The sequence below is a fragment of the Prionailurus viverrinus genome, chromosome A1, assembly GCF_022837055.1.
Source record: "Prionailurus viverrinus isolate Anna chromosome A1, UM_Priviv_1.0, whole genome shotgun sequence".
In the NCBI taxonomy this organism is placed as follows: Eukaryota; Metazoa; Chordata; class Mammalia; order Carnivora; family Felidae; genus Prionailurus; species Prionailurus viverrinus.
Window position 1 is genome coordinate 53,557,315 of NC_062561.1, and position 144,179 is coordinate 53,701,493.

At 35.8% G+C, this 144,179-nt stretch overlaps 1 protein-coding gene across 20 annotated transcripts; it reads right to left on the reverse strand.

Moving 5' to 3' along the window:
* Window positions 1-21,833: 21,833 nt before the first annotated feature.
* On the reverse strand, window positions 21,834-108,554 carry RBM26 (RNA binding motif protein 26). 20 transcript variants are annotated; one of them, XM_047870536.1, is made up of 24 exons: window positions 99,600-99,700; window positions 77,464-77,582; window positions 76,709-76,845; window positions 74,351-74,439; window positions 73,461-73,678; window positions 71,494-71,754; window positions 70,480-70,719; window positions 69,882-70,052; window positions 69,362-69,517; window positions 64,570-64,681; window positions 63,315-63,474; window positions 60,237-60,401; window positions 59,415-59,546; window positions 58,137-58,208; window positions 50,401-50,526; window positions 49,950-50,024; window positions 48,142-48,309; window positions 46,500-46,604; window positions 43,168-43,368; window positions 40,759-40,845; window positions 32,244-32,357; window positions 29,257-30,451; window positions 28,545-28,600; window positions 24,129-24,853 (listed from the first exon to the last, which is right to left on the reverse strand). In XM_047870536.1, exons 1-22 carry the CDS (start codon window positions 99,683-99,685, stop codon window positions 30,362-30,364), a joined length of 3,084 nt encoding a protein of 1,027 aa, XP_047726492.1. In that variant the 5' UTR covers window positions 99,686-99,700; the 3' UTR covers window positions 24,129-24,853; window positions 28,545-28,600; window positions 29,257-30,361. The 20 variants fall into 20 exon arrangements, with proteins under 20 accessions (XP_047726581.1, XP_047726572.1, XP_047726492.1 ...); XM_047870516.1 differs by having other exon boundaries at window positions 24,129-24,856; XM_047870526.1 differs by having other exon boundaries at window positions 28,545-28,603.
* Window positions 108,555-144,179: the final 35,625 nt, after the last annotated feature.

A 144,179-nucleotide genomic window follows, 5' to 3' on the forward strand; every position in this document is an offset into this window, starting at 1 on the left:
TTTGCAATATAGTTCGATATCCATTAAAATTTACATGCCTTATGTGAAACAGAAATCTCAACCTCTGGAAACTTAACTCAGAAAAATAATACAAAACGTAGGGTGCTGGGAAGACAGGAGCCTGCATGAAGAGAAATGCACATAGCTGTGCTTCTATACAAACAAAAACAAAAACAAAAACAAAAACGAAAAAACAACAAAAAACTGGTAATAATATGAATATCCAATTTTAGGGAAAATATTGGTAAACTATGGGATATTATATAAGCCATTGAAGTGCTAAATGTGATTGCTTAGAAACCTTAGAAAAGTACTTAAAATAGGCTAAAGGCAAAAAGAAAAGCATTAATCATTTTGCAACTATAATAATGGCTACTATTTTTGAGTACTTACTATGTGCCAAATTCTGATCTAAAAGCATCACATGCATTAACTCATTTAAACCTAATAACTACTCTTTTCTATGAGGAAAGTGTTATCATCTCCATTATGTAGAAGAGAAATCTGAAGGTAACTAACAACAGGTTTGTGCCCCAGGTCACACAGCTACTAAAAGTTTGGGACAGGTTTCCAACCCATGCGGTTTGGTTCTAAAGCCCAATTAACAACCACAGTGTTAATGCTGCCTCCATAATTACAAAATCTGCAATTTAATGAGTGCGGAAGTGAAATATATAGATAAATATTAAGAAATATTTCTGAAGAGGAATTAGTACAACTTGGAAGTAAGATGAAAGTAGGCAATGGAGTAGATTTATTAATTTATTTTGTTCCTAATCTGTGTAAGGGCCTGTACTGTCATAATAAGAGAGCTCTCTGGTAATGGCTTCATTCAATCTTTCCTGGAGTGTTAAATTAATCTTGTGGTCCTTTCCACATTTTTGTTTTAGAGACATTAAAATCTCATAGTTAATACTGATCATAGGTAACTAGCCACATCTAGTTGAAATTTATACATACAGGCTCACAGAAACTTTCATCCACAAAACAAGACATTATAATGACATAAAAATAGTGAAGTATAAACAAACAACCAGTAATAGGAATAAAGTTATTCCCCCAGCTCCGTCAAAAAAAAAAAAAAAAAGTTAAACTCTTAAATTTATCACGTATGTCTTAAAGTAGTGAGCATTTCATACCATAATCTAATTTCTTTGAACTAAAATATGATTAAACATTGTAAAGAGATTAGTGAACATTTGAGTTTTCAAGTTAGATTTAATCCCTCAGCATCTTGGGGGATTATGGTAAAGAGAACCACATTGTTTTCTTTAGGATAGGACTGTATAAAATGATATATAATCAAATATTTCTTCAATTAATCCATGTCTTATGACCTACTACAAATAAATCTCAAAGGACTACTGCAATAAACGATGTTACATCTAACTTCTGCAAACCACAAACTGTCACTGTAATGTCACATTTCACTTCAACCCAATTTCAAGACTATAGCCCTCCAATTCTCAAAGGTAATTTAAACTGTACTCAACTTTAAAAGGTTTCAACTTCAGTTAATGCCATCTTCATTGTTGCTTGGACATTACATACCTAAAATATTAGGGACAAATTAATGTAGTAAAGCAACCAGAGGTTCTGTTATCAACAAAAGAGACATTTTTCTCGTGTGACTCCCGGAAAACGAGTTTTTTTCACTTTATAGACACACCATATGTATTGTTTTCATAGGCATCAAGAAATTATCAACCTAACACCTATAAAAAGAGACTAGTTAAAGCCTCTGCATAATGAACACTGAAGCAAACCATACATATTACACATACAAATTTTCAAAACACTCCTATCACATACCATTTAAAAGGAGCTCATGTGATTGAGTGTTGTAAGCCAAGGAATTTTATCCATTGTTTCTAATACTGTTTCAAATGGAATCATTTGAAACCTTGATTAAAAATGTATACTGGCATGTCAGGTAAAGTATTAGGGAATAGAAATGTGCTTTTTAAGACCCATGATACAATTTTTTGTTATTGGAGGAACAGAAAGTAAGAAACAAAATACCAACGTAGGTTTCAAAATAGCAAAGCTTGCCACAGCACCCATCCTCAATTTTCTCCTACCAGAGGTTATATAAAGAAATAAAATTATCAAATGGAAGAGCATACCGAGGCATACAGCAGCATTGTAAAAATCAATTTAAGAAGTACAGCTGCAGTTGTCTTTCCTGGGTTTTTAATTATGTGTTTGTTTGCCATGGTGGCCTAATTTAGTCAAGAAGATGAGCCAACATTAAAAGCTGGTAGGAGAGGTAAGTAATCCCCAGGGTGGGCTGCTTGTGCTCAAGAGTTTAAAAGCTACATATACAGAGGCAGAAGCCAAGGCACATTTGAGAAGGGGGTCCACATGACAAACAGTGAAAGGCGAGCAAATCAAATTTTTCACAATTAGTTGAACAACAACTGTGACAGGTTTAGCGCTTAGCATTTTCATTTGTGTGCTCAAATTTGGTTATCTGTCCTCTTTTATGCAAATGCGATGTGACAGGAGAAGCTGGGAGCAGTGGAGCAGGCCAATCACTCACAACAGGGGCGAGGGGCTGCTCAGCTGAGAGGCCGGGATTAAATGGACTGAATGCTGATGGATAAATGACAGGAGCGGAGCTGAAAGCCTCATGAACTGATTTAAAACTTCTAAGGGAGGATGCCAAGAATATAATTATGCTTTATGCCCCAGCCTAAACTGTCAAAAATAAAAAGATAAAAGAAGAATATAAATTGTACCAAATGAATATTATCAGCATTCATAATTTAACTAAACCCAACATGTTTATCCTACCCTGGAAAATAGATAAGATTGGAAAGCTGTGCTTTTCTACCACAGGCCTTGGGACTGAAGCAAAGTTTAAAAAATTTAAAAGTGGAACACGGTGGAAGGAAATCCATGTCGCAGCCCTCTCCTTAAAGGGCTTCCATCTCCAGCAGCGCAGAGGCCCTCTCTGCAAAGGGGGTACAGTCAGTTCACCTTCCACTGTCTCTCTGCAAAGAGATGGAGGTTCAGGGTGGCACCTCCTTCATGCCTGGAGCCTCAGAGCACAGTCACCAGCACCTAGGAGATCCTGAGTGACATTTCCATGAGGTTGTAGGCTGTCTGCATTCTGCCCAACCAGCACTAACAGTCCACGATTCTATCAAGCCAGAAGGGTCGGAAAACACTAGAGCTTATTGCCTCATTTGCTTCATGTAGGTCTTACAATTTTATTGTCTCTACAAGTTCCTAATAGAATGTTCTATAACACTAAATTTCTCAGAAGGTAGATTCTCCTATCTGAAAACAGGGGTATGAACTATCATCCTCGGTTTCTTTCAACATCTGACTACAATTTCTCTATTATCACTTCACTGCACGCGCACACACACACACACACACACACACACACACACACACACATCCCTTTCTGGGAAGACATCAATGATATAAGACAAAAAGACAGAAAAACCCATGGTTGTGTACTCTGTGGATAAATACATACATGAAGGGAAAATATAATCTTAAATTCTCTTCATCAAACAGAAGAATACCAAGCAATACGATACAACAGGAAGAGACACAGAAAGTAAAGATGGTAACAAAGGCAATCGTGTTTAAATGAGCTACATAATACTCATGCTGAAGAAAATAAATACCTAATATTAAAACATAATTTGTCCCAATCAATTGATGCTATTAGCTAATCGACATTATTTTTACTTTGTAAGAAACTTATTTCTTTGTAAGAAACATATTTTGTTACCTTGGTCTACCTCTTAAAGTTCATCACGGTTTACCACAAAACTAACTACTGTAGAGAATGTCACAAAATTCAGAAAATACTAATTGCTATACATAACGTATTTAACAAAAACAACAGAATAAAAATACCAATTCTTGTGCAAAAGACTTGACCTTAATATGCTCCTAAGTAAGAAATAATTAAGCCTATCTTTGCAAGACTAGAATAATATAAATAAAACATTCACTACTAAACTAACCTCTTAATATTTTTTATGAATGTAAAAATATGTATGCAGAAAAGCATTCAAATCATATACATCGATGATATTTTACAGAGTAAATACACCTGTAGCCACCTGCAGATCAAGAAATAGAGCATTACCAGCACTGCAGAAACCCTTGATATGCTCCTTCTCAGCCACTAACCCTTCAAATGTAACCACTCTTTTGAATTCCATCAGCACAAATCTCTTTTTCTGTTTTTGAAATTCATACAGATCAAACCATACAAAATCTACTCTTCTGGTCTGACCTCATTTTTAGGAAGGTGGGAATGTCCGACTTCTTTACGCAGTATTATATCTGGGACATTTATCCATGTTGTTGTGGAAGGGCAGTTTATACTTTTTCATTGCATAATATTCCATTGGATGTACAGAATATTCTACTCTGACAAACACTTGGTTTGTTGCTGAACATTCCTGTACATTCACTTTGGGACATATATATTTTCATTTCCATGGAGTACATATTTAGGACTGGGATTGCTGGGTCATTGCCTCTGCATGTATATTTTAATATGAATACATGGCTTTAGTAGATCTGCCCTAATAACTTTCTAAAGGAGAACAAACACTTTTTATATAGTAGGGAAATCTCACCATGCCCTGTGAAATTTTCTTTTATGTTACAAAAAAATTAGCAAGAAAAAAATTAACGAAAATTAGATACACATGCCACAGACACAATTCTCAGCCGGAAAATAATGCACCTAAATTGAAACCTGGATTGATTTCTCTTAGCTCTGCTGATAGTATTTATGCCTCACCAGGAGAAGAAAGGAGTGGTAGTCATGGCTGGCAACTTGGACGCAGGCTGCTTAGAGCTTATTGAATGAACTAGAAAATGATCAGTTCATTGAGTGGTTTCCCCAAAAGTGTGCTGTGTGACTAAACCTAGGTATATTCTCACAAGTCCCAACTGCGTGTGGCAGATACAGGACCCACACTATGTTATTCAGAACATGAGCCACATTTTTATTCATCTAACAGATCTGGGTTTATCCTTTTAGAACAACAAAAGGTCTGTTGTTTGATTTATAAATGTGTTTTTTCAGTGGGTAAATGGACAGAGCCCCCGCTGTTCAGTCTCATGGCCAGTCTCATACAGGTGAGGGCTTGGATGACACTGTAAGTCAATCACGATACTAATGAGGCTCCTCTACTGCTGAAATGGAGCCACACAGCTTAAGAAGCAAATCCAACTCCTAACACTATCTACCAGGCATGCCAAGACATGGTCACAACTGAAAACATCAGCAACCTCCAAACAACATTCAAGTTTATATCAGCAAATTTACAGTCTGGGTCACACTCACTTCTTCCCAAGCTTTCCATAGCTCACAAGGAGGAGGAGCTGCGATCTGGATCTGTTCCCTCCAAGAAGGCCCTTCATCTGAGACTTTGCCCCACTTTCTCCCCAGAAGCAGTCGTGGTCTGTGGTGTTTTTTTCTATTGGAGTGGAGGGTAGTTCGCACACATTGGAAATGAAATCTTCACCCACTATACGCAATCAGCTTATCTTCCCCTGGGTTCCACATCACCTTTCTTCTGGCAGCTGACTCCTCTTGTTCACCTGACCAAGTGATCTTGATTGTCATTCTCATAACTTCATATTTAACCTCACTGCCATTCCCCAGCACAAGATACTATTTATGTCTCTATTTTCCTAGAGAAGCTAGGTCCTTTCCTGGGATGTCCTTGATTTCAGGCCACCCCTTTCCAAATCCACACACAAATTCCTTCATGAACCCCTCCAATCCCCAACCCTCTTCCCAGTCAGCGTGCCCTCTTCCATTCTCTCTGAATGTCCAGTCTTGATTAGCATGGTTATGTCATCTCTGCCACCAGGTTGTTTCCTGGTGTTAGCACCAAGAGATATTTTTTTTTTAATTTTTTTTTTCAACGTTTATTTATTTTTGGGACAGAGAGAGACAGAGCATGAACGGGGGAGGGGCAGAGAGAGAGGGAGACACAGAATCGGAAACAGGCTCCAGGCTCTGAGATATCAGCCCAGAGCCTGACGCGGGGCTCAAACTCCCGGACCGCGAGATCGTGACCTGGCTGAAGTCGGACGCTTAACCGACTGCGCCACCCAGGCGCCCCACCAAGAGATATTTAAACTTCCATCTGAAATGCCTCATCCTTCCTCTCCCAGGCAGTTCAAATTATGTTTCCACCATTTGACTCAAGTTTCTTAAACATCAGAATTCTCATTAACTATTATATTTCATTTTTTTACACTCTACCTCAACCAAAACAATATGAAAAATATAAATAATTTGTGGGGAGAAATTATTTTTCAAAAGTGCCAGCATACCTAAACTATCCTTCTCCACCAGACACATTTTTATTCGTCCGTTAACACTCAGCTCAGATGTCATTTCTGTAGAACCTGCAGCAACTCCTTGAGACAAAGTTAGTCATTTCATTTTTTGAGATTCATAAGACCATTGCAGCATTTAGCATGTTGTATTGGAATTATACCTGCTAGGATATATGCCATCTCCACTGGGCCATGAACTCCACAAGAGCAAGGGCTGTGTCTGTTCATCTTTCTATCCTCCATTTCAGTTCAATTCAGCAAATATTCAGCACGCAGCACTGTGTCAATTTCAAAGTTGGTACTTAATAAATATTTCAGGAGAGAATGGAAGAGTGAAGGGAGATAAATTTACATTCTTTTAAAACTCTTTCAAAAAAGTTCTGTCAGAACCTTCCTTTTTCATTCTCACATCCAAAAGGAAAAAGTGTGTTCTTACAGAATCCATATTTAGATCAGGGAAACTTGAGGTTTGTTTTTCCAAGTTTATTTTATGTTTACAAACGTAAATTTACGTGATGAATAACTTGAATTATATGGCATTGCACAAGTGGCCTTGGAGGTAATCTAGTCTAGGGAGACAGCTAAAATATGACACTCTCAGTGCTGCTCTCCACCTCCTGCACCCATAGCAGACAGCACTAATCGATCATGGCACTCCTTCTCATTAAGCCCAGACTCAGCCTTAGAATTCTCCACTCAGCACTTAACAAACAGGCTGCTCTCTAGAGTTAGTGGTCACGATGAATCCTGCTTGTCACTCTTGGTCTATTCTCTCTTATTACAGATAAGCAAACAGAGTCCCAGAGAGGTTAAATGGCTTTGCCCAGGTCATAGAGCTAATTAGTAGTAGAGGCTGAACCAAACCCTTATCACCTAAGACCCTTTCCACTAGAACACACTTTTTATTTCTATACTTGATTGATAGGAATGAATACTTCATAGAAAATGTTAGTTTTGTTTATTATATGTACATATGTGTTATATACTAGATTATATGTTATAGATAATGGTTTAGAGCCTTCACTTGCTATCTCTCAACCAATTGTGTCAGCGGACCAATGTATCATAAAGACCTCATTGGTATGTCATACCAATCCAATCTTCCCTTAAAGCCATGGAGGCATAGTTTTTAAAAAACTAACAATAGCTTAGTCCAGCTCTCTGGAACAAACACTATTTTTTTTTTTTAATCAAAAGTGAAGTGCCTCTAAAAGTTTGCCATAAAAAGTTGTAAAACACAAAAGGATGCGATGAAAAAGAAGCACTGGTCAGTTTAACTGTTTGGTATCTTTCTTAGAGCTTCTTTTCAAAAAAGATTGATTGATTGATTTTGAGAGCGAGCAAGTGAGCGAGCAGGGGAGGTGCAGAGAGAGAAGGAGAGAGAGAATCCCAAGCAGGCTTCATACTGTCAGCACAGAGCCCAATGCGGGGCTCGAACCCACAAACCATGAGATCATTACCTGAGCTGAAACCAAGAATCAGTGCTTAACTGACTGAGCCACCCAGGCACCCCTCCTTTTTATAGCTTCTTATCATATCGAAGACATATTTGAAATTAGAATATAAGCAAGAGTTATCACCTATGTTAGTGTATCAGTTGGTTGTTCAATTAGTAACTTTAAACTTTCTCTTCACATTTTCCTCTTCCATTCCAGTGTCACTGCCACCAGTAGGAGTCAAGTAGGAGTCCAAAACTTCTTATTAGTATTTTTTTAAACTGCTCAAATGCTGTAGTTATCTATCTTTATCATACATAAATGCTGATTATGTGTAAAAGAATGTATGTAAAAGAAAACCAAAAATATATTAAGAAGTAAGTGTAAGCCATTGTTTTCTTTTCCAGAGTATAAGCTTCAAATTCTCCAAAGGGGTAGACTTGTTTCTTCCCAGTGGGCCAGCAGGGGTATAAGAAAGAAACCAAGAAAGTTGAAATAAATTAAAATCTCAGATTCCTTAGCCTCTTTTTTTTTGAGTAGCAAAGTGAAAAGTACTCTCAAAGAATCAACACCCAGGATACCTCATTACCAGAAGTAGAGAGGCAAATAAGAAAGAGAGTAAAGAAAAAGCAACCCCACAGCCCGAGAATAGATGAAAGAAGACAAGCTAAGTTCTTAGACATGGAATCACACAAAGGTTAGCCATTTGAGGAAAAATGAAATAAACCATTAGCAAATAACCATGATAGCTTTTTGCAGGGGGAAGTATCTGACTTTTATGGACCAAGAAAAAGTGCTTATAACTGACCCCTGATTGATATTTGGGCAACATTATTTCAATGCATGACTTACAGGTGTAGCAGACTTATGACAGTGGCCCTGTAGAAATGCTTCTTCAAAGATCTGAGGTAGCAAAGGAAAGCATCAACAATCCTATTTTTGCAACAATACCTAGGAGAAATTGTGATGGCAATTATTACAGTTATTTACCTACTGCTTCTCAGACCCAGTCCGACCCTTCTATATTTGTCTTTAACCGTGTGTCTCCAAACTACATTTGCCAGACTAACTGCCGATAGGAGGCACTGCTGGAAGACTTACAGGGAGAAGAAGGGGAGAAGAGACGCTCCCACTTCAGTCTTTTTTTTTTTTTAATGTTTATTTATTTTGAGAGGGGGTGTGGGGAGACACAGAATTTGACGCAGGGCTTGAACTCACGAACCACCAGATCATGACCTGAGCGGAAATCAGCCACTTAACCGACGGAGCCACCCAGGCGCCACCCCCCCCACTTCAGTCTTATGTGCATCCTTCCAGCATCTTTTTCAGCTGCGTGTGATCCCCTTAGAAGTCCAAACACCAGCTGTGAGTCAGTCCTCTTCCATGACAGCTATCTGTTCCCTTCTATTCTTTGCTGTTGAAAGAACAATGACTGCCTCCATTACTTTTAAGCTGTTGTAACTAACACTCCTTTACCTATTTTTGTAAACTGCTACATGAAATTTATCACTGGGAGACAAGAAGGCAACATGCTATATATGCATGAACTAAATAAAAGATGCACAGTGACCAATCACAGACAGACTTAGAAAGAAGTAATGTGATTGTTTACTGATCATGATGCACATCTCTTATTTACGCAGTCATTTGTGGACTTAAGAGATAGTGATGCAGTGTTTAGTGCATAAACACTTAAGTCCATTTGTGGACTTAAGAGATAGTGATAAAGTGTTTAGTACTTTAAACACTCACAGTTAATACACTATGGTAACTGATTGTGAATCGTAGTGTGTGGGACTGGTGTTATTAAAACTGTGGTAAGTAAAATTCATGTACATTGGGGTGGTCTAGAGCAAAGACTGCCTGTAGTTATTTGTATTAAGACTCAACTATTTGGTGGGGCGCCTGGGTGGCGCAGTCGGTTAAGCGTCCGACTTCAGCCAGGTCACGATCTCGCGGTCCGTGAGTTCGGGCCCCGCATCAGGCTCTGGGCTGATGGCTCAGAGCCTGGAGCCTGTTTCCGATTCTGTGTCTCCCTCTCTCTCTGCCCCTCACCCGTTCATGCTCTGTCTCTCTCTGTCCCAAAAATAAATAAACGTTGAAAAAAAAAATTAAAAAAAAAAAAAAAGACTCAACTATTTGGGGGCTCCTGAATGGCTCAGTTGGTTAAGTGTCTGATGTCAGCTCACGTCATGATCTCATTGTTCTTGAGTTCCAGCCCTGCATAGGGCTCTATGCTGACAGCTCAGAGTCTGGAGCCTGCTCCAGATTCTGTATTTCCCTCTCTCTCTGCCCCTCCCCTGTTCGCACTCTCTCTCTCAAAAATAAATAAACATTAAAACGTTTTTTTAAAAGACAAGTATTTGAGGGTTCATAACTTAATTTCTTTTGAATCATAATTTATCCATTTCAACAAATGTACCTCCAAACAGACCTGACTAACCTTTACTTTTGAAGCAAATTCATGGAAAATTTTCAAACGAGGGTTATCCATTTCCTTCTATTCTTTATTCCCTCATTCTATTGACACCTTTCCTAGAGTTCACACACTAGACATGAGTCATGGTGGCTCATGCTCATTGGCCTATTTTCACTGTGGGATGCTCTACTTAGCAGACTTTTGTTAGGCACAGCCAAAGATTACATGAGAGTGGGTACCTGATACACACATAGATTATAGTTGTCTGGGACAAAGCTTGAGTCACTGTTTACAATTCTCCATAATTTCCTGTTTTAGAATTTTACACCCATGCTCTTTCCCATGAGACATTGCTTTATTAGAGTAAGAAGAGTATATTTTTACCATATTGGTGGCTTTGGCTGTGCCTTGCTTGAGCTGATGCAATATGGGTAGATGTGACAATGTACCAGACTGATGTCTCAAGAAGCATGACTTATTCGATTATCTACCATGAGAAAAGAATGCCCCAGAATGACCATATATGAAACATAACTGAAGCCAACCCGTAGCCTCAAGCAAAGCTTCTCAGTTGACTCCAGTTCTAGATCAGCTGAATCACTGTCAACCTATAGACAGGCAGAAGAATAAAGCCTTATTGTAAGCTACTGGGTTTTTGGATGTTTTCCTACACATCTGTAGTTTTTTTGTTTGTTGTTATTGTTGCTGTTGTTTTTGCAATAGTTGATTGATGTAGGACAACAGAGTGCATTTAGCCAATTAGAAAATCCCTCCAAAAATGTACATTGGAAAATACAGAAAAGAGTTTTTAGCTAGTGGAAGGATCAGAATGGAGTAGAGACACAGAAAAGGATGAGATATTATGGAAAAAGAGGCACAGAGTAATGTTACCAACCTTGACTAATTTTGGAATTCCAGGTCATATATACCTCTGAAGCCAGTTTTCTCCAAGACATTGAGCCCACAAGAGGTACCTGAAGCAGCCTGAGTTCTGTGCAACACAAAGAGTTCAACTCTCACTATTCCACAGCTTCCAAGCCTCCTAAGATCAGGGCTTCAGAGTATATTAGAAGCAGATGGAGGGGAGAAAGAGAAATGATGAGACTTTCCATAGCATTCTCTATATCTAAAGCAGACCAGGTCTGAGGGCAAATCCAATTCATCCTTCTGAATAAGGCACTGGGAGTAGATGGTAGAACTAGCCTGCATCCATTTTCCTTATAACTGTATGGGCCTTTCCTTTTCCCTAAGACATGAAGCCCATAGGAAGTATTTTCTATTCTCTGAGCCTTTCAGATAAGTAAAAATACATTAAGCCATTACCATATTCCAAGAAAATCCTTAATCCACATAATTTCATCAGATTTTCTCAATAGTTCAGTGAGAAGGTGGTATTTTTTTTACTTCCATTTTACATATGAGGAGACTGAGATGGACACTGTAAATTAGTTGCTTGAGGTCACATAGTGACTAAACCCCAGGTGTTCCACCTCCATTCTCCAGTCATCTTATACCGGTTGTTTTTAGGAAGTAGTGGCAGGAACCAAAGTACCAACTCTTGCCCTGGAAAGATTTTCATTACCCTAATCATCAAGATACAGTCCTTGAAAGAAGCAAACAGTTCAGGGGGGTGGGAGGGAATCTTTTTCTTTTACTCACAGCAAGCATAAACAAACACATTTTTCCCTTACACTGGGTGTTTTTATTCTGGCACTAGGCCTTGTTATTCTGTCTTCCTTCCCTGGGATTCTCCCCCTCCTCAATAGTCCTTCCTACACCTTTTTTATTTTATAATTTCCCTTCTTCTGAGTGGCCTGAATGGCTCAGTTGGTTGAACACTGGACTCTTGATTTAGGCTGAGGTCATGATCCCAGCTTCATGGGATCGAACCCCACTTCGGGTTCCATGCTGAGTGTGGAGCCTGCTCAAGATTTTCTTTTCCTCTGCCTTTGCCCCTCTCCCCTACTTGTGTTCTGTCTCTCTCTCTTTCTCTCTCTAAAAAAAATTAAATAAATAAAATATAATTTCCCTTCTCCCTTTCCCCAGAAAAATCCAGGGTAGCCTAATCCATTTATTTTACAAACATTTGGGTGCTTATTACTATCAGCAAGTTACTTACATTTTGTAATGGACAATTTACAATATTCCAGCAATGTTAAGATTTCTAGGGATTGGGTGAAAACAGTAATCCACATATCCTAACACCTCACAGCTGCCTCAGTTCTGAGCAAAAGAACTTTCTATCAAAACTGACTTGAAACACAGAATTCCATTAGTTCCATGCATTTCTTTCTACCGTATCACACTTGGGCAGTCCTCAAATGATGGGGCTGTGATGACCATGTTCTCGTGTGCTCTGTCACTCTTCTCACAACTCATTCTGCCATCCTTTCTACCGTGCACCCTGAAATGTCTATCAGTTACAAATTCTCTTACATTCTTCCCTCCTTCCCATTGACTCTCTTCCTTCAGTCTGTAAAATATAGACCTTTCCTTTCCTTTACCCAGCAAAGTCTTCAAGCTACCATCCTAAATTTTGCCTTCCATTCTGAATTTCCTACATTCATTCTCTGCCAAACATCAGTCTTACTTATCCTTCCATGAAACTGCCCATGGCCTTTTGAATTGGCAAATCCACGGGTCCTTGCTGTCCTGATCTTACGTCTTATTTTATCAAGCCCCCATCTGTGATGTTCTCATCTTCATTGGCTTTCGTGACATCCTTTCAATTAGGTCTTCTTTTTTTTCCTAGCAACTCATTTTCATCTACTTCTCTGGCCCTTGCACATATTGGGGTTTACCATCCTTAGTTTTCCTGCTTTGCATGCTACATGTCCTAACTGGGAAATCTCATTCATATAGTGTCTCTGGTTCTTAGGCTTGTATCTCCGTCCCAGACTTCTCTCCTATACTTTGGATAGCAGACATCTGCCTACAGGATATTTCTGTCTTGATATCCCATGAGGCCCTGAAGCTCAACATGTCAGACATGAATTCAACTCCTTTTCTTGTTCTACAAACTTTCTCCCAATCCCACAGGCTCAACTCAGTGTATGACACAGCCAAACTTTGTTGCTCAGCCTAGAATCCAGGAGTCTCCCTGCCCCTATTATGCCCAGTGTCTCCCTTGCTTCCAGTACATCCTCCTCATCACTGTAAAAAATGAACTGCAAATATAATCACTTCACATTCCTCTGCCCTCATCTCTGTCTTCCACTCCATCCCCTTCTTTCTTCTAAACTTTCAAACCTTTCCATGCCTCCCCGACACCTTAGCATGATGAAATTCAATGTTCTTACCATGCTCTGAACCATGTTTCTTTCCAGACTCTTTCTATTCTAGCTTCCATTTCTTTTAAAACCCTTTACATTCCAATTGCTTCATGCTCCTGGCCATTTCTCTCAGTACTTTTCTTTTTTTTTAATTTTTAAATGTTTATTTTTTGAGACGGAGAGAGACAGAGCACAAGCGGGGGAGGGGCAGAGAGAGAGGGAGACACAAAATCTGAAGCAGACTCTAGGCTCCAAGTTGTCAGCACAATGTATGAAAGTTTATTTTCATAAATTGATATTTATGGGAATTTTTCCCCCTACATATCAGGAAAGAGAGTAGATAGAGCAGAAAAGGATTATAAAAGAGATGGCAAGATATTTGTTGACTCACTGGCTTGAGAGGTTTAGGGCAATAAATAAAAGGAGCTGTGTTCGAGAAAGAACAGATGTTACGCATTGTGTCCCAGGAACAAAGACTGATGGAGCTGGAGAAGGGTCAGTGGCTTCTTCAGACTGCAGTGCAGCACTGCCACCCTGAAGGTGTGGTGTGGGTAGGGGAGAGGCACTGTGAGGTCTGGGTGCACCCAGTAAAGCAGTGTTTTAACAGAGACCACTGTGATTGGCCATAGAGGCTGTGGTGAAGGGTCCAGTTGAATCTGGTGGGGAAGAATGTGAGGGGACTAGTTAAGGCAGATATTCAGGGAATGCTCAGGTGTAACTGGGAAAGAAGGTAAAGCAGAGGGGGCGCTATTCAGCAGTTGTACGGGGGGTGGGGAGACCATGCAGCAAATGATATTCCCACCAGATGCAAAGAAAACTGAAGTCATCTAACGGAAACTCTGAGTTCTACTACCAAACTTTCCCAGAACACGAAATTTTCTTCCCCTCCTTGCTGCCAGTTAAAATGGAGGACTTGTGTCTACTACTGTCTAAGGACACTCTTTCTAAATGTGCTTTGGATCTTTTCTTATCCTATGTTTTTAAACTACCATTATTGTTCATTCTATCTTATTAGAACTCCTTTCTCTAAAGATCTTAAAGTGTTTTTTGTCTTGTTTTTGTTTGTTTGTTTGTTTGTTTGTTTTTTGAGAGACAGAGAAAGCATGAGCAGGGTAGGGGCAGAGAGGAGGGAGGGAGGGAGGGAGAGAGAGAGAGAGAGAGAGAGAGAGAGAGAGGATCCCAAGCAGGCTCCACACTGGCTCGAACTCACGACTCATGAGATCATGACCTGAGCCAAAACCAAGAGTCGAATGCTTAACCTACTGAGTCACCCAGGGGCCCCTCTGTAAAGATTTGAACATGATTGTCTGGCCTTCTATTATCCTACCTGCCTTGCAAACTACTAATCTCTCTCTCTTCCACCTTTAAAACTCTTCTAAAAAAACCTACCTGTACTCTGTTTCTATATCCTTATCTTCCTTTTACTCTTTAGCCTATTCATTTTGGCTCCCATATCCGTCATTAAAAAGCAAATAAGCAAGGGGCACCTGGGTGGCTCAGTCAGTTAAGTGTCTGACTTGGGCTCAGGTCATGATCTCCCAGCTCGTGAATTCGAGCCCCATGTCAGGCTCTGTGCTGACAGCTCAGAGCCTGGAGCCTGCTTCGGATTCTGTGTCTCCCTCCCTCTCTCTGTCCCTCCCCCACTCATGCTCTCAAAAATAAACATTAAAAAAAATAATAAAAACAGAAACATTCCAGAGTCATTAATGACTTCCTTATCCTAAAAATCCAATGGACATTTTTCATATTTCATCTTACTTTGCCTTGTAACATTTGACACTTTTATCACTCCCTCCTCCCTAAAACAAATTTTTGTTGTTGTTTTGGCCCCTATTTGTAATTACCATCCTGGTTTTCTTCCCACCTCTTTGGCTGTCCTAATTCTTTGCAGAATCTGCCTATATCACAGAAGTTCTTCATTCTATATGTGATCTCTAGGGATCTCAATCTTATAGATTAAGATTTCTATGCTAAATAATTCTCAAATTGTGTATCTCTGCATTGCAGTCACACTGGGCTTCTTTCTGTTCTTCAAATATACCATACTTGGTCCCTGTATAGTATTTTTGTACAAAATTGTTCATTCTTCAAGAATATGCTCCCCCTCTATTAAGCTCCTACTCAGCTTTCAGATCTCAACTAAAAGATCACTTTTTGTGGGAAGACTTTCCTGACATCAAAGGTCAGGTTCATTCACTTTATACTCCATAAAACTCTGCTTCTTTCCTTCAGAGAATTTAATTTATAATTTTGCTTTTGTTCTATGTTTCTTTTCTCTTTTGAATGATTTCAACGTGCTCCCTGCCTTGCCCCCACAACCCCTGAATTATGGTAAAGGGCAGGAAAAGCAAGGTAAGTATCAGTTGTTTTCATCTTCACCCACCTTTGCATAGGCGAGCTCTGCCCTTCCTCAGTATGAAGTCTCTTTTAGGCAGCAGTGCTGACTGGAAGAATAAAAGGTCAACATGTATGTAGAACTACTTCATTTACTGGCACTGGTTGTAGTGTAACCAGTGGGAGAAGTAAATCTGCAGTACTTCCAGAAATTCTCAAGCATGCAAACTCAATTGACTCTTCTTACAAATATACCTCAAATACTTGCTCTCCGGACCTTATTCTTTATGAGGAACACACATCTTTCCAAGACATTTCCCCAGATTGTGCCCTAAAATGGAAGTAGATGTTACTCTGCCTTTATGTTTTTCTCAAATTAAGCTTTTTGAGATAATTTAAATCCACATGCAGTTGCAAGAAATAAAGATCTCATGTATCCTTTACCAAATTTCCTCTCATGGTAATATCTTGCAAAACTATAGTATAAGATCACAACCAGCTTACTGACATTGGTAGTCAAGAGACAGAACATTTCCATTACCTTAAGGATCCCTCAGGTTGTCACACCCACCACCTCCATAATCCCCTGGCAACTACTATGTTCCCATCTTTATAATTATGTCATTTCAAGAATGTTATATAAATGGAACCACACACTATGTAACCTTTGGGGATTGGCTTCTTTTCATTCAGCATAGTCTTTGGAAATTCATCCAGGTGTGGCATGTATTAATATTTCTTTTTTTGCTGAGTAGTACTTCATGGAATGAATGTATCAGATTAATCACTCACTCATTGGAAGTCATATGGGTTGTTTCCTGGTTTTTATTACGAACAGTTATGTACAGGTATTTGTGTGAAAAAAAAGTTAAATGCCCAGGCGTACAATTATTGGTGGATATGATAGCTGCAGTGTTTAGCTATTTAAGAAAACACTGTTTTCCAGACTGGCTATACAATTTAACATTCCCACAAGCAATCTACGAGTGATCCAGTTTCTCTGCATCCTTGCCAGCATTTGGTTTTGTCACTATTTTTTCTTTGGCCATTCTGATAATATGTAAGGATATCTCATTGTGGTTTTAATTTCCACTTCCCTAATGGCAGATGTCGAATCTTTTCAGTGCTTGTCACCTGAACATTACCTTCAGTAAAATGTTTGCCTTTTGCCCATGTTCTAGTTGGATTGTTTGCTTTTTATTGTTGAACTTTAAGAATTATATATTCTGGGGCACCTGTGTGGTGCAGTCGGTTGAGCATCTGACTCTTGGTTTCAGCTCAGGCCATGATTGTGAGTTCGAGCCCTGCATCAGGCTATGTGCTGACAATGTGGAGCATGCTTGGGATTCTCTCTCCCTCTCTTTGCTCCTCCCTTGCTCGCTCTCTCAAAGTAAACATGTATTAAAAAATAATTATATATTCTGTATCCAGTGCTGACACATACTAGATGTGGATTGTAAATAATTTCTCCCACTTTTGTAGCCTATGTTACTATCTATCCTCTTAACAGATTCTTTCACAGAGCAAGTTTTTAAATTTTGATTAAGTCCAATTTATCATGCTGTTATGGATCATACTTTTGGTATCAAGTCTAAACTTTTGCCTAGTCCTAGATCCCAAAGAATTTCTCCTTTATCCTATTTCCTTCAAGTTCTGTAGTTTTACATTTAAGTCATTGATCCATTTAGAGTTAATTGTTGAATCCATTGAGTCTTAGGTCTGGGAACAGGGCATTTTGTTTTTTGCCAATAGTGATTGTTCCAGGATCACTTGAAAAGGTTTATTTTCTCCAATTGTTTTTACCTTGCCAAAAATCAGTTGGGCATATTCGCGTGCATCTTTATGAGATCTGTGTTCTGTCTCCTTGATCCATGTGTTTATCCTTCCCATAAAGATCCATCCATCATAAACAGTCTCAATTACTGTAGCTGTAAGTCTTGGAATTGGACTCCTTCCACATTGTCTTTTTCAAAATTATTGTATTCTAGTGCTTTTCCATATAAATTTTAGGAGAATCTTGTTACACACACACACACACACACTTCTTGGGATTTTGATAAGCATTAAACCTGCATATGAATTTGGAGAATTGACACTTATTATGTTGGATTTCCCAATCCATGAAGCATCTCTCCGTTTACTGAGGTCTTCTTTATGGGCATTGTGTAGTTTTCAGCACACAAGCCCTGTCCACGGTTTGTTAGATTTACATTTAGGTAGATCTTTTTTTTTCCATGTATGGGTGTACCTACCATTGTGTATCTAATTTCACTCTCCCAAGTGCTCAATGTTAGTATATAAAAATACAATTTTTATGTTTATTTGTAGTAAGCCATAGCTAGAACTGCACATAGGAAGGCCTGAAGTGTTCACATTTTGGAAAATTCCCAGGCAAGAGCGGTCACAGGTAGGGCATAGAATATAGCCGTGGAAATCTTAGGAAATTGAAGTTGGTTGGACATTATATCTGAATGGTTTGGCCTATGACTTCATGTGGGAATATAAATTGTGCTGAGGTGCTCTTGTGGCAGATTAAAAGGGTGTCTTTTTTGGTGGTGGTGGTGGTGGTGGGATAACTTGGAACTCACTCAGGTTGCTATCATCACACCTATATCGAGTGCTTCCCATAAGGAACGGAAGAGGAACCCTGAATTAGTATCTATTTTTCAATGGAAATCTTGATAAAACAAAATTTAAAAACCCACTCTAGGTTAATCAAAGAACGGTTGGTTATGATTCTATTTCTTTTTTTTTTTTTTTAATTTTTTTTTTTAACGTTTTATTTATTTTTGAGACAGAGAGAGACAGAGCATGAATGGGGGAGGGGCAGAGAGAGAGGGAGACACAGAATCAGAAGCAGGCTCCAGGCTCTGAGCCATCAGCCCAGAGCCCGACGCGGGGCTCGAACTCACGGAGCGCGAGATCGTGACCTGGCTGAAGTCGGACGCTTAACCGACTGCGCCACCCAGGCGCCCCTCTATTTCATTTTTAATATATGTAGTTTTCATCCATTTAGTATTTACAAATATCACATATGTGAGGGCTGTCATGGCTAACAATCAGATCAATACTCAAAGAATATTTTTGTTAAAAGTTACCTGTTTGGGTGCTTAAATTCTTACCTCATTCAGACATGACAATTGCTAAGTGCCAGAGATCTTCTTTTCTATCATTTCTTTAATTTCTGTTAATTCTGAATATTAACTTGATAAAAAAAATGTGAAATTGACATATAACCTACTAGACTTATAACACAAAAATACTACTACATTAAACTTAGTACCAATATGACTGCTAGCCATTTCTACTCCAAAATCTCAGACCTCTACAATTTCTATTTCTTCCTAACACCAATTTCTAAAAAAAAAAAAGGGGGGGGGGATGGTCATGTCCCTAAAATATTTTATTTAAATAAGACCTTTGGAATAAGTAACATTTCAACATTAAAAATGTTCCAAAATGTGGAAGACTTTAAAGGCTTACTTTGCAATTTGCACTCTATCCTCCTTGAAGTCAGAAGTCTTTTCATTAATTCCACATCCTAAATTCAAAATCTTCAAAATACATTGCATACTGTATTTTAAATAATCAGAATCATGATTCTCTTTAGCACTGAATACAGAGTGCATTCTTGTACACTTCATAACACATTTTAGGTTTAAAAAAAAAGTGGATCAAATACTGGCGAGAGAACTCTGCCACATTCCAAACCCTCAAATACTAGAATTTAATGTCATATGATACAGCATATTAAATATTAGATAAAACATCATTACATAAATAGCTCAGGAAAATGTTCATGGTTTGCAAGGACTTTTATTTTTCTCAAGAATCTGGATTATCTCTTCAAAAAGGTTTTTTGTTTTTTTGGCTTAGGACATAGAAATAAAATACATATGGAACCCATCCTCCCACTTCTTTATAATTTTCTTTCAGCCTATCTCATGCTTTATGTTTCAGAAACAAATGTTCATGAATTTCATGGGGAAAATTGTTTTTTCTGGAGAAAAGGAATTTAGAGAGATAAAAAATATGGGGAGTTTATTGTTGCTATAAATTACATGGTCTTCGTGTATTCTAGTGGATGTGGTATTGAGAAATGGAAATTCCAGTCCTGATTCTGCCATTCTTAAAATCTTATTTAGTAAAGATTATCATTCTACCTTTCAAAAGACTAGTTACAAGACTGCAAAAGTTCTTAAAAATGTATAAAATGCCATAACAAAATTATAAAAATCTGTATTTCCAAGGAAAAAAAATTTGCTATGGTATACAAAATCTTGGCAATGGCATATTGTAGAAAATACTAATAATAGTGTCAACTAATGCATCCGAACTGAACTACTGTATCAGGCATAATTTGGTTCCTGCTAAAACATGAATATAAATTCAACAAATTTTAACACGTGCAAAGAACTGAATTTACAGAGTTCTCCAAAGCTAGAATACTAAAGAATCTAGGCGTTCACACATTATGTCCTTTGTAAAAGATCAACTGACAAAGTCTCACGAGTTTTAAAAACAAGTATACTTTGGCCCAAAAGTTTTGAGAATTCATCTTGAAGGAATAATCAAAGATGTTCAAGGATACAGTATCATTTATGTTAAAATAAAAAATGAAAAGAAAGGCCTTACATGCCTAAAATGAGGATTGACTCAATACATTAGGCTTTATCTACAAACTGGAAGGGCTTTAAAAATGGTATAAACCTAGTATCATAAATGAAAAAAGACTACGAAACAGTATACATTATATAACCCCATTTTTAAATGCTCTGTGATCACTTATAAATAACAGGCTTTCAATCATCCTTTTTAATTTCTAGCTTTTCTACATAACAGGTATGACATGTGATTTAAAAAAAATTTTAAAGACCAAATTCATATTTCATGCAGAAATATTTTTTCAGGTTAAGTGAAGGCTGACAACACACTCAATCTGCAAATATTCCACAGGGGCTGTATATGTATATATTACATAAAGTATGTTTTAAGAACAATTTTACTAAGTACATCATTATTTATTAACCAAAGTCCTCTACTATTTCAAGCCAGAGTCCTCTACTATTGCATAACCAGATTTCTTTAACTAGATTTTTATCGAGACTTATACACTTTGAGATTGATAATGTATTTTCTTGTAGAAGCAGTGTCACAAGTGGAAGACAGATGATTACCAAGCTTATTTAACCCACGTTATAGGTGATAGAAGGTATTATCTGCAATGAACACAAAAGAATATGGCAATATTTATCACTCAATGCAATTAAATATGAAATGAGCATGCTGAATGCTGGAAAAGCAGGTCAAATCAGACCAGGAGAATAAATGTTGAGATGAAAACTGAACATTATGGAGGGACGTTCCAAAAAGTTTCAATGGCTTTAGAGGCTGACAGTATAAGCACTTTACATCTAGTTTCACTTCAGAATATATGGCAGTCTTTCTTTGACATCACAATAGTACTCTACCGTTATTACTCATGATAATGATAAGGAGAAGCACCGTGGCCTTCAAACAGAATAGAGATCAATTCTAGCAGAAAAGAGGCAGGAATCGGAAGAAGGGTATGGAGGATTTGTAGATGTGTGAGAAAAGGAGTCATCAGGCCAACAACACACAGGTACCAAAGGTGACTTAGAACAATTTAAAGTGGGAGTGGAGGGTAGAGAGGGGAAGAGGCAACCTGGAGCCATTTGTATAGATACATAAACATTTTCAGAATTCTCAATTGTACAATGCCTGAGGGCTGCAAATTTTTCTTTCTACTAGGTCATATAACTGATGCAAGATGCAGGACAATTTTAAAAAGTTACAACTGTTTTTAGTAAGACTATTTTATTTAAAAATTTTCAAAATATAAAAATAATAAACATTATGGATATTTAACAAACAAAACAACATAATTCAACTATAAATAATAAAAATGTTGACAACCCCACATAAACATGTAACACTATAAACATTCTAAGCATACAAGAGTAGTTTTCTAGTTCAAGTTTTACCTTTTTCAGTTCAAGTTTTATTATCATTTTGAAAAATAAACAAAAAAAAAGCTGCTACAGCTTAACCAATTACTTTCGCTCCACTCAAAGAGCAGGGAATTTTTTCCCCATGCCAACACACATTCGTGAAATGGGATACTTATGGGCACAGGTATTAAAAACTGGAACAACCCAGTCTCCAGACAAGAAAAGACTCCTTTGGTGTTTTTAGGTTCAACAATCCACAGAACTTGAGTACAACTAAACCACTTATTAAAGGAAATCTTGTGCCAGATAACATGTTCTGAAGTAATAACACACCCAAAACAGGTTCAGGATTCTGAGAATCAAAAGTAAGTATCTATGAATGCTTTGCTGATACTTAAAAATTGTATCTTTAGAACATTCACTAAGGTGCTGGAATGAGTCTTACAGATGTAGAAAACAATCTACACAACCAACGCAAAACTTGTACAATGTAAATAATACATCTCTTTTCAACTCATCAAATGCTCTATAAATATTTAAGAATTACCCTGCCTCCTGTTCAGCAAAGATAGATGGGAATTTGAAGCAGAGCAGGATTACACCATATTTAGGATTAGAAAAATTTTCCATGTGAAATATGGGAAAACTGAGCCATGCTGAATGTATTGTTTTTATTCTAGCCAGATTAAATTCCTCTTATCAAAAGAGCTAATGACAAACTGAAGAGACTATTTTCTTTTTTGGAAGCTGGGCACAAATAAGCATACTGTCATTCTGTATCGTATCTTTAAATTATGGGGTGTTTCTAATGGACTGGGCTCTTTTCCTGACTCACCACAGACCACTTTTATAATTATGCTGCTAGATTAGAGTAAGTCACAAGTGATCATACATTAAAGCCTAGCGAAGTCTAGATAACAGGTTCAAAAATGATATTGAAAGGTTTTGTAGCACCAATAACTTTTTCCTAAGACACTTGAGGGGCTGCATCAAAGTATTATTTATCTTGTAAACAAGATCAAAAAATATTCAGTTGATCTGTATTTTGAGCATAAATATTTATAAACTCTATTTAAAAAAAACAAATATAGCATGACTAGAGCCGCTAATAGTGTAAAATCTAAGAATATTGAAAAATATAAAGATATATAAAAGGCTTCCATAATGCAATCATGCAGAGGTAAACTGCTTCAATCAATTACACAAAAGTGATTCTGTACAGTTATCTACACATAGCTCCATGAGAATCCTATTTAGGAAAATGAAATAATGAAAATCCTCATCTTTAATTAATCAACATATAAGAATTTAAATATGTAATGACCTATTGGCTCTCACAGAAATTTTCAAAAAGCACAATGATCTTAATGAGAATCAAATCATCTCCATTTCTGATTCTCAATGGCATATTCAATTTTGTTTTGCTTTATTTTGTTTTTAATTTAAAAGCAAGGGAAAGAAAAAAGAAAGATGACAAAGTAAAGTTGAGGGGGCTGGTATGTGGTCCACATCTAAAAACCAACTGAAACTGTTAACAAGTATGGTCTCTTCAGACTATGTTCTTTGGGCTTCTAACCTAGCAAGTAAATCACTATCACAGGGGAAGAGAATTTTCTTTCCTTAAAAAGAAAAAATACTGAACTAATCTGGGAAAATATCTCTGAACTCCTTGTGGCTATATGCTAGTTTGCAAATGTGAACTAAAACAAATCTAATTTTAAAAATGCCCTGCAGGCTACCAACTCATAATTATATTAGAAGACTTTCTGAAACATGTACTTTTCCCTTAAATCAAGCCTAGTATTCAGGAAGCTGTTGTCAACTAATGTGGATCAAAATAGATAATTTACATTATGATTGATGTGTTCATTCTTTTTATTTTTCACGAAGACAAATGCATTGAATACTCAAAAAGAAGTGTTTGCAGAATAGTCAACTTGGCACAAAAAATATGAAAATATGAGCACGGCTGAATGAAACTAAAAAAAAACAAGGGCAAATAGAATCAAGTGTAATTTCCACTTTTCTAATAAAGAGCTGCTACTAAGAACAACTTCCAAACTTCTCAAATGCCTCATGAGAATCTATGAAGAAATACTCAGAAATTAATTTTCTGAAAACTTCTTTATATGGTGCCCATTACAAAAAATGGTATTTTGGGTGAATATTTAGGATAAGATTTAATCATACTCTTTATAAATAATTTTAAGCCACACTGCTTATAAATAAATATGGACATACACCTTTTAAGACAGGAAAACTATAATCTTTAACAATGTTAGACACACAACACAATTTCCCCTTGCTTTTAAGATTGTCTTTGATGTCTTGATTGCAAGTGAGGAAAATATGGACAAACTGTGTAAACCAGACATTTAATAGAAATTTCTCAATATTTATAATCCACAGATCATCCTGTATTACTTGAAAAGAAAGAAAATTATTCTCCTTGTTGGTTTTGAAGAGCTAAGAAATTTTTTAAAAATATTATTTGGGTAAGTGGCCTTGGCAACAACCTCGGTAAGTGTATTTAGAAGAAATAGGCAAGTTATTATAGTGTATAAAAAAGTATTTTAGCATCTGTTCAAAATCATTTAAGTGACTACCTTAACCCCAGAAATGTATCCTAAAACCCAGAAAAATTAAAACCAAACCCATGCTTAACTTTTTAATCATTTTCTTCATTCTAAATTGTTCATGCTAATGAACACAATATCATGGCTTTATAGATTTCTTAGACACAATTTTCAACGTGGCTGAGACTGAACTTATCTCATATTAGGAAACCAAAAGGTCTTTTTCCTTCTTAGTGTTTAAAAAATAAATGGATATAAAGTAAGGGGAGAAGACGTTTAAGAATAAGGTCAGACAAAGCACACACTCAGACATACTTCTGGACTCGGATGTACCAATTAGAGAACTGTGAAGAGACAAAATGCCAATTATAGTACATGTAAACATCTATTCAAATTGATAAAGAGCAAACATAAAATGATAGGATGATATTTTAACAGTCGTCTCCAGACAGGAACAGGTCTTGCTGTTGTAGTCACAAAGCTAAATTCAGGCAATGATGATCTCTCTCTGCTGGAAAAAGAGAAGACTATTAAAAAAACTTTGAAAATAGTAAGTAAATCTAAAAACTGAATCACACCATAAATTGATCGCCAACTTTTCTAAACATTAAAAAAAAATCTATTTCAGAAAGGAATCAAAATCAAAGTTGAAACAAATTCCACAAAGAATCAGCTTTGGGTTAATGATTTTAACAAAACCTCTCTGCATCATGCTTCCTTAAAACATTAAGCCACAAAGATCTCAGCACTACAGCATGGCTGTGGTCTACAATTTCTGCTTAGGAAATGCAGTAACTGACAAAATAGCAAACTGTTATAGAAGTATGGGCAGGCAAAGTAGTTTTAAGAAATTATGAACAAATTCCAAGACACTGTATATAAAAATTAAAGCAAGAACAATCTTCTTAAATTTCCCAAAGATTTCAAAGTAATTGTGAGTTGGATCTACTTTCCTTAAGCTCCATATGATAATGACTTCATTCTTTAATTAATATAGGACATAAAATTCTATACTAAACACAATGATTAACAACCAAAAATAAAAAGAACACATCAGAATGAGACAGTGCTTGGTATACAAAAGAAGACTAACTTTGGATGATGGGAAGATAAGTGGATGGATGAAATAAAGTTAATAGGGAGGAGTAATTAGAAAGAAACAAGTAATCTTAAATTGATACAAAAAAACGCAAAAAATGCTTTCAGTTACACTAAGTAATGAGTACATATTACTGATAAACTGCAAGAAAGTTATTTACCAAATTAAGAATTTTTCTACTAACCAAGTATGACGTTTTCAATTAGAAATTACTGAGAATGGCAGTCATTTCACCAAGATTTATTTCTTTCTTAGAACTTTTAGGTAGCTAATCTGGAAGATAATCTGTCATCTGATAGGTGTATAATGATCAGAGAGAGAGAAAAAAAAAAAACTACTCTTGTCTAAAAGCCTGTATACATACCTTAGAATAACTAGCCAGTTCAGGAAGTTAACAAGAACAAGGTAGTTCCTGAGATCTGGGAAAAGGAAATTTTCCTCTCTGCCTTACACACATCATTCCCTGATGGTTTAATCCTAAATTGAATTTTCATTTTTATTTACAGGGCTTTAGAAGAGTAAGAGAAGCCCTGAGAGAAAAGACCAAAAAGTGAACTAATTTAATTAGCCAGAATTTCATGCAGAATTTCATGCAGCCTTTGTTTTAAAAGGCTAAAAGGGAAGGGAAGGGAAGGAAAAAAGCTTACAAATATTTATACAAATTCTACAAGGACTAAAACTAATTTTCTACAACTGGTTCACATCATGTGTAAGGGGAAGGAAAAAAAATATATAGATTGATAAAGTTTGTATAACACTCTAAAATAACCATTCATATTTCCACATATCAAACAAGCAACTGTTTTTGCTTTCTTAAGTAACCCTTAGAGTCAATGATTAGTGTTCCAAGTAAGATTGGAAATACAGTTCCCATAAACAGTTCTAGTCACAGGAAATTTCCTACATTTAAGCTCAGCCATACTTTCTACAGGTCATCAGCTAAAACACTAAAGTCTCATCTTTATAGTAAACTACTGGTTGATACACTTGATCATATTACAGTAAAACAAGAGCTATGGAATACTCTCCCATTCCTGCAACATGATTTCATTAAATGGTTGGGCATCAGTTAAATACTAAAATTAATTTTTTAAATCTTACAATTATCCAGTAACATTTAAACAACACTGCTTAAGTAGACATAAAATACTGAAATATGTAAAATGACAACTCAACCATCCCTTGAAGTAATCCTAATCAATCTTTTAACCAATAATATATAATTTCTCTCAATTTTTTCCTGTAAGCAGTGACTACTACATTGTTCTCAATCCTTTTTGACTTCAAATTCAGCCCAGATCTATACTAAAACAAAGAACTTGTTGGGAGAACTGTAGAATTTAAAATGTGTTTCAAGTTTTAGGTAGCATATTGTAATAGCAAAAGTGTTTTAGCCTTTGAGTTTAGAAGCAAAAGGAAAAGTTATAAGTAGGAAAAGTCTAGTGAATTTGGAAGTTTATCTATACTTTAAAGGTTAGATGAATTTTGCACCAACCAACGGTGAGCATTTGGGAAGACTTATATATAAAACTGTACCAAGACATGTTACACAGATTATCATAACCAAATCTAAGTTGCTTCCATTGATGACAGAAATAATGGCAACAGATAGGGAGAACTGGTACAGATATATTAAGTTGTTTTAGATCAAATACTAATATACCACCAAGGAAACTGTAGATGTGCAAGGGACCTTACAGATCATCTAGTCCAAGCCTTTTCATTTTACAGACAAGGAAACACTCCTGGTTGACACTTGCTTAAGGCCAGAGAGTTAGTTGCAGAGCTGGGACCATAAGCTAAATCTCTTATCTGGTACTCTATGCGAGGTCATCTTTGGATATAAAGAAAATTAGTGGGATGGACTAGATTGGTGGCTCTTGGTATTTCTATTCTTATACACTGACAGAAACCAAAAGCTGTTTTACTCCTGAAACTGACAACATTTAATACTCCAAATTATTAATGTCTTACTTAATTGCTGTGGAAATTCCACTAAGACTACATGTACATTCCTCCAACAGTATTTGTAACCCCACTGTTGCAATACTTAACTGTATCACTTGTTTAGCAAAATAGTCTCAATAACGGAGAAGACCTTCAGGAGAGACTTTTGAAAAATTGATAAGAATTAACAAGGGTGGTAATTGTCACTCCATTATTGGAGATTTAAATATGCATTCATTCGTTAATTCATCCAACAAACATCTGAGTGCCCACTATGAGCCAGGCTTTGTGATAATCACTAGAGATAAAAAGATGAATAAGACATGGTCCCCTTCCTAGAGGAGCTTGTAATTTAGTGGGGAAGACAGACATATAAACCAGATAAATTATATTACAACATAAGTACTGTAACAGAGATATGAACAAAGTGCTGTATTAGAAGGGAGTGTAAAGGTATGAACTAACTAATGACCAGGAAGTCTACTAATTTTGTGCAAGAACTACCACATTTACTGCAAACACATCTCATGCTCAATCAATAATTAGGAAGGAGTAACAATGTAGAAGTAAAAAAAAAAAAAAAAAAAAAAAATTGGCACTGAAATCAGAATGCCGGCATTTAAATCTAGTCCTTTCACTCACTAGCTGTGACTTTGGGCAAGTCACTCCAACTCTATTAGCCTAAGTTTCCTTATCTGTAAAATGGGAATCAGCAACTACTTCAAAGGGATATCTTAAGTTTTAAATCACAAACATGATAGTACATACAGAGTACTAGTATTTATAAACATTAATTTTAAAAATCCAATCATTAAATACTAAGTAATATTTATAGCTAAGATCTTATTAATGAGAATAATTGTGACCCTAATGAATGTGTGTAATGTTTAATCCCCATACTTTGGGACCAAACTGAAACGCTTGTTTTCTGATTCATTCAAAGCAATATGGCTTAAGAAAACATTTTAATTTGGGGTTACTAGAGAATTTAAGACTAGGGAAACTGATAAGCTATTTATGGATTTAAGTAGGAAGTAATTATTCTACAATAATTTTTAAAATATCAGGCTAAAATGTATTAATCAAACTATAAAGCCAAAAATCAGCATGGAGATTTAACTGGCCTTTGAAAGATTTTCTTTCTTTATAATACCTGTTTGGTGTAAAGAGAAGAAACGTGAGCCTCTGCCAATTTGGCACCTTTCACGACTACTAAAAAGAAAAGAAAACAAACTTACCTAATGAATCAGAATAGCACATAGTCAACATACAAGAGACTACATAAAAATATATCACAGATCTAAGTAAAGAAGTTTTTGAGTAAAGTCACTATTTTGACAAAAGAAATTGATTTTGAAATTTTAAATATTAACACGTGTACCAACTGCAAGCCCAAACATTCCTATGAAATAGCATTATCATCAGGAACATATATACAACTTTAACCCTAAGTGTGGGAGGAAAAAAAAAAAAAAAAAAAAAGAGGAAAAGCATCCATTATTTACCCCACTGACAGAAGATTATGGTGTTTGGAATTACAGTTGTGACTGTGAGGATCCCAGTATGGGAAGAAAGTGATTTTTTTTTTTTAATGTGACATTTAATATAATCACTATAATCTCAAGAGGGGCAGGAACACTTGCAACTGAAATGATGAATTTTAAAAGATAAATAGGTAATCTCCCACCCCCTCAATCTACAAAGAATGCATTTATTTCCTGAAACTGCTGTTTTATCAACTTTCAATGATCACGTTCATTTGCCAGAGAAATCCACTTAAAAATCACAATATTGTGTCAAATGTCAAAGATTTTTATACAAAGTATAGGAAATGCACACTTAAAATATCAGACTGGAACACTTACCAAACAGTGTTTTCCTAAAGTAGTATCTATAGTACATTTCTTTATTCATACATCTTCAAATGGTCAAGTTTTCTTTCATACATCCAAAATGTAATGTGATGTTTTCTTATTCACCAAATGTTAGCTCTACTTGAAGTCTGGTTCCAAACTAATCAGCCTGCTTTTAAATTTTAAGACAGCTGTTGAAAATTTATAGGATCAAACCAAACTGAAGTGGTATAAATTTTTAACATTGGATTGTACATTATTTGTAAAGGTACCAGTAATCATTATTAATAAGTTAGTGATTATAGCTCCTTTTGTGATAATTGGGGGGAAGGGTAGATCACCATCTGGAATGGTCTATTTATTTTAATTTTTTTTCTTTTCTTTCTTTCTTTTTTTTTTTTTTTTTTTTCTTTTTTAAAATCAAGGAACATTGTCTTGGTCTTTGTGGGGTTTTTTTTTTTTTTTGTCATTTTCTTTTCTTCTCTTTTCTGTTCTTTTCAAGAGACCATTCCGCTTTATTTTTAACATCTGAATGTATAAGGACTCATATGCAAAGCAGTCATACACCGTTATCATTAAAACCCATATGGTAAAATACATACACAAGTCCAACAAAAGGCTAATACATAGTAAAGCCTAAGCATACTACTATGTAATATTATGAATACATAACTTGGAGACTTTAGTTAGAGTACTATGTTATCTATTCATTTTTGAAAACATTCATTAAGATTTTAAATGCAAATTCATTCCTTATTTGGAGTAAAACAAAATCCTCTAAGTTATAACAAGTATTGGTCATAAGTTTTTAGACCTATTCATTAAATTACAAAGAACCCAAAGAATTCTGTAATGTTCAGTAGAAGTATGTAATAAAAACATTGCATATGTTTCTAGTGTGATGTCTTTAGCAATTGTTTACTGAAATAAAATGCAAACATCAATCTTTCAAAATACAGGATCAGAAGGTAGTTTTCTTCTCTTTTGTCTATTTGTGAAATCCATCTTCATCACATTTTACCAAAAAATTGTTTTTACAAATATGTAAAAGTACATTAGATAATACTAATGAAACACAGGTAGAGTTCTAGCATATGCAGATCAATGATCAGTCAAATCATCTTCTCCAAGAACGAGATTCATTGTCCTCTTCTTCTTCATCATCATCTTGAAGTAATGAGTCATCCACCAAAGACTCTTCCTGAAACTTTAGGTTAAAATGCATTTAGGAATTTACCCAAAAAAAAAAAGAAAAGAAAAAAGGTGACACTTTTAAATACTGATTTCTCTCAACAGAGTCGAATACAAAAGGTATTTCTATAGCTACAATATTCAAGAAACAAAGAAAAGCAACCTTTATCCACTCAATGGTTTCTCTACAGTATCTATTCTATTGCTTCTATCAAACAGGCACTAAAAAAATATCTAAGTAAGCTTTTTGTACATGCCATTTCTCCTGCCTCACTCAATCAAATTATGCCATCTTCTACACCTACAAAACATTGCTCAATACCTTTTGTTGGAAAAAAAAAAAAAAAAAGAAAAAAGAAAAAAAAAAGAAAGAAAGAAAATATCAATAAATCTTCTCTGACTTACCCTAACCCTGGACACTAAATCAACCAATTAACTTGTAGAAAAGTCTATCAAGATTTATATTTCTTTTCTGCTATATGTAACAAACATTTCTTTTATAGAATTCCTTGCTTTTCCCCATTCCCTTCATAAAAGCTTCTCAGACTGCTTTTCAAACTTTTCAAAATACCTAATACCAGGAGCTCTCCTGCTTTTCTCCCCATTCAATTCAAACTCATGGAAGGACAAAGGTATAATCTAAAATATAAAATGACAAATCATGTATATGAGTTTCAAAATACACATTTTATTCTTGCATTTGACTACGGATATGTATAACAGCCTCAAATGCTCTTCAAACAAAATGAAGTGCCATTACAAGAATCTAACAAAGGTAAAACATGGAATCAGTTCCCCACCTTACCTTTATTTATTAACTTCCTCAACTTTTTCCTACAGCTTATTTCATGATTAAAATAGAGTTGCTTATTTTTAAGTGTATGGTTTCAAAGTGCTCTCCCATTTCATTGTTCCTTGTGCTTACACCTCTAAGCCACCATACTGATTGCTGTACCCAAGAAAAAGGGACTCTTCCATACCTATTCCTCTTCCACACCTAAAATGCCTCTCTCAACTATATTCCCAGTCCCAGCTCTTGGTTATGGAAAGCTTTCTTAACCTTCAGGGTTCAGCTCCACTGTCACCACCTTCTTCAAGATTCTTCTGGACAGAAATAATCACTCCTTCCCGTGGGTTCCCACAGCGTATTGTTCAAATCTTTATTGAGCATATCACTCTGCCTTTCATTAGAATTAATTTTTTATGTGTCTGTCACCACCCCCCTTTCCAGATTATAAGCTCCTTGAGGATAGGGACCGTGTCTTATTCATTTTTGTGCCTATCACAGTATCTACCATTTAGCAGGCATTCACTCTAATGAACTAAAACAATATGAATTAAAATAAAGGAAACCTGAAATGTTAATAAAGCAAATGAGTAGGATATATACTCTAAACTTAAAATATTACAAGATTTCCTGTGGATAAAAATCTAATGAATAATTATTGTTTTCTAAGAGTAAATGAAAACTGAGTATGTGTGTGTATATGTATATATATATGTATATATATGTATATATATATATATATATACACACATATATATATATGTATATATATATATATATATATATACACACATATATATATATATATATATGATTTTCTTTTTCTTTTCTTTTTTTGGATTAGCAATCCACAGTTCTCATTAATCCAGAAAATTTAAAGTTGTCTGCATTTATCTGACATCCCCTGCCTGGAATATGGCTCAGGAATAAAAGTTTTATGTTAAAATCACAGCCATAAAATCACATTTCATAAAAAATGTGAACATTTGAGGGCAAAGACAAATTAAAAAAAAAAACATACTTCCTCTTCATCAGGTTCAACTTCTTCTGTTTCAACAGCTGAAATATTAGTTATTGGTTTATTCCATGCCAGTTTTAGATCCTGCCCTTTGAAACGAGCTCCATGAACTGCAGCCTAAAACAATTAAGAACATTAGAATGTAGAACATTAATAATTTCTGAAGAAAACAATGAAATGTTACAGTACTTAATATTTAAATCAGTAAAACAAAAGTGAAGACAGCTATCCATTTACTTTGTGGTTATTTCTCCATTTACTATTTATTATTATATTTATAATTTACTTTTTATGGTTATTTACTTCTAAAATCAGTTGTGTGATTGAAAATACCTTTAAACAGGAAACAAGAACACTTTCTCATACTTCAACAGAACTACTTTACTACTGGCCGGTATCTGACTAGAGAACTATGTCTACATGTTTATAATACAATAACTGCTATTCAAGCAACAATCTCAAACCATTTCAAGATCTTGGCTGTAGGTTCTGAAGTCTCAATGAGAATACAAGGCTAAATGTATCTTAATGCATTTTAATTCTTGTTAATTTACAAATGACATATGTAGTAACTACAAACTGGAAACCTTTAACAAATATAATAATTTTGCATGCGTAAAGTATATTATTTTAAAATTACATCAGTAGTTTAAAGTATCACATTATTTTTAAATTTACGATGTATGACATATCACTGTTACAAAACGTAAGTATCTCCATGAGAAAAGAAACCCTGAATGTTTCTATTGAAACTAAAGTACTTCCTACAAAGCTTTCAGAACTGCATAGGATATAAGTTAAACTTAGTATTTGTTACATTAAGTGGCTGGTGAAGAAATCGTCCATTCAAATTAAAGTAACATGAACTAATAATATAAATCAATGTTAGCAACATACTGAAATAACTCACAGTCACAAAAGATTTATAGTACAACCTCAAAGTATAGCATAATGTGAAATCTAGAAACAATTACATGTTCAATGACAACTGATCATAAGTTGTATGACATTAAAGTCTCTAGGTATAAATTTTAAATCTGCACATAAAAATCTATGATAAATTTAAAAGATTCTGTGCCTATCAAAATGCAGCTCAGGAGGAGTTTTTAGTCCATGGCTTCATCACAGTGTCACGTAACTGAAAGAATTTTTAAGTACTTATATATGATATTCCACTTAACAACTTGCAAGTTTTTAAACCTGTAACTATTACATAAAAATATACTACAGTAATATATGTATATATATATACATATATTACCGTAAGGAATTCGAATAGACTCATGCAAAATGTCTACTCAGAAAGTCCATCTTTTCATCTAGTTAAAAAAGGCCAAAAATTTCACTGACATTTTCTATAGGTTCTTGACAAACATTTCTGATGACCTAGTATTATAAATCTCTATATTTAGCACATACATCTTCAAATTTATAAGGTGAGTCTACAACTCTCTAAAGTTTTAATTTTAACATTTTACAGGATGATTTTCAAAGTTAGATGTACTCAACATTTTATCAATGTTCTCCAATAGAAACTTTTGACTACTTGGCTGTATAAATTTTTGAGATAACGGAGTCCTTGCTTTGTGAAGAGGCAAATTTATTTTAGATAATCTGTGACATAAAATCTTTAAAGTTAAAAAAAAAGTTCTGCAACCCACCCATTTTATTATCTAAAAAATTCAAAAATTTCAGGTCACATAATATAAAAAATTGTAATTCATGATTAATCCTTCCCAAAGAGATAACCACCATTCCATGAAGAATTTGGGAAAAAGCTCTGCAATACACTAAAAAAAGTCCTGTACACATACTAAAAGGGTTTGTGTATATACATATGTATGACATGCACATGGGAACATACTTTACATCATATTTAAACTAATTTCTTGAATGGAATTTTGTCATATTTGGCAAAATACTCTTTTCTCAAATGGATCTGGATTTTTGTTTATAATACATGTTTTTACTGCTGTTGTATTTGTCATAAAGAAGCTTAAATTTTCATGTTCTGTAATTTATCTATGTTGTGCCAGTCCTTTAAAAAGCCTTTTCCACACTAGGATTATTTTCAGAGATCCCCTAGCTTTTTACTAGTCACATGTATTAAAAAAAGAAAAAAAACTTTTATTCATCTTGATTTTGATACCAAAAATAAAGACATAATAATGTATTATTTTTTTCCTAACAGTCCATTGTCCTAACACTCTTTACAGATTATTCAGTAAATTTAAATTCCCTGACTTAAATAAAGCATTTCCTTGTAATCCTCTATAATTTTTATATATACTTATTATGTCTTTTCTAGATCAATTTTGTCCTAGTCTCTATCCATACCATTACTATATTCTTTATTTCATAATGAATTTGGTATGCTTTTCAGAATATTTTTGGTTATTCTGACATTATTTTGTCCTATGACCTGTGGAATCTTTTGGCCAAGTCCAGTATCATACTGTGTTACTGATGCTTAATAATATAGTATCAGCTAGATCAGTGCTTTTCATTTCTGTGGCATCTGCTTCAAGAGTTCTGCCACCATTTTATTAAAATGTACATTAAAAAATGAACTTCATAACTACTTATAAAATGTTAATAAAAAACATGTTTAAATATATTCCAGGGGATGCTTATCTGAGCAAGGTGGCAGTGGTCATAAAGGTGGAAGTGGGGCTCAACATAAAAATATACAAAATAAGAAAGGAAAGTGGGAGCAAGTAACTTCAGAGAAAGATATGAGGAAGAGTCAGAGGAAGAAATTAAATTTGCTCATCTCAATGTAAACAGTTGATAATCCAAATGAAAAATTACCAAAGTACCAAAGTAAAGCCAGAAAAGGAAAATATATATATATAAACAAATCTTTTCTAAAGAAAAAGGTTTTAAAAAGATACATGGTCTAGGGGGCGCTGGGTGGCTCAGTCAGTTAAGCATCCGACTTCAGCTCAGGTGGTGATCTCGCAGTCTGTGAGTTGGAGCCCTGTGCTAACAGCTCAGAGTTTGGAGCCTGCTTCAGATTCTGTGTCTCCCTCTCTCTGCCCCTCCCCCACTCACGCAGTCTTCCTCCGTCTCTTAAAAATGAATAAACGTTAAAAAAAAAAAAAAAGATTACATGGTCTAAAATCAGTAAACCCTGATAATTTCACAGATAAATTCTATTAAACTTTTGAGAAAATATATCTCCAATGCTACTTATAATTAACTCAAAGCAAAAGATGGAAACTTTTCAAGTAGTTTCTATGAAGTCAGGTAAAATGGATAAATGATAAAAAATAATATCCGCTCCCCCAACCTACAAACCAATTTTACTTTTGAAAACTGAATTAAAAGTAAAAATAAATACAAGAATAAAACCTTGTCATTTGCAAAATCATGGATGAATCTGGAGACTATTATGCTAAGTCAAGTCAGAAAAAGACAAATACCACATGACTTCACTTACATACAGAATCTAAAAAAACAAAAACAAACCTCTTAAATTCAGAGAACAAACTGGTGGTTGCCAGAGTCCAGGAAAAGGGTAGGGGAATGGCGAAATACACATAGGAGATTAAAAGGTAAACTTCTGGTTAAAAATAAAAAGTCACAAAAATGAACAGTATAATACAGGAAATATTAAAACTGTAATAATGTACATGGTGATAGATGGTGACTACACTTGTGGTGAGTACTGAATAATGCAGAGAATTATCAAATCACTATGCTGTACACCTGGAACTAATATAACACTGTATGTCAGCTATATCTCAATAATTTTTTTTAAAAAGTGAAACAAAACCAAAACAAAAAACAAAAAACAAAAAACCAAAGAACAGACTTCAGATTTCAGGGATTTATCAAAGAAATACAATACTGTGGGAATTTATACCACAAGCAAATAGTTCAATTTTAGGAAACAATATAAACAGATGAAAGAAAACAAAAACCCTCAAATTTCTAACAAATACACAAAAGTTATGATATAAAATCTGTTTTTGATTTAAAAAAACCCAAAAATCTCTACAGCATTCAAAAATGGGAATCATTTGCATGCTACCTTCACCTAAAAAGTCAGCATCATATATATTACTAAAAGTATTAAAAATGTTTTCATTCATTTACCATTTTCATTCATTTCATGAACAAGACAACGAATGACACTTCATGAGTGAGTAAATGAGTAAATACACAACTACTACTACTGTTATTTAACATTTTTCTTTTTTTATTTTTTTAAGGTTTTTTTTTTAATGTTTATTTATTTTTGAGAGAGAGAGAGAGAGAGAGAGAGAGAGAGCGCGCGCGCAGGAGAGGGACAGAGAGAGAGAAGACACAAAATCCGAAGCAGGTTCCAGGCTCTGAGCTGTCAGCACAGAGCCCAACGCAGGGCTCAAACTCACGAACTGTGAGATTATGACCTGAACTGAAGTCAGACACTTAACCAACTGAGCCACCCAGGTGGCCCTATTGAATAACATTTTTCTGAAGGTACTAACAATTAAACAACACAAAGTAAGAAGTTATAAACATGAAAGACGAAGGTAAAACTACCATTACTTAGTGTTATGATTGAATGAATACTTGACAAACCCAAAAGAACAAAATATAAAACTATCAAAAGATAATTTGGTAAAACGACAGTCACATATTTAATAAAAACAAATAGTTTTTCTACATACAAACAATCAAGAGAAAATACAATGGAAAAAATACCTCGTTTAAAGTAACTTTAAATGACTGGGGAGAACTACTAATATATTTACCTATACAAAGAAATTATACATATTGTTTATATATATTTTATATTATATAATCTGCAACACATGTATATTACCTATATCTTATATATAAATAAAATACATACAAATATATATATATCTAATCTATATAAAGAAAATCTTTAAATGCTCTCAGAGGATAAAAAAGGATTGAAATACAATGATATGCTAGAGGAGTATTTAGTATCATAAAGATGTTAATTCTACTATAAAGTATTCTTTTTAGAACCATGTAAGTAATTTCTAAAGTTTATATGAAAAATAAACACATAAACATCTACCACGAAGATTCTGAAAATGAATAATAATAGCTGGGCATAATAAGAGGGAATTCAAACAACAGCCTTGAAAAGCTATTAAAATATATTATAAAGTTTAGCTTAATTAAAGGTGAGGAAGAAGCACATGGAAAGAAAACTGATCAATGGAAGAGAACAGTACTAAGTAAGAGTACCCTTACATCCTACAGGTGAAATTATGGGAAAACTAGCTTTACTCAATGAAATCAAGTAGACACCTAGTTTATCCCTTACTTCAAATAAAATTCTTATGAATTTTCATAAAAATGTTTAGAACTCATGAGCTAATTTTCTAGTACATAAAGAATTCCCATAATTCATTCAGAAAAAAAAATCAGTAGAATAGACAACTCAGCAAGATAATAGGCAAATGACACAAATAGTTGACAGAAACAGAAATAAAGAGTATTTAAACACGAAAATGTTCGACTTCAATCATAAAAGTGTATTAAAAATGAGTTGCTATTTTTACCAAAATAAAATTGTCTGATATCTCACGATGGCTTATGTACCCATGTATTTTACATAAGCAAACCACCATGCAGAGTACACACATATGGCAAGTGTATGGTGAAAAGGCACTCTCATACATCTTTGGTGGGCAAGCAAATGTGGTACAACCTATATGGGTGGTGGGCAATTTCAGAACTTTTAAATGCATATATCCTTTCATCCAGCAATAACGTTATCAAGAATATATCTTATAGTCATATTCACATACATACATAGAGAAATATTCACCAAGAATATTCACTGCTACACTGTAAAAGAATAAAAACAACTTAAAGTCCATTAACATGGTTGATTATGTTTGGTATATCCATTTGGGGACAATCTCTCACTTTTCAGTCATATTTGAATGTCTCATGTACCTTACTTTGTACTTTCACTTTGAAATATTGTGCATCTACTGATTATAGAAAATACAGAGACATTCATTCACTCATCTAGGACAATGGTTCAGTAAGAACAATGGTATATTTGGAAAGAAACACTGAAAAAGGTTGAGAATTTTTTTTTTCCCCTTGGGAAGACTTATCACTTACCTTGAGTTTATATCCTCTTATATTTTTGGTGTTAAAATTTTATTTTATAAAATGATGATGATGGTGCATGAAATATGGTTTGTACTTTTAACGCATTTTCCTTGATAAAATTAAAAACTGATACCTCTATGTCAACATATTAATTTTTAAATTCCTAAACGTTAATGATCCTGGATATCCAGAAGTTTGAAAACCAATGCCTTAGCCTATATATCCTGCTTGTAGAAGATCAGCTTCAACTTATTTTCTATTCTCTTCTACAATAGGAAGGTTACAAAATTTTAAGAATTTTTTGGTTTAAGCAAATGATTATGATTTAACAACTTGCATAACTTAATTTCAAATGTGTATCATGGCAATGGTAGTTCTTCGTTTCAGCCTATTGAATAATTCCAACTAAAATGGTATTTACTCTGAAAATGTAATTCTTTATTACATCTAACTTATTTTGTCACATATTCAAACTCCATATAATTCAGCGTTAAAGTCTTGTTTATGCATTAATCCCTAGTCTTTTGAATTGATTGCTATTCATTTGGAAAACATGAATTGTATTTTACACACACACACACACACACACACACACACACACACACACACACGTGAGGTGGAAAAAGCAACACCCAAGAAAAAAGGTATATGTCAATAAATCTTCTAAGAGCAAAACTTCCAATACTTATTTCAGGGGTAAGAGGTTTTTATTCCTCAGTCATATAAGCAAGGAAAAGTTTTAACAATGACAGCTACCATTGTTTTATGACTACTGCCTAGAAAATAGAACATAAAGAGACATACTCAAGCTACCTAACACATTACACTGAAAATTGTCACTAAAGCACCAATTAAAGGAAGCTTATTCTTAACTTATACTCAATAATACTTTTTGAAAAAACCTGATCAAAGATTTACTTTGGTTAAGTACCTGACTCCTTCCTCTCTCTCTCTCAAAAAAAAAAATTTTTATAAAGTATTTTAAAAAGGGTTTAGTTTTTAATGTAACATATATACATACAAGTTTTAAGAAGTTTTAAACTCTCATCAATAATACTCTCACAAACGATCTTTAAGTGAAAAGATTACCCAAACGAGATTTAAAAAAACATAACTCTAGGATCCATTCCTAGTCTATAAAATGATCCACCTCCTACATCACTGATCTTAAAACTGGTTATTCTAAGGCCCCAGCTGAATGCTTAACTAAGATTTTTCAGACCCACACTCTTTTAGTGGTTATAATGCCCCAAGAGCAACTCCTACCAGGTTAGGTCCCCAATAAGGTATCATTGTGTTGTCAGGGAGTATTCACTATAAAGAAGATAAATCAATTTAGAAAGTGTTTTTAAACTTTAATTTAGACCACAATCAAGTTAAAACTTCTGAAAGGCATACCACTCTTCCATTCACATTAGGTTAACTGTTTGGAACTCTTACAGAATTTTTCCAAGGACAAAATGGTACATGTATCTCTCTATAATCCTGAAGAAAGAACACACAAGGCTAAAGACATTTCCTATAAATCTCCCACACCTCATATTCATTTTCCTTTTTTTTAATCTTTTTTTTTTTTTTTAATTTTTTTTCAACGTTTATTTATTTTTGGGACAGAAAGAGACAGAGCATGAACGGAGGAGGGGCAGAGAGAGAGGGAGACACAGAATCGGAAACAGGCTCCAGGCTCTGAGCCATCAGCCCAGAGCCTGACGCGGGGCTCGAACTCACAAACCGTGAGATCGTGACCTGGCTGAAGTCGGACGCCCAACCGACTGCGCCACCCAGGCGCCCCTTTTTTAATCTTTTAAACCCAGATGAAAGACAAGGTTGCATATACTTGGCCATTCTTTGTAAAGACAATTCAAGACACATAATTCAAGATTACTATAAAGACCCTAAAAGCTAGAGCTATATATCATACATTGCAAAAAGTTGTAGAGGCCTAGTTGGGGGGTATGCTAAGCTAGGGACACTTCTTTAGAGTTCAGCTTACTGGGACTAGTAAGTGGAGGATGAGAGATGGCTTAGAAGGATTGCCATCAGGATTGTATCTTAGCTTCTACCTTCTCTCTCATCACTCATTCTCCCAAAGCAGACTTTGTTCTGGGCCAGCTGAGAAAAAGGGTAATGGAAAGTGGGATGGCCCTATCCCAGGTGAAAGAGAAAGGAAGGAGAAATGCTGGTGTCTCAAGACAATACAACTTAACATTCAACTTGGTAACTATTCTATCATGTTATAAACAGAATTGCCTAACTGCTTTAGGACATTCTTTGTGGCCATGAATTCCAATTCATATGACCTATCTACTGTCAAAGTGCAGTTATTTAGTAAGTTAAAATGTTTTCCTTTATATTAAAACTTAAAAGAAATATTTATAAAACATTTAAATCTGAATTTTCAATAAATTAGATTTCTAATACTTACTGCTTCAGCTTCTGCTCTTGTCTTGAATGTAATTACTGCATGAAGTGAAGAGTCATCAATCTGACAATCTTCAATTTCACCATATTGCTTTAAATTAAAAAGAAGTATTTTCTCCAAATAAATATTTTGAAACATCCAAAATCCTAATGGTTTTTAAAACACCAATAAATGTAACCCAGAATATATAACAATTCATGGTGATTAACAGAAAAAAAGATGAATAATTCATTTAGTACTTGATGTTACAAGATAAAGAGTGGTCCTGTTTATAATTCTACACTTTTTAGAATTAGGGAAACTTATACTTGATTGAACTGTGCTTTAAATCAACGAAAGAGTGTCAAACACTGGGTTTCCTTATTGCCTTTCCTTGTACACTCGTTATTCCAATCCCATAACGTGCTACCTTCTTTCTAAAACAGAATATTTAATCCTCAGAATTCATATTTTTGTGTGTGCCGTTCTCAATTTAAAGATGGTGCAAATAAAAAGAGTCAGAATTTAAATAATTTTCCCAAAGTAATTTAGTTAAATACCAGGAGAGTCCAGGTCTTTTGATTTAAGTTTAACATTCAAACTGACCCTGCTTTCACTCTTAACACATACTCCTGTACACCACACTCTTATAAAGAGTTAAACAGGTTAAACAATGCTTGCTTCTGGTTTGCTGGATTTTATTTTTTCCATATGTAGAAAGATTTTTCTACAAACAACCTTTATCATATAAATTTCTAATCCTTTATATATCGTCACTAATACCTTTCTTCTTTTTTACCCCAAAATAAAATTATAATTATAATCTCATTAAATACACACGCACACACTCTGTATCGAAAATTTCTATAAAGATAATGGACTCTAGAATCTGTTCTGTCAGGTACTAGCTGTGTGAACTTGAACAAGTTACATAATCTCTTCATGCTTCATCTTCATCTCTAAAGTGGGCATAATAAAGGCACCTACCTCAGAGAGTTGTTGAAATAATTCATAATATATTGAATTATATAAGGCACTCAGAATAATATCTGACACGAAATAAATGCTCTATGATTTTTATTACTACTACTACCACTACTACTACCACCACCACCACCACCACCACCGGGCCCAGTGGGTAAACTAAAGAAAGCATTTCGTTAATCACAATTTGTAACAGTCAGCAGTCCTATGAAAATGTAGGTTCTTTTCCGTTACTTGCCACAGGTTCAAATTCCAGGTTGAGACAGAGAACTACGCTTTAAACCTGCATTCTTAAAGACTGATCATTTTTAAATGTGCATTACCACTACTAAATTTGGACTTTCCAGACTCCTCTTCCTTAAATATTAATTTTAGTAATTTCATAAACATATACCACTTTTTTCAGTAACTCTCTATGTCCCAACAAAGTATAGTTTCACCTTTGTAACTTCTGTTAACAGCTTAGAATGTGACTGTCAAACATATAAATCTGAATTTCCAAAAAGATTTAATCTTTTCTGTAAGCTTATTGATCCTTCAAGATCTAAGTTCCAGTTTTACTGCCTTATGAAATTTTCTACTATCCTTTTTCGATCATATGCCTGTGTAAAAGATACTTCTCTAAGTTACTACTTAAAGTTTTTAATAAATGTAACTTGATTATGCCATAAATTATGTTTATAATTTACTTTAACTCATCTGTGTTAAAATAATATATATAAAATCCTTGGAAGGTAAAGAACTGGTTATTTCCTACATATCTCCAGAGCAATTACTATAGGCCTGAAGGCATGACTGATGCTTAGTAACTAACCTTTGGGATACCACTAATCACAACGTTTAAGTTGAAACGGCCTTTAAACAAATATAATTTCCATTCTGCACATGAGCCAAATGGATCCCAGGAAGTCCAAGTCAAATAATGGCTTAGCCAGGACTAGAATCTCATTCTCCTTTCTCATAAGTCAGTCAGTCTGTATTAGACTGTATACCCTGGCACTGACTAAGGCAACTTCAAGATCATATATCAAAATTTCATCTTGCTTCATTTCTAAGGTCAGCTAGATCAAGAATACAGTATTAACAAATAAAATTCCATCGTAATTTAAAAAAATCTGGATGGCTTACATATGTTAAATTTTCCCTTAAAAGTATCAAATGACACTAAACTACTGAACTTTTCTCTCTGCAATAGCAAAGTTTAAATCATTCATTTCACAGTATCTGAAGGCCTACTAGGTGTTAAGAATGGTAATGTTTCTTCCAGATAATAAACAAACAAAAATATGTCTGCTTTTTAAATAATTAACAAAAGATAATTATAGATTAATCAAACCCTTTAGTCAGATTAATGGGATTAAATTACTCATCATTTTCATAATTTCTCCTTTAATCATTATCCCCAACAATGACTATCAGTACTTGTTTTGTTGGACAGTAAGAAAGTACCGCAAAATGAGGAAGAAGATCTTCTCTATCACTCTCTGTAAATGCAGAAATTTCCAGTGCCCTGGGACGATGATCCACCACAGCATGACCAGGCACACCTCGACCTCGACCTCGACCCCTGCCTCGGCCGTGAGCTGCACCTCGACCTCTTGAGTGAATTCCTCTACCCCGACCAGATGAAAGAATCCCTCGTTTCGCAGCCTTGAAGAGATTATAGACACACAAGTTAAATGCCACAATTTCTAACACAAGCCACACGTTATATATACTCTATCAAACTTTTATACAATCTGATATCATATTCAAATACTGGCTTAGAAAAGGGTATCATAATTTAAGTTAAGGCTTTAGTTTTTAAAGTGAGCGTAAACTTAGGTAGCTAATGCATTTAGAAAACAAAATAATATTTAAGTCATGTTTAAAATTGTTAAATGTGCCTTTTTCTACTAAGTTCGTTATTTTCCAAATCTCAGATTGTATCATTAGATGACCAGCAATTCTTGATTTCCAAATAATACACAGTATGAAAATGTTACTTCACCAGTTTAATACATAGATACATAATTAATATACAATAAATTAATTTTTCCACTTAGGACCTTTGAATACAGTGTGTCTATTTATTTGCCTGGTGGCTTCAGTAGGTATAATTATCTCAAATTATCACTTTGGTCACTTACACTAACATCATCATACAACCAATGTAGCATGTTTAACTTCTATTCCGCCACAGTGCTCCACATGAAAAGCACACCGTTCCTTCATTCCACAAATATTTAAAGAGCACTTCCTATGCTCGAGTCCTTACCTTCCTGAAACTCAAATCCTAGAGGGGTAAAGAGACATTTGGCAACCAAGTTATTTAATTATATTAATGAGAAGTAATTAAAAAAGTAAGGAAATGCTTTACTTAAAGACTTGAACAGAACATTCAAGATCTGCAATAAATATGCTACAATATCCACGAGGATATTTTTTCCTTGTTTTATTTTCCACCTGATCCCTAGCACTTACAATGGCAGCTGGCAGACTGTAGATATTTAGTATGTGTTGAATGACTCAAAGAAGAAACAAAGAACAAGCAAGGTAAGGGTGAGGGGTAGGGGCTACAACATGAACAAAGGAATCAAGGCTAAAATAAACACCATACTCAAAAATACAGGAAATCCAGTGTAGCTGGACCAGATGGGACGAAGAAATGAGGCTACAGAGATAAGCAGAACCAGATCATGAAAAATTTTAAGGATCACTAAATTGAAGATTTTTATTTTTGTCCTAAGAGCCATGAAAACCAGTTAAAACATTTTAAGTAGAGAAGTAGAGTGATACAATAAATCAGTATTTAAAATGTTATTCTTGCTAGTTTTAAGAACACAGTAGAAGAAAGATGAGAATAAGCTGGGAAAGCAGTTGGTAGGCTACTAACGTAGCCCCAACAACTGAGGATGGAAGCTATGTCTACACTGGTGGCAATACAAGTAAGAGAGAAGAGAACATATTTATGACATACTGGAAGTAACACGTATAACACTTGGTAACTACTTAGATATGGATAATAAAGGAAAGGGAGGAATCAATGAAGATTCCCAGATTTCTGGTTTGTGTAACTGTGTAGATGGAATTTAGGGGCAAGATAAGCTCAATTCTGAACAAGTGGGAGTCTGAGGATGTGAGATATTCAAGTGGAAATGTCAAGCAGGCACCAATGACAGATCTTTTCAAGTATTAATATTTGTTTCTTCATCTCAAGACAATTCATCTTAATTAACATTAGCTAAAGTAATAACCTAAAATCCAAATAATAAACTTCACAGGTCAAGGATTAATGTTCATAATGGGAGTAGCATATACAAAAGTATGCTCTGAGGAATACTCTCTCAAAATGTTGCCTGAAAAAGGGGGTCCATGGACAAATAAATTTGAGCAATATGGAATACTGATTATGTATATTTAGGGATTAACAAATTAAAAACCTCTAAGAAATCCTATGGCAAAAAAAGAATGTTTAACCTTTTCCAAATTTATTTGGCCTTAGAAGTTTTTGCACTAAGATCTGTTAACAAAGAATGGAACTGGCATATTAAATGACACACTCTGGGACATACTGCATTATAATATCTGCATATGCTAATAGTAACTACAAACTATAAAGTTTAGCGATCATAAAAGAAAAGCAGAAAATGCCATTCAGTGTTTAGCTAGATCATGATAGAGAACCAAAGCATTTGGACTAATAAAGAATTCTGGTAGAACTATTATTTACTAAAATTTTATGCGCCAAAACTTTTTATGTAGTAGCTTAAGTCCCATCAACACAAGCAAGTATCCTCCATAATAAAGAAAACACAATTTCTATATTAACATAAAAGAAACACATCTTTTTCAAAACCTGTTATCTTGTCTAAGATGTACAGGCAGCCTACCAACTTTCCAGAGAACGTAAGATGTACACAGGGTTAGAGGCCATCCTATGATTTCCTATGACAAACAAGACAGAGCCTTAATACAAGCAAAGTGGCTGCTAAATGTGAAGTCTGTTAACGTTAATACCTGGACGCCAGTGCTAAATTCAGATTTGTCCTAGGTCAGAAAAAAAAATCACCAGGGTGCTAACAAATTTGGGAAAAAAACCCATAATTCTCAGATGAAGCAAAATAACCTGAACTGTAAAAAAATGCTAACTGTGACATCAAACGATGATAAATATAGGCAAGTACCAATTACATTGATGCCATTAATATCTCTGTACTTCAAAATGTAAACATTTTTACATTTAATTTTAAACATCTTTTTGCTAAATGTTACAAAATGCTAATTTGTAATAATTTCATAATGTCACTAGATTTTTCTTACAAAAAATAATCATATAGCTAAACTAGAGAAGAAAGTAGTTTATTTTCCTTTATAAACATCCACAGCACCATCTATAGGCAAAACTTAAGTAAGCATGTTTTCAATACAGTTCTCCAGTAAAAGTCTGGGCCTTATAGCAATTTAATATAATATGCCTATATATGTACAGAAGATCTCTTGTAAGAATACCTGAAAAGGCTTTAATAGATTTTGGTCTCAGGGAGGAGAGCTAGAAAAGGAACCAAACTTACTAGAAGTAGAGGGACTTGGGTGTAGAGGTAGAACTGCTGCCACCCCTCATTAAATGAACGATTTTATCTACCAGGTCTGAAACATTTGCTAACTTCTTCTCTCTTTCCTATTTGTCAGAGACTACCAACAATTACTGATTAGGATGAGGGGATACATTTTCAAATTGACCACCATGCCTACTACATCTGTTCATCTTTAGCATACTGGGTAGTTGTGGTGAAACGTACTTCCAGCTGTAATTCTGTATACTTTCTCCTAAGTTCAGTGACTTCTTCTCCAGCTTGCATCTTCTTATATAAATCCAGTTCCGTATCAAGCAATTCTTTCTGCATCTAGAAAATGGTAATTAATAATTTAAATGACAATAATTCATATCCTACATTTATAAAATGTTTTTTAATAAAAAATGTTTTTAATATATATATTACTTATATATATAATAGTTTCTGTATTTTTATATATATATATATATATATTTTTTTTTTTTTTTTTTTTTTACAAAGAACTTTTATACATTCCCATTTAATCCATACATTCCTTCTTTATCTCCATCCAGTCCTACAGCCCTAGTCCAAGCCATCAATCATGTCTGGTCTACACTCCTACAACAGCTTCCTAATTTGTTCCTACTTCCGCTGATTTCCCTATAATTCATTTTCCGTACAGAAGCCAAAGTGAGGTTTCTATGGACTCATATGAACTAATTTTCAGGAAATGACTGGGAAAAGAAAAACAAAAAAACCCAAAGTGTTAATGAGCGCTATACAGTATGCTTTTATGTAGGAAAGAATACATACACGCCAAGAAGGAGGGAAGAATGGGAACAGAGTGGCAGGAATCAAAGGGAAACGGTCTTCTATATATACCTTTTTATATAGTTTAACTTTTCAATCATGTTTATGTTTTATTTATTCAAAATAATATTAAATCAGCAAGAATGAAGGGAAGGGGTTCAAAACAGACTATCAATAGAAATACACCTAACTTTACCAAATTGATAACATAACCACAGAAAGAAAAAAAAAAAAAAGTAATCCTAGGCCACAGTTCTGACTCTATATGCTTAGTCGAATATACAGTGAACTTTTAAAGAATACAAATAAATTTTGAATCTTTTACTTAGTCGTTGGAAGTGGGCTTCTTGTAGCAATTCTGGAACTATTTGGAATGTATTAAATGACTGTGCAAATGAGTACCGTACTGGTGTTAGTGGGAAGCAAGTTGTCATTATGGGAACGGAACACGAAGATAAAATATGGAATAAGGAGGAAAAGAACCCTGGGGTGTTGGATTAGAATCAGAAATATCAATATGAACTCATGATTCTACACATGTATGTACATACACACAACACCAAGTATAAATACTATATAACTCTGAAGTTTTTAAAAAATCGCTTATCAGGTGAAATTATCTTCCTTCCTTATTTATATCTAATGGATTGATCTATCTAAATTTCCCTCCTTTTAATCAATTCTATATAATGCTGTCAAAATGTTACTTTTGTTTATTAACCTTTTAGACTAGGAACTTACAAAGTTCAAACTCCTCAGTCAAGTATTCATCAAGCATTCAAGTACCTGTATCACTTTGTCCTCAAGATATCTTTTTAATTATTATTATTATTATTATTATTATCCATAAATATTCTAATTATGGACTTTTCCAACTGAAATCTAAAAAGTTTAAAAGATGAATAGAGTTTTGTTTGTATATATTTACTATTAATTAATGGAGGGAAAAATGTTAGCATGTAATAGTCAGATTTTAAGCAAAGGTTATTACCTAAAAGGAAAACAATGTTAAACAATGCAGCACTGTAATGTTTTCAGTAAGTAGTAATATGAATAACAACATAAATTAAAATACCTGAGTCTTGGTTTTTATACTCTTTGGAAGACAACGTCCAGGAGAAGCAGCTTTGACCTCATCTTTCAACTTGGTAATATTTTTTGTCAAAACTTCTAAAGTTTTCATTATTTCTGCTTTATCTTCAGACTTCATTGCTTTGTTTTTCTCTAGTTTTGAAATTAACATCTGCCAAATTTTTAAAAAAAGAAAAACTAAGATACACAAAGTAAACATAGCAAAATAAATATAAAAATAAGTAACTACTAGTTTTAGTTTACATATTCATGGCAAGGCTTACAACCACTAAGACAGCAGAACAGATTTGGTGATGCTATCTCAACTCAAGCCTTAATCTTGGCACATTTTGTGAAGAATTACATTGCCACTGGTCTCTCAGAATGTAAGTTCAAAGAATACAACCTTAAGAAATTCAACTGAAAAGCTGTCGATTTGAAGCAATACTTCAAAAAGTAATACTTTTACTTTCTAATGTATTTGTGGGTATTATGGTCTCTAAGTATTCCCACTCCAAATGTAGTCTACAACCCAGAGAGACACACAGAAGTTTTATGGTTCCCTTCACATAATGAGATCTTAAAACAATTAATTACTTTCTTTGTCACAGGGAATAGGAACTGGCTAACGTATGAATGGTATCGCCAACGTGGACAGGAAACAAAAGATAAACAAGGTAATATGGGGTGAAAGATACCACATATTATAGGTTTTATGAGTCAAGGTAGCTTCAGGTTTTGGTGTCAAGTACTGTGATTTCTTTATCAAGTACTGTATACCCAAATTTAAATTAGAAAAGATACATTTTAAGCCAACATGTAAAAAGTTTGTGTTTTTAATATTTTGAGATGCCATAACCTTTATTACGAGACATAATCAGGAACTGGCACTAATTAAATGTCATAACCTAGAGCAACAATGTACAAAAGAAATACTGTAAGCCACATAAGTAATTTTACATTTTCTAGCAGCCACATTAAAAAGATTAAAAAAAAAACAAAAAACACCCAACCAGTAAAGTCAATTAATACTGTATTAAACTCAGTATATCTAAAATGTTATAAGCTTCAACAAAAATTATTGAGACATTTTACTTTTCTTCGTATTATGTCTTTGAAATCTGGTATGTATTTTTTTAAAAAAAATTTTTTTAATGTTTATTTTTGAGACAGAGAGAGACAGAGCATGAATAGGGGAGGGGCAGAGAGAGAGGGAGACACAGAATCTGAAACAGGCTCCAGGCTCTGAGCTGTCAGCACAGAGCCCGACGCGGGGCTCGAACCCACGAACCGTGAGATCATGACCTGAGCCGAAGTCGGACACTCAACCGACTGGGCCACCCAGGTGCCCCTATATTTTATATACTTACAGCACATATCAGTTTGAACTTGGAACATTTCAAGTTCTCAAAAGTTGGTTGTAGCTATTCCCTACCCCACTGGACAACACAAAAGTAGAGGATCCCAAGAAAATTAAAGAAAGGTACATATCTCAACACTGAGAAAAAGTTTCCAATTCACTATCTGTTGACAAACTACTGTGCAGCAGCGTATCTGGATAAACATTCCTTATTTCTACTTCGCCGGCCACCACAGTTCCTTTAAACCAATATAATCCCCAGTTCACCATTTAATGTATGCTCTTCATCCCCAATACACATTAATCAACTGACATACACATTATCATTTATATAAATTTCAGTGTTACCCTTATCAATTTAAAGTTTCTTAAAAGTAACTATATAGTGTGAGATTAAATTTACTCAAAATTATAACATCTATATTTTGCCAAATCTAGCTTAAATATTTTACCTTCTGTGTTTCAATGTGCTTTTCTAAAATTTCTTGTTTCCTTTTCCTTACATCCTGCTGAAGTTTCAGTGCCTCCTAGAGAAAGATATCAAAATATCACTAGTATACTTACTGTTTATTGTTCTGATAAACAGATATTCCAGAGAAGACAAATGGTTGTGGATGCAGAAGCTTGGCAATAACAATTAAATGCAAAGTTTTGGTATGCAAAAGTTAACTATGTATGTAAGTTCCTAAGACCAATCAAGAGAACCTTTTGTCCCCCTTCCCAAATTAATATTTACTGCTCTACAATGAAAAATAAAAGTTCAGTGGCAGCCAACATACACTTTTCTTTTAGCTCTATTTTGTGATAACCCTTAAAAAAAATACACACACACACACACACACACACACACACACAGAAAAGCTTTCCTACATGCAAATTTTGTACACTGCTAACTGTATTTACCTGTTTTTTTTTCTGTGCTTCATTATTATCAACTGCAGAGGTGGAAACAAGTAAGGTTTTCTGTGCAGCCTTCAAAGCAGCTGGATTATATACTGTTTTAGTTAGGCCAGTAGATGTAGACAACACCTACCAATACAAATTCAGTTTCTTAAAAAATGTACCAAGCATTCATGATTACCTATCTTGTTTTCTATAAAACTCAATTTTAAAACACTTTTGTCAAAATTCAGTACATTGAAATAAATGTATTATATACATATAATAACTAAAGCACATTTAGTGATTTGAAAGGAAGGGTATGAATGAGGCTTAAATTATAAAAAAAATTAACAGAATATACCTATAGAAAAAAAAGAACATACAAAAACTTCAAATCAAGAAAAAAACACTGACGTGATATAGTCACAAAGCCCTAATCATTTATTTCTTCTACCCAGATCCTTCCATGAAATTTTATTCCTACAGTTACTCAAATATTTAATAAAAATCATCTGATGATATATTAATTTATGTGTCTCTCTCCCTGTCTACAAAACCATGTTTTTCTCCTCTTTGTGCTTTTTCTAGTACCTAAACCTTATTACCAATAATTATGAGACCCTGGTTAACTTTAGGCACTTTTTTGGGGCCTCAGCTTGCTCATCTCTAAAATGAGAATGTTTAAGTTGATGGCATCTAATGTCCTTACAAATTCAAAAATTCATTCCATGAGGGTAGGGACGTTTGGCTTGGTTTATCACTCTATCTTCAGTGCCTAAAACAGTGCCAGGGCACGTAGTCAATACTCAATGAACACTTTTGCACCAAATTAAACTGAAATGATGATAGATCAGGATGGACAATCTTTTCTACACAAGGGTCAACTCAAGAAAATAAACTGTACAGGCTACCTTTTTTATCCTTCAAAAGCAAAAAGTTGTAGGTTCAATGGAGTGGTTAGTTACTGGTTCTTAGGAGTTTAGAGATCCCTTAAGGGAAATCCATGAATGTTATAAAAACTAAACATGGAACCATATGTGTGAACAGTGTAACTTTCCAGAGGAAAAGAAGTTTCCAAAGAGTTAAGGGAGTTCATGACCTAAAAGAGGTTAAAGGAACTACACAAACAAGATTATCAATGAGAAAAAGAGCCCACCGTTTTAGCTAGTAAAATGTAAACATCCAGGTCTATTAGAGAAGTAACAAGCAGACACTATTTTCTAATCATCTATCATACAGTTAGATTAGGGAACATCACAAAGAATAGGCAATTCATCACTGTTCTAAGTATTCAAGAATGTTTTAGCCTCCATGTGAAACAGAAATCTAGAATACTGTTGGGGTGCCTGGGTGGCTCAGTGACCAACTCCTGATTTTGGCTCAGGTCATGATCTCACAGTTATGAGTTTGAGCCCTGCATCGGACTCTGCAGGCAGTGTGGAGCCTGCTTGGGGTTCTCTCTCTCCCCCTTTCTCTCTCTGCCCCCATACCTTGTTCTCTCCACCCCCCCCCCCTTCAAAATAAATAAACTTAAAAAAAAAAAAAAGCTTAGAATACTATTATACTGGTTGCATGCAAGGCAGATGATGTTTAAAAATAAAAGTTCTTTATAATACTTGACATATATCAAATCTGGTAATTTTCTTATATAATGAAAAGTAATACCCTGACATCACTAACAAATAATGAAATTGTTGCATTCAGTAAAATATGGAGTAAATCTAGAGTTACTTTGCAGTCTGACTTCAGTCACTGTTCTCTGTAACACTAGAGGCAAATTTCTTCCATGCTACCTTACCATACTACACAATGTTAAACTGCAGGATTGTACAAGGATTAGATAGTAACTTCATAAAGAGAGAAACACAACATTATATGCTAAAGACAGAGTTTGAGTGTCTCCTAAACTTTTCTTCACGAGGGTTCCAAGACAAGTTGAAAAGTTGAGTATAGAAAAGATTTCTATACTCAAATAAGTTGGAAGTAACGAATATCATAACCCTATCTTCTAGTTTCAAAATGTCTATTACCATAAAAGTTGTGAGAGAGCCTGAAGTAAAGAAACCCTTGTAATGCAATCTGTTTAATTCAGCATTCCTTAATTTCAGTACACTCCTTTTTCAAAGTATACTTATTAACTAATATCAGGCTAAGTAAGAAGTGGTGATTCAAAGTAAATAAAAGTATATGACAAGCCTCCTTTAAAAGTATCCCACTTCCTTGTTTTATCTAGAAACTTCCCTCTGTACAAACAGAACATCAGCTAACATATTTCATTGAGCTCAAGACATCACTATGAAACACATTATGATAATAAACCGCTATTAAAGACGAAAAGGGTGCCAATTATAACCATGAGCACCAATACCGTAAGATATTCAAGTGTTAAAAAGTGAAAGCAAAATGTCTTAGAAACAATGAACTATATGAATCCAAATACTGCTCAGTATTTGAATCTATTTGATTCCAGAGTTTAGAAAGTAAGAGTATGAATAGCAAGGGACATCTGTATTTTCAAAAGAACAGAGTTGTGATAAAAGAGAAGAAAATCTGTTAAAAATGAAACCAGTGGAATGAAGTAACAAATCCAACAGAAAAGAAGATGCTGCAATTCCGAAGAACAAAGTCAAAGCATAGGCTGTGGCCTTTCAAACAACCACACTGTCTCTATTTTCCAAATGAGTTTCTTCATGTGCTATATTTTTATATATTGACCTTACTGCATTCACCTGTGAATTCCAAAGATTTGTAAATTCTTTTGGATTTTGCACATATACTATCATGTCATCTGTGAGTAAATATAATTTTGTTTCTTCTTTTGCCACCTTTATACTGTTTATTTCATTTTCTTGCCTTACTGAACTGGTTAGGCCCCACCCTACTGAATAAAGTGGAGAATGGATATCCTTTCTCGTTCCTGATCTCAAGAGGAAAAGTATCCAATAATTCACCATTCAGTATGTTAGTAGATAAAATTAAGGAAGTTTCCTTCTATTCCTACTTTGCACATTGTTTATTATGACTAATAAATTTTATCATATGCTTTTTCTACTGAAATAATCTTAAGAGGTTCTTCCCACCCTTCTCCCCCTTAGGTGAATTAAACCAATTTTCAAATGTTAATTCAAACTTGCATTTCTGGAATAAATCCTACCTGGCCAGGATGTATTATCTTTTTTCATATCACTAAACATTTGGTAATATTTAGCTTAGGATTTTTATGTCTACATTCATGAGCTATTGGCTTGTAATTTTCCTTCCCTGTCATATACTTGTCAGGGTTGGTGTCAAAGGTCTGTTGAATTCAAAAGGTGAGCTGAAAAGTATATGCTTCGTTATTAAAATGTACATCACTCATACCTCTTACTTCAAGACAAAAAACAATTCCCTAATAAGAAAGAAGTTGAAATCCATTAATACCTCTTTATCTTATTTCCAATGTAAAATATTACCAGCCATAACTACCATTAGTACTTGTAAAGAAAGAGAAAAACAGATTTTTCTCATGGATAAGAGTGGAAGGGAAAAAAAAAGTGTTTTGTAAAAATTACTAAAAATAGAAGACTTATATATTAAAGTCATCAGTGTTATTTTTTTAATAACTAATGTCCAAGTTGGAATCAAATATAAAAGGAACAGTTACTATGGTTCACTGTGACAATCTAAGCTAGCTCTAACAGGTTTCTACAGCAGAAATGCCTTGTTTAAGTGTAATAAAAAGAGAATATGTGAGGAGTTATGTGTATATAGCTTATTAATACAATTAATGTATGGTCAACTTTTATTATAAGTAAATTATTTTAACAAATCTAAACATTAATATGATATTCTCATAAAGCAGCAAACTGATGTGTTTTTTTCTATAGCAAAAACCAACCTTAATTGGGAATTCTAACGAGAATAGCATTTTACTTTAAAGTTACATTTATAAGGGGCGCCTGGATGGCTCAGTTGGTTGAGCGTCCGACTTCGGCTCAGGTCATGATCTCATGATTCATGGGTTCAAGCCCCGGGTCAGGTCTGTACTGACAGCTCGGAGCCTGTGGCCTGCTTCAGATTCTGTGTCTCCCTCTCTCTTTGCCCCTCCCCTGAACACACTCTGTCTCCCTCTCTCAAAAATAAACATCAAAAAAATATTTAAAAAATAAAGTTACATTTATAAAATATTTTCAGGGATTAACAAGTTTTTTCCCCCAAGAATATAAGCAGCTTAAGAGACAAAGGGATTAAAGAGCTTACAAAAAACATTTTAATGTCAAAGAAAAAAACGTATAGTCAGTAATCAATTGCTGCTACAACAGCTTGATTTCCAAAAAATCTAGCATAGCAAATAATTTTATAGAAATCATATTTCTCCATAAGAAAAATAATCGTAATAATTCTAACTAAATAATCTAGGTAATAATCCTGAGAGAGGTTAATGCATTAAAAAAAAAAAAAAAATCAGGGGCACCTGGGTGGCTCAGTCGGTTAAGTGTCCGACTTCAGCTCAGGTCATGGTCCCACGGTTCATGGGTTCAAGCCCCTCGTCAGGCTCTGTGCTGACAGCTCAGAGCCTGGAGCCTACTTCTGATTCTGTGTCTCTCTCTGCCATTCCCCTGCTCACTCTCTGTCTCTCAAAGGTGAATAAATGTTAAAAATTTAAAAAAAAAAAATCAAAAGTAGGAAATGATCATACATTCCCTTAACCTTTATATTTACAACAGCAAAATTATACAACAAATGCAAATTAAAAAAATCAAAGGGTCACTTAGATGACTGCATTTTATAGCTCATGAAACAGAGGGTAAGACTTGTTCAGGATCATATAGACTGTCAGCTGCTAACTAAACAGCTGAAGTCTCCAAAAGACATGCAATGTTCCTTCAGAATACCACACAATTTCCCTTTCAAAGGTTCCATAGTACATATGTTAACATGTCATAACACAGAGACCAAGATATATTTTCAGATTGCAACAACAACAAAAAAAAGTACTGCTAAGGAACAACAACATCCTGTATCACAAAAGTCTGATACACCTAAAACTGGTCTGACATACAAACATTAAATATTCAAGTGATTAATCACTTGCTTCTTAGTCTTTAGAAGAGCTTTGGGAGATAATCTGGACAGTCTAAGAAGTCTTTTTTCTAGACTAACCAGGATGGTATACACACAAGTGCCACCTTATTCTTGATAAATTGCTCTATCTCTTGACAGGTACTCAAACATCATTTCACTGATCACTCTTTCCAAATAATACCTATTTAACAGCTACTGCAATACCTTAAGATTTAACAGTTATCAATTAGGTTTTAAGTTTCCTCTCTCCACCCTCTCACAAAAATGGAATTCTAGAATAAAGAATCACTCAAGGGTTTACTCAGTGTTGTTCACAGAAAGGGGAAAATCTGTGTATATGTGTACTTCTTTGGTTTAATAACGACAGAAATACCGTATAAATACTAGCTTTGAGTACTACCCAGCCTTCAATTAAGAAGAATAAAAAAAGAATTTAAACAATATTTGATGACGGGAAACATTCTTCTAACCTTCCTAAGACTTCTCTGAAATACTAACCTCTAAGGATTCTTCAGAGAAAACCCCTATAGACTTGGGGAACAGGAACAACCAAGAATAAGCAAAAACAAAACGCTATTCTATAAACAGGTTCCCTGAAGATGACTGAAAGTTACACATTTGTACATTATGGCTTTCCTCAAAAGAGTCTTTACAGTATTTCCTAAGTAATTCTTTTTCACAAACAGCCCACTACCATTAGTGATTTTTCACAAATTTAGTTTTTGGTATCTATATTAGTAAATGTATACTATTGATTCCAAGTTTATATCCCTTTTATCCTAAAGCTATACAAAACACATTTAAAAAAACAAAAGCAGATGCAAACATACCAGAAAGATTCTGTAAAACCTATAATAAGTACACATCAACTTCAGAGTTGAAATCTTAACATAAACAGATGTTAAGCATAAGGTTTTTAGGCCTCTCCAGAATTGCTCAGTACTACACAAAGTATAACAGACTTTATTTTCTTTATTCCTTAGTTACTTATTATCAAGGAAAATAAACCTAATCAAACTAAATATTTAGATACAGCTAAATTCAGTACAATAGATTAATACATGGACAAATTCACAGAAATAAGGAGGCATGATATGGAAAAAAATTGAAGATTTCATAGAATAAAGAGATTTTCAGTCTTTAAAAGAATGATTTGAATCCACTTAAGAGGAAAATGCAATCCAGGAAAATCACCACCAAAAAAAGGAAAAAAAGGCAGGCAAGACTGAGAAACAATGAGCAGAAAAGGGAGCATTAAGGTAGAAAGGAAGGACTAGAGCAGAGGTAACTGCACCAGAATAACTGAGGTCTGATGAACTATAAATCAAGCAGTTATTTAGCCGGGGAAATGAAAGTTTCTGCAAGAGTTAACACTGAAGTGAGTCTCTGAGCAGGATGGTGGTAGTAGAAAGTACAGGAGGAACATGCAGCTAGGATACCACAGCTAAAGGCTGGAAACTGAGGGTGGCAGAAAAAGAGAAGTGGGTGACAAACACAAGTGAATGACTCTTGGGCTTTTGAGACAGTACAACTTAGAAAATGCTGATGTAACTTCCACAGGTTGGGGTACCAGAAATTCATTTATGTGGGAAATGGTCATTTCAGGCACATCACGCCTGAAGTATTGCTGAGGTGCCCAAGATGAAAATCGGATATACAGAATTAGATTCAGATTCAAATTTCTACAATTGCCTTAGTTTAACATGGTAAATAAGGAAAAGAATACACTGAAGAACCAGTGGAGAAAGAAAGTCAGCCATCTCATGGGATGCTGGTCTATGGACGCATGAAGTCAACTTCCTACATAATCTTAATAATGGAAAGAGCCACGGATGTGAAATAGGAGACCCACATTCCAGTCCTGCCTCAAAATTCCTAATGTATCTATCTGAGCCTTACCTTCCTTTTAAGGTGAGGACATAGAAATGAGAAAGACTACCTAATTCTATTCTATAATTCCACATACCTCAAATAAGACTAAAGAACAAAAGCATTCACTCATACCTAAATAGAAAAAAAAAAAAAACAATAACAACACATCTACACTGAACTGTTAGGTACATAAATAGTCTTAATTTAATCAGTGTTTATATCCTCATTTAAAAAAAGAAATGACAAACTGTCAGGCTATGCACAATAGCTGTTAGTAATAAATAAAAAACTTGCATTTACATCATCCTGTCCAGTTAAATACTTTTAAATCAATCATTTATTTAATCCTCACAAACCCCATGAGCAAGACAAATATTACAATCATCATTTTACCAATGAGGAAGAAGAATCAGAAAGGTTAGGAGCACTGCCCAATCTCATGCTGTTAGTATGTGAAGAGCCAGAAACTCAAACTCAGGTAAATTCCTACTTTGTGGCCTTTTCTATTAGGCTGCCAGAGTTTTCAAATCAAAATGCACAATATCTCTAAAGAAATTATAGTAAATAAAAAGAAAAAACAAAAAGAAGGAAGCACATGGACACATACTGAAAGGCAGATATTAAAATGCTAATGCAAAAAGTAAACAAAGGCGGGCAAATAGTTTTCTTTTTCAGCAAATGAAAAGCAAAAGGGTAGGAGTAAGAGGTACAGATACTATTAAGAAGCAAGAGTTTGGAACTATGAAAAAAATTAAAAACTTAAGATGCCACCTGAAAACATTTATGAAGCCAAGACAAACACATCATGCTATTCTTCTTACCTTTTCAGTTGCTGAAACAGATGGCTTTGATACAAAACCCAACCTGTCCTTCACAGATAATTTAGTTACATTCTAAAAAAATTAAAATGGACATATTCAGTGTTTCCCCAAACATATACATCTGTTGGGATTTTGAACATTATGATTCTACTAATTTATACTGACTCTTTTAAGTATTTTGATGTTAATGACAAAAACTTGGGCCATTTTCAAAGTGACAGAAAGAAAACGTGTATGGAAAAACAAACAGTATGCAGTATTACTCAATCATAAAAAATGATGCAGTAAGGTACTTACTAAAAGCCCCCTCCATCAATACAGAATCATAAATTCTTAGAATCCTATGTTGACAAGTAGGAAGTTTGAACATTGTAAATATTAGATGTGAGTATGAGTAATTAAAATATATGACTGCTTCTCGAGCTTAAAAGTAAATGCCATTCTTTCCTAAAGTATGTTTGGTTTGTAGCCAAATATACTGGATCTGGTGATGATTTGAGATCACAGGACTGGGCTTTTTTTTTTTTTTTTTTAGTAACTAAGAATTTATCAATTTCCATTCTGCATGTTTTCATAGAATCTCAATACCTCATGCTTCAGAATTATCTAGGAACACTATTTTAAGGAAGTGGCATCCTATCAACATCCTACCTCTAAACAGCAAATGCTTAAACATCTAGAGACAAAAGAAAGCTAAGTTTCAGATATTTAGGGTGTAGAAACAAGAAACTGCCACTCAAGTGTGGAAGGGAGGGGAAGGGAATGACATGTGGAGAAGAAAATCTGAAAGTCAGGAATAAGTGATGCAAAGTTCGGAGACTGCTGCATATATAACTGGAAACAGGATAGTATCAAAGCATGCTTAAACTTGATGGTTTATCCCTTCCCTTCCCAGAAGCTATTGGTTGAGTTTGGTGTACAATTTTCTCTGGAATAAAATTCTAGTTAAGTAAAAGATGACAGGAAAAATAAGATTTACTACACTGAACTTCATTTTTCAGGGAGTTTTGCTTGAAAAGTACCTCCTCCACAAAGTGAAAGAAAAATAAGTATTAATGAGAGAGAGGAATTTAAAATTCGAATACTATAGGAAAAAGTAGAATATGAAAATGTTATGGTAATGGTAAAAAGAAAATTTACAGGTGGAGTTCAAATATGTACAGACTATGATATTTCTGTATGAAATATATACAATTAACTATAATTCAAATCACAAGGGAAACTAATTTACTGAGAACTTGCTATGTGACAGACACAATGTTAAGACTTTTCATTTACCTGAGGAAGGTCTGAACTGGCACTTTGGGCTTCTGCCGGTTCAATAGTACTTGAAGGTACTGGACCCAACCGCTCTTTGACTGACTGCTTCACAACAGGCAAAATGGGTTGCTGGACTAAGGGCTGCATTACCTCAGAACAAGAAAAAAACGTTAACCAAGAGGATTAGTTCATGAACTTGGAAAGTAACTTTTGCTAGTTTGTTATTAAATTGCCCACACAGATACAGTTTTAAAAGCACAGGTTACAATCAAAACCTGTCTTCCAAATTCCTTCACACATACCCATAAACGCTTTTCTTTGCATAAATTATTTGTAAAGTAGGGGAAAAAAATTAAAAATCTACCCTTCGCTGTATCTTTTGTATCTTTTAAATGAAAAGGAGAAAGTTAAATTGAGAAACAAATTGCTATAAAACTCTCCTACAAGCAATTGATCTAACTTTACAGACTGATTGGCTCAATGACTGAAAAACAGAAAGAGGGAAGGAAGGAGGGAGAGAGGAAGGGAAGGATTTCCAAGATGAACACACAGTCTGAGTTTCTGGAAAATGTATAGCTGCCATATACTGAGTGTCTACTGCCTACCAGGGACCTTTCTCTAACTTAGCATCCTATATTTGTCTAAACTAGGAATTCACTTCATAATAAAATGAGAGAACAGGTTGGAGACATTAAGTAACTTCCTTTAGTCTCTGCAGCCAGCAGTGGAAGAGCCAGAAGCTGAACTCAAGTCTACCTGACTGCAGTAACTCTGTTCTTAAACACTATGCTAAGAGCTTTCTAAGGAAAGTACTGAATTTCACACAAATCTCTCTCCTACCTTTGGAGAAGTAGTTTGTAACTGCTGGGTACTTCCTTCTCTGTGCCAATAAACCTTAATAAAGCGATTGTTTAGCACTGCTTCTGTACTTGATATTGCTTTCTTTGCTTCTTCATATGTTGCAAATTGGATAAGGGCGCCTTCAGGATCCCCATTATAAGCAACCTAAGATTTAAAATATGAAGAACACTGAATTACAAATGAATCCAGTGCTTCATCCAATAAAATTCCTCAAGAGATGAGATTCTGGTCCTTCCCGGTACTATTCTTTGTTTACCCTTTCTTTAAAGCTAGATTATTTACCATGGTTTACTTTCACTCCAGAAGAAAGGTAAACTGAGTACTGTTCAGAATAGAACCAGAGCCTCCTCTATGTAATACTTTGTAAAGAACGCTCATCGCACAAATGTTATATACAAGCAATCAAAACGTTTCATTTTTTACCCCCAATATTAATACTGAGAAATAATCCCTATATCAATGAGTGATGAGGCCAAGATCCAGAGTCAGGAGAAGCCAGTAAACTACTTTGAAAGAGGTGACTCTAACTAAAAATTACAGAAAAATCCATTTGTAAAAATTTCCATATTCGCAGCTGTCAAAAAATATTTCCAAGAGTGTGAGAAAATTTAAGGGGGGGAAGGGATTTACATAACAATAGCAATTACACTTTACACATAAAGAAAATGAGATTCAGAGTATGTGAGTCTGCAGATCCATACAAATAACAGGTAACAGATCCAAGGCTTTTCACTTCAAATTTCTTGTTCTCTCAGTAATAGTAGTGTTTTCTAAAGTGTGGTACACAAGTCATTGGTAGTGAAGCAATACAAAATAAGGACTAAGAGCACAGACTCTAAATCAAACTGCATGACTCAAACCTTGACTGCTATGTTCATGGGAGACCATGAGCAAGTTATTTAACCTGTGACTCTGTTTCCTTTTCAAAAATGGGATAACAATACCTCACTCTGTAGTGTTAAGAATCAAATAATAATTTATATAGAACAGAGAATATATAGTAAGTATTCAATAAATATTTACTTTTACAAGGGTGATTTTAGGTAGCATGTTAATAATCATACATTTATTGGAATTTAAAACTTCAATTTTACCCATAGGCCTAATCAGAATAAAGTTAATTTTTAAATGATTTTTAAAAACATGTTTTGCAAATAATAATACAGGTCGTATGCATACACAGCAAAAGGCCTAGTAAAGAGATGAGATATTAACCTTACTAGTAACTGAGGAAATGCAAACTGAAACAACAGTGAGATACCGTGTTTTGCTCCTCAGCTTTGAAAAATTTCTTAAATTTAATTTTACCAGGGCAGTTAAACTGCACAAGGAAAAGAATATTCTGAAAACTTTTTGTGTCTGGATCTAAATGTGGGAGATACAATTGTATTGCTGTCAAAAGATATTCAGAGACATTCAAGATTAGATAATTACAGGGTAATACGTATACCACGGGCCTATATATTTTTTATTTATTAAAAATTTTTTTTCCGAACATTTATTCATTTTTGAGAGACAAAGCATGGCACAGAGAGAGGGAGACACAGAATCCGAAGCAGGCTCCACGCTCTGAGCTCGGGCTCAGACTCACAAAGTGTGAGATCATATATTTTTTAATATATATATGTTTTTTGGGTTTTTTTGTTTTTTTTTTTTTAATTTTTTTTTCAACATTTATTTATTTTTGGGACAGAGAGAGACAAAGCATGAACGAGAGAGAGGGAGACACAGAATCGGAAACAGGCTCCAGGCTCTGAGCCATCAGCCCAGAGCCTGACGCGGGGCTCGAACTCACGGACTGCAAGATCGTGACCTGGCTGAAGTCGGACGCTTAACCAACTGCGCCACCCAGGCGCCCCAGTTTTTGATGTACTGATTGAATGATAAGTAGACACAGAAATACAAAAAAAATCTAAAATAATACATGATAAATTATGAATAATGTAATTATGGGAATATATGGTAAGGGGAACTGAGAAGGACACACAGCTGAAGGAGAAACACTTTCTTTAAATTTTATATAAATCTCTATTGCCCCATACCAAGGAAGCATTCATTTTTTTCATGTTACTTTTATATTATTTTTTAAATGTTAAGAGGGGCGCCTGGGTGGCTCAGTTGATTAAGTGTCCAACTTCGACTCAAGTCATGATCTTGAGGTTCGTGGGTTCAAGCCCCACATTGGGCTCTGTGCTGACAACTCAGAGCCTGGAGCCTGCTTCAGATTCTGTGTCTCCCTCACTCTGCCCCTCCTCCGCTCATGCTCGCGCTCGCTCTCTCTCTCTCTCTCTCTCTCTCTCAAAAATGAATAAACACTAAAAAAAGAAAAATTTAAATGTCAAGAAAGCAAAATTTTCCAAATAACATCAGCTGTACTCTCTAAAATTTATTCTTATTTTCATCAGATTAATGGAAAGAATTATTTTAGCTGACAAAAATGGGGGGAAAAAAAGGCCCTACATTATTTAACACTTTCAGTATACCTAATAATGTAAACTTAATACTGAATAACCTTACAAGTTAACATACGCTCCAGCCAAGGTCTGATTTTAGGTGAAGTCAAATACAAATTACATTGATATTTAATCTTGAAGGACATTCAAAAGTGATAGGGGAAAAAGTAAATGTTTAAACTAATTATGGATTACATGGTATTTGGGCCCCAAAGGTATCTGTTACATGCTTCCCAACACATACAGGCAGCAAAAATAATCAGACTGAAACTTTCTGCAGTAATAATGTGGAGAAACTAAGGAAATGAACACTACTATAAAGACTGGATTTTCCTAGTTTGACGATTTAAAGTTTTTATAATTCTATGATAACTTCTATCAGGTAAACAGTACATAAAATGTGATCACACTCCTGCTTTTTGAAAGTAAAAAAACTTACTCAAAATCACACAATATTTCAAAAATATAGTTTCATTTCATTTCCAATTTTCCAAATTTAGAACATAAGCAAATTTTCCGTATTCCTTTATAAAAGTATTCTTCTACTGTATTAAGTTTCCTCCTAAAATAAGCAAAAACCACAAAATTACTTCATAGCTCTTACCTGTAAGTTAACCAAGGTTCCAAATCGACTAAAATGTTCATTAAGTTTGCTGATATTATTTAATTCTGGAGGAACTTTTCTAAGTTCAAGTTTGGTATTTTCATTTCCAAACTGAACCTTTTTCTGGAAGCCTGGGCTGTTTGTTCTATTAAAATTTGGCCTGTAACAAAAATCAAGCTGATTAATACATTCATTTGTAAATCCTGACCCCTATCAAGTACAGATTAATGAGGTTTTACAACTTAAGCTTAATTTTTTTTTCAAAACTGAAATTACTGGTTGATAAAGAAAATTCAAATTTCTTCCAAAAACTGAAATTTCCATTAGTAGTATATATATCTTTCATAGAAGCCAAATGAGAAGGGTTCTTGTCATTTATCATGTTCCACTTTAAATCCATTCCTACTTAAAATTCTTCGCAGGAAAGATCCAGCACCCTCTTTCAATAAATTTGCATATATAATTTTTGTTGTACTTCTGCAAAAGCTAGCTTACTGAAATGTATCCTATTCTAAAACACTGATTAAAAACAAGAAATGACTGTTTCAACCACTTTCCAACTCAGAAAAAATGTCAAAACTATAGCCCATAAATTTGACTATTGAATAAAGGACAAAACTGTGGCCCAGGGAAGTTACCCTGCTTGCCTTAAATCACAGAATTACAGGCAGAGCCAGAACTAGGTATTAGCCATTATTAAATGATATTAAAGTATGAAAGTGTGATCCTCTCCTTTAACTTGCAAATATTCATAAGAGAATCATCACACGCACCCCAAAATTCAGATTCCTTACCTCTTTCTCTGAAGCCCTTCCCTGACAATTTGTGTCTATCCAGCCTCCCCTGCTCCCCAAAAGATCACTTTCTAGCTCTTAACAGGACTGGCCTACATGCTAAAGCCTCCTCCCAAACCAGACCCAACCTCCTTCCTTAATGGGCTCACGACTATCCTTTATATAGGTAGTTTTCAGTGACATCTCTAAGTGAAGGGGTGTTTTATGGGGAGATGCAGGATGACAGAAAGAGGAAAAACTGTGTCCTCAACTACCACACCAATTCCATTTGAAAATGCCTCCCAAGTGCCAATTAACTTAAAAACTTTTGGAAACCAATGTACACACTAGTGTGGCATCGCCTATAGAACAAAGTTATAGAGCGTTCATTTTAAAAGAGAATACTATACTGTCATAATAATATTCCAGTATTCTAAAAATCACTGCATAATAAAATTCCTCAATTTTCCCTGCCAGCTTACTTATCAAACCAGGTCTTCTTTGTAGGAGCTCCAGGCTCCCCGGAACCAATGGTTCTTTTCCTTGATTCAGAATCCACTACTATCCTCATACTGCTTTTATTAGGAGGCTTTTCTATTTGAAAAGAAAAGAGAGCACAGATTAATATTTTCTGTTTATCACAGCTATTTCCTTAAATGCAGAGTGAAAACAAAGTTCTGGCTTTTGTCCAAATATACATTCTTGGAAGAAATAGTTAAATGTATGTTCACATATAGTAATTTAAGGGACTTTAACTTATTTTGAGTTCATGTCATACGTAAGTAAAGAAGACTCAGTAATTCTTACATGTCAAGTTAAATATGACTTTGTAAGCTACTTTTTGGGGGTGTGGAGGGTAAAATCCATATCACTGTTTCCATTTGCCATCACCCTCACCATAAATAAGTAAATGTACAAATAAACAACAAATAAACTATCTTGAGGCTTTGAGTTCATAGTTTTGAAATCAAATGCACAACCTAAAAGATTCAAAATTTAATATTAATCCAATGACCTTTCTTTAAGAACTGGTAACTCAGAGTTGCGACTGAAGTGAGTTGCCTATTTAAGTACCAACATAGTAACATAAAGTATACTTGACTTTAAAAAGTAAATATTCAAGACTGAAATACAGTGCAGAAGAGCTATATATATCTGCTACTTTCAACACTTTACATTTACTTTGTTGGAATTTGACAAGCACAGTACACTTAACCTGTTATTCCCAAATGACCCTAAAGCTTAAAACATGCAAACCTTAATCCACACAGAAAAATATAATGGATACATTGATTGCATATATCCTATTCTTAGTATTTTTTGAACAAATAGCTAACCAAAGGAACTGAGGATTTTTCAGCACAATCTCTCTCGTGGATGGCTACAACTATGATCTCCACACAGAAGATCGTATCAATCTTTCTACCACACACAAGCTCTGCTCTAAGAATAAGTCCTAAATTTTTAATTTGTTGGTTTTCTTTGGCCATCTTCTGGAAATCCTACAGGTTTCTCAAAATTCACTACAGTATATACAAAATACAAATTATCTTTATATCAAATGTATGTTTTAAAATCTTTGTTAAACATTACTATCAATGAAACTAACATTCTCCCAATCATATTGATTTCTGACTCTGCCCATATCCCTTCAATTCATCTTGCATATATTTCCTCTCATTTCTCACTGAGACAATCTTAGTACAAACTTGCATTACTTTTCACGTAATCTACTGTACTAACTGGATTTCTGCTTCTGGATTCTCCTTCCAGAAATTTATTCTACATAAAGAACTGGCAAAATCAGTGCCCCACAGCTCTGCTGCTTTCCTCCCTCTTCAGCCTCTTCCTCTAAACTGACATTTCCCTCCCATTAACACTGAAGCAAACTCGGGGCGCCTGGGTGGCTCAGTCGGTTGAGTGGCCGACTTCAGCTCAGGTCATGATCGCACAGCTCATGAGTTCGAGCCCCGCGTTGGGCTGTGTGCTGACAGCTCAGAGCCTGAAGCCTGCTTTGGATTCTGTGTCTCCCTCTCTCTCTGCCCCTAACCCACTTGCATTCTGTCTCTGTCTCTCTCATAAATAAATAAAAACATTAAAAAAAAAAATTGAAGCAAGCTCAAATTACTCCATATTTATTTATTTATTTATTTAAATCTTTATTTATTTATTTATTTATTTATTTAAATCTTTATTTATTTTTGAGAGACAGAGTGAGAGCAGGGGAGGAGCAGAGAGAGAGGGAGACACAGAATCCAAAGCAGGCTCCAGGCCCTGAGCTTTCAGCACAGAGCCCAACATGGGGCTCAAACTTACAAACCGCAAGATCATGACCTGAGCCGAAGTTGGACGTTCAACCGACTGAGCCACCCAGGCCCCCCAAATTACTCCATTTTTAAAAGAAACTGCATGAAACTACTTCCTCTCCAGACACAGGTGTTTCCCTCTCTCTCTCTCTCCCTCCCTCCCAACCCCCCCCTCCCCCCACCCAGCTATTTCCTAAGAGGTGTCTGTCTACATTTGCTAACTTGCTTCCCTACCACCAATTTCCTCTGGAAATTGGCAGCTGCTTCCATTACTGAACTTAACTTGTTTATCCTAAATTCCCTGATGTCCTAACTTGTTGCTTAAGCTTATAAATAAATCCTAATCCTCTTATTTGACCTCTCAAGAGTATTAAATGCTGTTGATCACCTTCTCCTCCTATCTTCTCTTGATTTGCAGGACTCTGCAACAGGATTTTTGACCTTACTCCTGTCTCCCAAGCCTGGATCAGTAGGTTTTTTGAAGTCTTTGAGCTATCAAATATCCTTTTTTACTTTATTATGTTCTTTACTTGAAGGTTCACTAAGAGAGACAGTAGTAAGTTTTCCCCCCAGTCACTGTGATGTGTTTGTTCCAATTCATCTATGTTCTCTATCAGATTCTCTTTCATTGTTATTTATTTAAGACTGTTAAAAAAACAAAAGCAAATTCTTCTTGGTATATAATTAGCAAACGTGTCTATTAGTTATATGTACTGAGTTTTTCCCCCAATATCCTTTTAATGAATTGGTTTTTTTTTGCTGACAGCAAATGAAAAACCATTCAGCCCTTATTTCTATATATATCCAGTGAAGGGAACATCCATCAAATTCTCTACCTCCTTAGAAATCTGAAAAGAACAATTCTCAGAGCCCCTCGGTCACTTTTATACTAGGAATTCTAAGGCATCAATGCGCCTATATTTTTTCATTTGTTTAATAATGAGAATTCCTCATAAGTTTAAAGTATGAAACATAATGATATAATTATCACATAATAGTCTGTGACAAATTTAAATTAAGGCCATCTACAGACTATAAGAAATGTACATACAGTATTATATAATAAACAATATTAAAAACTTTTAATTATGCATCCAGGACAATAAATTTCAAACCAAATAGGCAAAAGATGAAAACTTCTTAGGGGGAGAAAGAATGACAAGAGTTGAGAATATATTAGTATAAATACTACTCAATTTAAGTGGGCTGCTAAATCAGTTCTGTGGTACCGAGAAACAATGTTATTACTGGAAAATATATTCCTAAACCAGGTCACAAAATAGTACGGGGTGTATCTGAAGAACAGTACAAAAATAATCACTATGTACAATGATTCTATAGGAAAAGGCATTTAAATTTCTAACCATATATACTAGACATTTCTCTCTCAACAGGGCCACTTCCTGTAACTTGTAACTACAAGCATGTGGAGCTGAAACTACCCTCAGTGCAACTTCTACATTGTTGCAAGATTGTTTGCAGGGAGTGTGGTCCTTCTTCCTTTCCTTAATAACCAACAAAAAAGTTTGCCTGGCATTGGAATGGGTCTAGTAAAGACTGATCTGTAGTAGCATATATTTATGCCATTCCAAAGCAGCAAGGTAAGAGATGACTTCACGTGGGAGGTTCCAGTAAGAGCAAGAAGTATTGATTGGCATGATGAAAAGAAAATACGTGCTAAGTAGTGACCAAAGAAAAAAAGGGTTTTCTCTGAACTAGTCAAGTAAGAGATTTGAGGGATAAAGAGCCACAATCTTAAGTGGCTTATAACTTTCATTTATGAGAAATCTTATGTCCCTTACATAAAACTGTTAAATCTTTTCTTCTCTAGTTGTTGTTAATGATAGCTATTAAGAATTCCTCAATGAGAATTTAAAAGGTATGAAGGGAAAGGTGGCATCCACATGAAATGCTTTCCTCTGATGTCAAAGACGATATAAATTAAACTGGATATAAATTATAATGTTCCTCATATCTCTATTATAAAAAGTGCTTTGAACACTGAAGTTAGATGCTCAGAATCCGATAGTTTCAACAAACAAATAAAAAAATGCCAAGTATAGTAATCACAAGCTTACTAAACCACATTAGGTATTGACTGTTAATTAACAAGTTGGGTTATTTTATTTGTGATTAATGAGGCATGACTTTTTTTTTGACTAGAAAAAAAAGACAGCAAGGCAAGACTAGAAAGAAAATGGGATTTAAAAATTAGTTGAATTAAGGAAAAAGATCTATAAGTATTGGCCTACATAATATTTTCCATTATGTCTAACAATCCCTCATCCCCTGATGTCAAATACTATCTGTAGCAAACGCTCCCTCTTTCAAACAAATACCAGTGCTCTCCCTCCTCTGAACCTTCCTATCAGTTTGCACCCCCAGGACAGCAGTTTTGCTCCCAGCAGTCTATACATAGGTCCCCCCAGCTTCTGACTTTATCATCAAAACTCTTATCGTCTTCTCTCATTTAGAAATCTTATCATATAGTCTGTCTCCTCTAAGAGAATTTTAGAAGCTAATGAGTCACTTCCTAAAAAATAATTCCTTTTGCTTAATGTAACAAATTCAATACATGTAAAATGCATATCAACCACAAGTTTGTAAAGCTGATTTCATTATCCAATCTATGAAAAAAATATCTATTTTCAGGAATTAAGCATTATTTTCAAGAGTTTAAATGAACCAATTAAGACTGCAAATGATAGAAAATACCCCAAAAAGCTACCTTAGAAAATATGTACTTTTGGGAAATTCCTTTCCCCTTAGGTGGCAGAATAAAGTGGCACCAGTAACAGAAATAGAGAATCACACACTACCTTTTCTCTTAAGAGAGACCAAAGCATCAGAGGAATAAACTTAATCACCATCCCTTTCTCAACCCCAATAAATGCAAGACCACATTCTTTACAAATGTCTTGCCATTCATGATATGAAAATGATAAGAAGAGAAGATTAACCGGGGTACCTCTGGGTGGCAAATCCATATCCCCTGATGTCAGTCCTATCAAGTTAGGCCTCTGTGCGTGCACTCTGTGTCTATACATAGGTCTGGAAGTGTTTGTTATGCTGGGGGCTTCAGGATTGTAGCCGTCTGTGTCATATGTATCTGGTAATACAAAAACTGTAATTAAAAAACAATTATAAAACGCCACTTGGTAATATTTTTACATTGATAATAAAAAAAAGTACATTACACAACATATTCTAATATACAGCTAACATGCTGCATGTATCAAAAAGAAAATTTAGTTTTATAAAAATGAAAATGTTATTAAACAAAATATAACTTAGTTTTTGAAACAAATCATAAATGAGGACTTGCATTTAACATCCATTCGCTACAGCTACATCTTATTCTATAGGATTTTAGTGAGAAAAATAAACCTAATAGAGCTAGTCAGTCTCTAGACATTTTTATATTCCTACCTAAAACTCTGCTCTAAAACTTCATTACATTATGAATACAAAGAGGGGCAAAACTGCACCTGCAGTAAAAAGAGAGGGTGGAGCAGGAGGAGGCTGGTGATGGATGCCAGTTGTTACTACGGTAGGAACAGAACTGGTTGCAGAGTTTGGGGGAGCATCCATGCCAGATGGCTGCAAAGGAGGAAGTGGAGGTGGTGGTCCTGTCAAAACCAAAGAATAAGAAATATCATCTGAAAGCAAACAAATAAAATAAGTTACTATATATCCAAACATGATATTCTCATTTATCAGCACAATTATAATATCTACAAACTCCCAAGTTCTTACAACTGTATTAGTTTTCTAAGGTAAGATATCCTGTTAATGTATACCAAAAACAGGTTTGTCTTATAAGCTATAAAGGACTACTGGCAGCTGGGATTCATCAGGGACGTGCATTAAGTCAGGGCCACTCCAAACCACAGTAAACCATAGGTCTGGCAAAGCCTGCGAAGTCAGAGTATATTCTAAGTAAGAGTACCTTGCTCTTAGTTTTTAGCAGGCAACTATAGGATTACTTTAGATATTTCTTAACAAAAGCAAGCATCAAACCACTAACTTTGTAAAGACTATGAAGAGACAGATATTAGGCACCAGCAAGCAAATGTAGTTACTTACCTGTGACAGGTGGAAGGCTGGGTGGTAATGGGCCTGGTGGTGGCACTGGGGGTCTCAGATTCACAGGTGGGGGTGTAAGAATTGGTGGAGGTGGGGGAAGTCCAGGAGGAGGCGGTCCTTCAACAACTGGAGGCTGTGCTGGGAAAGGCAGCATGCCAGGAAGATTCACATCTTCTACAACTACGGGGTCACTTCCGTGGTCAAAAGGGCACATGTCTCCTCTCATACAGAAACCTTTTTCTGTAAGGAAGAATAATTAAAAATATGGTTAAGTGCTGGATATATAAATTTTCTATAAGTTATCAAAGGCAAGACCTTTAAAAATAAAAAAATTTTAATATTGGGCCAGTTTAACTATATAAGATCTAATTTCCAGTAATATAATTTTGAAGTAGATAATATAGCTAACACACACATTAAAAAATACATCACCAAATTAAAATAAGTCTACTTAGCTAGCAAGACATAATATATAACTTTTATAACGTAATATACATATTATATAGTATATATACTTTTTGTCACTAGAAATATTTCATTTAAATCTCACCAAAAACTTTAAGACTATTGCAACTACAGCCTTAATACAAATTATAAAACTTTTACAGTAAAACTTTAAGAGTCTTCATTAATAAAATTCTTATACAGGTGAGAGTCACATGTCTAGGTTCTGCTTACATGCCAGTAACTATTTACTTCTAAAGAAGTAAGTTTTGTCAAGAATGTTTCAGTAGCAGATTCTCAAATAACTCAGTAAATATTTTTGTTTGGTAAACTTCAAAAATATATTAAGATTTATGTGTAAATAAGCAATATCTTTAAATTGGTATACAACAGTCAGTGGTGACTAATGAAGGTTTAAATAATACGAGGAATTCAAGAAGTGCCTAAGACTAATTTACCACCATTTCCAATACATTAATTATCTTTGAGTAACTATAAAATCTAGACTCATGGAATGCTGTCAACTGGAAATACTGACTCAGTACATCATGAAACATTAGAAAGACTTACCATCATAGTCTCTACACCGTTTCTTTGGCATGGGTGGTCTTACATATGAGTTATGGTCCACTTGGTCTTCATGAAATTCAGACCAACTTTCGGTAGTGTTATTACCATGATGAGTAGGAGCAATTACTGTAATAGTGCTGCTCAACGTAGGTACAGGGTAGTGACCAGATGATATATTGGGTACCGAAGAGACTGGAGTATAATTGTTTTCTAGTGGATCTGTTCTATCCAGGTCGTATTTAGGTTTTACTAGATCCCTTTCTGCAACAAAATATAAATGACTTATAAAATTATACTCTATTAAAAAGAAGTCCCAGATCTACAAAACAGTGGTAATTTTGCTGAACAGAAAAAAATGTTCATATTTTACACAGTCCTCCTTTTCTTTTGAAAACTACTAAATGAATATACAATGTTCCAAGATCAGCGGTTTCTTTTCAATATGACCTATACTATAAAATTACATATCATGTTGCTATACTTAATGAACATTTTTTCTGTTTACAGAAAAAAAGAGATTTTCTTCACTACAATCTTAGAATGCATAACTTCAGCCCACAAAACATACAACTAAAATATGGTTATTTTTTCTGTGATGAACATTTGTCATCTACCTAAAGTTCCTAGCATGCCTTTTTAATAAATACCATACATTATTAATAATATTTATTGAAGATAGAAATGGATGAGCGAAGAGGAAGGAAAAAAAGTTCATATTAAACATGAACAAAAACATTACCTAGGCTGTCTATGGTCCCAAGGAAAGAGAAAAGGATTAAGGAGACTAGTTACATAAAGCGATATGTGGAAAGGCCTAGTACACCTAGATCACAGAGGAGGAAAACACTAAGAAAAAAGTAACAGAGAAGTATAAAGCTTATACGCTGACTTGGTATAACAGAAATAAATATTGTTTCCCAATAACTAAAGGTGACTGTACAATATAGGCTGAAAGAGTAGCAAAAAATCTAAGCTTGAGTAAAGATGTTCTATTTGAAGGTGTTTTAGTTGTTTTTATCTCCTATGGTTTCTTCCTTTCAATAACACACACTGGAAGAAAAATTATACATGTTGGAAATGACATGCTCTTGCAAATACACACATCTGAAATGAGAAATTTAATTGTTTTCTTAATTTTAAGGTATAAACTGAATACATTTATACAATTTAATGAATTGTATCTATGTATACACATGTGAAACCAAACACCGTAACCAAAATAATATACACACTAATACATAATCATCACCCCCAAAAGTACCCTTTGCTCCTTAATAAGTCATCTGTCCTTTACTCCATGCCTGGTGACCACGGATTTGTTTCCTATCACCATAGATTAATTTGCATTTTCTAAAATTTTATATATAAATATATTCTTTCTCGTCTAGCTTCTTTCACTCAGCAGTATTATTTTGAGATCCATCCTTGTGTCACACACATTATCCAAAGTTCTGTTCTTTTCATCCACTGTACGGATGCATCAGTTTATCCATTCACATGACATCCGAGTTGTTTCTAGTGTTTGGCTACTGCAAATGAACGTACCATGATCACTCATGTACAGTCTCCGTAGAAATACACTTCTGTTTCTCTTACATAAATACTCAGGCGTTAGGATAGCTGGGTCATTCAGTATGTATAGATTTAATTTTTAAGATACTATAAAAGTATGTTCCAAAGAGTTCAGTTTATCTCCATCCTTACTAATACTAGATAGAGTCAGCCTTTTCACCTTCAGTCATTCTGAAAGGCATGCAGTAGTGATTCACTGTGGTTAAAATGTGCATGAAATAAAAATTTTAGAAGAAATTTTTAAAAAAGCATTCACTTGGACCACAAAATACATCAAAATGGAAAAAATGAAGACAACACTAACAAAAATTAAAACTGTTTTTAAAACCCTCGAATACAGTTTTTTCACAATAGAAGAATGCTAATCAGAATATACATATATATGAATTATTTACCCCGGCTTCGTGTTCTGCTTCTGCTTCTAGTCCTACTTCTATCCCTATCCCTGTCACGAAGTCTCTCTTTACTCCAACTTCGACTCCGACTCCTGCTGTAACTGCGACTTCGGCCTCGTCTTCTATTGTACCGATCTCTGTATGAATCTCTTCGAGGAGGGTTTCGATCATAATCTCTTTTGCGAGAACGATCATCTTTTTTCCTCTCATCACGACTTCTAAAGAAATAAATGATCACTTTTAGGAAAATAATTTTTAAGTGGATACAGGAAAAGAATCATTAAATGCGAAAGTATTATTTAATTCTTATAATGTTATGATTCTTTAACCCACCGCAAATATAGGAAACTCAAACTGAAAAAACTGAACATGATCTGCTCAAGAACTCTAAAACCTTTTAAAGGAAAAAAAACCTCCCAAATAACTCAGTCCTTTGTCTTATACACAAAGACATTTTTACATTTAGCATCTGTACATCCTGTCGTATAGAACATACAATCTTGTACATATAACTCATACTTACAGGCATGTATCACATATAATTGGCCTCTAAATGCTTTTGAAGCCTTAGTGGGGAAAAATAATTTATTTACACTAAAGGGAAAAATTCATGCAAAAAACGTTCTCACACTAAGATTTCACTGGAATTTGAAGATGGAAATAAAAACAATAGCAATAATTAATGCATGCCAAGCACTTTTCTAAACATCACTTCCAGAACCTACAAATCTGACACAAATACTCTTGGTAAGAAAGGACTGAGTTGCACTGTCCTAGACCAATAGAAACGTACACACTACTTGCCCCTAAACAAAAGATAATCAGTCTAAGCATTCATATAAAAGATATCCAATGTATGAACAGTGAACATGGTTCAATAAATCGATCACCTATTTTCTCTGTATCGGGAACTTGACTGGGGAGGACTATGATTTAGCCTTCTGGAAAACTTCTTCTCTCGCTCTTCCTCCTTTGTGATCTGATATACAAAGAAAAATTTGCTAAGTTTAGCAAGTTATTCCTTGCCATATTACTATTTCAGTGACTTAACTGATATTAAAACAGAAAAGCGTTTTCTTCTAAAAGCATTAAAAATATATATTTCGAAGTACAATCATTTCATTTAACAATAGAAAAAAGGCTTGTTGAAAGTTAAAGTAAATTCAAACAAGACTCAAAAATGTTTATCTTAGTAACAGCTGTGAAAAAACATTTAGACAAGTGTTCTCATTTTAACATTATTAGTCTAAAGCCACTTTTATTCCTTCTTTCAAAATTCCAACATACATTCATGTTTTGGTTTCATGAATTTGGTCTGGCACCAAACACATTAATAAATATAGGAGAATGCATTAGAACTAACCAAGTCAAAGGGCAGCTAGGTGACTCATTTGGTTAAGCGTCCGACTTCTGCTCAGATCATGATCTCACAGTTCCTGAGTTTGAACCCCGCATTGGGCTCTGTGCTGACAGCTCAGAGCCTGGAGCCTACTTCGGATTCCTTATCTCTTTCTGTCCCTCCCCCACTTGTGTGTGCATGTGCGCGCTCTCTCTCTCTCTCAAAAGTAAATAAACATTTAAAACAATTTAAAAACATTTTTTTTTCAAAAATAAACAAAAAACTAACCAAGTCAGAAAGAAAGACATATGAAAAAACAATAAACAAGGTGAAACAGTTCTTCAAGTTTCTCATAGCAGTACAGCAGCTATACATTCCTCCTTTCTACAAGGGGCCTCCATTCATATTACATTATTAATAGAAAGCACCCCTGGAAAATATTCCCTTTACCAATGCTACTTTTCTGAGGCCAGAATTTTCCATGCTGTACTGTCTAGAACACAGGTTGCATAGGACATTAACAGGTGTTACCAGGAAAAACAGGATTTAGAGGATAAACAAATAGAGGAAATATTGAACATGTGGCTTCTGTAAATATGACAGGGCTCAAGGTTTTCCATTTTTAACAAGAAGTCTAAGATATTCTGATGCAGGCAGTCTACAGGATAATATAACTGTGTCCATTTATGCCAGTTGTTCCAATATCCCTCTGGGAGGAGCCTCTCACTGTCAAAAGTGTTCTATGTTGGATGAAAAATGGAAATCCTATCACTAGGCCAAACTTCAAGAAACACTGCTTAAAAGCCTTTTTTAATGCGAGTCCATAGGGTAAGATACTATGCATAAAAGAGTTAAAAGTAAACCTGAGACTGTTAGCCTCAGAAAGGCCTGCTTCTTGTAAGGTAAGCTCTTGGCTTGCATCTGTGAACTTTGATTTCTGAAGGATTCCCATCATTCCCTGACAATAATAGCTCACTATATGCCTGAATTGTTTGTGTAAACAATATGGTTTTAGGCTGCACACATGCTCTCCTCTGGGAGTTTGAAATGTTGGTACATATTAGGCCGAAGGTTCATGTGTGACCAGCCCTAAATTGAAACCCTGGGCACTGAGTCGCTAAGAGCTTCCCTGGTTCACATGTGTTGAACTACTTGTTAAGATCTTCTGTGATTCCACTGGAAGAAGCCTATGGAAGCTTGTGCCTATTTTCCCCCAGACTTTGCAACACCCAGTTTTTCCTTTTCCCTATGCTGATTCTGCTGTAAGAAATCACAGCCGTGAGTATGACAACAGGCTAAATCCTATGACTGCTCCAAGGGATGTTCTTGAGAAATCTCAATACAAATACAAAAAGTAAAATTCAGTTTAATTATTCCATGTATGTTTAAAAAAATTTTTTTAATGTTTATTTTTGAGAGAGAGACAGACAGACAGACAGACAGACCATGAGTGGGGGGAGGAGCAGAGAGAGAGAGAGACAGGGAGACAAAGAATCTAAAGTTGGCTCCAGGCTCTGAGCAGTCAGCACAGAACCCGATGAAAGGTTCAAACTTGTTCATGAACCGTAAGGTAATGACCTGAGTCGAAGTCGGACATTTAACCAACTAAGCCACCCAGGCACCCCTAATTCCTTATATGCTTTAAATTTTTTTTTTTTAATGTTTATTTATTTTTGAGACAGAGAGAGACAGAGCATGAACGGGGGAGGGGCAGAGAGAGAGGGAGACACAGAATCGGAAGCAGGCCCCAGGCTCTGAGCTATCAGCCCAGAGCCCGACACGGGGCTCGAACTCACAGACCGTGAGATCGTGACCTGAGCTGAAGTCAGACGCTTAACTGACTGAGCCACCCAGGTGCCCCTCCTTATATGCTTTTAAAGAACATCCAAGGTTTAACACAAATTCTTACCTCTTCTTTTTTTATATCTTTTTCTTGGTGCTGAAAAAATTCTACCTTTAAGCTTCCTGATGATGGCTGCTCTGGAGGAGGTAGATAACTCTTTGTATTCACAGCATCAAAAAGTTTTTCCACAAATATCTGTGTCTCTACAAATAAAACCAAAAAAACCCCACAGATTAAAGAGATTTGCTAAGACATCAATTCTTCCCCTCTACACATCAGAGTTCAATATGATGAAATATACACTGACTTTTATAAATCTAGAACACTATAACACCAAGAGCTTTCCAACCAGTGTGCCATGGCACAAATCCTATGGTAATACTAATCCATTCAATTTCAGGGTAGAGGGACTAGGATGGCCAGGGCTTTCAGGCCAGTTGCTTCCATCCATGACTTGTCTCCATGTACCCCGTGCCCTGTGTGCCAAACATAAATATCATCATTATCTAGATGGTGGCAACATGAAAAAAGTTAGAAGCACTATCTAGACAACATTCAAAGCAGTTTCTTAAGCAGTACTATTTTTAAATAAACAAGGATTCAGTCATTTAATCTTTTAAGGAAAAGTATCAGCATGCTTTAAAAAAGAGAATACAGATGTTAAGGGAAAAAAAGCTTCCATATATGGCTAACATCAGTAATATACTGTTTATGACAATTAGAGCCTGTTCTCTGAGTTTCTTTCATATTGTGGAAAATCTTCCTTTAAATGATTTATTGAAATAAACTAGTATTTTTAAACCAAAGATTTTTTTTTTTACCTTTTTGAAGAAATACATCCAGTTGATCAATACATAATGCCTTTAACTCTTTTTCACTTTTATCTTTCTTTACCAAAGCGAGAACATATTTTGCTAGGGCTGATGGATCTGCATCACAGCTGAAGAAAAAAACAATGTTGAAGGAAATTTAGCCATAAGCAATTACACATTCTAAAAACTCCAGTTATAAAACTGACTCAGTACGGTAGTTAAGTGAGTTAATATATGTAAAAAGCACCTCGCCCATAAAGCAATGAAGAAATCGAAGTTCTCTCTTATAGTAATGTATTTTACATGATATATGTGGCCATTACTCAGTATCCTTCCACATATATACTAACATATGTATTAAAAACTCAGCAGGCTTTACTATTATTTAAAAGAGAAGTTTTAACAAAGTAAAAACAGTATCAAAACACCAAAAACGTAGTATTAGTGTGGCACCAATAAAAATCCAAAAAGGCTTCCCCTCCATCCCAATAACTAAATTAGCTAAGAAAATCCAGACAGAGAGGACACTAAAATAAAACCTGAAAACCCACTACATAGTACATTAACAACAGAAACTTTAGCTTTTATAAAGGGCATTAAAGTATCCAGAAAAAAATAAAACAGTTACTTTGGAACTCTGGAATAATGAAGACTTTTTGAGTTACGGCAAGTTATCACAAGAGTAATTTGATTGTACAAAAAAAAGGCAAAACTTCAGAATGAAGAGTCAAAAGACAAAAAAAAGCTCAAATTGTTTTTTGCAAAAGGTGAATTCTCCTAATATGCAGAGTTTCTATCAATTAGTAAGACCAAAACCATAAAAGAAAAAAGACAAAGAATACAAATAGATGCTGAACAGAAAAAGAAAAGTCAGTCTGAATATGAGTAAAAATACACCCTCATCCATAAGATAAATTCAAACTTAAGCTATACTGAAATACTATTTTTTGGTTATAAAATTGGCAAAAATCTAAAAAATATGAAAATATATTCTGGAGATAAGACTATGAGCATACAAGCAGTTTTTCTCAAACACCGTGGCTGCTGTGAGGAAAGCAGTAGCCCCTAAGGTATGGCAGCTTACAATCACAAGTACAACGGACAGCAGTTCTACTTCTCTGAAGTTGCCTCACAGACATACTTACATACTCAAAATGACACATGTACAAGTCATTCACTGTCACACTGATTGAAAATAAAAATGCAAATGTCCATTTACAGAGGACTGGAAAAAGCAATTATAGTATAGTCAATCTACACAAGGAATGGGATACACCAAAAAAATGCAAAAAAGAATGAAGAAGTTTTCCTACTACAGAAATGTTCCCTATGAATTTGTTAAATTTAAGAGGCAAGTTTAAAAAGGTAGAGAAAACCATGTATATTACCATTTGTGTGGGAAAAAGAGAAGAAATTATATATTTGGATTGGCTTATGTTTGAATAACAAATATGTGAAAGTATAAACAAATAATTATGGTTATTGGTTGTTTTTTTCTTTTTCTTTTTCTTTTTTTTTTTTTTTGAGTGGGGGGAGCAGGTAGCGGGGACAAGTGAAGGAGGAACAGAGTGAGGGGAGAAAGTTTTTGATGCCTGGGCCATCAAAGTCAGATAACTCTTTTTCAACTAAGCTAAGATTGTTACCTATTTAATTAATGACCATTTTACAAGTCAGGGTGAATAACAATAAAATACTAGCAATAGCCAAGCATTAATATCTACTAATCTAGTTTGTGCTATGAACTGTACATACTGTATTTAGCTCTATTCTGTAACAGTTCTACAAAAGTATAGCGATAACCTATGTCACTGAATCAAAAAGTACATCTTAAAAAAAGACAGTGAACAGCTTTGGTTGTACAATAGAAACACCTATGGAAAAACCTGAATGCAAGTCAATCAACAGGCCTAATACAACCATCTATGTTTTGCTTCAATGTTTCATAAAGGCTGCAGGTTAAGTCTAATACAGTGTCAGAATTGACAACTACTCTATTAAGAAAATAGTATATAGCATTTATCATATACGTAAGACTTCCTAGTCTACATTGCTGTGATAAGTATGTCTTCAAATTCTTCACTCTTCTCTTCAGAAGGTACAGCCTGATTCCCCACCCTTTGAGAGAGGGCTCAATTTAGGTGCTTAACTAAACAGAACAGCAGAAGAATGCGCTCTTTCTGGATTCACTTCTAGAGAAATCAGCTGCCATGTTCCAAGGACACTCAAGTAGCCTTATGGAAAGCACCATGTGGCAATGAAATGAGAGCTCTAGCCAACAGCCAGACAACTGAGTCTCTTGCCAATAACCACATGTGAGTGAGCTTGGAAGCCGATTCTACAGTCTCAGTAGAACCTTGAGAAGACTACAGAACTGATCGACAGCTTAACTGCAATCTCATGATTCCGAGGCAGAAATACTCAGCTAACCTGCTTCTAAATTCCTGACACAGGAATGATAAAGGTCATGAGGTGATAAATGTCTGCTGTGCTACTAAATTAAGTTTCAGGGTAATTTGTTAGTAATCGTAAGTCAACTTTCCTCATAGATCTATTTCCATTTATTTACAAAGACTTGAAATGGGCTACTACCTAAACAAGAAGAAAAAAGAAATGTGTTCCAACGGTACATGAAAAAAATTTTTTAAGACTTTTCCTTTGAAATTTATTTCAATGTACGTACTTAAACCCACACTTTAAAGAAAAGAGACAAAATGATTTATGGCAATTTTTTTCATGTTTTATCATAATGGGCATAGAAATATTTACATCTATGATAAAAATAAGCATGAAGAAATGGGACAAATATAATCTCATGATGTACCTATAGCTTTACTTAGATCCAGCAATCTGGTAATACTGCATGAGAGACCCTGAAACAATACCTATTCATGTTAGGTAACCTGAATAAACACAGTCGACTAAACACTTACTTAACCAGACATAAGCTAAACAAACTTCAATTTGTTGGAAATCACTGTGATACATAATACTATCACTGTGTTATACTGTTTTATTGCACTGCTGTTAATAAACCAATTCAGACTCTCTACACTGAGTCCAAATGCTACAATTTAATTCAACACTGGTCTGACTGTTGTGGTGAATTTTCAACTTACTAATGGCTTTTCTAATGACTTAACTGTGACTTTATATTTCTCTTAACTAAACACCAAATCTATCTCATTGTTGCTGCATTATTTTTCTAAACAGGACACTGTAAGTCAATTAAAATTTTACCAGCTAAAAATCTAGAAAAAAAACCCTTGCGATTTCTGTAATATTATGGTTTACAGACTATAATTTTATAAAACAGCAGGACGGAATCATTTCTGAACAATGATTACTCAACATCTTCTACAGGAAGCAACTGAATCAAATCAAAAACCAATAAAAATAACAACCACCACAGCAAATCAACTACCATACACAAATATTCTAAATGCTTGAAATTGTCTGAAAGGGCAAATTACTTTTTAAAATCTGTTAGACTGTAAATTATATGGTAGAAGCAAGGTTTATAATTTCACATTTAACAGAAAAATGGGTAAATTTATACTTGAGAGGCAATTTTTCTTAAATCTTATAAGATTTCATATTTATTTTTAAAAATAAAAACGGTATGTACTTGAAAATTACAGCTCAGTAAAAAAATCTGAACTACAGAAGTAATATGCCACAATGTCATAAATCAAGAAGAAAAGGCAAAATAGGGGCGCCTGGGTGGCGCAGTCGGTTAAGCGGCCGACTTCGGCTCAGGTCATGATCTCGCGGTCCGTGAGTTCGAGCCCCGCGTCAGGCTCTGGGCTGATGGCTCGGAGCCTGGAGCCTGTTTCCGATTCTGCGTCTCCCTCTCTCTCTGCCCCTCCCCCGTTCATGCTCTGTCTCTCTCTGTCCCAAAAATAAATAAAAAACGTTGAAAAAACAAATTAAAAAAAAAAAAGGCAAAATATGTGTTCTCTTTTCTATCTTAATTAAATGTGCCAATGCTACATTACCTGAACACCTTGCAATAACCTGCTATGCAAAATTAATGCAGTAAAAACGTTTAAATCACCTAACCAAAGAAAATCATATTAAAATAGTAAGGGGCTATTTAAAAAGTCTCCATGGCAAGCAAGATTGTTCATGTGGTACTTTACTGCACCAGTTGCCACTGTTGATGAGGGGTTTGTAGACTGAATGAATATATCTTGTCAGAGCTAGACTTTACCCTATGCTATGTTACTAGCATTCTAGAAACAGTGAAAGAAAAATGAGACTGAAATCTCCTTTCACACCAGAGACAGCGAAAGAAAGAACAGATTTTGAAAATAGTTTCAGTACAAAGAACACTTAGTGACCAACTTCATCCCTATCTTAGAAAACAGGCCAAATTCCCTCAATCTAAGTTCCATTAAGTACTTCTCAACCAAGCAAGTACATAATCTGCCAATAAAACATCAAATTAACCACAGAGTGCCCCAACTCCAATTACCCTTGTGTGTGTCTGTGTGTGTGTGTGTGTGTGTGTGTGTGTGTGTTGGGGGTTGAAGAGGGCTGGGTGGGCAAAACACAAAGAAACCATAAACTACAAAATAAAGCAGGCATAAGACATGATTTGCCAACACCACTTGTGAAATATGGAGTGGAAGAGGAACAACTAGGTATTTTAGTTATTAAGTCATATGAGATAAAGTGTGAAGTGGTTGGGGAAAAACTTAAATCATAAAGATGCAATAAAATAAAAAACTAAGTACTAAAGAGGACAGTGCAGCTCTCCTATACAGTAAAGAGAGCCAAAGCTTTCATTTCTAGGTACCACCTTTTATAACTACATAAGCAAACTCAAACGGATTCCTGGGAAATGACCAGAATAGTAAATGAGTATCATTATCAGATAGCTTACTAGGGATTCTCAGCCTGGAAAACTGAAATGTCAGAGAAAACTTGGTGGGTTTTCAAATAATTGAAGGGCTATCACAAAAAAGATTACACGTATTCAATACATCCTCCATGGGATATAATTAGAACCAGTAAGTGGAAGCAACAGGTTTTGGCTTAAAATAGAGATGAACTTTTTTTAATAACCAGAAGCCTCCCAAAGGCAGAATAAACTGCTTAGAAGAAAGGGAGTTTTCCATCATCAGAATGGTTTTGAGCATAAGCTGAACAGCCCCTGGCAGATAAGCACTGGAATGGATAGTAAATCGCTCACAAAACTGTAAGAGTTTAATCCCTTAGGTTTAATTTTGTTCATGCAGATATATGAAATATAAGATAATACAGTATTGTTTATAATTATGGACTTGTAAATATTAGTAATAAGAAAAATTAAGTTACCTGGCATTATAAACAAAATATTCACTATTATATACGAGAATTTTACCAAAAACATACGAAAATCCAAAAATAAAACTTCTTACTCACATAAGTAGCCTCTGGGCCTAACACAGCATCTAAGACAAAATACTGAGACAGAGAAAGAAAATATATTCAAATCTATCTCACTAGATCAACCGCTCACTTTTCTCAGGGATCCTTTCTTTTTCATCTTCATAAAGTACTGAAAATAACATGATTTACTGATTATCTTCCAAATATCACAATCATCTTTTGAAAATATTTAAGCATGTACTACGTAAGGCGCAATTCTAGATCTCGAGGATACAACTTTGAGAAAACTTAAGTTCCTGTTCTCATAGAATTTACATTAGGGGTATAGTGAGGCGACACAATACACACATAGATATACACAACATACTGTCATGTAGACAAGTGCTCTGAGGTAAAGTATGGGGATAAAACAGAGTAAAAGGAATGAAGCAAAGGAAGGAGGAAGAAACAGGAAAGAGGAGAGGAATGAATGAATACATATTAGATAAGATCATCAGGGAAGGACCCTGATGAAGTAACATTAAACTGAATCTAAACGGGGATCAAAATGGAGTACAAACCAGCTTTGGGCTATCTGGAAAAAGGGCAGCCTAGACCAAGGGAACTCAAGAGAAAAGGCCTGGAGTGGATGCTTATTTGACACTTGAGGCACAGAAGTCTAGTGGAATGGAGCAAAGACAGCATTCATGAACAGCTGGATTTCTAACCTCTCACTTCTGTAAAGATTTAAAATTAACTCTTTCAGTGAGCTTTGACAAATTAAAAGTCCAAATCACTATGAAGTCATTTAAACCAAAAATTGTAAAGACATAAAAGTAAAATTTTAACAATCTTTGAATTTATGTTAAGGATAGAGTAATAATAGTGAAAAGCATTAGCACGGGTGACCATCTAAGGTCATTCTCTTCCATCAGTATCTGGGGAGGGAAGTACATACACTAAGTAAGTTGGAGAAGCCAAAGCAATTCAGAAAGTCAAATGCTAAAATAAAATCTCCCAGGGGCACCTGGGTGGCTCAGTTAGTTGAGCACCCCAACTCTTGGTTTTGGCTCAGGTCATGATCTCACGGTTTGTGGGATGGAGCCCCATGTCAGGCTCTGTGCTGGGCATGGAACCTGCTTGAGATTCTCTCTCCCTCTTTCTGCCCCTCTCCTGTGGGCACAGGCTCACTCTCTCTCAAAATAAACATTAAAAAAAGTAATAAAATACCCCAGAGGAAGAGACTTTTATTAAGTAATACTTTAAACAGCATGAATCAAATTGCCCCTAGTTACAATGATTGTAAATTAATCCTCCTGACACACTTTTCATATTAGTTTTTACCTTTTAATTTAGGAGTTTCAAAATAGTAATGGCACATTAAAATTAAAAAAGGTACCCTTCTAGTACATTTTTTCAAAAAGAAGTTTGTTTTGTTTTACTCAAGTTTCTCAAGCAAGGCTTTAGAAACTCAGTGGAAGATAAATGAAGGAACTGAACCCAAGCTTCCATTTTCGGTAATCTTGAGAAGGTGTAGCTGGAGGTGGCAGTGGAAATTAAAAATTAAATTTAAATATGTTAACTCAGTAACTTTAGAACACGGATATACACCCACATCTGTTCCTACCAAATTTTCACTTTATATTCAAGAAAAATATCTAATTTGCATCAAAGTCATAGTTCTATTATTCTATGCTTAGGATTATCATTTAGAAATCCAAATCCATTGCAACAAACATAATGCATATACTGAAAAACTCAATTGCCATAGTTTATTATACAGCTTCATTCAATTCAAGTAAGGAGGCAAAAATAGATTATTTGTATGCAGTAATGAGCTACCGCAAAAACCTTCAGAGAAAAAAATCTTTAAAGAAAGGTTATTCTTTAGAATTATCACACCACTTCATTCTACAATATAAAATATAAGCATATCTAAACATGATCGATCCATGAGCATCATACAAATCACTTATCACTGCAAACACTTACCACAATATATATAATTACAACACTGAAAACTGTTCAGTCAGTTCTTTCATTCCCTATATTACCCCCAAGAAATAGCAGCAACACCTTAACAATGGTAGTTTTCAAACATTTTGGTCTCAGGATTCCTTTACATGTTAAAAACTATAGAGAACTCCAAAGGGCTTTTATTTAAAAGGGGTACATCTATCTGGGGCTGCTGGGTGGTTCAGCTGGTTGAGCGTCTAACTCTTGATTTTGGATCTTATGTTTTGTGGGTTCAAGCCACACAAGCCTGCTTGGGCGCTCTCTCCCTCTCTCTGCCCCTCCTTCCCTGCTCGTGTGTACATGCACTTCCTTTCTCTCTCAAAATAAATAAATAAACTTAAAAAATAAAAGGGTTACATCTATCAGTATTTACCAAATTAGAAATTAAAACTGAAAATAATTTAAATTATTTAGTATAAAATAACAAATCATAAAATAAGTATAACAATTATTTATATAAATATAAGTCAAAAAATAACAAATCTACAATTTAACATAAATAGCCCTTTGGGCGGGGTAATCAAAAGGAGGAATTTAATAAATGGGAAGTGTAAAGCTAAAGCTAACTTTAGGCATAGCTGGATCCAGGAGTTGAAATGATGTCACCAGGACCCTCTTTTCCATTCTGTTTTGCCCAGAATTCACTTCATTTTAAGGCAGGCCCTCTCCAGGTGGCAACAGAGATGACCCTGAGCAGTTCCAGGCTTATGCATTCTGATAGCTAGTGAATCCAGAGGAAGGCAGCTGCCCCTGGTCCTTGAAAATAACTAATCTTCTCCAGTTTGGGTCCTATCCCTACACAAGGCAGGGATGGGCAGAGTTCCATGACTAATAGCCTCCTCTGAAACTAAATACCCTGTTTTTTGTTTTTTTGGTTTTTTTGTATGAAAAGATAATTATATTTCCACAACAAAGTAAAAATGTAGTGAGAGGACTGATGATGTTTCACAATTTTTGGAAACACCATTAAATGTATGGCTTAAAAGAAAACAGACCAATTCTAATATCTACTTTTATATTCAATCTGTTGGGATATGCTATTCTGGTTGAAATACATAGAGAAATCTGACCTCAAACAGATGAATAGTTGGAAAAGTGAGGACTTCACAGACCTTAATCTCAGGAAAGCCCAGGAGTCCTCCCACCACACTTGAGAACCACTGTTTTAAAATTCATTTAGAGGGGCACCTGGGTGGCTCAGTCAGCTGAGCATCTGACTCTTGGTTTCAGCTCAGGTCATGGTCTCAGTCTTGAGATTGGGCCCACCTTGAGTAGGGCTCTGTGCTGGGCACGGAGCCTGCCTGGGATTCTCTCCTTCCCCCTTTCTCTGCTCCTCCCCCTGCTCACGCTATTGCGCATGCACTCTCTCCTCTCTCTCAAAATAAATAAACTTTAAAATTCATTTAGAAAGTATCTGCTAAGTATCTAATTCAAAGACAAAGTCAGTCGTCAGCTTCTCAAAGATAAGACCCACTAACTCAGATTGTAAAACTGTATTGTTCATGGAACCATTACTCAGCGATCAAAAAGAATGAAATCTTACCATTTGCAACAATGTGGATGGAACTAGAGTGGATTATGCTACGCGAAATAAGCGAAAGATAAATATCACAGAATTTCACTCATATGTGGAATTTAAGAAACAAAACAGATGAACATAGGTGAAGGGTAGCAAAAAGAAGTTAAAAACAGAGAGGGAGACAAACCATAAGAGACTCTTAAAATGCAGAGAACTGAGGGTTGCTGGTGGGGTATTGGGTGGGGGGATGGGCTAAACTGGCAATGGACATTATGGAGGGCACTTGTTGGGATGAGCACTAGGTATTATACATAAACACATGTAAGCAATGAATCCACTAAATTCTATTCCTGCAATCATTATTACACTATATGTTAAGTAACTTGGATTTAAAAAAAGAAAAAAGAAAAAAGAAACAAACCTCTATATTGTTCAGTGCAAAGAGTAATAAATAACCCAAATGGCAAACTGAGCACAGACACGTGTGGTTATAGCATGTTGTCACAGAACTCTTTCTTAAAAGAAAAGTGGGGACCGGAAGTGAGGTGCTGATATGGCAGCCCACAATAAAACCCCACATTTCAGTACATGTTTTACATTCCAATTCATAGAAAAGTTGAGTTTTCTGGGAAAGGACTCTGGCCTCCAAAGGCATCCCCTTCAGTTACTCATTCACATTCTACCTACTTATAAACCAAATCTGAGGTACTTCATTCCTTCAGTTACTAAGGAAGGAAGAAGCTAGGAAGTGTTTTCTCTCATGACCAAGAAGCAGCAGAATTATCCAATAGAAATAGCAGTCATAGAATCCCCCTTTCTGAACACTCATGAGCAAATTTTAACACCTTGGGAGAGATAAATAATAACAAAATTCAACCAAGTAGAAACATTTTATAAATTGCCAGACCTTAAGATCTACACATATTTCTATCACTATTAAATTGTTACTCTTGGTATGCTTGTCTGTTTCCCCTACAGAGATTCTAGGTAACTATGTCTACCTTTACCCCAGACCCGACCACAATGTGTTGAGAAATATCTACTGATTATCACATTATGTAAGGGTATACTAAATCAAGAGCATTATCAACAAAAACTCACAAAAAACAACTCTCAGTTTAGGTCGAGACCAATTATGACACATATAAAGGTGTACTAACAAGTTTAAAGATCTGTCACAGATACAAAAAAAAGTCAATAAAACATCTCCTAGCACACTGACAAGTCCTTCCTCATTGCCTTTTCCTCCTATACCCTCACCGCTGATATAGTCTTCATATACATTTAGTACAGAAACTCCCAAGAATATCACCATCTCTCTTTGTACCTCCTGCCAAAGTCCAAGTTCAGGCATTCACAACTCACTCTTAAAGCTACAAGAAAAAAAATGCTAACTAATATTATGTCTCCAAAATATTACAATCTAATCAAATCTCTACACACCACAGTATCATTCTTTAAAAAAAAGATCTAATTAAGTTACTCCCCAGCTTGATCTTCCCCAGTATTCCATAACATAGTCTCCCAAATGTCCAAACATTTCAGCATGGCAATAAAACCTATTCTTTACTCTGAAACCAACAAACGCTAGCTAGATTCAAAAGACTCTTCCTAACCAAAATGAATAGTTATAATTCCTCGCAGAATGGTTTTTCCAATTTTGGCTATTTAATGTAACCAGAAGATCAAAACTTTAACACAATCCAATTTGAGAAGGTGCATGAAAAACTTCACAGACTGGTCACTGAAAGTTTATGAACAGTTTTCAAAATGGGATCTGTGTCTTGCACTGTCTCCTATTATAAAGAATTAAACTTTATGAAAAGTAAAATAAGGGGGTGCCTGGGTAGCTCAGTCAGTTGAGCTTCCGACTTTGGCTCAGGTCATGATCTCACGGTCCGTGAGTCCGAGCCCCGCGTCTGGCTCTGTGCTGACAGCTCGGAGCCTGGAGCCTGCTTCGGATTCTGTGTCTCCCTCTCTCTCTGCCCTTCCCCTGCTCATGCTCTGTCTCTCTCTGTCTCAAAAATAAATAAAAACATTAAAAAAAATTTTTTTAAAGAATTGGAGATATCATTTAAAAAATAGTACAAACATATAACACATTGACAATTTCTTATAAAATGCCCCAAAGAAGTCCTAAATTACGTATCTTAAAGTACTTCTTACATTTTAAACTGTATTACAATCATCAGCATCACAGTGGCCTGAGTCATTCCCTTTTTCTCTCCTCTTTGCTTTACACCTAATTGGACATCCATAACCAAAGGAGAAAAAAAAGTACCTCCACACGGGATACCAGGACACCTGAGAGATCTATCCATCTGTGCACCTTAAAGTGAGTGAACTGAACCAGAGAGGCTGCAACAAGAGCAAAGAAGGTGGTGGCTGGTCCAGCAGCAAGCCAGCAAGCCTTTCTGGCACAGGAGGTGGAAGGTAAAGGCGGGAGACTAGGAGTCTGTCTACCTGACCATGCATGCAGTGGCGGCAAAACCCAGCTGCTCTCTCTGAAGAGAGACCACAGTGCCTGCGAACAGCAGAAGGAAAGGGAAGTAGGCAAAGAAAACTGAAGGAAAGTGTCTCTTGCTATCTGCCAGGGGGAGGAGGGGGAAAGGGGGAGTAAGAGAATAACTCATGGACCTCTGGTACCCACCCCACCTTGAAGATTCCCCAGCAGGCCCCTGGCATACCCAAAGCCCCAAGTGCTAAATATACACCTCTCCTCAAGCTCTGCAGCCACCTTTGCTACTTTTTCTTTTTCCTTTTAATGCATCTGCTTACAACCTTAATATGAGTTAGTTCTGGTAAGAGAAACCAAAGACTTGTGCTATAGTGCCACCTTCTGGAAAACAAAATGAAGGCTCCTAATTACAAATCTGTTGAATTCTAAGAATCAAAGTAAACAAAACCTTGCCTAAATAAGAAAGGTGTTCACTACTTCAAATGGAGCAGAGGCCCTTTCCATCTGTAATATGAAATCACAAAAAGAAAATGACAGTTTTCCAGCAACTGAACCCAAAGGACATAAAATATTGTAATCTAACTGATAAAGACTATAAAACAACTATAAAACAGCTATTACGAAGAAATTCAATGAGCCACTCAAAAACTCAGAAAGACAATAAATGATCCCAGGAACAAAATTAACAAACAAGAGTATTCTGCCAGACAGGTTAAAATTCTAAAAAAAAGAAAAAAGAAATTCTGGGGTGAAGAAATGAATATATGAAGAATGAATTAGAATACCCTGGAAACAGAACAGATCATATGGAAGAGTAAGAATTAGCACACTCGAGGATAGTAATATAGAAATGATCCAGGTGGAAGGGGAGAAAAAACTAAGATTTTTTTTAAATGTTTATCTTAGAGAGAAAGAGGCGGGGTAGGAGCAGAGGGAAAGGGAGACAGAGGATCTGAGGCCGGCTCTGCACTGTCAGCAGAGAGCCCAATGCAGGGCTTGACTCCTGAACCATGAGATCATGGACCTGTGCCAAAGTCTGACACTCAACCAAGCCACCCAGGAGCCCCAGATTTAAGATTTTTAAAAAGTAAAAAAAAAACCCTGGGGTGCTTGGCTGGCTCAGTCAGTAGACTCTTGATCTCAGGGTCTTGAGTTCAAGCTCCATAATAAGGGTATCTCAAAAAAAAAAAAAAAAAAAAAAAAAAAAAAAAAGAGGGAGAAGGGAGCACAGAGTGTACTTAAATGATAGTTGAGAACTTTCTAAACCCAGGGAAAGAACTGGATACAACTCCACAATGCTGACAAAACACATTATTATACCAACACACAAAAAAAAACTTCTTTAAGACACATTGTATGAAAACTGTCAAAAGTCAACAATAAAGAATTATAAAGGCAGCCCAAGGAAAAATGCCAGTAACCTACAAAGGTACCCCACCCCATAAGGCTATCAGCAGGTTTCCCAGCAGAAACTCTATAGGCCAGGAGAGAATGGAATGACACATTCAGAACACTGAATGATAAAAACAATCAAGAATACTCCATTGGCAAAGTTATCTTTGAGCTATGAAAAATGAAGAGAAGTTTTCCGAGACAAACAAAAGTTGAGGGAGTTCGCCATCACTAGACATACTTGTAAGAAATGTTAAAAGGAGTGCCTCAAGCTGAAATGAAAAGACCAAAGTACAGAAAATTCTGATTAAGGTAATAAATACTCAGAATACTCAATATTAGAATACTGTAACTCTTTTTTAAGATAGTATATTAAACTCTTAACTACAGCATAAAGATTTCAGAAAGTATTAAGAAATAACTATAGTTACCTCCTGATAATGAAATCACAATATAAAAAGACATAACTTACAACATCAAAAAAATATAAAAGGGGAAGAGTAAAAGGATAGAACCATTATAGGAAAATGAAGACAAATTTTTCATTAGTAGAAAAAGGACTTCATTACCTCTGAAATGTTTTGTGTAACCTCATAGTAATCACAAAGCAAAAATCTACAGCATATACATGAAACATCAAAAAACGGGAGACTGAGCAAATCACCATGGAAAACCAACTTACAGACAGAAACAAAAGGAAAAACAAGAGAGAAACAAAATAACCAGAAGGAAAAATATGAAATGGTTGTAGTAAATCCTTACATATCAATAATTACCCTAAGCATAAATGAATTAACTCACCAATCAAAACACAAAGTGGTGGCACCCAGGTGGCTCAAATCATCTGAGCATCTGACTCTTGATTAGGTCATGATCTCACGGTTTGTGGGATCAAGCCATGCATGGAGCCTGTTTGGGATTCCCTCTCTCTCCCTCTGTCCTTCCCCTGTACGCATGGGTGTCTCTCTCAAAATAAACTTAACAAAGCAAAACACAAAGTGGCTGGATATATAAACAAAACAAGACCCAACTACATGCTGCCAATAGGAGACTCATTCCACTCTAATGACACGTGGGCTGAAAAGTGATAGGACAGAAGATGATATTCTAAGAAAACAAACAAACCAAAAAAAACCCCAAAAAACAAAAAAACAAAAAAAACAGGTGAGCAGAGCCATAACACATGAAAAAAACTAGACTTCAAGCCAAAAGGGGTAACAAGAGTCAAAGAAGGTCTATTATATAATGATAAAGGGGTTAATACATCAAGAAGATATAACAATGGTAAATATATACATTCCCAAATCCTAAGCACTGAGATATATGAATCAACTAAAACAAATCTTAAAGGAAAAACAGACAATACAGTAAGTAAATATGAGAGACTTCAATATCCCACTATGTGAAGGATAAATTATCAAGGCAGAACATAAACAAGGAAGCACTGGAATGAACCACATTTCAGAACCAAGTGTTCTTAACAGACATATAGAACATTCCATCTAACAAAATAAACAAAATAAACATTCTTCTCAAGTGCACACAGAACATCCTCCAACACAGAGCATATGGTAGGCCACAAAACAAATCATGACAAGCTTAGGAAGCCTAAATTCATACCAACTATCTTCTCTGACCACAATGGTATGAAACTAGAAACTAACAAGAGAAAAGTAAGATCTATAAATATATGGAAACTAAGCAACACACTTCCAAACCAATGGATCAAAGAAGAAACCAAATAGGAAATAAAAAATTATATCAAAGCAAATGAAATAAGAACACAATATATCAAATATTGTGGATGCAGCAAAAGCAGTTCTGAGAGGAAAAATTATAGCAGTAAATGCATGTATTAAAAAATTAGAAATAGCTCATATAAACAACCTAAATTTACACCTCAAGGAACAAGAAGAATAAGTTAGGCCCAAAGTTAGCAGAAAGAAGAAAATGGTAAGGATCAGAGTGGAAATAAATGAAATAGAGACCAGAAAATCATTAGAAATCATCAATGAAACAAAGACCTGGTTCTTTGAAAAGATAAACAAACCTTACAAACCTTTAGCTAGACTAAGAGGAAAAGAAGTGAAGGCTCAAAAAACAAAAATAAAATTAGAAATGAAAAACATTACAACTCATATTACAGAAATACATAAAATTTTAAAGTACTGCTATGAAGAATTATGTCAACAAATTATATAACCTAGAAGAAATGTATACATTCCTAGAAACATACAACTGACCAAAACTGAATAAAAAGACATAGAAAATCTGAACAAATAACAAGTAAAGAGACTGAATCAGTAATCAAAAACTCCCAACACAGAAAACTCCAGGACCATGCAGTTTCACTGGAGAATTCCAAGCAGCATTTAAAGAGTTAACGCCAATCCTCCTCATACTCTTCCAAAATAGCAAGGAGGAGGGAACACTTCCAAACTCATGAGGCTAGCATTACCGACATCAAAACTTGGTAAGAATACCCCCCCCAAAAAAAACAAAAAAACAAAAAAACTACAGACTACCATCCCTAATGAATACAAATGCAAAGTTTCTCAACAAAATATTAGCAAACCAAATTAAAGAACACATTAAAGGGATTATACATCATAACGAAATGGGATTTATCCCTGGGATGGAAGAATGGTTCAACATATGCAAATCAACAAATGTAATACATTACATCAATAAAATGAAAAACAAAAATCACATGATCATCTCAATAGATGTAAAAAAAGCATTTGACAAAATACAATATCCCTTTATGATAAAAAATCTTAACAAGCTGAGTAGAGAAGGGCCAGAAGTCAACACAATAAATGCTATCATATAGGAAAACCTCACAGTTCATATTATACTCAATGGAGAAAAACTGAAAGCTTTTCTTGTAAGATCAGGAATAACACAAGGATGCCCACTCTTATTCAATATACTACTGGAGGTCCTTGCTAGAGCAATTAAGCTAGACAAAAAAGTAAAAGACATCCAAATTGGAAAATAAAAAGTAAAACTGTCATTATTTTCTGATGATATGATTTTATCTATTTAAAAAAAAAAAACCTCTGGGGGCGCCTGGGTGGCGCAGTCGGTTAAGCGTCGGACTTCCGCCAGGTCACGATCTCGCAGTCCATGAGTTCGAGCCCCGCGTCGGGCTCTGGGCTGATGGCTCGGAGCCTGGAGCCTGTTTCCGATTCTGTGTCTCCCTCTCTCTCTGCCCCTCCCCCGTTCATGCTCTGTCTCTCTCTGTCCCAAAAATAAACGTTGGAAAATAAATAAATAAATAAATAAATAAATAAATAAATAACTCTGAAGACTCAACCAAAAAACTTTTGGAACTAATCACTGATTTCAGTAAAGTTGCAGAATACAAAATCAACATACAGTAATCAGCTGCATTCCTTTATACTAATGATGAATCATCTGAAAAATAAAGAAAACTATCCCTTTCACAACAGCACCAAAAATAATAAAATATATAGGAATAAATTTAAACAAGGAAGTGAAAGATTTGTACAACAAAAAATACAAGAAATCAAAGAAACAAATGGAAAGACATCCCATGTTCATGGACAGGAGGAATTAATATTGTGAAAATGTCCATCATTGCCCAAAACAATCTATAGCTCGTGCAATCCTTATAGAAATTACAATGTCATTTTCACTGAAATAGAAAAAATATATAATGTATATATTCTATTATAAAATATACATATATATGTTACATATACATTATATATATATGTATTACATATATATATATACATATATATATATATATATATATATATATATATATATATATAACCTACATATTCTATTCACTGAAATAGAAAAAATAAGCCTAAAATTAGTATGGAACCACAAAAGACCCTGAATAGTCAAGGCAATCTTGTGAAAAAAACAACAAAGCTGGAGGCACCATACTCCCTGATTTCAAACTATATTACAAACTGTAGTAATTAAAACAGCATGGTATTGGCATAAAAACAGACACACAGATCAACAGAACAGAATAAAGCCCAGAAATAAACCCACACACAAATGGCCAATTAATTTATAATAAAGGAGCCAAGAATTCACAATGGGGAAAGGACAGTCTATAGTCTCTTCAATAAATGGTGTTGGGAGGGGGACCTGCGTGGCTTAGTTGATTAAGCATCCAACTCGATTTCAGCTCAGGTCACAATCTCATGGTTCGTGGGATGGAGTGCCATGTGGGGACTCTGTGCTGACAGTGTGGAATCTGCTTGTGATTCTTTCTCCCTCTCTCTCTGCCCCTCTCCCATTCATGTTCTCTCTCAAAATAAAAATAATAATTTGAAAATGGTGTTGGAAAAACTGGGACAGCCATATGCAAAAAAATAAATAAATAAAACTGGGCCAGTATCTTATACCATATACACAAATTAACTCAAAATAGACTAAAGGTCTAACCTTAAGACCAGAAACCATGAAACTCCTAGAGGAAAATATACGTGATAAACTCCTTGACATAGGTCTTGGCAATGAGTTTTTGAAGCAGACACCAAAAGCAAAAGCAACAAAAGCAAAAACAAACAAGTGGGACTACATCAAACTAAAAAGTTTCTGCAGAACAAACAAAACTGTCAACAAAATGAAGACAACCTGCAGTAAGGGAGAAGATTTTTGTAAAGCATAAATTGGAAGCGGTTAATATCCAAAAGATGTAAGAACACGGTCACTCAAACACAAACAAAACCAAACATTCCAATTAAAAAATGAGAACTAAACAGCCATTTGCCCAAAGTGGACATCAAAATGGTCAACAGACACATGGAAAAGACGCTAAATAGCACTAATCATCAGGGAAATGCAGAAACAACAAGATACTGCCTCACACATATTAGAATAGCTACCACTGACAAGACAAGAAATGACAGATGCTGGTAGGGATGTAGTGAAAAGATAACCCTTCTACATTATTGGTGGGAACATAAACTGGCCCAACCACTACAAAAAGTAACACGGAGGTTCCTCAAAAAATTTTAAAAGATCTATCATTCAAGCCAATGATTCCACTTCTGGGTATATACCCAAAGAAAACGAAAACAGGATTTTGATGAGATATATGAATTCCCATTTTAATCATAACACTATTCACAATGGCCAAGATCTGAAAAGAACTCAAATGTCCGTGGACAGATAAAAGGATAAAAAAGATATGGTACATATACACAATGGAATATTATTCAGCCACAAGAAAGGAAGATATCTTCCCTTTTTGACAACATGGATGGACTTTCAGCACATTACACTGAAATCTAAAAAAGTTAACTCTATTAAAGACAGAGTAAAATGATAGTTACCAGGGAATGGGTGGGGGTGGGGGGAGAAGGGAGATAAGAGTGATGGTGTTTAAGGGTACAACTCGTAAATAATAGTAAATAGGTCATGGAGACCTGATTCACAACATAATGGACACTGACAATAATATTGTATTATAATTATGTGATAAGTATCACTACACTGGCAATCATACATATGAAAATATATAAATGTATCAAAATAACATGCTTTATACCTTAAACTTACACAAAGTTACCCAGCAAATTTATTCAATTAAAAGAAACTATTACAAAGAGCAACAAATGACCTGCTGAACTGCATATTTTAATGCTTATATGCATAATTTGTAATCATTCAATTATTTATCATGTGCAGTAACTTTTTAAGATTTGTATGAATCCTGGGGCGCCTGGGTGGCGCAGTCGGTTAAGCGTCCGACTTCAGCCAGGTCACGATCTCGCGGTCCGTGAGTTCAAGCCCCGCGTCGGGCTCTGGGCTGATGGCTCAGAGCCTGGAGCCTGTTTCTGATTCTGTGTCTCCCTCTCTCTGCCCCTCCCCCGTTTATGCTCTGTCTCTCTCTGTCCCAAAAATAAATAAACGTTGAAAAAAAAATTAAAAAAAAAAAAAGATTTGTATGAACCTTATATTTAAGGTTTGTAAAGACGTTTTTTCATAACAACTTTTTAATTGCCAGCAATGGAAATTGCATAAGCAATGGAAAAGTAGTAACTGGGGAATGTAGGCATAGAAGCAGGGAGTGTAGGAAATAGCAGGACACAGAAAGTTACAAAGCAAAAACAGACCAGAATTTATACAGACATATTATCTCTCCTTCTGCCACTTTTTAAATGGCTGAGGCAAGAAAACTAGAGAAATTACTTGCCACAACACGGTACGCAACTTCATAAAACAAGTTCATCTGAACTACTGGATTTAAACCACCACCACCAAAAGTACACCTGGTTAAGCTTTCAAATACACATCTCTTAATGTTAAAAAGGCCTCCAACAGCAGCATTAGGTGACATCTGGAAAAGAATTCTTCTCTAATGAGACTGGGAGTGGGGGTGAGGAGAAACAAAGAAAAAAGAGAAGGGAGGGAAGGGGAGAGAGATATAGAATGAAAGAGAGGGAGGGAAAGGAAGGAAAGAATAAGGGAGAGAAAGAGAAAAGAAACAAACTACATACAGGAAGATGTTCATTGCAGTTATTTATAAAGTAAAAAAAACCTAGGACATGAACTAAATGACAAGAATATTGGAAGAATCACTCAATAAAACTGGAATCAGCTGTTTTAAAAGTATAAACACTACATATTAACAATGCTAGGGTAGGAAATATGAAGAGGACTTTAACTTTTCATTTCAAAGCCTTCTGGGAAGTTTTCCTTCTTGTAACTATGTGCAGGAATTTAATACTTTAAGAAAATAAGTTAATGTTTTTCTTCCTTTAAGTTTGTTTATTCATTTTGAGACAGAAAGTGCAAGTGGGGAAGGGGCAGAGACAGAGGAGAGTGAGAATCCCAAGCAGGGGCTCAAACTCACAAACTGTGAGATCATAACCTGAGATGAAGTCAGACGCTGAACCGACTGAGCCACCAGGGCACCCCACTAAGGTGTTTTTTTCCTAAAAAGTTAATGACCATGTCTTACATAAAGCACTATTAAAACAAACTATAGGGGTTCCTGGGTGGCTCAGGCAGTTAAGTGTCTGACTTCAGCTCCAGTCATGATCTTCCGGTTCATGAGTTTGAGCCCCACATTGGGCTCTGTGCTAAAAGCTCAGAACCTGGAGCCTGCTTGAGATTCTGTGTCTTCCTCTCTCTCTTCCCCTCCCCCTCTCATACTCTGTCTCTCTCAAAAATAAACATTAAAAATTAAAAAAAAAAAAAAGCAAATTATAGTATATTCCCATAACATAATACTATGGAACCACTGGGAAAAAAACAAAACAACACAGGAAACTACTTAAGAATATACTCATAAGAGAGGATATGTAGCACGTCTGTTACCTGTAATATCAGTTACAGTAAAAATGAATAAAATTATCCTATGTTAAAAAATTACAGTCAGCTCTTGAACTAACAAGGGTTAGAAGCACCAACCCCACACAGTCAAAAATCTGTGTATAACTTTTGACTCCTGCAAACATCTTTGTTTCTTCTTCTTCTTTTTTTTTTTTTTAAAGTAGGCTCCATGCACAGGAAAAGCCCAATGTGGGGCTTGAACTCATGACCCTGAGTTCAAGACCTGACCTGAATTGGACACTTAACGGAATGAGCCACCCACGGATGTGACAAACAGTGAGATCATGACCTGAGCAGAAACAGTCATTTAGCGCACATTTTGTATGTTATATATGATTACATACTGTATTCTTACAATAAAGCTAGATAAAAGAAAATGTTGAGAGTTATTACGAAAATACATCCAAAATGCTGTAAAATATCCATGTATAAATGGACCCATGCAATTTAAACCAGGGTTGTTCAAAGGTCAACTGTACACACCTAAATAAACATAATACGTGTATATTTTTATATATATACAATTATGTATTTATGTACAGGGATCAAGAAGGGGCTAGGAAGACTCACTTTTAGTTTATATTTCTATACTGTTCAAATTTTATTACAAATATGTATTATTTTTGATTAAAAACAAAAACTGTGTCCAATTAACTAGTCAAAACTAAAAATAGCATGGGCATTATTATAACTACACAGCATGCACTGGACAATGGAATACTACGTAGCAATAAAAAGGAGCTACAGATATATGCAACAATATGGATAAATCTCAAGAACATCTTGAGAAGTAAAAACAAGTCTTGTTCAGGAGTACCCATTTTAAAATTCCATTTATATGAAGTTCCATAATAGGCAAAATTAATATATAGTAAATTAAAAAAAATCAGAATAGTGATTGTTTGTATGGATAGATGGGAGTATGGGGAGGAGAATGAGGAAACTTTCCAGAATGAGGGTAATCTTCTTTATTTTAATAGGGAATTGAGTTACAAAGATGTATGCATTTGTCAAAGTTATCAAAGAGTAGACTTTAAGATCTGTATATAAATTATATCAACTTTTTAAAAATTACAAATACTGAACTCCTATGATATGCATGATAAGTATTTAGGGGTAAATTCACTGACATTTGCAATTTACTTTGAAAAAATCAAAGGATAGTGGCACGTACACTAAAATGTTAACAGCAGAACCTAAGTGATGGGTATATATGGGTGCGTCATGTGATAAATGTACACACTACAATAGTATTTATTCAGTTCATCAATACAGATGGTTAAATTATGGCATATCCACTGAAATACTATGCAGCCTTAAAAAAAAGACAACACTTTTATGTATTATACAGAATGACATCCAAGTATGATACTAATTATATAAGAAGCAGAAAGAATACATAAACTTATTTGCTTGTATGTTGGTAAAATAGCTCAAGAATCACTGAGTACCAGATTTCAAGTGAATTTCATTATTTCACACACATATACAATAGTAAATATGACTCCAAGTTAAAAATAAACTTTTATCAATTTGAGGTTATTATTTGTAGACTAACTGAGGATTTTTCCACTGAGATTTTTCCACTGAGAAGAGGTAATGGGAGTAAGTAATAAGTCTGGTAGGGGAGGGCTTATACCGTCCACTCATTTCTCTCATTTTCTAGTTTCTGGGGCTAAGGAAGCAGGAGGAAGACAAAAAATTCCCAGGAACCATTTAGCTCACGCCTGAATTAGTCATTCTTGATGTTAGACACCAAACACTGGAATATCTTATTTTCTGTTTTGCTAATAATACTATCCCTGTCTCTTGATTTATGCATATAGAATAATTTTATTTGAAAACATTATAAGCCCAAGGTAAGAAAGTGCTAAAACATATAGAAAATGCTAAATCCATTTTAACTAGTCAGCGTTCACATGGAAAAGCCAAGTTGCTATGCAGCAGTGAAATGTGGTGATGAGTCAACTCAACAAATGTTAAAGGGATGAAGAAGGCAATGAAAAATATTTTAGCCAATAATTAATTATAGAAAAACTCTTCTACCAGCTGTAAAATTCATTAGACTAGAATTACCATATATTAATTCTTTTCCGGGCAGCTCCATGGAGGCCAGCAGCTTGCACATAACAGTATTCAAAAATGCTTTGAGTAAATGTCATTAATACTCTTCACTGTCCTTTCCCCCTAAAAAAAAAATCACTTAAGCTTTACATAATCTGAAGATGCTATGAAGTAAAAATAAAGAGAAAGAGACCCAGGAATTAATAACTTTTCAAACTGCTCATATATCTGCTGCTCTGAAATAAAATTCTAAAGTACGGTAGATTCTTTTTTTTTAAGTTTATTTATTTATTATTTTGAGACAGAGAGTGAGAGAATGAGAATAAGCGGGGGAGGGGCACAGAGAGAGGGAGGGAGATAATCCCAAGGAGGCTCTGCACTGTCAGCACAGAGCCCGATTCGGGGCTTGAATTGACAAACCGTGAGATCACAACCTCTAAGCAGGAACATTAATCAACTGAGAAAGCCGAGGTGCCCCTAACGTATGGCACATTTTATAGTTTACACTCGTTTCTGCTTAGGTTATGGTTATATAAACTACAAATATCAACCAGTGCATTTAAACATACCACACACAAGGTATTGTACTCGGTGCTGTACACAACAGGAAGACATTTAAAATTTAAGACTTGGAGTCTACTTTCAAGAACCTGAGATTCTAATAATGAAGCTAAAATAAGTAAGGATTGGGCGCCTGGGTGGCGCAGTCGGCTAAGCGTCCGACTTCAGCCAGGTCACGATCTCACGGTCCGTGAGTTCGAGCCCCGCGTCAGGCTCTGGACTGATGGCTCAGAGCCTGGAGCCTGTTTCCGATTCTGTGTCTTCCTCTCTCTCTGCCCCTCCCCCATTCATGCTCTGTCTCTCTCTGTCCCAAAAATAAATAAACGTTGAAAAAAAAATTTTTTTTAAATACAATAAGGATTACTAAACAAGTGTGCAAGTGATGACTGTCACAATCGACACAAACTAGTTCCAGGCGGAGAATCATGTCACGCCTTCCAAATGGATGGATCTTATAAATAACTTCCTGGAAGAACTAGAATCATCCTTGACCTTTGATTTCAACTTATATAGAAGTGAAACAGAGAAAGGCAGTATATCATAATCTACAAGGCTCTAATATCAAAATGTCTTGTTTCAAATCTTGTCTCCATCATTTATTAGCTATGAATGAAGCATATTACTTAATCTTCCTAAGACTCAATCTCCTCATATTTAAAACTGAGATAACAGGGGCGCCTGGGTGGCGCAGTCGGTTAAGCGTCCGACTTCAGCCAGGTCACGATCTCGCGGTCCATGAGTTCGAGCCCCGCGTCAGGCTCTGGGCTGATGGCTCAGAGTCTGGAGCCTGTTTCCGATTCTGTGTCTCCCTCTCTCTCTGCCCCTCCCCCGTTCATGCTCTGTCTCTCTCTGTCCCAAAAATAAATAAACGTTGAAAAAAAAAATTAAAAAAAAAAAAAACTGAGATAACAGAATCTAGCTCACACTCAATGAATACACCATGATTAGCATAAGATAAGCGCTCAATGTTACCTTCTAAAAGTTGGGAAAAGGGGACAGTATGTGATGATACAGAATCACATATACATGACACACAGGATACAAATGTATCACAAATGTATCACAAATGTACACATGATACAAATGTGATGATACAGAATCACAATGAAAGTTCAGCCTTGCTGAAATTAAGACACACACACAAAAAATAGGAAGATACAAACTGGAAAGGTAAGCAGATTACTGTATATGTTTGAAAGCCAAGTCTAAATGTACGCAACTTATTTAGGAGTGCTAAAGATTTTGATTGGACAAGAAGATATAAACAAGGCTGGGCATCCAGGATGGAACTAGAGGGGAGAAAAAACCCAAAAGTTTAGGTAAGGAGTGCAAGGCCCCCTACTGAGCAATGTCATTATTAAGAATTATTAAAAGAGAGAGACAGGGGCACCTTCAGCTCAGGTCATGATCTCACGGTTCGTGAGTTCGAGCCCTGCACTGGGCTCTGTGCTGACAACTCAGAGCCTGGAGCCTGCTTTGGATTCTGCGTCTTCCTCTCTCTCTGCCCCTCTCCCAGGTGCCCTCTGTCTCGCTCTGTTTCTCAAAAATGAATAAACGTTGAAAAAAAAAAAAAACAGGAAAGAAAGAAACAGACCTAATGATTAACTGATGCAGGAAAGGAATGAAGTAAGGAAAAGCCAAAAAATAAAATTCCAAGCCTGGAAAATCTGAGGAAATGAAATGGAAATCAGTGAATTCAGAGAACATTTATTCTCAGAAATGTAATTTGAAGTTCATGGGAGAACCAGGTGGGTATTTAGCTAGCAACTGGAATAAGAGGTTAAGGCTTTGAAGAGTGATCAAGTCTAAAGGTACATATGTGGAAAAGTAATGCAGAAACTAGAGGCTCTCTTGGAAAAGCTCTGAAATTCAATGCAAATGTGTATATAGCATATGCAATATCCTAAGGAAGGAAGTCTTTAATCAAACTTTCAAAGACTCTACAACACACACACACACACACACACACACACACACACACACACGGTTTTTAAGAACCACTGGCACAGATTATAATAGAAACCATCCATGAAAATGAATGTGCAAGAGAGGACAGGAGTAGAAACAGTTGAGGAAAAAAAGGCATGGAAACAGAACTTGAAAAAATACAATTAAAAGGCAAGAAAAAGAACTAAAAAGGGTAGGGCTGATTTGCGAAGAAAGAGAAGCAATGCATTAGAGATTCAAGATATGTGATGTTAAAAAGGCAGCATCAACATTGTTAAATGTTATACATATAGGACAAAGAATATAAAATTTATATAAAAATCTCTACATTTAATTAACATAAATTGGTAACGCTGAAATATGCAATTTGGTTTGAATATAAACAGAAAAAAACTACATGACAAGGGATTAAGAAGTAAATAGTTGGGGCAAAGGAATGAAAAAATAAAGACTACTATTTCTAGATTTACTAGTAAAAGGAAAAGAAAGCTAAAGCTAGTATGAAAGTAACTAGAAGTATGATTTTATTTTTTTGTTTTCACTACTACTGTTGCTGAGTTCTTCTTCCTTAAAGACCAGGAAAATGAGTTTCTAAGCCCAAAAGGGTCTGTAAAAAGAGAAAGATCAAAGGAGGGAAACAGGAATAAAGTTCAGGAGTAAAAAGACCACCTTTCAGTTCTTCCTGTAAAACAGGAACAAAAATAATTGTAACGTGGTGAGAAAGGTATAGTTAACAAGTGTGAGTGAAGGGAGAAAGACTACAAAAGTTCCCGAAGAGGTTTCTTTCTTACACTGTAAAGCACTGATAACCATGACACTTTAGAACTTTATTCCTTTATAATTACAGCTAGTATTATGAAAATGTAACAGTAAAAAGTGCATACAGTTACAAGAAAGAATACATGGTATTGTGTAGTAGTAAATTAAGAACATGGCTCTACAATCAAAAAAGTCTGAGTTTAAATTACTGTTTAGTCACATGCTATAGCTAGCTGTGTGACTCTGGACAAGTACCTTAACTTCCTGCTTCAGTGCCCCAGTGGCATCACTTGCAAAATGGAGGTAACAGTGCTTACCTCATAGAACTTGGAAGTAATACAAAACCTTTCAACAATGTATGCAAATACAGGTGGGTAGCCAGCAGCAGTGGTAGTGATAATAGTAACAGTAGCAAGTAATGTAACCTATTTGTGTTCAACCAAGCAGTATTTAAGGAAGGTCGAAGGGGTAAACTCTTAAAAATGTGTCTCAATTCTTTCAACTACAGAAGAAGTATAATTCTACCTATTATACCAGTAAGGAAAGAGGAGGTTCATTTGCTTAGATTACTCACTAAGTGGCAGAACTGAGATGTGAACACCAGTCCACGTGGATCAAAGCTTGGCTTCTTTCCACTACACATTACCTCCACAGCACTACACAGCAGCAGGAGGACAAAACGCGGCATTGTGTTCTTTACTATTAAGGTCACAAAATAAGGGTACACCATTAAGTCTATCTGCCTCTCCATTTTTTGAAAAATTAAGGAGTTTTTTTTTTTATTTTTACTTGATTTTAAGGCTTCCCTCCAGCTAAAAAAAGTCCATGATTTTATTAAATTACCACACTTGGTGATGTGTAAACTCATAAAAACGTCTTAGAATACAGCAGAAAATCTTTTCTGTTTAGAAAACAAAAACAGAAAAACCGAACATCAAAAAAAAAAAAAAAAAAAAAAAAAAAAAACTTAAAATTTTTTCCAGGACTTCAAATTAGCAAAAAGAAATGAATGTTAAAGACCAACATCTAATTTCATTTTATTATTAGCAAGCATGACTAAGCAAATGTTTGAGAATATAGTATCAATCTTAAGTATTTTAAGATGCCAATTTTAACACCTACATTTTCAATAATTTATGTGAAAAACCCACAAAACTCAAAACCCTGACATATCTACAGACCTTACAATCATTAAATGCAGATCTGCCAACTTTCATTTCATGCCAAAACAGTGCAACCAGGCTGGGTTTCGTGTTTGTTTTTATGTCAATCTGAAAGCTCTCTGGCTTCTAAAACCCTTCACTGGCTTCCCACTATCCTTCAATTAACATCCAAAATCCTTAACATGACTCAACAAAGTCTTGAATGTTCCTGCTTCTCTCTCTGAGCTATCCACTGCTATTCTTCCCTTTGCTTTTTTTTTTATTTTTTCCAACTTGTTTCAATTTCCCCAAGACACTTTTTTTCTTCCATTTTTGGGCTTTCATACAATCTGTTTTTCAAAATCTAGGATGCTTTCACAGTTCTCCGAATTCCCATCTTTTTGGCCTAGCAAACTGCTCTTCATCCTTGCAGGCTAAGATCAAATGTTACCATATCAGCAAAGACTTTCCTGACCTCCCAGACATATATTTTGACAGCATTCTGGACTTAGTAACACTCACTGGCCTTGTAATTACTTGTTCAACACGTCTTCCCTGCTAAGTGGTAAACAATTCGAAGATAGTCCTCTCTGCTCATTTCCCACTATCCCCAATATCTAACACACCGCTCAGTACAAAGTAGATTAAGTACTCAATGTTTGCTGAATTAACATACTCAAAATGCAGAGGAAGTCCAAAACCATGAGATGCTTTACTAGCATGAGTAGCTAGATAGTTCCATACAAGTTCTGAGTTACATCTTACCCTTGGTCCTTCAAATGTTCTCCTTCAAACAGGTGCTATTTGGCAATTATAGTTTTAAAGTAAAACAAAAAAATCCTTTCAGATAACAAATACACCTTAAAGTTTCACAAAACCAAGGTTAGAAACCACAAATCTTAAATAATTGGAATTAGCTTTCAAAGTTACCAAGAATTCATCTGAAATGCAATTAAAGGGACAGGAACTTGGATAAGGGCTCAATTTTACTACAGCAATGTACATTATGAAAGGACCAATTCCAATTCCTACCAGGGTTTAGGCTGTACTCTAGCTAGCAGTGCCTTATTTATTCTACCAGTAATGACTGCAGTGCTACAGTCATCTGAGTAAGCTATATGATACCTGAAACTGAATAAAAACACAAGCATACACATGAAGTAACTATATGCTTTATTAAAACTGAATAAAAACACAAGCATACACATGAAGTAACTATAAATAACCTTCTTTTAGATTATGGCATAAAATATAAAGATACTGGATCACCATATTGTATACCTAAAGCTAATGTAACATTATGTGTAAACTATATTCAAAAAAGTTTTTTTAAAAAGGAATGCTATTTCAACTTAAAACATTTTAAGTTTTCTGTTCACCTAGTACTTATTGAACACTAATTACAAGCCAGGCAGTGTTCAAAGATTAATACATATTCATTATTTCCCCCATACAGATGAGGAAACAGGAGGCAGTGAGTTAAGTAATTTACCCAATTTTAAACAGCTGGCAAAGTGGCAGAGACGATATTCAAAGCCAGCCATTCTGGTTCCAGAGTTTGTCCTCTCAACTACTACACTACACTGTTGCGTATTTTCTCTCCATTTGCTGAAATAAGGGATCTAGAGCACCCCACTTCAATGAAGCTGTTTTGCTAAGGCTACCAATGACTTCTACCGTTCCAAACTTAAGGGCCACTTATCTGCCTTCATCCTTTTCAGCCATTCTGTAACATCCCATCAAGTTGACAACTCACCTCTTTTGTTTCTTTAGTAACATAAATCTCAACCTTCTACCTCAGACCTTGGCCCTCCTTTCTTCCCTATCAACACATTCTTAATTAGGAAATCTCCCACAACTCCATAGTTTCAAATACTATCTGCATGACTCCAAATTTCTCTAGTCTTCACCTGAGTTCTAGACTCATAACCCAACAACTTATTTGACATCTAACTCAGATGTATAACAAACACTATATTTACTGATCAAAACCAACTATCTTTCCTCCTCCCCTCAATGTGTTCTCCCAGCCTTCTCTATCATCACCCATCCAGTTGCTAACTTCTTGGTCATCATCCTTGATTTCCCTTTCCCTCATCTCCCACATCCAATCAATATCAGCAAGTTCTATAAGATCCACTTATAAAACATATTTTGTTGTTTCCACTACCACTCTAATACAAACTACTCACATTTCTGCCTACAATGCCCTCAGAACAGTCTCCTCACATTAATGCCTGCCCCCTTAATCTCCACAAAGCAGGCAGCATTAAAACAAGAACAGGCCTGGGTGGCTCAGTCCGTTAAGCGTCCGACTTCGGCTCAGGTCATGATCTCACAGTTTGTGAGTTCAAGCCCCACGTCGGGCTCTGTGCTGACAGCTCAGAGCCTGGAGCCTGCTTCGGATTCTGTATCTCCCTCTCTCTCTCAAGAGTAAAATAAATTAAAATTAAATTAAAATTAAAAAAAAAAAAACAAGATCAAATGAGGGGCACATGGGTTGCTCAGTTGGTTAAGCATCTGACTTCAGCTCAGGTCATGATCTCGTGGCTCAGGTCAGGATCCCGTCGGGCTTTGTGCTGACAGTTCTGAGCCTGGAGCCTGCTTCAGATTCTGTGTCTCCCTCTCTACCCTCCCTCCCTTGCTCATGCTCTGTCTCTCTCTCTCTCTCAAAAATAAATAAACATATTTAAAAAAAAAAAAAAAAAGAGTTCAAACCAGTCCCTGCCTGCTTTAAATTATCTAAGGTCTTCTCATTATAAATGAAATCCTAGCTCTTGACCATGGCCTAGAAAATCCTACATAATTTTCCCTGACAACTTCTCCAATTTCATGTCCTTCCATTCTCTCCCACCCCCATCACAAGGTTCCTTGCAGTCACATTGCCTTCTTTGTCTTCCTGGAACACACCGTGATCATATCTGCTAAAGGGCCTTTGCACCTGCTGTTCCTTCTGCAAGGAAAAGTCTTTCTCCAGACTCTGACACAGATGGTTTTCTCCTAAGTGTTGTTCAAACGCTAACTCCTGTGAGAAGTCTTCTAATCACGCTTTTATATGATCCTGTATTATTACAACCGCCATTCCTATTTTTATCTGAAGTTATCTAATACTCCTTTATTATTGTCTTGTCAACTTCGGAATTTAAAAGCTCTACCAAAGCCTTCCAGAGTACATAGCAGGCACTGGATAAACTCATTAATAGAGTGGATTTTCCATATTTTAAGTTGTTTACTATAAATCAACCAATCTTGATAAAGCACCTGGATCAAGATATATTTTGTATGTATTACTGTAAAGACAAATCCTTAAAACACTCATTTTTTCAATCTAAAACATTCCGGCACCCTGAACACACAAATCTCCACACACACACACACACACACAATCCATCTACAGCAACCCACTTAAAACTGCTAAATATTCCATATGGATAGATAACATTTTCTTCCTCCTCTCCAACTTAACAAACGTGTAGGTGGGAAAAGGGAATCTTACTGGGTACCTTAGCACCTGTTACATCTTCAATCAGTTAGAAGAGGTGCGGATGAGCCAGATAGCACATGGGAAACGTGGCCTTTCTTTCAGGGACTGTATTTATGTAAAACGTGAGTGGCCTGCACTACAACTGCCCTAATCCCTAATAAGGGCCACTTCACTTCACTTAAAGAAACAAGGTATATTAGTCTGTGGGCAAGACGTTATGATTGGATTCATTAAACGAAAGGAAACCGATTTGGGGGCCCTCGTCAAATGTGTGCGCGGCTTGGGGTCGATCTACACATAACGGGAAAACAAGAGAAGATACCAGTTCAAGGACCAACTCGGTGATAAGATAAAGGTCAGCTCAGGCTCTCCTAAACCTGGGAGCGACGGTGGAAAAGAAGGAGAAAACAAAAAAACCCTGGGACCTCCGTTCACCGCTTCGGCCTCCATCACAGGCACTTGGGGGAAACTGCACAGATCTATGTGTCCGCCTATCTCCCACTTCCATCCCTGCAAGGAGATAGCCCCCGGATACTCACATGGGCTCGAGAGTCTTGCTGAGCCAGGACTTGAGTGCCTCGAAGTTTTCAATGATCATTTTAGAAACCATCCACAGCGGCCCCGAGGCCCGTCACACTCCTCCGCCCGCCCAGGTCTCGGCCGCTACAGCCGCCGCTGCCCCCGCCCCCTCCTCCGCGCGCCGCCCGCGTGGGCCGCGGTGGGAGGCGCAGGTGGCAGGTTCCCGCGAGCCCGGATCGGCGAACAGCTCTGCGGGTACCGTCGCAGGCCGCGAATCCACGGGGTGCCAGGAGCTCCCCGTCCCCGGACCCCGGCCCGGGCTGAGGCAGCAACGGTTTGCCCGAGCCCTCCCCTTTCCCTCCACCCAAGCAAATCTTCTTGGACCGGGAGGTCGACACGCGCCCAGATCCGAGCTTTCTCTCAGCCTCGGAACCAGGTGGTGTTGGCAACGCAGAACAGGCAAAAGTGAAGAAGGCGAAAACGAAGGGCAGCTCAATGGGAACGATTCGGGGGGTCTTCCCGGCTCCCAGCACCCCCAAGAAGATGGCTGCCGATAAATCTCGCGAGAATTGATGAAGTCTCGCGGTGACTCCCGGAGCCTGCTGGGAAGAGACGTAAGCTCGGCGGAGAGCGCGCTGGGCGAGTGCGGTACTTTGATATTTTGCGTATTTGCCTCGTTTGAGGCCTTTGTGCCTTTTTACGCTTTGGTCCGCTTATGGAATAAAGACTTTATTTTTATGCACGGAGGGAAAGGCCTCTGACTTCAGAAACAGCGGGAGCCCCACTCGTCCTGTGTATAGACGGCTGTGGCGCATCAGCCGGAACGAACCTGCGGACTGGAGCGCTCCTTGAGAGCGTCTACACGTTGTGCGAGGACGCACGGCGGCCAGTGGGTTCCAGGTGTGCTGTACTGCCTCCTCCGTTTATCTCAGTGTCCTGCAATACCGTATAGTGTGTGCTGTGGTGTGGACAAGGTTGGGAAGCAGAGGCTGGTATAATCTAACCCAGTGAAACTTCCAGAGGATTAGTGTTTTGTCCAGAATTACTCAACTTGATGGTAGAACAGTAATGATCTAGGGATGCCCCAAAAGAAAGGTGAGATAATCTTATTAGTTCTCTAATAGTTTTCAAGCATCTGAAACTTCAGACTTTTCCCTGGCTAAAGATAAGAACAGTGTGTTTTTAATTCTCTTTATGTAGAGCCGATTCAGTCACAGATAGGGAAAATAAATAGTATCAAAAGACAGAGCCTTCATATCAGCATCCTACATTAACTTCCCTTCTGAGGAAGTTTGGATCCTGCCTGAGTTGGTCTATTTGCTATTATTTACTATCATTAAGGTGCTAGGTGGAGGTGGGGGCGGGGACGGGGTAGGAGGCGCCTGGGTGGCTCAGTCGTTGAGCCTCCGACTTTGGCTCAGGTCGTGATCTCCCGGTTCACGAGTTAAGGCCTCCGTTGGGTTTTGTGCTCACAGCTCAGAGCCTAGAACCTACTTCAGATTCTGTGTCTGTCTGTCTCTCTCTCTCCCTGCCCCTTCCCTGCTCCCGCACGCGCTCTCTCTCTCAAAGTAATAAATAAAATTTAAAAAAAGTTACTAGGTGGGATTTTGCAAAAGGTCTGGTACCTGTAAAACTATAATGAAATGAAAATAATTTCCAATATAAAGACGCTTAGAGTAAGTAGACAATGAAAAGCTCTTTAATGATAGATAGTGGTAGAGTAAAATTGCCCTTAGGAGCCCTTTTTTATAATTTGCTAGATTGAAGTGTCCTTAAGCAATAAGTGGGAAAGATTATCAAGAAAGCTAGACATTTGTTTTAAAATATAGCATGTAGAGTAGAATGAAATTAGAATTCAACCACTGAATAATCAGAGTGTTGATTAAAGTGATTTAGCTGAGTGAAATAAGCCAGAAAGGAAAGGACAAATATTGTATGATTCCACTTATGAGGTACCTAGAGTAGCCAAACTCCCAGAGATACAAAGTAGAATGGTAGTTGCCAGTGCTGGGCGGGTAGGGAGTTATTCTGTAATGAGTAAAATGTTTCAGTTTGGGATGTGGAAAAAGTTCTGGAGAGGAACATTGTTGATGGTTGCACAACAATGTAAATGTACTGAATGTCATTGAATTGTACATTTAAAAATGATAAAAGTCATAAATTTTATGTATATTTTACCACAATAAAAGTGATTTTTTTTTAATTTTTTTTTTCAACGTTTATTTATTTTTGGGACAGAGAGAGACAGAGCATGAATGGGGGAGGGGGCAGAGAGAGAGGGAGACACAGAATCGGAAACAGGCTCCAGGCTCTGAGCCATCAGCTCAGAGCCTGACGCGGGGCTCGAACTCACGGACCGCGAGATCGTGACCTGGCTGAAGTCGGACGCTTAACCGACTGCGCCACCCAGGCGCCCCTAAAAGTGATTTTTTAATTTAATATTGCTATGGGAAAAGCAACATCCTAATTGTTTAGCCTTTTTGATAGGTTTGTCACAGGCTGACTCCAACATTGTTTTCAACTTCATCACCAACTGTTCCGTACCTGGCCTTCTGCTCCAGCCTTCCAAAAGCTAATCATTTTTCTTCTGTCAAGTACTGTATACTCCAGGCAAACTGATCTGCTCACCCTCCCCTTCTCCAAACATTTATACCTATCATTTCTACGAGGAATGCCTCTTCTTCTTTCTCTGGCTGCTCAAACCTTACCCATTCTTAGTACCACTGCTAGTATATGTTTGAAGTCTTTTTTTATTTTCCATAAATAATAGCAATAGCCTTTTAATCTCCCTGCCTCTTAGGCTGCCCCCATTATCAGTTCATCTTCAATTGCCTTTATCAGCATTGCCTTTAATAGTAATCATTGTAAAACTTGAATCTAATCATGTCACTTCCCTGCTTACAATCTTCATCAACTCCCACGTTGTCTTCAGGATAGAATTCCAAATTCTTTAACATTCTATAAAAGGCCTTTCATAATCAAATCTCTACCTATTTGCCTTAGAAATTTCCTTCACAGGGGCGCCTGGGTGGCTCAATTGGTTGGGCATCCAACTTGGGCTCAGGTCATGATCTCACAGTTCACGAGTTTGAGCTAGCCCTGCAAGGGGCTCTGTGCTGACAGCTGAGAGCTTGGAGCCTGCTTTGGATTCTGTGTGTGTGTGTGTCTGCCCCTCCCCTCCTCTCAGAAATAAATATTAAAAAAAAAAGAAAAGAAACTTCCTTCACTGCCTTTCAGCCATTACTTTGAGCTATTATTCCATGTTCCTTGAGGGAGGTGTGTTCTCTCACTAAATGGAGCCACTCTCACTAAATGGAATGGTTTTCCTTCCCTTTCACTTGATGAAATCCTACTCATCCATCATAATTCAGTGCATACGGCATCACCTTTGGAAAGACATCCCTGACCTCCCTGCTCTAAAGCAAGAGTCCCTCTGAGGTTTTCTCACATCAGCCTATGCTTGCCTCTGTCATAACACTCATTGCTTTATTTTTTGCAAGTATCTGATTATCCTTCAGTAACTGTAGTTTTGAGTTTTGAAGTTCCTGCTCCAAGCACAGCTCCTGATATATACAGTCAGTTCTCAATTCTTGAATGATTAAGTGAAGCTTTGGCACTTCCATGAGATCTTCCCTGACCAATGAAGCTGACAGCAACCTCTTCCTCCTCTAAATCCATTATACAGTTGTTACTACTCCACACTTAGTCGTCAGTGCTTTGCAGCATGCTTCTCTTTCTTAACCATTAGCATTTACCCCTTATCACTTTAGTACTTCTTTGGCTGTGCCTTCAAAGGTGATAATTAGCTAATGTGATTATCAATGCTGCTAAGGGAAGACTAAAATAATCTCCATAAAGTACTTTCTGCATTCAATAACAAACATTTCAGAATGTCCACTATTAGGTTACCTACTTAACATTTTCCAATAAACTTTCAAAGTCCTGTTTCTTTGTTAGTGATGTTGCCTGGAATGACTTTCCTCATTGCTCAAAACCCAGCTTTTCGGGGTGCCTGGGTGGCTCAGTCGGTTAAGCGTCCAACTTCAGCTCAGGTCATCATCTTGTGGCTTGTGAGTTCAAGCCCCACATCTGTGCTGACAGCTCAGAGCCTGGAACCTGCTTCAGATTCTGTCTCCCTCTCTGCTCATCCCCTATTCTCACTCTGTGTGTGTCTCTCTCTCAAAAATAAAAATTTTTTTTTTTAAATTAAAAAAAAAAAACAGCTTCTCACTGATGTCCTAGGTGAAGGTAGATGCCTCTTGGTTTCTACCTGTAGGATAGGAGTTAAAACATTCAGTTTTCTGCTCTGTCTCCCTGACTAGATTATGCACTTTTTAAGGACTAGAACTCAAGCATATTCGTCTTTGTACTTCCTATACTTAACAGTGTCTGGAGCTCAAAAATGTTTATTGAAGGATATGTGCTTAATTTTAAATAGGAAGGAGGTAGAGGCAGGGGACAATATTTTGGACAGGCAAGTCATAATGACACTTCCTAACAGACTTATATCTCCTTGTGGTTTCCTTAGCTGCCCTCATCCTAGGAATATTCTGTATAGTGTACGTAACTCCTCCTTGGGTTCTTCCAGTTCTCTCTCCTAGCTGATGGATATAATCTTATCACTCTCAGTGTTGCCTTTGGGCTCTTGTTTAAAAACTCAGCCTGCATTTTGACTTCACAAAAATAGCCTACATTTTCTATTTCCTTTATTGTTCATTACTCTCCAGAGAATCACATTTAGATTGTTATTCTCTCTGGAATATATTCCTTTATTTGGTGTAAGGTGGGGATCTAGCTTATTTTTCTCCAGATAGCAAGCCAATTTTTCTCTGTAATTATACACAATAGTCTGTCCCTTCCTCATTTATTTTTGATGCCACTTTTATCATATGTCATATTTCTATTTATATATGGCTCTGGTTCTGAACTTAGTTGGTCTCTTTGTCTATGACTACACCAGTGCCATGTTGTTTATATTTACCATCATCTTACAGACTATCTTAACAGAGCAAATCCCTCCTTTTTGCTCTTTTTTCCCCTGAAATTTTACTTAGCTAAACATAAACCTTTCTTTTTCCAAATACTTTCTACAAGAAGATTGTTGAGCTTAACAAAAAAAAATCCTTTATTGAATTTATAGATTAATTTGGGTTGAATTGGCATCCTATAATGTATGGCAGTCGCAGGTACACTTCAGATCTGCCTCGAGAAAGGACTCCACTGCCCAGCTGAAGGCATGTACTTAGCTGATAGCCTCCGGCTGTTAACTTTGGGTTTGCCTCAGATTTCAAGCTTAAGTTACACTATTTTCAGGGCAGCCCCTTCCCCCATGCCCATCCTCAGCCAAAGACTGAGTCAAGCATAGTATAAAGACCTACTCAACATTAGGAAGACAAGCTTTGTCAGACGTGCATGGCAGTCACATGGCTCCCCCTGCCCAGTCCTGCTTCCGCTCTCTCCCTTTCACGAGTGCCACTCTGCAATAAATCTTTTGTACTTCTAACTCATCTCAGCATCTCCCCAGAGAGCCCAACTTATGATACAACTTAAGTCATCTGACTAATTCTGTTTTCATAAATTTAAAAAATTCATAGTTAATAACAAAATCTAACCATACTTTCTGGCCCAGTTACTTCTTTGAAACCATCCCTACCTGACTCAATTTAATACACTTTCTCCCGGGGCTCCTGGGTGGCTCAGTTGGTTAAGCATCTGACTTCGGCTCAGGTCATGATTCACGGTTCATGAGTTCCAGCCCCACATTGGGCTCTGTGCTGACAGCTCAGGGCCTAGAGCCTGCTTTGGATTCTGTGTCTCCTTCTCTCTCTGCTCTTCCCCCACTTACGCTCTGTCTGTCTTTCTCTCACTCGCTCAAGAATAAACATTAAAAAAAAAATACACTGTCTCCCAAAACATACATTCTAACAAGCCTTTGACTTGCTCTGTCCATCATTGATTTAGTACCTGTCATTTTATTTTTTTAGTGTACATATACTTTATCCTCCATCAAATGCTCTGAATGTAATCCCCAGTGGCCTCCTTGAGTACTTTGATCAGTTACTTCCTTATCTCCTGTGTTCAACCCTTGTACTCTACTGGGCCTTTCTAATGGCAATGTTCAACAAATGTTTCCTGAAGGTCTGCTCTACTTGCTGACAATACCATATCATCATGCCATTACTTGCTGAGAATATAGTGGTAGATAAAAAAGACATGATACATGCCCTAAGGAGCTTACAAGTTAATAAAGAAGGCAGACTTCTAACAAATAATCATATAAGAAAAAACTTATACTTACAAGTTATGTTAGGTACTATAAGGAGGGAAATATGAACCATTTGAGCAATTTAGACTGGAAATGCTCAAACATGGCTTCTCTGAGGGTATGTTATTTAAATGGTTTAGGAAAGTGAATTATGAATACAGGTTAGCCATGTAAAACAAAATAGAGATGAACATTCCAAGCCTACATGATAGCTTGTGGGATGTTCAAGGTAAGGAAGGGCCAGCATCTTAAAGGCCAGAGAGGTGAAAGCATGTTGAATGAGGAGGAAACATAGCTGTGGGTCAAATTAGGTAAACAAATTAGGTAAACATAGCTGTGGGTCAAATTAGGTAAATTAGGTTAAGATTTTTAAACAAGATTTCATTTAAAATATGACGAGAAGCCATTGAGAAGGTTTCAATGTGGCAGGATGAATTGAAAACCTGAACATCTCATAAGAGAAAGCTTAATTAAATTTTGGAGTTTTTTAATCTATTTTTTTAATTTAACTTATTTTTTTAAGATTATTTATTGCGTGTGCTCTTGGTTTTGGGGGTAGATTCCCATGATTCATCGCTTACATACAACACAGTGCTCATCCCAACAAGTGCCCTCCTCAATGCCCATCATCCATTTTCTCCTTACCCCCGCACCTCTCCATCAACCCTCAGTTTGTTCTATGTATTTACAAGTCTCTTATGGTTTGTCTACCTCCCTCTCTGTAACTATTTTTCCCCCACCCTTCCCCCATCGTCTTCTGTTTTCTCAAGTTCCACATATGAGTGAAAACATATGATATCTCTCTTTCTCTGACTTATTTCACTTAGGATAATACCCTCCACTTCCATCCACATTGCTGCAAATGGCAGGATTTCATTCTTTCTCATTGCCAAGTAATATTCTATTGTATATATGAACCACATCTTCAGTTCATGGACATTTAGGCTCTTTCCATAATTTGGCTATTGTTGAAAGCTCTGCTATAAACATTAGGGTACATGTGCCCTATGAATCAACACTCCTGTATCCTTTGGATAAATTCCTAGTAGTGCTATTGTTGGGTCATAGGGTAGTTCTACTTTTAATTTTTTGAGGAACCTCCACAGTGTTTCCCAGCACTGAATGGTTTGCATCCCCAACAGTGCAAGAGGGGGGCCCCTTTCAAATTTTGGAGTTTTAAGTAAAAACAAAAAGGAGGCAAATCACTTTTAATGTAACGCTAGGATTTTTATTTCCCTAGAAGTAGAATCAAGATCATGTTAATAAAGGGAATATGGTTTTCTCATCTGAGACTAGAAACCAATAACTTGGAAAGAGAAATAATGCTTTGTGCCGTGGTGAAGTATGTCCTTAGGTAATTCAAGAGGAAACCCTTCAGCAGTTGCTAATAGTGTAAACTAGGAGCAGAGGACATACTATCATTTCCCCCTTAATAAGATCAGAGTACTTCTGGTGGCAATAAAAGAATTTGAAGGACAATCACCAATTCTTTAGTGGGCACTCCATTTATACCCATAATTGATTATAATGACTCCCTATAGCAGTACTTTAATGGAAGGGATCTAAAACCTAGCAGAGCAGTACAGAGTAAGAGGACTAGAAGTTGTGCTACTAATACACTGAACTCTTCGTAAGAAGAGGAGGGGCCCCTGGTGGCTCAGTCGGTTAAGCATCCAACTACGGCTCAGGTCATGATGTCATGGTTTGTAGGTTAGAGCCCTGTGTTGAAATTCCTTGAGTTTTGACATATATTGTTTTCTCTCACCTTCTTACCATTGCTCAGGATCTTTTCTGTATAATTATTTTTCTCTACCTCCTCTCTTCACTTAAAAAACAAACAAACAAACAAAAAACCAGGGGCGCCTGGGTGGCTTAGTTGGTTGAATGTCTGACTTCAGCTCAGGTCATGAATTCATGGCTAGTGGGTTCAAGCCCTGCATTGGGCTCTGTTCTAACAGCTCAGAGCCTGGAGCCTGCTTCAGATTCTGTGTCTCCCTCTCTCTCTGCTTGCACTCTCTCTGTTTCACAAAAATGAATAAACATAAAAAGATTTTTTTTTAAAGAAGAGGAAAATTTCTTCCATTTTAGAAAAGCACTATCCAATAAAAATATAATAGGAGCCACATGTTTAATTTTACATTTCCTGGTGGCCATATTTTTTTTAAAGTTAAAAGAATGGTGAAATTAATTTTAATATATATTATTTTACCTATAGTATCTAAAATACTGTCATTTCAATGTGTCATTAATATAAAATTTATTGATATTTTACTTCTTTTGTTTACTAAGTCTTTGATATCTAGTGTATACTTTACAATTACAGCTCACCTCAACGCCACATCACAAGTGCTCAATAGCCACACATTGCTAGTGGCTCTCTATTGGACAGCGCAGCTTTAAAACTTTAGAGAGTGTCTCATGTGGGTATTTAATTGTGGCTGATGTCTGTTGTTTCAGTGTCATTGGTCATTTTCCTCTGGTCAGGTACTGGCCTTCAATAAAAGTGGGCTTGAATTTCAAAAGCCCTAATTAAGGTTCTACATCATTACTTTTATAATAGACAATTTTGTCCTAGGGCTACTATGGAAACAAAAACAAAGCATCTAGGTGAACTTTCTCCAAAAGACTGTTCCTCTCCTTATTTCAGGTGGAGAATGAGAAGGGAAGGGTATATACAATTTTCTTCTGATTCTTGGCTTGAAGGACAAACACATCTCCACAGTAAATATTTGTTGGATAAAAAGCAATGAAGTGAAATGATATGGCAGAGTCCCCACAGAAGCTCTCTGGGGATCTTATGCATATAAGCATGTAAATACCTACTTCTCATGGAATTCCAAAATGAACTTTGTCGATCTGCTTTGCTTTCTCTTTGGATGTTTTTGTTTGTTTGTTTGTTTGTTTGTTTGTTTGTTTTCAGGCATTCATCTTTACAATAGCTAATGGAATGCTATATGTAGCATGAAGATAAAGGGACCCCAGGAGTCTTGGCTCTCAACCTAAGCTGTCAGACTCTCACTCAGGTTATAGGAATTGTTCTCCAGTGTTAATTCATTCAACAAATATATATTCATCATATATATATATATATATGTGTGTGTGTGTGTGTGTGTGTGTGTGTATCTAGGTCCTGGAAATATAGATGTAAACAAGACAGGCGAGGTCCCTACCTCAATAGATTTTTTTTAATGCTTTTTATTTTTATTTTGGAAAAAATTAAACATACACAGAAGCAGAAAAGAGTATAATCTTTCTTATTCAGTTTCAACAATAATCAACCCATGATCAATCTTATTTCATTGATACTCCATCCTCTCCTCTTACTCCATTTCAAATTATTTTGACAGCGTAAACATCATATCATATGATTTCCTTGACAGATGGTTTTAATATTACACATTTTCCCCATCTGGATACTGGAGATTTATACCTGTCATCATCTATAGCAGTTTGTACAAGAACTTTGTAAATGTGTGCTTATGTGTGTATGAATATGTAATGTATATACCTGCATGTATGCATATATCTCTTCACCCTCCATCCAATCAATCTTTAGTATTTATTGAGTCTTCCTCATAAGTACACCTAGAATCTACTCATTGTCATTCAACCCAGGTTATACACTGAAGCCAAAGAAATCCATAAAAGTCCATGCTAATCATGTTACTACTTAAAATCCTTTATTGACTCCCCATTTACCAGGCTGAAGTACAAATTTATTCATAATAATACCTAATTGAAATTTAGCATCTTTTATGGTATTAAACACCATGCTAAGTGCCATAGAGAGACAGAGTGTGTGAGAGACAGAATATCAGAGGGAGAAAGAGGGAGAGGGAGAGAGAATGTTAATCCTCACAATTGAGCATTCCCATTTTATAGCTGATGAAATTAAAGTCTTGAGTTGCCTAAATATATTCAGTGAGTGCTCAAGCATGGTAGAGCTTGAACTCAGATCACTAAACAACAAAGACCACATCTTTAACCACATTTTACTAAATCTTTCATTAATTGGTATCTGTCTAGCTCTCCAGCTTCATCTCACTTCTTCACCTTTCACACTCTACAGTACTGCCTTACCAAAGTATTTGTAGTTCCCCAAATAAACAATAATGCATTCTGCAATAAATGAACTGGTATATTCTGAAGAAAACATCAAAACAGGAACATGAATATATTTTTTAGAGAATTTGGAATTTCTTTTCTTTCTTTTAATGTTTATTTTGAAAGAGAGCGCAAGTGAGAAAACATGGGGGAGGGGCAGAGAGAGAAAGAGGGAGAGAGAATCCCAAGCAGGCTCCACAATGTCAGCATAGAGCCTGATGCAGGGCTTGAACCCACAAACCGTGAGATCATGACTCAAGCTGAAATCAAGAGTTAGACGCTCAACCGACTGAGCCACTCAGGCATCCAAGGGATTTCTTTTAAAGTATCAAACTGAACATGATAAGAAAAACCAGACAGAAGGAATTTTCTGCATGTATTTTATCATTAGCATTATTTTTATTTTGAATTTCAAATGGCAAAGCATTATAATATTCTTGATGCATTGGGCCTATAAAATCCTCAGTCTATTCCTAGCTGTCCTTTATTCTGTTCCAAAACACACTGCCCTTTATTCTGTCCTTTGCACAAGGAGCCCCTGCTGTTGAGAGCATTTCCCATGCCCAACTCTATTCTGTATTTAGTTCCTAATCACACTTCAGTGTTTAACTTAAAAACCACTGCCTCTGGGATACCTTTTCTGACTGGGCTGAGTATTCACAGTATTTATTCCTGTTATAATTATATCACCTTGTATGGTTAATAGTTGTCTGTCTACCACATTGAAGGATTATGTTCCTTGAAGGCAAAAGCTTTTTTACCATTCACTGTTTTATTCCAAATATCTAATGTATAATAGACAGTATTTTTCTTTTTTATTTCCTTTATTTTCTCTCCTTTCCTTTCCTTTATTTTTCTTCATATTTAGGTTTACTAGTTGGCTGCTGCAAGGGAGAGTGTACACCATGGAGAGTTCAAATTTCAACAGGTGGCAGTTATGAAAGAATACCTATAGAGTTTGAAGAACCAGAATTAGTCAGGATGGCCTTGGCAGGAATTGGTCAAAATTTGTAAATTAGAAAGTTGCTAGAACCATCAGTGGTCTTATCTTTAGGACACATGACTTTGTTAGGTTAGTTTGTTTGCCTGTGGTCTTATTCAGAATACCATGGGTCTAATGAGTTGGTATTAAGGGTCCGAAGATAGTTTGTGGTGCATGTCATGGGTTTATACAGTTTTGCTATTTTGTGAGTGACAATACAGTTTTGCAAGTTGTGGTTTCTGTTTCAACTTTTAGTTCCCTTTTCACATCCTGGTTGCTAGCTTAACTAGTTTTTCCCTTTATCTAAAGAATAATGACAAAGCTCCTGTCCTCTAAAGAAGTTCCCAGTCTAGGCTATTATAACTTGATATAATAGAGATATGAATAAAGCATTATGGAGATCAGAAGAAACAGCCAACTTTTTTTTAACTACCATTTGTTGAAATCCTGCCATATGTAAAGCTCTATATATGATAATGTACTAGGCAAGTTACATACATTATTTAATCCTCAAAAATTCTATGAAATTGATGTTATTTTTCTTATCCTCATTTTAAAGTCAAGAAATTGAGATGCAAAATGGTTAACCTAGTTAAGATGTTATAGATCTAGGACTTCATTAGACAAATATTTGCTGGAACTGTTCTAGGTGCTTATCTAATCTCCAAAACAGACCTTTGAAGTAGCTACCACTCTTTATCCTATTTCACTGTTGACGAAACTGATTCATGAGGAAATAAAGTAACTCATCTAAGATCACAGAGCTTGTGACTACATTGTAGAGGCAGGATTCAGGCCCAGGCCACTTTGCTGCTTCTCTTGAGCCCTGTTCTTGGGCTCTCACATCTTTTTACTTAACCACTGTGCTGATGTGCCTCATTGGTAGAGGAGAAGCTTTACAAAAGAGTTGACTGTGGGCTGGAGCAGGACAGTTTTAAGCAGGATACTTCCAGATGGATCAGAGAGAGAAGGGTATGCCATTTTATTCAGGAGGAATAGCTGGTGTGGAGCCCTGGGAGCAGGAAAGCTCTGCTTGTTCAGGAAATGGTGAGGTTTGAGAAATTCTGAGTGCCTTGAGTGAGGAGTTGTGGCAGCTGAATAGAGCTGGACACACGTATTCGGACCAGATTAGGACTTTACAGTTGCCCGTCCCCTGCCCCCATTTAACCAAAAGGATTCCCCTCTTAATACTGAACTTGGTTCTGATTGACCATTCTGGTCATAATGCATCCCCAAAGGAAAGAGATTTGTCACCAGTAAAGATATTCATGCTGGAGGCAACTTCAGAAGAAAAGTTCCAAGAATGTGTTAAGCAAAGAGACCTTTAGGGAAAAAATGCTGCTTAGAGATATTCTTAAAGCAATTGCTTTGTAGAGCATAAGGCCCATTTGAATGTCTATGTCCTTGCAAATTAAAGAAAAAATATGTCATCATCTTCAATCAATCCAGGTTCCTGAATAGGAGCTTTTATTTATGGGGTTCTGGGAGCTGACACGCATTTATTCTTCACCTCAATCCCATAAGGTAGATACTATTCATTCCTCAACTGTAGAGATGAGGAAACCAAGGCAGAGAGGACTGCAGGGATTTGGGCCCATAGCACAGTGGGAGGTGGTAGAGCCAAATTTTCAACCCAATTTGCCTGATTTCAGAGCTTGTTCTACCACATGGCCTTAAGGAGTCTGAAATCTTTTAGCTTGTGGAAGTACAGAACATCCCAAACAGAGCAGGCAGTCAGATGTCTGGAGAGCTAGCAGTGTAGAGAGGGCAGTGCCAGGGCCAAGAGGAGGGGGCTTGACAGAGCTTTATCCATCCCTGCCCCTTTCTGCATCAGACCTGCCCCTGTTTGCATGCATCACTGGGATTCATTGGTTTAAAATAGTGTCCTCAGCCAGTGTTACCCCTTGGACAGCAAGAGATAATCCAAAAAGCTAAGAACCGAAATGCTGATTGCCCTTGGGTGGCGGAGCTTCAATCAAGTTTGTTGGAACATGGGTGCATCAACCAGTTAGCAGATATATTTGTATTGACCTTTTTGTTACAACCTAGTGATTTGCTTATTTAACTAATGACAGGTGCTCTCAATCAGGAGCTGTGACCACAGAAAGATCTTTGCAGACTCTGGACAAGTGATGATCTGTGTCAATTTTTGTTATGGCATTCAGGGTCTTCACAGCATCAGGGAAAAGTGGTGGCAACAGCTAATGAGCCCTCAACTGCACATTTTGAAAATGAAGGAAATTATCTTTTTTTTTTTTTTCTATAGAGTGTGCTTGTGGATTAGTTGTATCAACTGGTTAACTTAACCTAAGAATGACCTGGTCCTTTTGCCCTATATTTGTTCCTACTAGGGGCAGTGGTATATAGTGTGGCCAATGAGAGCCTGAATTGTAGTTAGGCCACCAGAGTCTGAATCATGATGCCTTGGCTTATTTTGGGCAAGTTACTTAAGCTTTCTGCACCTTACATTCTTCATTTCTAAAATGGGAGTAATAAGATGATACATTTTTAAATTGTCATTTATTGCTTTTTGGTGGTCTTCTGCGTGGTAATTATCATGGTATCATGCTCATAATGTGAGTTGCAACTCACAGAATGATGAGAAATAATAAATGCCTTTAAGCCACTAGGTGGTGGTTAGTTTGAGTTGGCTAGTTATATAAACATTAATTGTTACAAACGACAATGTACACTGAGGCCTATACTCTCTATCAACATATACTCTTCTTTTGACACAGACTTAACTTTCATTCCATCATTCATTCAACCAATATTCATAGTTGATTTATGTATATCAAGGAGATTTTTTAAAACAAAATTAAGGTAACTCATGGCATCAAAAAATGTTTAACAACAAGCCTCCCAAGCAACAGAACCAGCACACCTCTAAGAATCGTACAAGCCAATTTGTTCCTTCCTGGACCTTTTCTATTGAATGCTCCTGCATTCCAATGACACAATAACAACCACCCACTCTGAGCTTCTCTGTTCAAGACACGAATAATAGGTATAGAGAAGCTAATTGACTTAGCTTGATTATATTCCTATCTTTTCACCCAATGAGCGATTTTACTTCCAACGTAAGTTGTAGGACAAAGCATGTTATCACAGTTGGCATGTTAAAAGTTGCAACTTTAAAACAGTAACACTAACAAGATTAAAATTCTGAGTCTTTTCCTTCAATAAATGATCTTCTTTGCATATAATTTTCTAGAAGGTGGATATTAATTTAATTTGAGAGCTGATGTCCAAAAGGCAAATTCAAATCACAAATAAAACACTCAGGCTCACAAATACCCCCAAACAAAACCAATAGAAATTATCATCATATAAGACTGACTTGGAGCTGAAGAAGTAGTAATGATCAATGAGAGCTGCTTAGCTGATAGGTTCTGGCTCAGGGTCTCTCATGAAGTTGCAGTCAGGATGGCTACTGGGGCCTCAGTCTTTGAAACCTTGACTGGGGCTGAAGAATCTTCTTCCAAAATGGTTGTTGGTAGGAGTCTTAAGTTCTACACCACATGGGCCTCTTTTCATAGATGTTTAAGTGTCCTCTATCATATGGCAGTGGGTTTTCCCCAAGATAGGCAATGCAAGAGAGAGCAAGTCAGAAGTCACAGTGTCTTTTATGAATTAGCATGGGAAATCTAACACTGTCACTTTCACCACATTCCATTCTTTAGAGTCACCATACAGCCCACATTTGGTGGGGAAGAGAATTAGGCCTCATCTTTAGAAAGGAGGTGCATCAAAGAATGTGTGGACATATTTGAAAACCACAGCACTTCTAATGAGACTGGGTGAGTAGGACATCAGTGATTCCTCCAGGAACCCTGGCAGAGAATTGACTGTTTGCCTGCGTATACTACCTTTGCAGATAGAGACTGGTGGTGTGCTGGTTAATATTTAGCAACTGGCTTTCTAGAAAATAGAATATATGGATACATATGTATGTATATAAGTTTTACTGCTGTAAAAGATATGTAGCACACAACAAATGATAAAATATATAATACTCTTTATTATGAATTCCATATAACAAATCAATTCTGACCATGTTTTTGCTGATTTTTACCAAATGCTTGTATCTGTAACATTTTATGCATCGTTTTTTTACATCTAGACAATCAATGAAACAAAAAATCAAGCCCAGCTCTGTAGCAATTGCCAATTTCCATAGTGTAAATGCTCCCAAAATAGCCAATTTCGGTTTATCAGCATATCACTGAATGCAGAGTTGGAAAGAGATTCACAGGAACACATCATTATACAGTAGTATTTCTACCATGAAGATACAATAGCTGTAAATAACCTAAGGTGTACAAATAATAATAAAATAGAGTAAATAAGAAGTGATAAATTTTTAGTATTTATTGCCTTTTAAAATACAACTGATGTAATTTTAAGCTTAGATAGTTTTTAATACAAGTTGTATAAACCTCTAGCTTGTAAAATTCTTGAAAATAAGCTCTTACAGGGTGCTAACAGCCAGCTCCAGCACACCATTGACTGGAAACACCTTTACCTTCCACTACATGAGGTATTCTCAATTTTTCAGCAACCAGAATTGAACACATGAAACAAGAAGCACAAGTAGTTTAAGAGAGTAATATGAACAAGAGAAACATGAGAACTGATAAACAAGAGAAACATGAAACTGATAAAAAACTGATAAAAAACTGAACAAGAGAAACATGAAACTGATAAAAAAAAAGAGGAATGAAAACCTGAATTTTTTTTTGTTTTATTAAAAAAAATTGTTTTAATGTTTATTTATCTTTGAGAGAGACAGAGACAGAGTGGGTTAGGGGCAGAGAGAGGGAGACACAGTATCTGAAGCAGGCTCCAGGCTCCGAGCTATCAGCACAGTGCCCCACGCAGGGCTTGAACTCACAAGTTGTGAGATCATGACCTGAGCTGAAATCGGATGCTCAACCGACTGAGCCACCCGGGCTCCCCCTGAATTGTTTTTTCTAAAAGGCATCCTTAAAGAGATTTCAGTTCAACCCCTCTCAAAATTAAAGAATTTAGTAGATAAAGAGAAGGATAAGATGGTCACCACTGAGACATTAATCAATGATCTGGAAGATAAAAATAGAAATCATAAAAAGAGAAGAGGTAACTTGTAATTTTGCAAAGCACATCGTAGTTTAGTACATCATTGATTGCGCTGCCATGACAAAAAACTATAGATACTCAGAATTGTCATGTAAATTATTTTTTAGCTATGCAAATATTTTATATTCCTCTTAGCTTCAAAATATGCATATGATATTTTTAATCTATTAAACATTAATATACTAACACAACAGTAACATTTATGTTCACTGTAGTTTGAAAGCCATAATAAATTAAAAAGCTAAAATACTCCTTCGTGTATATATTGTGCATGTAGAGATTTTTTGTTGTACAATCCACTTATGTGGTACCATATTTAAAGATGTATTAAGAGGAACAGGGACATATTGAATAAAACTTTAACATTTATATTGAAATGCTCATCTTACTTGCTAATATTAGTGGTATATTAGCAGAACTTAACGTATATAAGATTATGGAAAACACGCAGTTTAAAACTACTCTCTTTAATATTGGCAAATGAATTAATGGCATTAACCATGTGCTAGTTTCTAAATAAAACCAAAATACACTCTGATATGCTACTACAGAGCCGGCAGAGGGAGCTCAAACATTTTTGCTATGTTTTTTAACTTACTATTGAAAATATTTTCTCTTTTAAAAGGTGTTAGATTCTGAAAAATATGTAGTTATCATTTAAATAATAAAATGTGTTCATAGAAAGTCTTTCAGTTAAAATATATTCACATAGAAGACATCAATATCACTTAGTTTATTTAGAAATGTCAGGCAATTGAAATTACATTCTTTCCATTTACTTTTTCCAATAGCCTGCACTTCCAAAAAATTTTTCTAACCAAGATTTCTGGTTCTGGTAAGGTGGACGAAACTAAAATGGAAACTTTCCAGCTAAAAACATTAAACATGGTAGATAAAATATGACACATTTTAAGCTTAATTCTTGTATATGTAATAAAACAGGAACATATTCCCATTCACTCATTTCTCAGCTCCTCCACATACAAAAACACCATTCGTTATTATTTTTGTAAGTATCCTTCCAGAATTTATTTATGAATACACAGACACATATGAATATAAAGTCTCATTCTAATGCACTTTTTCCTATACAATAAGTAGCATTTCATACACCCTATTCTGTATCTTGGTTTTATCACTAATATATCTTGGAAACCTTTCCATAGTCTACAATTGAGAACTTAATCATTTTTTAAAACATTTGTATAGTGGATAGCAAGCGTTTTATGAATATATCACAATTTATTTACATGTTCCCATTTGGTGGGACATTTTGAGTTGGTTCTGATATTTTTCTATTGCAAATAATTATTCAATAATAACCTTATATACATGTACCAAGTTGTATATGTAAAGAGTATACCTGAAGGATAAAATACCAAAAATGGGATTGCTAGGTAAAAGGACATATGAGTTTATAATATTGATGGATATTGCCAAGTTACCATGTATGAAGATTTTTATCAATTTATATTCTCTCAGGACCAGTGTACCTATTTCATAACAATATTTGTCAACTGAATGTTATCAAACTTCTGAATTTTACCAATCTGATAGATGACATGTATCTAGGTATAATGTACATTTCTCTTATTATGAGTGAATAGAACATCAGTGCCAGAGCCATTTGTATTTCTTTTTCATGACCTTACTGTTCGTAATCTTTTGCTCATTTTTCTGTTGGTTTGTTGGTCCTTATTACATTGCATTCTCTTCTTATTAGGGCAATTAGCCCTTTGTGATATGTGTTGCCACTTTGTTGTCTTTTGACTTATGGTATATATTTAGCATGCAGAAATTTCCATATTTACATAGCCAAATTTATCAATCTTGTTTACAGCCTTTTAGATTTTGAGTCACAATTAGAAAATCCATCCCCACTCCCAGGTTATAAAGAATTCTCCCATGTTTTCTTCCAATAATTTTATGGGGCTTTTTTAAAGTTGATTTTTGGATTTGAACTGTATTCTGAAGCACAATGTGAATTATGGAACCAACTTCATTTTTCCAAATGGGTAGCAAAATGTTCCACGACTGCCAATAGAGTATAACATCCTAATGACTTCACCAAAAAATCATGGCAGCTAATAAATGAATTCAGTAAATTTGCAGGATACAAAATCAACATACAAATATTAGTTGCATTTCTATACACAACAAATAGAAACAAAACAGTCCCATTTGCAATAGTATCAAAAATAATAAAATACTTAGGAATAAATTTAACCAAGGTAGGTAAAGATCTATACACTGAAAACTATAAGAAATAAATTGAAGAAGACACAAACAAATGGAACAATGTTCCAGTTTTCTGAATTGGAAAAGCTAATATTGTTAAAATTATTAAAATACTACCCTAAGCTATCTACAGATCCAGTGCAATCCTTATAAAAATTCCAATGGCATTTTTCACATAAATAGAAAAGGTAAGCCTAAAATTAGTATGGAATCACAAAAGACCCCAAGTAGCCAAAACAATATTGAGAAAAAACAAAGCTGGAGGCATTACACTTCCTGATTTCAAATTCTGTTACAAACTTATAGTAATCAAAACAGCATGGTACTGACATAAAATCAGACATACAGACCAATGAAACAATTAAGAACCCAGAAATAAACCCATGCATATATGATCAAATAATATTTGACAAGGGGGCCAAGAATCAATGAGAAAATGATAGTCTCTTCAATAAATGGTATTGGGAAAGCATGCAAAACAATGAATGAAATTGGACCCCCATCTTAAACCACTCACAAAAACTAAACTGAAATAGATTAAGGACTTAAGGTCTATAAGACCTGAAACTGTAAAACCCCTACAAGAAAACTTAGGGGAAAAGATCTTGACATTGGTCTTGTGAAAGGTTTTTTGGATATGACACCAAAAGTGAAAGCAACAAAAGCAAAAATCAACAAGTGAGATTACATCAAACTAAAAGCTTTTGCTAGCAAAAGAAATGATCAGTGAAATGAAAAGGCAACCTATTTGCCTGTATGCAAATCATTATCTGATAAGGGGTTAATAGCCAAAATATATAAGAAACTCATACAGCTCAATAGCAAAAAATACCAAATAATCTCATTAAAAAACAAGCAGAGATTTGAATAGACATTTTTCCAAAGAAGACATACAGATGGCTAACAGCACATGAAAATATGTTCATTGTCACAAATCTTAAGGAAATGAAAGTCAAAATCACAGTGAGATACTACATCACACCTGTTAGAATGGCTATTATCAAAAAGACAAAAAGTAACAAGTGTTGGTAAGGATATGGATAAAAGGGAACCTTTGTGCACGGTTGATGGGAATGTAAATTGATGCAGCTTCTATGGAAAACATGTAGGTTTCTCAAAAGACTAAAATTAGCACTACCATATGATGCAACAATTCTTCTAAATATTCATTCAAAGAAAATGAAAACAGTGATTTGAATAGATATGCATTCCCATGTTTATGGCAACATTATATGCAATAGCCAAGACATTGCAACAGCTTAAGTGCCCACTGACAGATGAATGGATTAAAAAAAGGTACACACACACACGCACGCACACACACACACACACACACACACACACACACACACACACTGGAATATTATTCCACCGTAAAAAACAATGACTTCTTGCCATTTGCAACAACATGGATGGACCTTGAGGGCATTATGCTAAGTGAAATTGGTCAGACAGAGAAAAACAAATACCATATAATTTCACTTATATGTGGAATCTTAAAAAAAACAAAAAAACAGACAAGCTCATAGATACAGAGAACATATTGGTGGTTGCCAAAGAACATATTGGTAGGTCGGGGGGTAGAGGTATGATGGGTTAACTGGGTCAAAAAGTACAAACTTCTGGGGGCACCTGAGTGGCTCAGTCAGTTGAGTGTCCAACTCTTGATTTCACATCTGGTCATGATCTCACAGTTTGTGAGATGGAGCCCCATTTGGGGTTCTGTGCTGACAGTGCAGAGCCTGCTTGGGATTCTGCCTCTCTCTCTGGCCCTCCCCCACTCACGATCTCTCCTCTCTCTCTCTCTCTCTCTCTCTCAAAAATAAACATTAAAAAAATATAAACTTACAGTTACAAAGTAAATAAGTCATGGGGATATAATGTACAGCATAGTGAATATAGTTAATAACATTGTATTGCACATTTGAGAGTTGCTAAGTAAGTGGATCTTTAAAGTTCTCGTCAAAGAGGTACCTAAGTGGCTCAGTCAATTAAGTGTCTGACTCTTGATCTCAGCTCAGGTCTTGATCTCAGGGTTGTGAGTTTAAGCCCTGTGTTAGGTTGCATGCTGAGCATGGAGCCTACTTTAAAAAAGGAAAAGCTTAATTAAAAAATCTTTTATAAATTTTTTTTTCAACGTTTATTTATTTTTGGGACAGAGAGAGACAGAGCATGAACGGGGGAGGGGCAGAGAGAGAGGGAGACACAGAATCGGAAACAGGCTCCAGGCTCTGAGCCATCAGCCCCGAGCCTGACGCGGGGCTCGAACTCCGGACCGCGAGATCGTGACCTGGCTGAAGTCGGACGCTTAACCGACTGCGCCACCCAGGCGCCCCAATTAAAAAATCTTTTATATAAAGTTCTCATCAAAAGGAAAAAATTTTAACTATATATTATTACAGATTTGGGTAGCCTTATTGTGGTGATCATTTCACATTATATACTAATATTGAATCATTTTGTTGTACACCTGAAACTAATATGTTATATGTCAGTCATACTTCAATTTACAAAATATCTGTTAACTATATTTATGTAGGTCTATGTCTGGGCTTTCTGTTCTGTTCTATTGGTCCATTTGTCTCTTCTTTGACCAGTACCACACTGTCTTGATTACTGTAGCTTTATAGTAAATCTTTCAGTTCTTCAACTTTGTTCTTTTCTTTCAGTGTTTAGTTGGTTATTCTGGGACTTTTTCCCATATAAATTTTAGAATCCATAAAATAACTTGCTGGCATTTTGTTTGGGATTATACTATATCTATAGATCAAATTGGGAAGAACTGACATCTTGATGCTACTGCGTCTTGCTGTCTATGAACATTGAATATCTGTCCATTTAGATCATCTTCATAAAATCTTTCTTCATTGTTTGGAATTTCTTCATACAGCTCTTGTACATATTTCATTAGATTTATACATAGGTTTTTCCGGGGGGGGGGGGTGCTGCTAATTTAATGTGGTAAATGTATTTTTAATTTCAAATTCCACTTGTTCATGGCTGGTATATAGGAAAGCAGTTGATTTTATATCAACCTTGTATCCTTCAACCTTTCTATAGTTGCTTATTAGTTCCAGGAGGGTTTTTTTGTCAATTTTCGGGGGGGGGGGTTCTACATAGACAATCTATGTTCTACATAGACAATCATGTCATCGATGAACAAAAACAGTTTTATTTCTTCCTTCCCAATCTGTACAACTTTCATTTCATTTTCTTGTCTTATTGCATTAGTTAGGACTTATAGTATGATGTTGAAAAGCAATGATGCCAGAGACATCCTTGCCTTGTACCTGATCTTAGCAGGAAAACTTCAAGTTTTTTCACTATTAAGTATGACATTCACTCTCAGATTTTTGTAGATGTGCTTTATCAAATTGAAAAAGTTCTGCTTCTATTCCTAGTCGGCTAAGAGTTGTGTTTTGTTTTGTTGTTGTTTAAGGTAGTTAACATCACTGAACTCACAGGATCTTTCCTATGGAGGGCAGCAGCTGCAATCTCTGTTCAGATCTTTTGGCCTTATCTAGGTTACTTTATGTTTTTATTTTTTATTTTCTTTTTATTTTAGAAAGAGAGAGAAAGCATCAGCAGGGGAGAGGGACAGAGAGAGAGAGAGAGAGAGGGAGAGAGAGAGAGAGAGAGAGAGAGAGAGAAGGAGAGAAAGAGAGAGAGAGAGCATCTCAAACAGGCTCCATGCTCAGCACAGAGCCCAATACAGGGTTTGATCCTAGGACTCTGGGATCATGACCTGAGCTGAAATCAAGAGTTGGCTGCTCAACCAACTGAGCCACCCAAGTGCCCCTGGGTTACATTAAATATACCCTGAACAGCTAGAGCTTAGGCTTCAACTAAAATATGAGCAGAGTATTTGGAACTCTGGACCTCTCTTATATGAAATTTTCCTTTTTTCTTTCCAGCTATAGTTGTCATCCCAAACTCTATGCTTTGTTTATTTCTTGAAGCTAAAATGTGGGTTTCTCTCCAAAATTTAGCTCCTTCACTGGAGTCTGCCCTCAAGATAGAAATTATATATAAATATCTAAACCTGTAGCCACTTCCTTCAAGTGTTGCCCTCCCTCCAGTTTCTGCCTGATTTTGGTCACTCTCCAGTTCATGTAGGTAGTTGTTTTCTAAGGAATTTTTAAAACTATGATGTATTTGAATGATTAGTGTCAGTGCAGAGAATTGGGTCTAGTGAACAAAGGTTGGATCCAAGAAATTCCACATAATAAACTGATGATGGTCTTAAATGGAATAATGAGCATAAGAATAGAGAAGGCAAAAAATTAGGATCATCTACAAGCTCATATTAAGAGTATCATAACTCTGAACTGCCACATTTGACCAGTCTAAAATTTTCTCTATCATGTAGAGAGAATTAGAAAAAGAATTGAGGTAGTAGCAATCAGAATCATTGTCACAAAAAATTCATAAATGAGGTAAAAATAAAAGAAATTAGTGATAGGTTGAAGCAAAAATATTTGTTCCACTTCTCCTTAGTTTCCACTACAGGAAATAAATCCAAGCATTTCATGGAGTACCATTGATAGTTGACTGCAGAGATGTATCATATTACATAAGAATTTTGACAACTACTAGCAATAAACCTGACTACTATGACTTAAACACCTTAGTGTTTATTGTTTTACATAAGAGAAGTTCAGCTGTGGGCTTTCCACACCAGATGGAGTTCCACAAAGACAACAGGAATCCAGGACTTTCTGTATGTCTACAGTGCTTTTCTTGATTCATGGCTCCTATCCTCAATGTCACAAGATGGCAACAGGAATTGTAACCATCATATGTCCATGCATATGTCTCTATGCAGGCATACCCCATCTAGATGTTCAAATAAGCATTAGGAAGTCACTTTCTTTATCTGCCACCTGTGTTTTTATCTGGGATGGAAATAGGCTTTGACATATTCTTCCCTTCTGGTGGCAAGATAACTACTAGAAATAATGATCTTACATTCTCCCAGTTTAGCGATCTCAGTGGAAAGAGATCACCTGTTTCTTCATTTTAGAAAGAATCATAAGAGGGACTCATGGTCCTTGGTATCATGTGCCTAATCCTATAATCATTGTAGATAAGAGTATGTGCTGTTCCGATTGGTCAGATCTGTGCTGTGGACCTCATCCTCCCAGGTCAGTCCCAGCTAAACCATATGAACTGAGTTGAAGGAGGTATGTCTTTCCAAATTAAACTCAATGCTAGAGAAAAGATGAATGGATGCCAGGCAGACAAAGACAACAGGCCTGGTGCAGAGGGTAATAACTTTGAAGAAAAAGTTTAATTCAGGTATTTTCAGTCCAGAAATGAAAAGACAAAATAGGCAAAATACTAGTGACCTATGAATCCCTTGCATGATTCCTATTCTCTCAATATTATTCAGTAACAGTGTCCACAAGGAGAAAGTATACTCTAGGCCAGTGCTGGTAATACTTCGAGCATTATGAAAAGCTTTTGTAGTTCTAAAACAACTACCAATATACCAAGAAGAAGTTTTTCATAAGTATGCTATTTATAGGGATATTTATTTGTGGTAACTCTTTTAATACCTAAATCAAAGAGATTTAAAGTGATGCACAATCATAAGTTAATCCTTTCAACACTCTGTATTGTACAAGATTATGAGGAGAATGGGGCTCAAAGCAGTGATGTGGTTTTTTTCCAAGGTCACGAATTGAATTAGTAGTTAACCAAAGTTGCAGACTCCCAAAATATGACTCATTCTGCTCCACATTTCTATACCTTATTTTAGTTTATCATAATGATTGTTCCTTTTTAGAATTTTTTTTTGTAGGTGAATGGCAGAAAATGAAAATGACCATATGTTTGAAGCTCAGCATCATCTGCCCTAGGGAAATAATAAACAAAACAGGAGAGCACAAATACTCAAACGAAAGAAGCAAATAGGGCACAGCCAAAAAATCTACGGAGAAAAATTGCCAGTACCTAAAAATAACCAATAGTGGTGTGTAAATTGAGGTATTAAAACTTTCAGTATTTGGGGCGCCTGGGTGGCGCAGTCGGTTAAGCGTCCGACTTCAGCCAGGTCACGATCTCGTGGTCCGTGAGTTCGAGCCCTGCGTCGGGCTCTGGGCTGATGGCTCAGAGCCTGGAGCCTGTTTCCGATTCTGTGTCTCCCTCTCTCTCTGCCCCTCCCCCGTTCATGCTCTGTCTCTCTCTGTCCCAAAAATAAATAAACGTTGAAAAAAAAATTAAAAAAAAAACAACTTTCAGTATTTGCCATGACAGTGAGTACATGTAGAGCTGGCTGTCTTTTATTTTGTTTTAACATAATGTCATACTTATAGAAAAATTTCAAAAGTAGTACAAAGAATTCCAGAAAACCCTACACTCAGATTCCCCAAATGTTAACTTTTATTGTCTCATAATCTTCTTCTTCATTCTCTCTCTCTACACGTGAATGTGCACATGCACACACACACACACACACACACACACACACACACATGCGCTTCTGAATCATTTAAGAGTAAGTTACAGATACAATACTTCTTTCCTTCTATATACTTCAGTGTGTATTTTCTAAAACCAAGAACGTTTTCTTATATGACCACAGCACATTTTCAAAATTGGGAAGTTAATACTGATACAACACTATTACCTACTATACAGCCTTTATTCAGCTCTTACTAATAGATCAGTAGTAGCAATTACAGCAAAAGGAATTTAAGATCATGCATTACATTCAGTTGTCGTATCTCTTTACTTTCCTTGAATATGGAAGTCCTGAGACTTTCTTTGTATTTCATGAAGCTGACATCTTTAAAGAGTACAGGACAATTATTTTGTAGAGTGTCCTTCAAATTAGGTTTTGTCTGATGTTTTCTTGTTATTAGATTCAAGTTATGCAGGAATATCACAGAAAGGATGCTCTGTTCTTCACAGTGCACATCAGAAGGCATATACTGTTCATTTGTCTCACTACTTGTGCTTAACCTTGATCGTTTGACTAAAGGGGTATCTGTCATGTGTCTCCACTCTGACATTATTATGCTACCTCTTATAATTAATAAATGACTTTTGGAAAGATACTTTGAGATTCTGTAACTATCCTGTCACTCCTCAGACATTTACACACTAGTTTTGGCATCCATTGATGACTACTACCTACTACTAACTAAAATAAGAATTTTTTAAAATGTTTATTTATTTTAAGAGAAAGTGCCAGCGGGGGAGGGGCAGAGGGAGAGGGAGACAGAGAATCTTAAGCAGGCTCCAACACTCAGTGCAAAGCCCAACACAGGGCTTGATCCCATAACGGTGAGATCATGATCCCCTGGCCAAAATCAAGAGTTGGACACTCAGCTGAGCCACCCAAGTGCCCCTAGAATGAGTATTTTTCAATTAAACTTGTTTCCAAAATGTATACCACTCATGCCATGCTAATCATTAGCATAATCATGGGACTTTTATTATAGATGAATTCCTATAAGCTAAAAAACATGATAATCAGGGGCTCTTGGGTGGCACAGTTGGTTAAATATTGGACCCTTGACTTTGGCTCAGGTCATGATCTCACAGTTTATGGGATAGAGCCCCACATTGGGCTCTGCACTAACCAAGCCCTCTCCCTGTCTCTCTCTACCCCTCTCCCTGCTTGCTCGCTCTCTCTCAAAATAAATAAATAAAAAATAAAAAAGCATGATCGGGGCGCCTGGGTGGCTCAGTCGGTTGGGTGGCCGACTTCGGCTCAGGTCATGATCTCACGGTCCGTGAGTTCGAGCCCCGTGTCGGGCTCTGTGCTGACAGCTCAAAGCCTGGAGCCTGTTTCAGATTCTGTGTCTCCCTCTCTCTCTGACCCTCCCCCATTCGTGCTGGGTCTCTCTCGGTCTCAAAAATAAATAAACGTTAAAAAAAAAAATTATAAATAAATAAATAAATAAATAAATAAATAAATAAATAAAAAGCATGATAACCAATGATAAGGTTATGGGATACATTTTCAATATGCCTAAAAATGAACTAAGGACTGTTAATAGGCACCAGTGATTTTATTGGGGGGGGATGTTAGTGTTCTAAAACTGACTCATGGTGGATGGTTGCACCACTCAATAATGTTACTGAGTCACTGAATTGTACACCTGAAATGAGTGGATTTTATAATATGTAAAACATATTTCACTAAAGGCATGAAGGTATAAATATAGGAAAAATGTATAAGTTAAAGAAATAATTAACTGATTTGAGTCAGAACCCAGAAACAAAGGCCAGTGAAAGCAACTTTTAAATGTCATGATTTACATAAATAAGAAATAACTTCTAACTCAAGGGTTCTTAACCTTTTCTTATATCATAGGCCCTTTTGGCAGTCTGGTAAAGCCTGTGGATTCCTATTAAGAATAATGTTTTGAATACATAAAATATATAGGATTACCAAAAAAGTAACTATATTGACAACGTTATAAAATATTATTTTTCTGGGGCACCAGCTTGCCTCAGTCAGTATAGCATGTGACTCTTCATCTCAGGGCCATGAGTTTGAACCCCACACTGGACGTGGAGCCTACTTAAAAAAATTATGTTTGTAATGTAACAATATATGAATTTTTAAAAATATGCTACATAACAGATTTCAAATATAGGCAAATCAAAGTTAAATTGTATTTTTATAACACTTATGCATGTGAAGGCCATTGTTACTTAATATGAATAAGAACGATAAACTTTCTTTGACAGGGCAATGTGTATGTCATGTAAAATATCCGATTGATTTCCAGTTTGGGGTTTTTTTGGTTACAAGTGTTGACAATCCAGATTATCAAAAATATATTATCATAAATTTAATTAGTTTCCAGAGGTTGCTTAACAAGAAGTGGATAGGTTCCCCCAAGGAATACCAAAATTCTTTGAAGCTGTTGAGTTAAAGTTCTACTATGAGGTTATATAGCTTCACTAGGTGAAGGCCCAGATTAGTACTCCAGTGCAAGAGTGTCCATGGACAGGGAGGCTGAAAGTTAATACCATAGTACTTTTGAGGAGTGATTAGCATAAATAATATTTTAATATGTCTATAACAACTTCACTGTGATCTGAAAGTATCTGTGGATTCTAATGGTGACAAGGTCACAGGGACCAAGATTTCTGCCAACATTCATGTTTGAAGGACTCTGTAAATTTCAGTTAAATGTTACTGAAAATAAATTTTGTTTTTACCTATTAAGTTCAAACACCTTCTGAATTCTATCCATGGACCTTTTGGGTACCCAAGGAGTTCAGATTAAGAACTCCTGATATAAACAGATAAATTGAACAGAATTCATAAACTCTCACATTTTGGTTATTTGGTACAGTGTTCCTAAAGACAATGTAAATACATCTTTAAGCCAGGTTGTTTTAAGAGAAAAGTCAAATTCCCTGGGTTTCATCTGTGTCAAGTTTAAAGACTTGAAAATAGGGGTACCTGGGTGGCTCAGTCAGTCGAGCGTCCAACTTTGGCTCAGGTCATGATCTCACAGTCCATGAGTTCGAGCCCCGCGTCAGGCTCTGTGCTGACAGCTCAGAGCCTGGAGCCTGCTTCCGATTCTGTGTCTCCCTCTCTCTCTGTCCCTCCCCCACTCATGCTCTGTCTCTCTCTCTCTCTCTCAAAAATAAATAAACATTCAAAAAGAATTTTTAAAAAAGCACTTGAAAATAGAGTCCTAATTCTCAGTTTCTTTCAAGTTCTTCCTCATAAAACATGGTCAAACGACTCAGTGCTGTTAAACAAACAAACAAACAAACAAAACAAAACCAAAAAAACAACTCCAATGATGAGACATCTCTTTCTGCTCTTTCATTACTAGGCATTCTTGCAGCTTTGGTTTTTTCTTTTTTTTTAAATTTTTTTTTTCAACGTTTATTTATTTTTGGGACAGAGAGAGACAGAGCATGAACGGGGGAGGGGCAGAGAGAGAGGGAGACACAGAATTGGAAACAGGCTCCAGGCTCTGAGCCATCCGCCCAGAGCCCGACGCGGGGCTCGAACTCACGGACCGCGAGATCGTGACCTGGCTGAAGTCGGACGCTTAACCGACTGCGCCACCCAGGTGCCCCAGCTTTGGTTTTTTCTGCCTCATCACTTGTGACGGGAAGAAATTGATCTCTTGTTTCTTATTCTTATTTCCAATTTAGGGCTCCCTTTTTAATTTTTTCATTCTCATCTATATTTAGATGTTGAATTCTTTTTTTAGATGTTGAATTCTTTTTAAATTCATTGCAAGTGGGAGAAGTCCAGTTACTGTTCTCAAGCAATTCTTTCCTATTACAAAACTCAATTTAGTCCCAAACTCTATTATCTACTTCTTTAATTCTCTGAAAGAAAAATACTAGAGATGAAGTTTCTGCAACCTATATACTAATCAAAAGAATTAGACACAGAATCTGAAGCAGACTCCAGGCTCTGAGCTGTCAGCACAGAACTTGACAGGGGGCTTGAACTCATGAACTACGAGATCATAACCTGAGCTGAAGTTGGCTGCTTAACCGACTGAGTCACCCAGGCACCCCTGTTTAATCTTTAATCTACGTTGTGCCAAATCAGGTACTCCTAAAACTATGTCTCTGAGCCTCAGTGCTGGTTATGTAGAAAATGAGTGGTCATGTTCTGTCTAATCTCTAAAGTACATTCTACCTCTAAACACTTAATAAGTCATGACCATATCTTACACAGTCATCAACTGGACTATGTTGGTGGCCACCTTCCCTTGATCTGGCTGGTTTGTCTACCCCTAATCCCCTAACTGTTAGGAGTATTTGCTGTTAGCAATTCATAGATGTCTCCATCTCAGGCAAATTGCTCTCTTCCTTTCAGCAGAACAGAGAGAGACTGGAGCAGCCACACCCTTGAAGGACTAACATGGGGCACATAAGTTGGCCCCTTCCCTCAAGATGGGATGAGAATTAACTGGGGGACTGGACTAAAGTTGAAGTTAATGTCTTGATGAGATTACATCCTTGCTAACCTTTATCCCATGTGCCGCCTTGCCTCTCTCACTCACCTCTTGAGATCACTTCCTCAACTAATCATTTCAATAAGAATCCTCATCTCAGGCTCTGCTTCTAGGACTTGATACAAGATAACCTCTTACAGAAGGCATTCAGCAAATCTTTGTGGACTGAATGAATGAATGAATGAATGAAGTGAATCTGTTCGGTGTTCATCATGAAAGTTTTAGACAAAGCCTTAGAATGTCTCATGTAGTTTTCCGCAATTACTATGTGTTGGGAATATTTCCTAGCAAGTACTATGAATATGTCTGTAAACTTGCTTCTTTCTGTCTTTTCTGATAAAATTAATTAGTTCATTTGCAGAAGGAGCTTCCCGCAGATGCTTATTCAGTGTTCAGCCAAAGATGGACTTAACCACTGGCCCAAGTGATCAAAGTTATAAACTCAATATTTAGGGAGGAAAGGAAAGCTGCTAGCGCATGTTCCCAGAGTTCAGCACCTTTAATTAATTATTTATTTCTAATATAAGGGGGTACATTATCAACTTATTAGCAATACAATATTAAGAATGTATGAGAAGACAGTGCAGTAAGTGCCCAAATGTGAAGCTAACTTTCAATTATTCAGTGATAGAGAGGAGTCATGTAAATGAGTAGGTTGGAACAGATTATACAGCTTGTACCAAGCCACAGAGAACAGACAAAACTCATTTATCAACATATCTTGTTTCAACTAATAACCCAGTGTTTTTTTTTTAAGTGGAAAAAGCAGTTATATAAATTTTTAAACTTTTCACTGGAGAGGAATTCTCTGTAATTACTCTTCAGAACAATCGCAAATACAAGAGCTGCTCCTGTTTTCTAATAGTAAAGTCCCAGATACCGTGGTTTGGATTCTAGCTCTACTGGTGCATGGACGCTTTCTCTACTCAGCTCTAGGTATCAGTTTCCAGGCTTCAAATTTTTATCTTTCAGGGGGTATTTAGTTGTTAATGAACACCTGTTTGGAGATCATTAGGACATTCTCCGTTAAATGTAGTAAAAGTTTTATCATTTTTGCATTTGTGCTTCTTGCAGTAGTATGGTTAAGCTGGAAAAAAAATGTTTTTCCTTAATAATTTTTCCATGATTCGGCTACATTTACATGTTATTGTGGGGATTTACGTATTACACTCAAAAAGCACTAAGATTTTAGTGATCATGAACAGAAAACTCAATTTTCTTTTGTTTATTAAAGAATGTAAGAGAATATATGCGTATATTGTTTATTGTTCTGCTTGTTAGAGAATACAGGATTGATCTACCACTGTGGTCTTCAGCCCAGTTAAATCTGAATATTTTAAATTTCTTGAGTGAAATAACTGTTTCTTAAAATGCTCATATTTCCCACAGTGCCTAGCAGACAGGAAGCATTTTCAACTCACCTTGAAAAAAAATACTTCTTGTGTTTGTTTGATAGAGCTGTCATAACAAAGTAACACAGACTGGGTCATGTACACAACAGAAATTTATTTCTCATGGTTCTGACCACGGTATCAGCAAGTTGGGTTTCTTCTGAGGCCTGCTTGGATTGCACATGTGCATCTTCTTGCTGTGTCCTCACATGGTCTTTCTCACGTGTGCATGTCTACGTCCTGATCTCTTCTCATAAGGACACCAGTCGTATCAGATTAGGACCCACCCATATAGTATCTTAATTACCTCTTTAAATGCTCTATCTTCAAATACAGTCACATTCTAAAGTACTGAAGATTAAGACTTCAACATATGAATTTTGAGGAACATAATTCAGCCCATTACATTCCTTTATGTTAGTCTCATACATTTTAACTCTTATCAAGTTTATATACTAAAACAAAAATAAATACTTAAATTATCTTTTTTATTTAAAATTTTGATTTTAGGGGTGCCTAGGTGACTCAGTGGTTAAGCATCTGACTTTGGCTCAGGTCATGATCTCGTGGTTTGTGACTTCGAGACCCATATTGGGATCTCTGCTGTCAGAACAGAGCCAGCTTTGGATCTTCTGTCCCCTTCTCTCTCTCTGTCCTTCTCCCACTTGTGCTCCCTCTCTCTCTCTTTCTCAAAATAAATATACATTAATATATATACATATATAATTTTTATTATATTTCACTTTTTTTTTATTTTTTAGAGAGAGAGCTAGTGCAAACCAGAGAGAGGAGCAGGAGGTGAGAAGGGGTGGGGGGGAGAGAGAGAGAGAATCTTGAGCAGGCTCCACTCGTGCCCCACTTCAGGTGAGCCCTACTTCTTTCTCTCTCTCTCTTTCTCTCTCTCTCCCTCTTCCCCTCCTGGGATTCTCTCCCTCTCTCTCTGCCCCTTGCTCACTTGCACACTCTCTCTCTCAAAAAAAAAAAAAAAAAAAAAAAGTCGGACGCTCAACCTACTGAGCCACCCATGTGCCTCTTAAATTATTTTTTTTCTGTTTTTGTGAATATATGTTTTATTTTTTTTCTATTTTTTTATTTTTTAAAATTTACATCCAAGTTAATTAGCATATAGTGAAACAATGATTTCAGGAGTAAATTCCTTAGTTTCCCTTACCCATTTAGCCCATCCCCCCTCCAACCAACCCTCCAGTAGCCCTCAGTTTGTTCTCCATATTTAAGAGTCTCTTATGTTTTATTCCCCTCCCTGTTTTTATATTTGTTTCCCTTCCCTTATGTTCACCTGTTTTGTCTCTTAAAGTCCTCATATGAGTGAAGTCATATGATTTTTGTCTTTCTATGACTGACTAGTTTCACTTAGCATATATACCCTCCAGTTCCATCCACGTAGTTGCAAATGGCAAGATTTCATTCTTTTTGATTGCCGAGTAATACTCCATTGTATATACATCCCACATCTTCTTTACCCATTCATCCATCGATGGACATTTGGGCTCTTTCCATACTTTGGCTATTGTTGATAGTGCTTCTATAAACATTGGAGTGCATTCGTCCCTTTGAAACAGCACACCTGTATCCCTTGGATAAATGCCTAGTAGTGCAATTTCTGGGTCATAGGGTAGTTCTATTTTTAGTTTCTTGAGGGACCTCCATACTGTTTTCCAGAGTGGTTGCACCAGCTTGCATTCCCACCAACAATGCAAAAGAGATCCTCTTTCTCCGCATCCTCGACAATATCTGTTGTTGCCTGAGTTGTTAATGTTATTCATTTTGACAGGTGTGAGTTTTGGGATTTTGATTTGTATTTACCTGATGCTGAGTGATGTTGAGCATTTTTTCATGTGTCGGTTGGCCATCTGGATGTCTTCCTTGGAGAAATGTCTATTCATGTCTTTTGCCCATTTCTTCACTGGATTATTTGGTTTTTGGGTGTTGAGTTTGAAAAGTTCTTTATAGATTTTGGATACTAACCCTTTATCTGATATGTCATTTGCAAATATCTTCTCCCATTCTGCGGTTGCCTGTTAGTTTTGCTGATTGTTTCCTTCACTGTGCAGAAGCTTTTTATTTTGATGAGGTCCCAGTAGTTCATTTTTGCCTAAATTATTTTTAAATAAGAGTTATGGTTATAGCATTTGTTTTTTCTAGCATTTGCTTGGAAAATTAGGTATACTAATTACAATTTAGTAGCTGTTATAAGCTATATAAATGTTCCATATGTGAAGAAGCAAATATTAATGAGGCTAATGAGAAAAATTGAGCTTCCATTTCCTAAACACTTCATATAAATAAAATACAGAATTCTCTGAGACAAATCTAGGACTTTTAATTAGCATCTCTTTTATTTATTTAGTTTTTGAAAGAGAGAGAGAGCACAGGAGAAGGGCAGAGGGAGAAGAAGAGAGAGCAGACTCCACACTCAATACAGAGCCTGACTTGGGGTTCGATCGAGTCGGACGCTTAACCAACTGAGCCACCCAGGCGCCACTAAAATCACTTTAAGTGTAATGTAAGTAAGGAAAAACCTGGGAGTGTTCTCTACAAAATTCCTTTTTTTTGTTGTAATTATAATGAAAGTCATTTCATTTATATGAGAAACTTTTGTCTCAGAAAAGGTAAAAAAGAGAATAAACTATACTTTGGAATTTTGGTTTTTTAAAAAATAATTATTTATTTAATTAATTTTTTATGTAAGGTGAGTCAAGTGAAGTAGTGGGAGTGGAGAAGAAACAAAGAAATCTGTAACTGGCTATGATCAATTAATTGTAAACACCACTGCACTCAGACCAGCCTCTGGCTTTTTTTTTTTTTTTTTAACCAAAAAAGTTTGGATCATCTGAAGATAATGATACAATATCCTGGGAAAATGGAAAGAAGGGGATGATTATCTTCTTTATGTGTTATGTATGCAAGTAGGTGACCCAAGTCACCTATTACAGAAGGCCTCTATATCAACTTTATAAAATATGGATATCTTGCCTATGGCAAACATATATATTTCAAGAATATGTACTTGATATTGGATTGAGGCTGTTCAACTTAGGGTTAGCTATAGCCTTTTCATAGATGCTATTATTAGGTTGAGAAAGTTCCTGTCTATTCTAGGTTTTGAGAGTTTTTATCATAAATAGGTGTTGAATTTTGTCCAATGCTTTTTCTGCATTAATTGGTAGTGATCACATGGTGTTTTTCTTTAGGCTGTTAGTATAGTGAATTACAGTGATTGAATTTCTCATAGTGAACCAACTAGCCCTGCATTCCTGGGACAAACCCCACTTGGTTGTGATGTATTATTCCTTTTTATATGTTTTTGGATCTAATTTTCTAATATTTTGCTGAGGATTTTAGCATCTGTGTTCTTGAAGGTATGATTCTGAATTTTCTTTTCTTCCATTGTCTTTGTCTGGATTTGGTATGAGAGTAACTCTGGCCTCATTACATGAGTTGGGAAGTGTCTTCTATTCTATTTTTCTATTTACTTCTACTTATTCTGTTTTTTGCTTCTATTTGCTGGAAAGAATGTATTGAATTGTTTTTATTTCTTCTTTCAATGTTTACTAGAATTCTCTAGTAAAATAATCTGGGCTGGATATTTCTTTTTCAGATTTTAAACTATGAATTCAATTTGTTGAGTAGTAATAGGATTATTCAGATTAGATAAATTTTAGTAGTTTGTAGTTTTCAAGGATTGGCCCTTTTCATCTTAGGTGCATAGGAGTTATTAAATTGATGTGCACAGAATTATTTATAGTATTCCCTTTTTATTTTCCTTTCCTTATTATTCTTTTATTGTCTGTGGGATCTATAGTGATATCCTCCCTTGCATTCCTGATATTAGTATTTTTGTACTGTTTCCTCCATCTTGCTAGAAATTTATAGATTCTGTTTATTCTTTAAAAATTTTTTTTTAATGTTTATTTACTTTTGAGAGAAAGAGACAGAACGTGAGTGGGGGAGGAGCAGAGAGAGAGGGAGACACAGAATCCGAAGCAGGCTGTAGGCAGTCTCTGAGCTGTCAGCACAGAGCCGGACTTGGGGCACAAACTCACAGACCACAAGATCATGACCTGAGCTAAAGTCAAACGACTACTATTGAGCCACCCAGGCGCCCTTCAATTCTATTTGTTCTTTTCAAAGACCCTCCTTTTTGTTTCATTGGCTTTCTCTATTGTTCTTCTGTTTTCTCTATTGTTTTCTGTTTCAACTTGGTTGATTTCTGCTCTAGTCTTTGTTATTTCCTTAATTCTTCTTGCTTTGGGTTTCTCTCTTCTTTTGCTAATTCCTGAATTAGAAACTTACATTATTGATTTGAGACTTTTCTTCTTTTCTAATATAAATATTTAATGCTATAAATATCCTAGTAGGCACTGCTTTAGTGATTGTCTATCAGTTTTAAGATTCATTGTATATTAAGATTATTAGCCCTTTGTCCATCTTATATGTCACTAGTATTTCTCCCTGTTTGCCAGTTTATGACAAACTTTACGTTTTTTTGTCATGCAAAATTTTTAAATTTTTATGTAGTCAAAATTATTATTTTCTTATTTGTCTCTGGATTTTGAATCGTGTTTAGAAAGTCTTTCATTACACCAAGGTTAAAAAGGAATTCACTCATGTTTTCTCTTTTTAAAAAAATTTTAAAAAATGTTTATTCATTTTTGAGAGACAGAGAGAGACAGAGGGTGAGCAGGGGAGGGGCAGAGAGAGAGGGAGGCACAGAATCTGTAGCAGGTTCCAGGCTCTGAGCTGTCAGCACAGAGCCCAATGTGGGGCTCGAACCCATGAACTGTGAGATCATGACCTGAGCCAAAGTTGGACACCTAACCAACTGAGCCACCCAGGCGCTCCACTCATGTTTTCTTTTAGAACTTTTATAATTTTTTAATTTAGGTTTAGATTTCTAATCTATTTAGAGTTTAGATATGGATCTAATTTTATCTTTTTCCAAATGGTTACCTAGTTGTCCAAGTACTTTTATGTTCTGAGGTTAATAGAAAACTCAGCAACCAAAAATGAATGAATGGATAAATGAATGACAAGATTGTTGAGAATACAGACTCCTCAGGAATTAAGTTTGAGATCATTCCACCAAGTGAAGAGGCCCAGCTA

Bases quoted from the DNA above. Each gene is read 5' to 3' on its own strand.
- RBM26 (XM_047870545.1), bottom strand. From the start codon at position 99,685: ATGACATTTACTCAAAGCATTTTTGAATACTGTTATGTGCAAGCTGCT. The intron at 74,440-76,708 runs GTAAGAATTTGT...TTTGTATATCAG, and splicing joins AAGATATAAAAAAAGAAGAG to ATCACAAAGGAGGAAGAGCG. The intron at 58,209-59,414 runs GTAAATGAAAAG...TAATTTTTTTAG, and splicing joins CCAGTTCAGACCTTCCTCAG to AATGTAACTAAATTATCTGT.